Source organism: Amblyraja radiata, chromosome 18 (assembly GCF_010909765.2).
Source record: "Amblyraja radiata isolate CabotCenter1 chromosome 18, sAmbRad1.1.pri, whole genome shotgun sequence".
In the NCBI taxonomy this organism is placed as follows: domain Eukaryota; kingdom Metazoa; phylum Chordata; class Chondrichthyes; order Rajiformes; family Rajidae; genus Amblyraja; species Amblyraja radiata.
In genome coordinates, this window is record NC_045973.1 from 20,438,273 (window position 1) to 20,553,524 (window position 115,252).

Consider the following 115,252-nt stretch of genomic DNA (forward strand, 5'->3'; position numbering starts at 1 on the left):
GGTTCCATTTTTGTCTGTAATATGCCAAATATATTTCTATAGACACTGCAGACAAAATAATCCCTAACGTGTATTACTGCACATTTAACCCTACAGACTAAAACAAGGCTAACTCACTGGTCACAGTAGGCAGTGAGCAAACAAATAGAACTGCCAAGATGAGGACCTTTGATATCTGCAACATTTTATTAAGCAATGAGGCTGACTTTTGTGCCCTGTGTTTCTGTGTGTGAGAGGTCTGTTGTTCAGGCCAGCGTTGCCAGGAGAGGTATGGAAAGGCCTGGTGCAAAGATTGGTAATCATTCCACCATCACTTCATTCTGACCTACTGGCTCATTAGGTTCATGTAGCCTGGATCATTGATGAATCAACCTGAAAATAAAGTATCCGAATATTGGAAAATGCTGTAGGTTCGGCATTTGGCTCACCAGGTGATTCTGCTCCCCTTTTGAACTTAACTTGTTTACTGGAACAGTGTAATATATTTTACATTGAACATAGAACAGTACAGCACAGGAACCTGCCCTTCAGCCCAGAATGTCCATGCCAAACACAATAAGTAAGTAAGTAAGTACGTTTATTGGTCAAGTATTCACATACAAGGAATTTGCCTTGGTGCTCCGCCCACAAGTAACAACATGATATATAGTGACAGTTACGAATGACTCAGAAAACACTAAACATTAATAATAATAAAACATTAATGGTAAAACACCATTGATCAAGCATGCGAGCCAACAAAATACCAGATTTTAGAAAAAACGCTACCACATACGGCTGTGATTTTTGGCCCTCTTACTGAGAGTCCCCCTCCGCTCATCAGGTGCCAAGGATTTTTTCCATCGATGAAAAATAAAAGAGTTATTAGTGTTTTAAAAATGTTGAGATTCTCTCTCCTGTCAATCACACCATGAAGGCCACGCCCCTTCTGGTGGGAGGTGGGTAGGGACTATAAAACCCAGAAGTGTGGGCGTGGCTCAGTCTCTGCAAGATGGAGGAGGACTCACGACTCGCTGTCTTTAATGGCTTTGCACCCTGCTTGAAATGGTATGAAGCTACACTTGAATTTGGTGGCCTTGCACCCTACTTGAAGTGGTAAGAAACTGCACTTGAATTTGGTGGCCTTGCACCCTGCTTGAAATGGAATTTCAAGGAATAGCCATGAGTCAACTGCCAGCCCACCAGCCGTGAGTGAGTGAGCTGCCAGCATAACAGGCTTGAGTGACTGAGCCACCAGGCCAAGAATCCATTTGACCCACAATATGGAGAGGTGGAATATTGCGTTGGGGGACCAACCCTCCCGTCCCACTTAGTCTAGTATAAGAATAACATCCAATAGTGTGGATAATCTGCCGGTCCAACATCATCAATGAGTATGCTAGATTATTGGAATAGAAATGAACTGCAGATGCTGGTTTATACCAAAGATATTCACAAAATGCTGGCGTAACTCAATGGGTCAGGTGGCATCTCTGGAAAAAATTGATATTTCGGGACAGGACCCTTCGTCAGACTGATTGTGTGCAGGGCGGGGGGATGGGTAAAATCTGGAAGCAATAAAGATATGGGCAAATCAGGGCCGTCAACAGATTACCTCAGGCAGGGAGATTCTCTGATAAATCGATTGTTGGCTAATGACAGGGTGATCTCAAGAGGGATACATCGTTGTGAACTATGGAACTGGTTTACTGACATTTAGTGTAGGAAGGGCACATGGAGGCATAAGAGGGAGGGGAGGAAGAGGGGAGTGGATTATTGGAGTTTTACTGTATGCAGCTCATTAGATAATGTTCATGTAATGTGGAGACTGCAATGTATTCACTATTCCTACACTTGCTATATTGGAATTCCTGTGGGGACATGTTTAATCGCCCCTTCTAAATATATCTCTGCTTGTATGGTCAGGAATTTGGGTGAACAATGTCTATGGCAAAGCACCATCCCAGTCTGATTTTTCCTCTCTCTGCAGCATCTGGTGAAACAGCGGGAAGCCGGGAACCAAAGCAAAGCTGTGTTTGAAGTAGCTAGCCCATGAAATGGGTAAAATTGAAATCTATTCCTGCCTTCCACTCTCCCCCATTCAGAGAAGTTCTGCATACATATTGGGACCCTGGAGAGGCTTATTGCTTTAGTTTAGGTGAAATGTAATCTCCACCGACAATGGACGTAATCCATCATATGCTTCAATAAATTACTGCTATTAAAATCAGAAGATAACAGCAGGAAGCACCTGTTCTCTATTTATTTTACTATTTTTAAATTCATGGCTCAAGATATGTCACTAGCACATATTGTCCATCCCTAGTTGAGAAGGGAATGGTGAGATATCTTTGTGAATTGCTACAATCCTTCTTGTGAAGGTACACCCACAGTGATATTATTGGGATAGTATTGGCAGTCAGTGGAGAAGTACACGCTTCCTATGATATGTGGGGGATCAGGTAGAGACCGGGTAACTCTGACAATGGCATTTGCAGAGAATGTGAATCTCCCGGTGGCCCAGCAATATCAACTACCCCTCCCATTCCCAATCTGATCTTTCTGTCCTGGGCCTCTTCCACTGTCAGAATGAGGCCCAGAGCAAATTGGAGGAACATATTTCGCTTGGGTAATTTGCACCCGAATGGTATGAACATTAACTTCTCTAACTTCAGGTAGCCCTTGCTTTTTCTCTCCATCCCTTCCCCCTTCCCAGTTCTCACACTAGTCTTACTGTCTCCACCTACCTTCTTTCCTTGTCCCGCCCCCTCTCCTGACATCAGTCTGAAGAAGTGTCTCGACTCGAAACATCGCCAATTCCTTCTCTTCAAAGATGCTGCCTCACCCGCTGAGTTATTCCAGCATTTTGAGTTCCTCTCAGACTTCATGGAGCAGCAGTTGATTCACTGAGCAGAATGCAGGAGGCAGAGAGTCATAGATAGGCATTTCAGGGCAGGTGGTCACATCACGTTGAGATAGATAGCTGGGTGGTTATTGGAAGGAGGTGGCTAGTGCAGGATCCTCCTATGGCTGTCCTCCTCTTCCCTCTATTCTGTGTACTGCTTTGGATACTATTTTAGAGATAGGACATAACTTTACTGGGGGAAAGCAACAGCGACAACCAAATCATTGCCACCATGACCGTCGTATGATGTACAATAGGGAATATCAAAGTGTAAATGAGCAATAGTGATAGGTGATTCTTAATCGGGGGGCACTGATAGGCATTTCAATCAGTGATAAGTGAGAATATCATAGCAGTACTAAGAGATGGCTTAAGAGATCTTGGAGGGCCCATCAAACAAGATTATATGGATAGAACTCAGAAAGAAGATACATGCAATCACCACAATGGGATAATACTAAAGACCTCCCAATAGCCAATTGGATATGCACAAAGATCATGGAAAGATGTAAATACATGAGGTTGTTGCTCTGGGTGATTTTCATTTCCCCAATATTAACTGGGATTCCTTTATTGCCAAGGACTTAGATGGGGCAGAAATTGTTAGGTACATCAGGAGGCCAATAGTTTCAAGTTAACAGAGATCTTTGTATCATCTTTAGACACAGGCGAGGTCCCAGAAGACTGGTGAATAGCCAATGTTATTCCTTTATATGAGTTGGGCAACAGGGACAAATCAGTACATTTTCAGCCACTGAGCCTTAGATCAGTGGCAAGAAAATTACTAGAGCCAATTGTTAGTGACAGGGTCTATAACATTTGGAAAAACATGGACTTATTAGAAATAGTCAACATGGTTTTGTACAGGGACGATCCTGCCTCACATATTTGATTAAGTATTTTGAGGAAGTGATGAAGATGATTGGAGGGTAAAGCAGTAGACAATATTTACATGGTAGCTTATGGTCTACATGGTCGGAAGAAGGGCCCCGATCCGGCAACATCAACTGTCCATTCTCTCTGCAAATGCTGCCTGACCCACTGAGTTCCCCTAGAACATTGTTTTTTACTCTTGTCTATATGGTTTGCTGATCCAGAAGATTAAGTTACATGGGATTCACAGCAAGTTGGTAGCTTAAATTTTAAAATTGACTTGGTCATATAGTATCAGGCACAGAGTTAGTGGTAGACAGGTGTTTTTCTATCTTAAGGTCTATGATGAGTGGTGTTCAACAGGATCAATACTGGGACCCTGTTGTTTCAGGACAAGATGCAGGATCTTGGTCCAAAACATTGGCTATCCCTTTGTCTCCAAAGATGCTGTTTGAACTGCTGAGTTCCTCCAGCAGTTTACTTTTTTAGGATGTTTCTGCATTGGAGCTATTAGCTACTGTATAAGGAAAGGTTGAACAGGCAGACGGTTTGGTATTTGGCATCATGGTCAGGGCAGATATGGTGGGCTGAAGGGCCCGTGATTTATCATTCAATGTTTTTAAAGAAATCCTCCTCATTGACATCTAAAATGGGTGTCCCCTTATTCAGAAGTGATCCCACTGATTGTAGGTCCGTCAATCCTTTTCAGAATCTTGGGTCTCAACTCTTATTCTTCTCAACACTTAATCTTGTAAACTGCACCTAGCATGGTCCAAAATGGTTACCGTTTCTTCATATGACATCCTCTGCTTCTCAGACGCAAGTGAGTGAATCTTCTCCACACTGCCTCCAACTTAGCAGTGTATCATATCTTAAATACATAGACCTAAACTTATGGATTACTCCATGTACAGTCTCACCAATACCCTGTAAAGTTGCATTTAAAAATTCCTGACCTTTATACGTCATGCCCTTTGCACTAAAGGTCAACATTTTCCATCAGGCTTCCCAATTATTTACTGCACATGCCTTCTAACTATTATGTTTCACATACTAGACTGTCAGATCTCTTTGTAGCACAATAGGCCCCTCATTCCGCCTCCATTCTACTGGTTAAATAACAACTTGCTCTCTTGTCTTCCTTCTGAAATAGATAACCTCTCATTTTCCATATTTGAGTCCATCGACTTTCTAACTTACTTAGCCTATCTGTATCTCTTTGTAGGGTCTGTGTCTACCTCATAACGTCTCTATGTGCGGTGGAGAAGCATTCAGTACTCTCGATGTGATCTCAGTGAGACCAAGTGTAGATTGGGCAACCAATGCACACTTGCCAACAGGAACTCTCAGTTGCGAACCACATTAATTCCACTTACCACTCCCATGCCGTGCAGTCTGTCCTTGGTCTTGTCCACTATCAGAGTGAGGCCACACGCAGACTGGAAGAACAGCACCTCCTACAACTCAACAGCATGAACACTGAATTTTCCAACTTCAGGTAAACCCTTCCTCTCCTTCTCATCTACCCAACTCCCTCAACCCACCCCCACCCCCACCCCCACCAGCACACCTTTCTTCCCACTCATCGCCCTTGTCACTCACCCACCCACTCCATACACTGGGTGTCCCATTTCCCCCTCCTCTCTTTCATCTCTACTCACCATCCCGACCCATGTTCTTTTCTTATCAGATGATTCTGTTTTGTACTCTTTTGTCTTCTCCATTTGTTCACTATCTTGTTTAATCTCCAACTTCCCACGTGATTCATTCTGACAATCAATTCCTCCTTATCTGAAGATAGACACAAAATGCTGGAGTAACTCCACGGGACAGGCAGCTTCTCTGGAGAGAAGGATTGGGTGATGTTTTGGATCGAGACCCTTCAGAAGAAGACCCTTTTTCCTCCTTACCTGCATCCACTTTCCAGCTTTTGCTCCACCCCTCTTTCTATCGGCTATCCCCCCTCTACTCCATCAACCTGAAGAAAGATCTAAAATATTGTCTGTCCATTTCTCTGCACAGATGCTTCTTCTTTTCGTGTCCATCTTGTTACAAACTCGCTGTCACCTGAAAAGGACACAAGCTCCCGGCGAAAATCAGTGGAAGCCATCACTTGTCGCAATAGATGATGGTGGTAGCAGTGTTAGCTCAGAATACTTCTAGCTTCCAGCCCCGCGATGTGGACGCTTCTGCTATGGGGCCTGCACAGATGCTGCCTGACCCATTGAGTTCCTAAAACGGTTTGTTTTTTTGTTCAAGATTGCAGCATCTGCAGTCACTTGTGTCTCCAAGTTTCATTCAGAGGTTTGTAATCTGCATTGTTTTCACATCAGGGCATCACTACAAAGATTGCCAAATGTATAAGATATATTCCCTCCCATTGAAACCTGCATATATATAAGAATATATGCCTTCCCATCGAAACCTGCAGGGACGAAGTCATAATCAGAAAACTTGTCAGCACCTTGATGGAATTATTACTGTTGGTGCGAAGGTGAGCAGCACAAACACACTCATGGGCACTTCTGAGTTTAATCTAAGGATCATATTGGCAAAAATCTAATATTATTGATTTACATGATAAACATTTGAATTGCAGAATTAATTTCAATGAGCTAAGCATAAAAAGTGGATAATATGTTAATAGCTCTCAATCAGTGCTTTGTTTAATATTTTCCTCAACTGAATGACTCAATCCCTTTTCAGTAAAAGTTATAGGAGTTTGCAGTGTTTTTTATTGATTCAAGCTAAAGTAAGCATGGGAATCTATTCATCAAGACTAAGAGGCTACATGCGTACAATGTAAATGAATTCACATTGAGACATGTGCTTTAATTTCTGTTGTGTTCCTTTGGGCAGAAGATCTGTAGATAAATCAGAATAAGATACCTTTTACGTATTTGGTTTCTGTGAGGTTTCCACCAAAGCTATGGTGTGAACATATAGCAGAAATGTAGTTCATACTCATTATTTGGTCAGTGAACATTTTAGAAATCTATTCGTTGAGATACTATAATCCAGGTTGTGTAATTTTGAGAATCCATAGGAGTGTACTAAGTAATTCTCAGCCTCAGTCAATGGCTCAGTATAAAGATTTACAAATCTTGGTCCTCTTAAAATAATCAAAATTAAATCTTACATTCTTTCAATCTTAAATCTTAAAATAATCAAAATTAAATCTTACATCCTTACAGATAGATCAGCCATGGTTGAATGGCATACTTGTTGGGCTGAATAGCCTAATTCTACTCCTATTCCTTACAACCTTATGATTACCAAAAAGCAGGTTCACGGCATCAAAGACAATGGGGAGCACAGATCAAGCCTTGTCCAGGATCATGCTCTGAGATTCTTCTGTAAAGTACCTGAAGCATTGCTGGACTCAGCAAAATCAGAGGTAAGTGATTGTCTTTGGTCTCCCAGGGATCTGACAAGGTGACTTAAAGATAGAGGCAGACATATCCTGTTGGTCCCATGGTATTGGGTGTTAGCTGAATTATTGAAGTCCTTTTCCGGCATGGATGGCAAATCAGCATTGCATAGGGATCACCATATTTCTGCTCTCCTTGCTTACATGATTAATTATTGCTACACACACACTGTACCTACACACACCAAGGTCTGCACCAATATAACAGCCAACACGACTAATAGTATGAACGTGAATGTGCACATCTTAAAGAAAATCTGAAGCACACCAGCTAATAGAGCCACAACCACAATAGAGCCAACCAGCATATCCAATATATTTTATGTGAATAATGGATTATGAAAAATCTTGGAGTAGAAACGAGGAACTGGAGTCTGAAGAAGGGTCCCGACCTGAAATATTACCTATCCATATTCTCCAGTGATGCTCTCTGGCCTGATGTGTCACTCCATCACTTTGTGTCTCTCCATGAAAAATCTTATCCAAGTTGTTTCCTCAACAACTCACAATACAGAATATTCCCATCAATTTCAAAACATTGTGTAGGAAGGAGCTGCTGATGTTGGTTTAAACTGAAGATAGACACAAAATGCTGGAGTAACTCAGCGGGACAGGCTGCATCTCTGGAGGGAAGGAATGGGTGACGTTTCGGTTCGAGATCCTTCTTCAGACTCAACCCGAAACGTCACCCATTCCTTCCCTCCAGAGAAGCTGCCTGTCCCGCTGAGTTACTCCAGCATTTTGTGTCTATCTTCTAATTTGTTTGAAACATTGTTTGCTTTATAAATCTGATATAATCTTCTCATTGAGCCATGTTTGTCTACAGCATTTATTGTTGGAAATTAGCTACCATTTAAAGTAGTCTTCTTCTTGTCGAGTTCACACACAAGATTAGAAGTTGTTCAGCCAGAGCTGAACACACCCTTCGGCTTGCGCTTCTTGTGCTTCCTGTGCGTGGTGGTGGAAAGATTGGTGGAATGCGACGTGAACGGCCATTCCTTGACCCCATTTAAAGTAGTAATTAAATTCAATTTATTCTCAGAGGGGAACACAATGGTATATCAAACAGTATAAAAATTAAAATGCGCTCAACTTGCTATATTAGAGACTTGTCGCAGAATATGCTCGGTATGATTTGTGTAGTTTGTTCTTTCAACTGAAATAGATCAGGGCGTGGAAAGTTACTATGGTCGAAGTGTTTATTTTATCTAGCTGTGAAATGCACCCTTCCCCCCCCCCCCCCCCCATCCCATATTAGATTCTAAATAAAATCATTGCGTGAGAGTAAAATATGTCCCGAGATGTGTTTCAGACATGGATAAAAAAATAAGCAAATGAATAATGTGTCAGCCACTGAGCCACATGGGAGAGTTGAAGGAGAGTGACCATGTTGCAGATAAAGTAATATATTTCCAGATAAATCTATCTCTTCAAAGCTAATCTCTCTCAGCTCTTTCCTTTCCACGCTCTAAAGCACTAATTCACCACTTTCCTCGGAGACTTTACAACTGAATGCCCAATATGTGAGTGTGGAAATCACATTTCTTTTAGAGACACAGCACAAAAACAGGCCCTTTGACCCATGCCGACCACCGATCCCCACACACTCACACTATCCTACACACTCTAAGGACAATTTACAATTATACCAAGCCAATTAACCTACAAACCTGTATGGCTTTGGAGTGTGGGAGGAGAATTATTCAGCCGGAGAAAATCCATGCAGGTCAAGGGGAGAAAGTACAAACTCCGTACCGACAAGCACCCATCGTCATGATCGAACCCAGGTCTCTGGCGCTGTATTGTATTGTATTGTATATCTTTATTGTTATTTTCCTGAGTACTCACATACCCAGAGGAAACAAAAAAACGTTACTCAAACCAGTGTCCATTCAGTGTGCAGTAAAAAATAAATAGAAATAAAAATACATATATCATGAACAAGTTTAACACTGCTCTCAACTAAACATCAACAGGCGTTCCGATCGGCAGCGGCACGACAGTGGCTCTGTCCAGGTTGGTGGTTGGTGCGCGATACTTTGGCAGGGGGCAAAGTCCGTTTAACAGTCTTATAGCCTGTGGGAAGAAGCTGAGGAGCATCCTGCTGGTTTTGCAGCTAATGCTCCTGTACCTCTTCCCAGATGGCAGGATGGAGAATATGTGATGCGATGGGTGGTAGGGGTCTTTGATGATGGAGATGGCTCTGTTGATGCATCTCTTCCTGTATATGTCCAGCAAGAAAGGGAGTGGAGCACCAATAATCCTGCTGGCGGTCTTCACAATCCTGTCAAGTTGGTGCCGTTCGTACGCCTTGCAGCTCCCGAACCAGGAAGTGATGCCGTTGGTTAATGTGCTCTCGATTGTCCCCCTATAAAAAGTTCGTAGATGTGTAGTGGGGAGACCTGCTTTACGTAGTCTTCGGAGAGGGTGTAGTCGCTGCTGGGCTCTCTTGACCAGTGTTGTGGTGTTGGTTGTGGACATCAGGTCATCTGACAGGTGGAGTCCTAGGAACTTCACGCTGCTGACCCTTTCCACATCAGCTCCATCGATGTGCAGAGGTGTATGGTGTTGTTTTCCCGCCCTCCTGAAGTCAACCACCATCTCCTTAGTTTTTCCCACGTTGAGAATGAGGTTGTGGGATTTGCACCATCCTGTGAGCAGCTCCACCTCCATCCTGTACGCCGACTCATCATTGTCACTGATGAGACCCACCACTGTTGTGTCATCAGCGAACTTGTTGATGAAGTTGTTATTGAGTCTAGCAGTACAGTCGTGTATAAGCAGACTAAACAGCAGGGGGCTTAGGACACAGCCTTGGGGCGAGCCAGTGCTCACGGCTATGGTTTTTGATGTCCTACTGCCCACCCTGACTGTCTGCTGCCATTGTGATAGAAAGTTCAGGACCCAGTTACATGTGCCAGCATCAACCCCCAATAGCTCCAACTTCTTCACCAGCTGCTGCGGAATGATTGTGTTAAACGCAGAGCTGAAGTCTATGAAGAGGATCCTGACATAAGTATTTTTCCGATCAAGGTGTGACAGTACGAGGTTCAGTGTTGTTGAGACTGCGTCCTCTGTGGATCGGTTGGCTCTGTAGGCGAACTGCAGTGGGTCTAGGTCGGCAGGTAGACTCTTTTTGATGTGCTGCATAACCAGTCGCTCAAAACACTTCATTGCTATGGGTGTTAGAGCCACTGGTCGAAAGTCATTATGGCAGGCTGGGTTTGGTTTCTTCGGGACAGGGACGATGGTGGCACTCTTAAGACAGTTGGGCACTACTGCCTGGCTGAGTGAGATGTTAAAAATGTCTGTGAAGACATCTTTCAGTTGCTCGGCGCAGTCTCTTAAAACGCATCCAGGAATGTTGTCCGGCCCTGCAGCTTTGCGTGGATTGATGCTGGCAAAGGCCTTTTTAACTCCGGCTGCGGACAGCCTGAGCGACTGGTCACTGGGAGATGGCAGTAGTGCACGTGTCTGGGTGCTGTTTTTAACCTCAAACCGTGCGTAGAACTCGTTCAGTTCATCTGGTAGAGAGGGGTTGTTTTGGCATATCCGCAGCGGGGGGGGCTTGTAGTCAGTGATGGTATGAAATCCCTGCCACAAGCGACGTGTGTCTTTGTCATTTTCGAAGTGGCTATTAAGTTTTTGCCCATACAGCCTCTTCGCTTCCCTGATCTCCCGGGATAGGTTACTCCGTGCCAGTTTGTATGCTGCGTTGTCCCCAGATTTGAATGCAGCATTCCGGATTCTCAGTAGGGAACACACTTCCCCAGTTAGCCAAGGTTTCTGATTGGCACGCCTCCTGACGGTTTTGACCACCGTTACATCATCAATGCATTTATTGATGTATCCGATGACGGATTCTGTGTATTCTTGGAGGTTGACGCCACTGTCATCTGTTGCTGCCTCTCTGAAAATGGCCCACTGTGTGGTTTCGAAACAGTCTTGTAGTGTTGCGGTAGCTCCCTGTGGCCATGTTCTGACTTCTTTGACCGTAAGGCAGCAACTCTACCACTGAGCCACTCTTCACTCGGCTGCCTGACCACACATCCATGGTAAGGTCTTGGCAAGCATCACTGCCACAGCAGTTGTGTGGCCTCGCCTCATCAATGATGTGAAGGATGAACGGTCCTGACCTGAAACGTTGTCTGTCGTTTTCTCTTCACAGATGCTGCCTCGTCTCCTGAGCTCCTCCAACACTGTTTTTTGCTACAGAAATGGATCATTTAATTGAAAATCAAACCATTGGAAAATCATCATGATCAACTTTATTCATACCAGGCTTTTATTTCCAGGTACAAATTCTTGGACTCCAAAGTTGCAACTTAAAATTATTTCATATTGTATTAGCACAGCATGCATAATGTAATATAACCAGAACCTCACCAGAGCAGAGCACAATGATATACATAACTCTAACCCCACCGTTACAGATACAGCTTTGTAACATATAACTACCCAACACAGCAGACCACAGCAGGGCAGCAGGGTGGCATAGAGGTAGAGCTATTGCCTTACAGCACCAGAGACCCAGGTTCAATCCGGACTATGGGTGCTTGTCTGTACGGAGTTTGTACGTTCTCCCCGTGTCCTGCGTGGGTTTTCTCCCGAGATCTTCTGTTTCCTCCCACATTCCAAAGACTTACCGGTTTGTAGGTTATTTGGTTTGGTGTAAATGTAAAATTGTCCCTAGTGTACTTAGGGCTGTGTTAATGTGTGGGGATCGCTGGTCAGTGTGGACTCAGTAGGCCGACTGTACTGTATCTCTAAACTAAACCAAACTAAACTAAACCAAACCAGAGCAGCATAATGAAAGCACAAGAACATGAGAAGCAGAAGCAGGGGGAGGCCATTCAGCCCCTACTGCCAGCTTCCCCGTTCATGAATATTATGGCTGATCTTTTACCTCAGGGTCCCTGTTCCTGCACTAACTCCATAATTGTCCAAAAAGCAAGAACTCCATTGATCTCCTTATTGCATATACTCGGTGATTGAACGTCCTCTGCCCTGTTGTGCAGAGAATTCCAAATATTCATCACCCTCTGGATCAAGAATCTTTTTCCCATCTCTGCCCTAAATGGCCTACCCTTATGTTGAGGCTGTGACTCCCGGTTTTAGACATCACTGCCAAGCAGAAACATCATCACTTCATCTACCGTTTAACCCCTTAAGACTATTACATCTCAATGAGATCACTTCTCATTCTTCTAAACTCTGGAGAGCACAGAGCCGGTCTGTTGAATCTCTCTTCATATGAAGGCCCCTCTATCGAAAGGTTACATCAGATAAGTTTTCACCGCATTCTTTCAACCACAAGTATATGCTTCCTTATGTAGGGAGACCAGACCTATATACAAGATAGACACAAAGTGCTGGAGTAACTCACGAACTCGCTGAATTACTTCAGCATTTTGTGTCTATCTTAAAATGCCATTCCTTGTGCTTGAGCATTTCCGGGGTGACTGAGACGTGTGATGGTTAATGGCTTCAAGAAGCATGGCGGAGTACACACCCAATCAACATCAATGGTGCTCAAGTCCTTAGGTGTAAATATCACCAACAATCACATTGAACCAACCACTTTGAAGCTATGGCCAAAAAAACAAACAAATGCCTCTACTTTCTCAGGAGACTAAGGAGGTTCGGCATGTCTCAAATAACTCTTAGCAAATTCTACAGATGCACCGCAGAAAGCATACTGACGGGTTGCATTGCAGCCTGGTCTGGGGATAGTTCTGCCCAAGACCACAAGAAATTCCAGACAAGTGTAGATGTAGCCCAGTCCATCACCCAGACCAGGCTCCCTGCTGTCAACTCCATTTACACTTCATGCTGCCTCGGTAAAACGTAATCAACGACCCTTTGCACCCGAGTCAGTCCCTCTTCTCCACTCTCCCATCAGGCAGAAGATACAAAAGTTTGAAAGCACGTACCATCAGTTTCAGGAACAACTTCTATCCCTCTGTTATCAGACTAATGGGCTGTGCTCCCATAGATTAGAGCGTTGACCTGATCCTCCAACCCAGAGCAGTATAATGAAACCACAAGAACATGAGAAGCAGAAGCAGGTGAAGGCCATTCAGCCCCTTCTGCCGATTAATTGCAAACGCTGGACTACATTTATCTATGTAGTTTTTCTTTTCTCCAGAGATGCTGTCTGACCCACTGTTACTCCAGCATTCTGTGTCTATCTTCCATATTTCTCTATAACTGTAATGCTTCAATGCTGTAACACTATATTCTGCATTCTGGTATTTTTTTCTCCTTGCACTACTTGTAGTACCTTTGTATAGCTTGATTATACCCATACAAAGGACAATCTCATTTAAAAGGATAGCACACTGTAAAGCTTTTCACTATATACGTGACAATAATAACCTAATATCAACAGCAGATAGCACCTGAAAATGGTCAGTGTTTAAATGTTTGTCACCAGCTGCATTTTAAGTAATTCATCCAAAAGAACTGAGCCAACTTTTGTAGTGTTATTGTGAATTCTTTCTCCTGACTGAGAATCACAGAAAAAAATATAGTCCAGACTTCTAAGGGAGAACACTCTGCCAGAGTAACATGTTCAACCATGACTGAAGTTTATAAGAATAGCATGGTATTTGCTTCACTATTCAAAAGAAATGGTTTATCTTTCAAACTGACCACAGTCATTTATATTCTGCACGGCTTCCATAATGCAATCCTGGCAGCAAACACATTGTTGTCTCAAGCCCAAATACTCTGTGTATAAAATCTGATCTGAAGGTGGAACGCTAAAAGATATAACTCAACATATCCAACAAAACTACTTCTTTCCATGAAAAACTACTTCTTGCCATGGAAAAATGCCACATTCCAATATAAAACCATTTGGGGGCCATTCTAATTCATTTATTAACTACAGTCATGAATAGCATGAATAGAATTTTGCCCAGATGTCTACTTCTGTATGTAAATGTAGCTGTGGGAAACCATGGACAAATAGCTTTGTCTGCATGCAATGAGATTTTTCTGATAAACAGGAGATATAGCTGTCATCTCAATCATCCTCTGCCAAGCAAATTGCTGCAATGTCTGCCCAAGTTATTAGAACTGGATTGAGTTATAACTTTACAGAGCAGAGAATCACATAGGTTTTACTTTAAAGACAATTGCCTAGAAGTCAGATTACATGACACACATTTTGTAAGCACTAATCATGCAGAGCTGGGATTTTTTTTACCTGGTGTTGATTGCATTAGCAAATGCTTTTGATTGAGTTTGCCCAACTGGACTGAACATTTCCTTCTGTACACAAAAGGAAGCAAAGTGCTGGAGTAACTCAGCTGGTCAGGCACCATCTCTGGAGAACATGGATAGGTGACTTTTTTTACAATCTCCTTGGAGTTACCAAACCAGCCGTGCTGCAACCAGTCAATATGCTGTCAATAAGTCAAGAGAATATTCATTCAGATTCAGATTCAACTTTAATTGTCATTGTCAGTGTACAATACCATTGTCAGTGTACAGTACCGTTCACATACCGAATATCCTCAATCTTCAAAGAAAGTAGAAATGTTGATGGCCTTTACGATTGCATCAAAGTGCTAGGTTCAGGGCAAGGTTATTGCCCTTCTCTGTTCACTGTACAAAAGAAGTGCGAGGTCCTGTTCAAAATCACAGACGTCCCACATAGCACATTTTTCTGGATTGTGCCCTTCCTATAACTGTTTCAAAGATCTTTATGACCAATTTCACCATATTTTAAAAATAATTGATAATCTCACTGTAAACAGGGGTACGAGGACGTGAGAAAGATAGAACTGTATCAAAGTTAGCTTTCCAATGGTAAAATAAAGGACACCTGAATCAGGATTAGGTATCAGAGCCATGAGGAAAGAATGACCAAACTGAGGATGTTTATCTGGGAATATGGATAGTTCAGGAAATTTAATTTTTAAGAGATATACGGAAACTAAAGCCCATTCATAATTAACTGACAAGGGTCTGCAGTCCGTGATGGTGAATGTACAGAATAAACCCCAGAGAAAGCCAATAAAGTTAGATTTGTCAGTAATTTCAACTGGAATTGAATTATTTTTAATAATACAATAAGAATTGAGTACTAATTAAGTCAGGATTGCAAGATGGATAAACCAGAGTGTCTCGCTGATCCTAATATTCATAACGCTTCTTCATAAGATCCATGTACATCATTTATTTTTACCACTGGATCTCCAGTGCACAATAAATCAAATGGCAGTGTCAGACATAACTATATTGGTAGCACTTTGGTCTCTGAGCCTGTGTGTTGAGAGCTCAAATTCCTTTCCAGAGACAAGCACATAAACCAGGCTCACACTCCAAACAGCAATGAGGGAATAATAGCAGAAAAAGCTGAAAGTGTTCAACAGGCAGCATCCTTGGAGGCAGAAAATTGAAGACCATCCATCAGAACTGAGTAAAGTGAGAAGACAAGTGAGTTGTGAGTAGGGAGGGCCAAGTGGTGGAGGAAACAAAGGGAATGACTGAAATGGCTTGGGGACCAAGAGTGCCCAGATGTCGCATGTGGCGGTGTTGCTAGCTGAGGGACTGTGATGAAGGTTTGTTAATTACAATGACCTATCTATGGGAGGTGTTGACTAAGGAGATGAAGGAGGAAAGAGGGGGGGGGAAATTAAGGCTCCTTGTCGGCTCCTTGCACCACAATGCCAATACTGTTGGGGGGGAGCGTGCGCCATTCCAAGCACTGTCTACTAAAGGTGGTGCAGGGCAGCACAGAGGTGCAGCTAGCGGAGCTGCTGCCTCAAACCTCTAATAACCCAGGTTTGATCCTGATCTTCAAAGCTGCCTTTATGGAGTTTGCACGTTCTCCCTGTGATCAGATGGATTCCACTGGGTGCTCCAGTTTCCTCAAAATGTTCAGCTTGGTAGGTTAAATACTTACTGTAAATTGCCACTAGTAAGCAGGTAGGTGTAGACTAGAGAATGTATCGAAATTAAAGTTAGTATAAATAGATGCTCGATAGTCGGCACAGATTTGATGGGCTGAAGGGCCTATTTCCATGGTTCTATGATCTCATGTTATTATGAGCACTCTCATCTCTTCATCCGCACATTTGCTTCATGCCTCACTCTAGATATTTGAGCACAAAGATCAAGACAGATTTTCTGGTGCAGTACTGAGGGACTGCTGCATCATTGAAGACCAATGGTGTCAAGATGAGACATCAAACTCGGACCCCATTAAACTTTTCAGTTGGAAATAAAATTAACGATGGCACTATCTGAAAAACTCATCCCATTAACAACATCCGTTGTAAAACTGATAACTGCCATTATCATAGTTCCAGTAATGGAGATTTACAAACTGGCTGACATGTTTCCTACACTAGAATAGTAACTCCACTTCAGGAGTATTGTATTGGCTGTAAAATGCTTTGAGACATCCTGAGACGATAAAGGTCCTTTATGTAAGTCTTTCAAATAGAATCAGGCATTACTTTTGTATGTTATGCAATATCCCCAAGCTTTATAAATTTGTGAAAGCAGCAAGTCGCAGGAATTTTATTATAATTAAAAAGGAAAAGACTGCTGGAAATCTAAATTAGAACAAAAAATGCTGGAGATATTCAACAGGCCAGGAAACAATTTATCGTCAGCACAGGGGCACAATGGTAGAATTGCTGCCTTACTGTGCCAGAGACCCAGTTTCAATTCTGACTATGGGCGCTGTCTGTATGGAGTTTGTACATTCTCCCTGTGACCTCGTGGGTTTTCTCCGGTTTTCTCCCATTCTACAAAGACGTACAGCGGGGACTTTCTTACCATCAGGATTTACTTACTATCAGGAGCGGGGTCCCTCGCCAGGGATCCCTGGAGAGGAGCTCCAGACCTCCGGCCCTGCAGTCTGCGGTGCTTCCGGCTGCGGCGCGGCAGGAACTTTAAATTTGCGACCGCCGATCTGTGGCCTTCAACAACCTGAAGCCGCGGTCTCCGGTGGGGAGGCACCGATTCTGGACTTACCTGGACTTTTTACCTTGTCTGCGACGGCTGCGGAGGGTTGAGGTCCCGACCACGGGGGAACATGGAGGAGGACTGGCCAATTTTTGTGCCTTCCACCACAGTGATGAATGCTGTGGTGGATGTTTGTGTTACATTTTTTAATTGTGTATTTGTGTGTTCTTTATCATTGTACCGCTGCTGGCAAATTCATTTCACTTGCACTTTATGTGCAATGTGACGAATAAAACCATATTGTATTGTAGGTTTGGCTTTGCTAAAATTGTAAATTGTACCTAGTAGGTATGTTGCAAAGCGTACCTGAAGCGTCGCTGAAAATCTGTCCCAGCCCGTGTGCGCGATTTTGGCGCCGTTTAGAGGGGGGCGGGTTTAAAACATGATTTCCCCTAGGCTGTTCAAATCGAGGATGTTCAGCCTAGTTACTTATTAACGAAAAATCGCTGGAAGATTCCGTCGCTTTAGCTATTATTACTTTTAAGGGCATTATCTAGTTGTTATAGTAGTTTAAAAATTAACCTCTAAACCCCCGACCGCCGGCAACGGCCGGATCTCATACAGGGGACAACAGAAGGTAGGCTGTTTATTTTTACATTAAAAAGGGCTTCTTAAGATGCCTTTATAAAAAGTTTAATGTTGCGAGCAGCTCATTTTGGGCCCATTATATCCCGCATTATTTTTCTGGGTATTTGGGGGCACAAACCCACCGCAATGTGAACGTTCTAAACCAGCGCGTTCACAGGATCCCACTAGAAAGCTGATTTAAATTGACTTTAATTTACAGCAGTTGAACACTAAATTCCTTCCATTTGGCCTATAAATTAATGTCAATGAGAATTAAAAATCATGTTTTATTGTGAATTATTTGTGAATATTATTTGGACACTTAGGCTATTTAAAAATGTTAATCATTTATTAAGAAATGGATCTAGTAATTGAAGTTTGAAATTAGCTACAATTGGGTAACTAACTAATTATATGCTTTAATATCAGGTTATCCAAGTAAAATTGTTTTATATTTGTTTCAGAATGCTTCAATCTATGATAACTGAAAATTTCATTCAGTTCTCTTAACTTTTAAGAAAGTTATGGGCTTTTGACTGTCCTCGATCACAGCTTTTTTGTTATGTCCATAGAAAATCAATAGGGAACAAGATGCTAATTTCCGAGTATGAAAATGGCCATAACTTTTTAAATACTTGAGATATGAAAGTGAATTAGGTGTCAAATTAAACTTATTTTTATGCTTTATCTGATGGGATAAATTGCAACTTGATTTTTAAAATCTCAAAATTTTGTAACATTGCTATACCTAGTGTGTAGGATAGTGCTGGTGTATGGGATGATCGCTGGCCGACTCAGTGCCGAAGGTCCTGTTTCCGTGCTGTATGTCTAAAGTCTAAAGGAAAGTCTGAACTGAGAGAAAGAAATGGAGTTATCATTTCAGGTTAAAGACTCTTCCTCAGGTAAAGATCATTCATCCGAAACATTAGCTCTTTCCTCATCCTTAGATGCTGCCTGACCTTTCCCAGTATTTTCCACCCTTATTTCAATAATTGTATGCATGGCAACAAAAAAATGTTATAAATGGATGATTTTAAGAGACAAAAGGCAAACAGAATCATTTTTTTTAACAATTAATATCGGGGGTCAATAAATGGAAGCTCCAGTGAAGAATACGGTAAAATGCTTCAGGCTAGTAAGAGCAGCAGCCATTGTTCATGAAAAGAAATGGGGGTCATTGAAAAATCCTGTGGAATGGAGAGGCCATTCGGCCCATTTGTTGTCGAGTGTAAAATACTGCACGGCTCTTTTTCAGGATGTACAGCGTTGAAATGGATTATAAAAAGTGCTGGCGGATGTTTCCATAAACAGCCAGGCACCTGGTAGCTGGTGTAACGTTACCATATTTAAAGCAACCAATGAATTGGAGTTTACTCCCTAAAAAACCTTCATGACTTCAAATGGTTCAGCTGGTCACTTAAGCTAAAACAACAATGTATCAAAAGGACATTAATAGAACTGAAGGTACACAAAATTGCTGGAGAAACTCAGCGGGTGCAGCAGCATCTATGGAGCGAAGGAAATAGGCGACGTTTCGGGCCGAAACCCTTCTTCAGACTGATGTTAATAGAACTGAATTGGGAGCAGCAACACTGTTAGCTCACAAATTAAAAAATCACCAATAAGCATACTTTAAGTTTATTTCAGAATGTACAAGGTCTTACATAATTGCATACATTGCTTTGTCTTTACTTGATTTTTTTTCCAGCTCTGTTGCATCGGTTTGCAGAATTTATTTAATACAAAAAAGATAATTCAGAAGCTGCCACTGAAATGGAGTATTTTGAAAATGCCCAGCATAGGGTATGAATTGAAAGGAGCAAAGGTGTTAGAATCTACAGCTTTGTAACAGTCCTGTACAGTGACGCACCCTGGGCAGCAAAACAACGCAAAATCCAGTCTGTCAGGTCAATCAGATCGACCACTTGCCACAGCGAGGAATTTTAATCCCGTGCAATATGCAGGTTGATGCCACTGAAACATTTGCCCATACTTTCACAGCAAGGAGAAATGACCACGTCCACAATTGTTCCCCAGATGGCCTGAATGGAAGGCATGTTCATCAAGCAGTTCTTGATGCAGGGCATGACACACCTGAATAAAGGGTAACGATGGAAACAAGTTATTAAAACTGATATCATGATGTCACACAGTAGACTTTGCAACAATAAGAACAACTTACTACTATGTTTACATATTCTGTGGCGCTGCTGCAAGTAAGAATGTCATTGTTCGATCTGGGACATATGACAATAAAACATTCTTGACTCTTGACTTTTGAGTCATAATGTTGTACAGAAAATGCTGGAGTAACTCAGCTGGACAGGCAGCATCTCTGGAGAAAAGTTTCTGGATGAGACCCTTCCTCTTCAGAAGGGTCTCGACCCAAAACTTCACCCATTCCTTCTCTCCCAGGATGCTGCCTGTCCAGCTGAGTCACTCCAACATTTTGTGTCTATCTTCAGTGTAAACCAGTATCTGCACTGCCTTCTGACACATAGAATTGTACAGCTCTGGATCCTCTGGTTCACTGACTTCTTGTCAAACAGGATAAGATAATACACTACATAAACGGATGTTAGGCTACCAAAAACTTGGCATAAGATGTAAGTTTTAAGGAGAGTCATTGGTCAGAGAGAGGTGAAAGGGTGGAGGAGTGCGCAGAGCGTTTCATATATTATAGGGTTGTGGAGATTACCCTGGAGATGTGACACTGATTGTAGTTGCCCCAGTTGGTTGGAACATCAGTCCTGCGTCTAACATCACAAAGGGCGGTAAATCTCTTGGAATTCTCTGCCCCAGAGAGGTTATATTATTGACATTTTTGAACGTTTCGGGGAGATTGAGGGTACTGGGGATCTGGTGCAGAAGAGATGAGGCCTGGAGTAGATCAGCTGTGATCACATTGAATGGTGAGGCAGGCTTGAAGAGCAGGTATCCAATTCCTGCTCTTATTTTCTTGTGTCCCTGTCTGTTTGTCAAACCTGTCATGCCACATGGGAGTTTGTTAGTACATTCACTCAGCCTTCCTCTAAACTCCATAGAGTAGCGATCCAGTCTGCTTAATTTCACCTCTTACACCAAATCTCTCATCCCAGGAATTGTTTCTGTCATTTCCAAAAGAAAGACCAGGTTCCAATCACTGTGCGTTTGATCTACAGATGTTACTCCAATGTAATTTGTTTAAGAAGGAACTGCAGATGCTGGAAAATTGAAGTGCTGGAGAAACTCAGCGGGTGCAGCAGCATCTAAGGAGCGAAGGAAATAGGCAACGTTTCAGGGCCGAAACCCTTCTTCAGACTGATGTGGGGGGTGGGGGGGGGATGGGGAGAAGAAAGGAAAAAGGAAAAGGATAGAGGAGGAGCCCGAGGGGTGAGGGAGAGCTGAGAGGAGACAGCAAGGGCTACCGGAAATTGGTGAATTCAATGTTTATGCCACTAGGGTGCAAACTGCCCAAGCGGAATATGAGGTGCTGTTCCTCCAATTTCCGGTGGTGCTCACTCTGGCCATGGAGGAGGACCAGGACAGAGAGGTCGGATTCGGAATGGGAGGGGGAGTTGAAGTGCTGAGCCACCGGGAGATCAGGTTGGTTAATGCGGACCGAGTGGAGGTGTTCGCCGAATTCAGGGAGTCAGGCATAGTTTAGTAACAACACCCTTGCCTAAGAAATCAGAAGATGTGGATCCACGAGACTCTGATCATCCAACTCTGAGACAGGTATATTATGATTGATGCCCTTGCACTGAAAACAAAGCTAGGACTGGATCCAGAGCAGTACTGAGGGAATGCTGCGCTACTTTCAGTTCTATCTTTTGCACCAGATATTAAAGCCAGACTAAGTGCCCGACCAAATGGATGTAAACACTCACTTGGTACTATTCCAAAGAGCAGGGACTTATACCTGGTCCTGACCATTATACCCTTTAACCAATGTCACAAAAACACGTGATCTGGGCAAGAATTACAATGCATTGTGTGATGCATGGCTGTGTCCAAATAAGCTATAGCACGGCAAATATTGGAGCAGTATCTCCACACCTGTTGTCTGAGGAGGAAAGGTTGGGCTGCCTAGGCTTGTGGGTGAGGGTATTTAGAAGAGTGAGAGGAGATTTGATTGAAACATATAACCGCTGGGGGATCTTGGCAGAGTGGTTGTGGAGAAGCCGTGTTGTCTTGCAGAAGAAACTAATTGCTATTGTTTAGTTTAGTTTAGTTTGGAGATACAGCGTGGAGACAGGCCCTTCAGCCCACCGAGTCCACACCAACCTGTGATCCCCGCACACTAACTCCTAGGACAATTTACAATTTTACCGAAACCAATTAGCCTACAAACCTGTACGTCTTTGGATTGTGGAAGGAAACCGGAGCACCCAGAGAAAATCCACGCAGGTTACGGGGAGAACGTACAAACTCCGTACAGACAGTACCTGTAGTCAGAATCAAACCTGGGTCTCTGGCGCTGTAAACCAGTAATTCTACCATTGCACCACCATGCCGCCCTAATTGGTTTAAAATAATTTTAGGCCGAGCTGTGGAAAATATTTGCAGTCAGAGGTTCTCCAGTCTTTGGAACTACTGTATCTTCCTTAAAGATAGTGGAAGCAAAGTCTTTGAATATTTTTAAGGCAGAGGTAGAAGGCTACTTGATAACCAAGAGAGTGACAGGTTACTGAACTGAAGTTAAGATCATACCATTCATAATTCAATAGAAAGGGTCGTGTGACTTAAAGGGCCATGTGACATACTGTACTGAGTACTTGTTTCACACAAGTACTCAGTACAGCAGCCAAGATGTTTTCCAATCCTTTAAAATATACATTGCTCTTGTTTCATGATGTCATGTGGCACAAACAGAATTGGTTTCAGACTGGAGTGTGGGGATCTCAGAAAGAAAGTCACACTGTAATGCCCCTCGAGAATCTAACATCCCACACCATTCTAGTCTACCGATCCAACAATTTTAGTCTCTCAGGACTGAACAACCCTCTCATTCCAGGAATTTGTCTAATGAATCTCTTTTGGACTGCCATCAAAGCTAGCATATCCTTTCTGAAATTAGGGGACTTTAGCTACACTCAGGTCTGGCCCCACCAACACACTGTACAAAATCAACAACAGTTCATGTTCCTGCATGTTCAACCCCCCTCATGTTAAAGGTCAATATGCCATGTCTTCCTAACTACACGCTGCACCTGCCTGCTAACTTTATACAATTTATGCACAAGAATGCTTAGAAGCCTCTCCAAAAATTCACCCCAGCCAAGATTCTCAAACCGCCAGGAAGCTTTCGCTCCAAAACATATTTCAGCAACTAAGTTACAGAGAAAGGTTGAACAAGTTAGGGCTTTATTCTTTGGAGCGCAGAAGGTTAAGGGGGGACTTGATAGAGGTTTTTAAAATGATGAGAGGGATAGACAGAGTTGACGTGGAAAAGCTTTTCCCACTGAGAGTAGGGAAGATTCAAACAAGGGGACATGACTTGAGAATTAAGGGACTGAAGTTTAGGGGTAACATGAGGGGGAACTTCTTTACTCAGAGAGTGGTAGCTGTGTGGAATGAGCTTCCAGTGAAGGTGGTGGAGGCAGGTTCGTTTTTATCATTTAAAAATAAATTGGATAGTTATATGGATGGGAAAGGAATGGAGGGTTATGGTCTGAGCGCAGGTATATGGGACTAGGGGAGTTTATGTGTTCGGCACGGACTAGAAGGGTCGAGATGGCCTGTTTCCGTGCTGTAATTGTTATATGGTTATATGGTTATATGTGCGGGTATCTTATGATACTCCTCTCAAGGCCCAGAGCATGGTTACACTATGAAGAATGGCCTCAGCTCAGGTAAAGGGAGCTCTCCGCCTACTCTAGGGAGGGAGGACTTTAGAGCAGGAGGGAAGAAAGTGGGACAATGTTAGTCAAAATAAAACATTAAAGGTTGGATCCATTATGTATACTCGGAAACTTCACCAGTTACTTAACAGAAACCATTGACACTAATCAATGGACTCTGCATATGTTAAACTCACCAGATATGCAGACAACTCAAAATAGCAAAGATAATTCCAGAGAATAAAGACACAGGTACAGCGAAAATAAGAGAGATGATTCTATAGCACCATAATTTGGATACTTCGAATAAGGCGTCACTCCAAATCCAGATTTTGTCAAAACTGTGCATCGAATCAGGCTCTGCGATCACATCTTCAAAGTTTACCTTAATAGAGAAAAATACAACAAAGTTAACAAAATAAATTAATGAAGGCCAGCTAGTAGATGTTGTCTATATGGACTTTAGTAGCCATTTGGCAAGGTACCCCAATATAAAAGTTAAAGCTCATTTGGGCTGGCAAATACATATTGGATTCAAAATTGGTTTGGTCATTGGAGGCAGACTGGAGTGGCGTTAGGATGCTCCTCCCAATTTCTGTGACTTCCTATCAGAACTGGTGTTGGGACCCTTGTTGTTTGTCACATATATTAACAACTTGGAAGTGAGTGCAGGAACTCTGATGCATACGCTTCCTGAAGACACGAAAATTAGTGGAGAGAAACGTTGTCTGAGGCTACAACAAGATGAGCAATTGATGACAGCAATCGCCGATGGAAGTTAATCCTGAAACGTGTGAGCTGATGCATTTTGGAAAGTCAAATAGTGGCAGGAGACATAAAGTAAATGGCAGTGCTCTAAGGAATGTTGAAGAACAGGGAGACCGAAGGGACAAATTCCATTGTTTCCTGCAAGTGGCCCTGAAGGTTGAAAGGGTGGTGAAGAAGACATTTGACATGCTTGCTTTCATAAGTCATAACATAGAATATAAGAGTTGAGATGTTATGTTGCAACTTTACAAAATGCTAGTCAGACTGTTCATAGAGTATTGTGTACAGTTCTGGTCAACACAATATTAGATCTTCAATGGGTTCCTGTTCCAACATTTTACATTTTAATTATTGTGCTTGAATCCTTTCAAGTCTTAATCCTTAACTAATCCAGTGCCTCCATCATTCAAACTAACCCTCTAACCTCTGTGTTGAACCACTCCAATCCCCACCTGCCTTGACTTACCACAGGTTAAATGCTGGGATGACTAGGCTAATTCCCAGTGGACTGAGTTAATTCCTGGAATGAGCGGGTTGTCCTATCATGCTCAGAAAATTGGATGCATTTGCTTTGGAGGAGAATGAAAATAATCCTATTGAATCATATAAGATCCTGAGGGAGATGTTGAGATGTCTCCACGAGTGAAGAAAGTTGAATGAGGGGATTTTGTTGCAGGGGACATTTAAAACCAAGGTGCATTGGAACTTCTTCTTAAAGAGGATGGTGAATCTCTTGAATTTTTTTGCCCCAGGATTATGGAGATAATGGAAGTATTAAAGAGAAAGCAGACAAATTATTGAAAGATCAAGGAATTGAGGGCTATGGGGAACTGGCACAGATGAAGAAATGAGGCCAGTGTAGATCATCCATGACCATATGGAATAGGGAGGCAGGCTTGAGGAATCGAGGCCTATTCGATCCTTGCTCCTATTTTCTTGTTTTCTTATGTTCTTATCCCTTCAGCCATTTGGCTCATGAACACAAACTTGTGCTATATTGCGAGGAGACGCCACAGCACCATATAGTGTGCGGTAAGAGCTGCGGTATTGATTCCTGAACCTGCCCAGTTTCTGTTAACACTGCGGAATGTATTAAGTGCAGCACATAAATTATCATTCCCTGGTAGATGATTAAAATACTCAGATATCATTCATGTGCCTGCTATTTTAGTGGAGACTTTATCCTATTCAAAATAAATGACTTTGGGCCTAAATCAAAACAACATCAGGAAACGTCATGTATCAGATACATGTTTGCAGTGTATTACTGTCAATGCCAACTGCTTGCACATATTCAGCTTTCTTCATTTTTCTAACTGCAAATGTTGAATATTCCACATACAACCATGGGTTAAGTGCTGCTCTAGTCTCACTGGAAGGGCTTGATATGATCAGGGTTGATGGTTCCTGCAACAGCTGTGCTGGTATTTTTATCTTCCAGAATGAAATACTTGCTGTTAAGCAGCGACACATGGAGAGGCAGTGGGTGGTGGGGAGAGGAGAGGAGAGGGTCAAATAAAACCTCCAACTCAGCACCTAGATGGTACAAATGAATTTTTTTTCTAAACAGCCATTTATATTAGAAGCTTAAATGTACTGAAGCATCCCCCAGGCATGTCACCAAAGTATTTTAGGACAAAGAAGTTGGCACTGAACTAGTAAGAATTTAGCAAGCTGGTGAGCACAAGCTTTGTGAAAGCAGTAAGTTTTATGGATAATCTAGAAGAAAGGAGAGAGAGAATGAGAGAGTGAGAGCAAAATAGCGAGGGAGATGTGGGTGAGGGGGTGGGTGAAAGAGGGGGGAGAGAGAGAGAGAGGGGAGAGGGGAGAGGGTAGGGATGGGTGAGGGAGGGACAGAAGGAGAGAGAGAAGTGGGAGAATGAAGGAGAGGGACGGGAAGAGAGGGGGCAAAATATGAGAGGAAAGCAAAAGAGAGAGGAGGAGGGAAAGAGAGAGAGGGGAGGGAAAAGGAGAGAGAGAGAGTGAGGGACAGAGGAGAGAGCTGGAAAGGATTTATGATAATGTCTACATTCATTCACAGACTGTGAGAAACAATTCAAGAGCTAAAAACCACACACACGGTAGCTGCCCAAGTGAACTGCCCCACAATCTGTAACCTGCTGCCCTGGCATGTCCATTACTCTACAATTACCAGCCCGCCTCAATGTAAGTGTAAAAGGTAACCCCAGTTTACTTAAAAAATGAGGTGCTAACTGTGGAAACAGCCTAGGTCCACAACAGCAGAAGCAGTAATAGACTGCACACCCTGTACATCAAATAACGGCCACAAAAGAATCCTAGCTATGTTGCTGAAGACAGACAAACAACAGCTCTGGCCAAGCTACTGCACCAGTACGCACCTGGTATTCATCCCCCAACAGTGAAGATTTGCCCAGTTAGGTCAGGTATATCTTGTTCAGAAATATACAAATCTCATCAATCCATTTGCAAGCACTGGCAAAGATTGGAATGTGGTGCAAATGAAAATATCAAGTAGCACTTACATACCAATAATCTGCTCACCAGTGCTGTTGTAATCCACTTGTTGACTAAAATCATCATGGCCTTCGACAGAGGTGAAACAGTGACATCAAGGCAGCTTTAAAAAAATTGTGGCATTAAGTAGGTTTTTTTGTCACAGAGTAGTGAGGGCCGGGAAGGCATTGCCAGGGGTGGTGATGGAGGCAGATACGATAGTGGCGTTTAAGAGGCTTTTAGATAGGCACACGGAAGTGCAGGGAATGGAGGGCTATGGATCATGTACAGGCAGATGTGAACAGTTTAACTTGGCATCGTTCAACACAAACATTGAGGGACAAAGGGCCTGTTCCTGGTATGTATTGTTCTGTACGTGTAGGAAACAACTGCGGATGCTGGTGCACACCAAAGATAGACACAAAATGCTGGAGTAACTCAGCAGGTCAGGCAGATCTGGAGAAAAGGAATAGGTAATGTTTCAGGACGAGTCGAAGAGTCTAAAGAAGGGTCTCGACCTGAAATGTCACCTGTTCCTTTTCTCCAGAGATGCTGCCTAACCCGCTGAGTTACTCCAGCATTTGTGTCTATCGTCTGTACTGCTCTATTATTTATTAAGGAATGCCAATAACATTAAACTGTGCAGAAATGAGGGGGAAACGTTCCATTGACTGCGAGTGTAGCATCCAAAGGAAGATGCCTGTGCTAGTTGAGAACAAACAATTTAGACCCAGGATATCGCTGCAGGGGGCCGTCCTGACACGGGGTCATCAATGCAGTTGGAAATGAGACTTGTCACAAACGGTTGCAGCGTTTAGTTCCATTCACAACTCCTCAGATAACAAAACAGTTCGGTGACATGGAGTAAAATCTGGACAACATTCAAGCATTTGCTGGCAGTGTTGAGTAACGTTTGTGTTACCAAAGAGGAAGGCAAGAGAAAATCTGACCATTTCTCCCCTACATTTCATGGTATTACCAGTGTCCAAACCCATGCCATCTACACCCATGAGTCCACCATTGACAAGGGAACCAGCAACATTGTCACAGATTGCAGGAGGAGGTTATTCAGCCTAACAAAACTGTGCCAACCATCAAACAGCCATTTACACTAATCCCATGTTATTAAAATCACCGAATCACAGAGCTATAATGCTCTGAATCCTGTCCATGCCAATCAAGTAGCCACACTGGGCTGTCCCATTTACCTGCATTTGGCCCACAAGCCTCTAAATCCTTCCTATCCATATATTTGTCCAAATGGTAAAAGTCATAATTGTATCCGTTTCTATAGCTTCTTCTGACACCTCATTCCAGATATGAACTATCTTCTGAGTGAAAACGTTGCCCCCGAGCTACCTCTTAAATCTCTTCCCACTCACCTTAAATCTATGTTGAAGAATCATTTACCGTGGGGAAAGAAACAGTGAGCATTCACTTTATCCATGCCCCTCATGATCTTGGACACCTCAATGGATCACACCTCAGTCTCCTACACTCCAAAGGAAAACGTCGCAGCCCATCCACGTGAGTGACTACGTGAAGAGCCCGCCAGCCGCATGCGCGTCAATACGACGACACATGGCGCGCGAGTCGAAGCAGTTGGAAACTGCTCGGCAGGTAAGTTAATTTTGTGTTCAGCGGGCTGCTGTGGGCTCTTCATGTAGTCACTCACGTGACTTCGATATAAAACAACCAATAATTTATCTTTCGTAATTACAATTATGTAATTCAAACTGTAAATGTAATTGCAATTCCTATACCTCCTTTCCTTAGCTTCCATGATCTATTCCTCAGTAAAAACAGATGAGAAATATTCAGTTAATATCTCCCACATCACGTGGTTGGCCCACAGAAGCAGCCATGCTGATCATTGAGGGGACCTATTCTTTTCCCCTTTTAGTATCAAAACACCTGTAGAATCCCTTGGGATTTTCTTTTACCTTGCCTGCCAGCTCAATTTCTCAATTTTACCCTCCGGATTGCCTTTTTAAGTCTCCTCCAGCATTCTCGCAGAGCGATTTGCTTGATTTCAGCTGCCTAAATCTGACATATGCTTCATTTTGACAATACAATACAATTATTTATTGTCATTTGAACCTCAAATGAAGTTCAAACAACCTGATCAGAGCCTTAACATCTCTCGTCAACCAGGGTTCCATAAACTTGCTAGCCTTGTCTTTCACCCTGAGAGGAACATGTTCCCTGTGTACACTTGATATCTCACTTTTAAAAGTCTCCTGCTTGCCAGCCAACCCTTTACCTGCAAACAGAGTCTCCCAATCGCCCTCTGCAATTTCCTGCCTAATAACTCTAAAATCAGCCTTGCCCCACTTTAGGACCTTAACCTGTGGGCCAGTCCTATCCTTCTCTATAACTACTGCAACTACTTTAAAACAAGTAGAATTCCCTGGTCACTGGTTCCAATGTGCTCCCCCCCACTGATACTTCAGTCACTTGCCCTGCCTCATTCCAATAGGAGGTGTGATGTTGTACACCTTCTAGAGGGGCCCTCCATATATTGTTTAAGGAAGCTCTTTTGGCACATTTAACAATTTCCACCCTGTCCAGGCCTTTTACGCTACAGGAGACCCAGTCACCATTAGGGAAGTTGTCACTATATGAAGGTGGTGCCACCATTCACCCCACCTTCATATCTTCTGCCCTCCACCTCAAATTCTACCACTTACCTACATGTTAAGGACAAGTTACTAATACTACAATCAATGTGAATTGTGCTAGAATTGATGACTGCAGACCTCACAATGCTCAAGAAGTACAGCATCTGGCAACACAAGGCACCCTGCTTGACTGGCATCCCATTCACCAGCACAATCATTCACTATCTCTACCAGCATCGTGTCATGGCTGTAGTCTTGAACATCTTCGGAAACTTGCCAAGTTTTCTTTGATGTCAACGCTCACTTCCAAATTCCCCAAGTCACAGACCAATCCAATCATTACTCATTGGGTCATAAGTGATAGGAGTAGAATTAGGCGATTCGACCCATCAAGTCAACTCCGCCATTCAATCATGGCTGATCTATCTCTCCCTCCTAACCCCTTATCCTGCTTTCTTCCCATAACCTCTGACACCTGTACTAATCAAGAATTTGTCTATCTCTGCCTGAAAAATATCCACTGACGGCCTCTACAGCCTTCTGTGGCAAAGAATTTCACAGATTCACCACTCTTTGACTGAATACATTTATCCTCATCTCCTTCCTAAAATAACATCGTTTAATTCTGAGGCTATGACCTCTAGTCCTCGACCCTCCCATTAGTGTAAACATGCTCTCCACGTTCACTCTATCTAAGCCTTTCACTATTCTGTATGTTTCAATGAGGTTGCCCCTCTTTCTTCTAAACTCAACACCGTCAAAATTGTGGAACCTCTTCTTTAAAAGCACTATGGAAGAAAGACTATAACAATAGCTACAATGGCTCAAGAAGATGTCTCATCACAACCTTCGTGGGAGACTCTGTTTGCAGGGAAAGGGAAATTAAGATTGGGCATTAAATGCTGGGGAAAAAGTAAGATCCGGCAAAAGTAAGATTTGGAATTACACAGGTTGCTACTAAAAGTTTCCCACCACCTACAAGGTACGTCAGGAGTGAGATGGAATGCTTTCCACTTGCCTGGATTAGCCCAGGACCAACCACGGTTAAGAAATTCAACACTATTTCGGACAAAGTTTACCATACAGTATTGAAAAACATTGAAGCAATGGATACAGAAAGCACTTAGCTCGCCAGGCAGTATCTCTTAAGCAAGAAACCAAGTTAAGGTTTCAGGTGAATTTCATCAGAACTGAAAACATTTAGAAACCAAACCAGATTTACGTTGCAGAGAAGGGGTAGAGGGTGGAATAAATAAAAGGGTAGCAATCAAAAATTCTGTTGGTGCAAATGTCGATGTTGTTGGCTAAGACAGAGTGGTAAAACATTATTAATTGCTGATGATTTGGCTGGAGGAGCCAAGGAGATGAATGATGATAGAGGGAAAACAAAATCAGTGTTGGCCATTGCTTATCCAAAGTGGAAAGGCTGGTTTTCTGAAATTGTTAAAACATAAAACGCTTGTTCCCTCCATTAATGCCATGCAGTGGCTGCAGTGTGTACCATCTCCAAAACGAATGGCACTAAGGCTTCAGTAACAGGAGTGTAGGTTATGAGGGGTATAGATAGAGTAGATAGTCAAACTTTCTTCCCCATGGCTGGGAAGTCAAAAGCAAAAGGGCATTGATTATCAAGTGAGAGAAAGATGATTCAAAGTGCTTCCTCACATCCGAATGTCCCAGGTGCAATGAATAGCCTCCCAGTCCCAAGCTACAAGCAGTCATGTACAGGTCAGCATGTCTTTCTTTTCCATAGTTATTGCTTCCATAGTTATCACACTTATCCCACTGCCCAGTGTCCTACTGGTATTAGCCCAAACATGGGTAATACAGCAACAGATCTTTGGGGGGGAGCGGAGGATGGTGGAGTGGTTTTACAAGAGATTTTTCTAATTTTTATCACATGAACTGACATAAGTCGAAATGGGTCACCAAACAAAAAAATGAATACGCCACCCTCTGGCCAAATAAATTCCTCCTCATCTCCATTCTAAAAATATACCCTTTCATCCTGAGGCTGTGCACCTCTTGTCCAATGCACTCTCACTACTGGAAACATCCTCTCCACATCCACTCTCTCTAGGTCTGTGCTGCCAGTGAATTGTGGCAAATCATGAAACTAATTGGAGCATGGATTCATTCATTCACACGCTATAATCAGTGCAGCTAGACAATCAAATCATGATGTGATGATATTTTGTGCATCAACTGGGCTGTCTAACGTATTTATTGGTTCATAGGGATGGTGTTACAGATTGTTGTATGGAGTGGTTCACCTGAATGCATTGGGAAATTGTATTTTGCAAGGATAGCAATTGTTCTTCAGGTTCTATGTGTCCAGGTAGTACCAGCTTTTGAGATTCTCCATTATCCATCAGTAAAGACTCCATCAGGATACAGGTTCAGTTTAGTTCAGTTTACTTTAAAGATACAGAGTGGAAATATGCCCTGTGGCCCACCAAGTCCACAGCAACCTTCGATTGCCCGTGCACTAGTTCAATGTTATCCCAGTTTTGCATGCCACACACTAGGGGCAATTTATGGAAGCCAATTAACCTACAAACCTGCACATCTTTGGAGTGTGAGAGGAAACTGGAGCACCCAAAGAAAACCCACGTGGCCACGGGGAGAATGTACAAATTCTGCGCAGACAACACCCGCAGTCAGGATCGAACCTGGGCCTGCAAATGTGATGTCTCTCCATTTCCCTCCACAAATGCTGCCTGGCCCACTGATTTCCTACAACTGTTTCTTTTTTAGCCCTGCAAATATATTGTTCATGGGAGAGATCCAGATAAGTGCTCTGATATAGCCACATATTTGCCTACTGCCCTCAGGATCCTTTCCCACCTGGCCCTGGGTGTAAGATGCTTTCAGTAATGATGTGTCACCAACAGTGCCGCCACTTGAAGCACCCACAGAACAAGTGTCTCAGCACCTTAATGCTGGAAAAAGCACTGCCTCTGAGTGGTAGTGCACTCTGTAGACCTTGAAAGTGTCTGAGCAGCTTGCAGCCTGCTCTGAAGGTATTCAATTAGGTCACCCACCATCAGCAGAGAATACCCTAAAATAATGAAAAAACGAATATACTGGCGTAATGTTCCTTGTATTACAGAGTCTGATCATCAATGGTTGTAGCACGCTTCCTATTCCTATGTCGGTCTATACATGCAGAAGCGGGTTACACAAATAATAGCATCAATTGGTGCATGTGTGGCACCGGGAAAATATCAGACATGCTAAAATAGACATTGCATCGGGATGTCCAGTCTAATTCCATATTTGCGCTATTTCATCTGAAAATAATTTCCACCAGTCTACTCTGGGTAACAACAAATTAGGTCCTGTAACCTCTAACAAACGTGATTGATACCATTAATTTCTAGACTACTTGTCTTCCCTTTCAATAGCACGCCCACCTTAAACATTCATATTTTAGGTGCTAAATTATCAAAAGATAGAATGCATTTATAGTGCAATGAAATAGCTCAGAGAGAATACGCACCACTCAAAAAGGCAGAAAGTGCTGAAGTACTGTAACTCAGTGGGTCAGGCAACATCCCTGGATAAATGATTTTTAGAAAGGAACGGCAGATGTTAGTTTATACCGAAGATAGACACAAAGTGCTGGAGTAACTCAGCGGGTTAGGCAGTATCTCTGGAGAAAAAGGATGGGTGATGTTTCGGATTGTGAACCTTCCTCACCCATCCTTTTTCTCCAGAGTCTATCTTCTGTGAAAACCAGCATCTGCAGTTCCTTCTTACACACTTTCACTATTATAGTCTGGTATAATACTAATATAACTAAGAATTTATTGCACATTTATTTGTGGCATTGTTGCATTTAATGTGCCTTTAAAGTGGCACCAAGTAAGAGTGTCATTATTCCAGTCGCAGTTCACGTGCCAATAAACAGTCATGACTCTCTTGACTCTTGACTAATCCTTTAACCCAAATTCGCTCCCCAGCAAGAGTGGAACTTCCAAAAATATGCCCTTTGTATTTTTCAGCTGCCGGCCTTAAAGGGGAGTCTGACTTACCAGCTTAAGGTTAGGGCCAGCTCTCCGATTGCACTGCGCTATCCCTATCCCACTCTGCATGCAGCCTTGCTTGCACAGGCCCTGGTAAAGGCCAAGCAGAACTCACCTTTAAATGGGCATTGATACCTCTGGGGTCCCGTTCTTCTACAGACGTGATCTGCCCATTGTCTGCTGGAGCATGTTGATCTGGTTGCCCTTGTTCGTCGCCAAGGTCAATTTTGGTTTCGTTCAAGTGCTCGTCAGTGAGCATGTTTGCACATCCGACTGTGGGGCGTCAGTGCTGGGGCAGGCGGGACGGGCAGCAGCCGTAGCAGGGGCTCGTGCCGGAGCTCTGCACTGAGTTGCAGAGACTGCAGACCCAGCCCATGTAAACCTATAGCTGTGTCGGACGGCCCTTGCTATGTGATCAGCCTGTTCACTGGCATCAGCTGTTCCCGCAGCACCAGAGAATATTCTGCATCTGACATATCGGGGAAAGGAATGCTTGATTGCAACGCTGTGTGCCAATGGCAGCCGGCTTCGGCCTTTTCAGCCTAATGCTGAATAAATACAGATTGTTTGGACCTTGGGCTGCAGATTTTTCTTGCTAAATATAAACTTTGTCGTCCGAGTGCTAATGAAAGTGGAAGCATTTCATGAGAGGCTGCAGTATTCCAACAATTAAACTAGCCTGCACCCATATTAATTGCTACTCTACCAACCCACATTCTTCTCAATCACCAAATCTGCTCTTACCCCAATGGCAACTGGTGATTTTGAAGATATTGGTAATAGTTTATTATGGTCACGTATACCTCAATGCAGCGATGTTTAAAGCAGATTTTGATTGTTTTTTGATTAGTAAGGGTGTCAAAGATTACAGGGAGATGGCAGGAGAATGAGACAGAGGGGAAAAAAGATCAGCCATGATTGTATGGCAGAGCAGACTCAATGGGCCTAATGGCCTAATTCTGCTCTTATGCCTTGTGGGTTTATGGTCTAATTCCTGATTTTCCAATCCACGCATGTAACCCCGGCAAATCTTACCATGCACGAGTCTGTGAGTAGCGCAAAATAAAAAATAAACAGAGCGCAGTAGATAGTGTTACAGCCACAGAGGAAGTTTATATAGAACATAAAATGCAAGGTTTACTACAAGGTGGATTGGAAAATCAGGAATTAGACCATAAACCCACAAGGCATAAGAGCAGAATTAGGCCATTAGGCCCATTGAGTCTGCTCCGCCATACAATCATGGCTGATCTTTTTTCCCCTCTGTCTCATTCTCCTGCCATCTCCCTGTAATCTTTGACACCCTTACTAATCAAAAAACAATCAAAATCTGCTTTAAATATTGGCCTCCACAGCAATTAATTTCACAGATTCACCACCCTCTGGCTAAAGAAATTCCTCCCATCTCCATTCTAAAAGTACATCCTTTTATTCTGAAGCTGTGCCGCTTGATTCTAGGCCCTCCCAATCCTGAAAACGTCCTTTCCACGTCCACGCTACCTAGGTCTTTCATTATCCAGGATGTTTCCATGAGCTCCCCCTCATCACTCCAAACTTCAACGAATACAGGCTAAGAGCCAGGAATTCATCTATAGCAAATGACAAGTCCCTTTAAGAGTCTAATGACAGTGGGAAAGAAGCTGTCCCGTGTTTTCAAGCCCAGGAGGAGAGGGTTGAAGAGAGAATGACTGGGTTTGAGGTGCCTTTGATTATGTTGGCCGTTTTCCCAAGGCCGCATGAAGTATAGATGGAGTTGATGGAGGATGAGCTGGTTTGTGTGATACACTAAGCTGCGTTTACAATTCTCTGCAATTTCTTGCGTTGTGGGGCAGAGCAGCTGCCATCTGGACAGGATGCTTTTTACAGTGCATTTGTAGACACTGATAAGAGTCAATTGAGACTTGCCAAATTTCCTTTGTCTTCTGAAGAAGTAGAGGTGTCAGTGTGTTTTAATGGTGCAATGTTGATTTGTTGAACAGGGTCAAAATGTTGGTGATATTTACGCCAAGGAACTTGAAGTTCAATCATCTCCACTTCAGCATTATTGTTACAGACCAGGGTGAGGAACTTTAAGGAGCATTGGTTTCAAAGTGGCATTTGAAGCATCATTTAAAGCAGCACCTCTGGTAAAGTTGCACTCTCATTAATAGAAAAGCCCGTCTATTAATTCATCCCAAGGGTAATGTAAGATATGAGATATGATAGCATTAGTTGTCCTCTGGCTCTGAAATTCTTCCTTCGAGGGTGAGGGAATGAATTCCAGAGTGTAGTGCACAATACAGAACAATTGGCAGTACTGACAGGGAACAGTTGGGCTGAATATCCAAGCTTCTATCCACAAGGTTCAGGTCCTCCTCCTCCCTCATCTGGTGGAGATGGTGCCTGGCCCTGCCATTGGTGTTGCCAATGTGAAGAAAGGACGTTGGAATGATTGCCAACGACAGTGGGGCCCATTGCCAGCACTGAACACCTTCTCCAGCAGGTGATAGGGAAGGAGAATCATATTGCATGGTACCTGCAGCCTGGAGACAGGCTGACTGAGCCAAGGCTTAGGATGCTCAGTAGACTCCTGTCCAACTTCATTGAACCTCATCAGCAAAGCTTGCTGCATTTCCCTCTGGTTCAATGTATATACCCAGCTTGCCCCGCTAAATACTCTGCACTACTGAGCTCAGAGCCGTTTGTTACAGCACAAAAATCGCTATACCTGCCAATGAGAAGGACAAACTTCCCCTCTGGCATAAAGGCTCACCTAGTCATTCATCCCCAGTAATTGATGCCGAGTACACTGTATAAAACCGCCAGCGTTCTATAGTACATCTGTAGAAGTTCGTAAGAGTTGTTGGGAGACTAGCCCAAATCCCTTAAAGTCTTCCGATTAAGAAGAGATGTAAAGGTGCTTTCTTGGCCATAGCTTCAATGTGATTGGTCACGGATACATTGTTGGGGATATTTGGTGTGTACGCTAATTCATTTCCAAAAGTCAATGACTAGCTCCCTCATCTTACTGAGCGAGGGAGAAATTGTTGTCTTGCCAACGTGTTACCAAGCTATCTATCTCCTTCCTGTACATCTCGCTGTTGATTGTGATCTAGGCACAATGGGGCAAAGGGCCTGTTTCTGTGTGCTGCACATCTATGATTCTTTGACCTAGTTTGGATCTGGATCCAACTCGATTGTCATGCCTCCCCTGTCAAATAGCCATGATTGGGAGATGTACAACGGCAAGGTGCAGTTCAATCAACGCAGCCAAAGATTGTTAATCATCTGATGTATGCAGATGACCTGGTCCTGCTCTGTCCATATAGTGCTGGGCTGCAGCAGATGCTGAAGGTGTGCTCTCAGTATGGCATTGATTATGACATTAAGTTTAACGCTAAGAAAAGCCGCATAATGGTAATTAGAAGTGCTGAGGACAGGGAATCAACTTTTCCGACCTTTTATTTGTCAGACAGTCCTCTTGCTGTGTGTGAGGAAATTAAATACTTAGGTCATGTCATATCTGATGACTGGAAGGATGACAAAAACCTCTACCGACAGCGCTGTAAAATTTATCTTCAAGCCAACATGCTTATAAGGAAGTTTTATATGTGCTCTGATTCTGTGAAGTGTTCCCTGTTCAGAACCTACATCACACCATTATATACTGCTCAATTGTGGTCTAATTATAAGAACAAGAGTATGCAGAGGCTTAAGGTTGCATACAATGATGCAATGAGGTTGCTACTTCGTGTCCCTAGGTGGCATAGTGCCAGTCAATTGTTTGTGTCCACTAGAGTGCCAACCTGTGAGGCACTCTTAAGACAGCTGATGTTTAGTTTTATGTGTCGCCTGGACAAATCAGAGAACCACATAATTGAAGCCCTAGTCAGCCCTCTGAAAAGCTGCTATAGATTCACTTCTAGGCTAAGACGGCATTGGTGCAATAGCTTATATATATTTTAGGCTAATATGCAATTTTTTAATGTATCTTTGTAATTCTTCGTACTGTTTGATGTGTTATATGGACCTGTGTCTGAAATAAAGCTTTAATAATAATAAACCAAAGATCTCCGCTATAAGATCTTTGGATTAAACAGCGACATTTGGGGTGGCAACTCTTTAGCTATTGACAATAAAGTCATTTCCGCTACCGTGTGGGACGGGACTAATGTGACGGTCTCCTCTGCGTATCTCGCTCCCACTTGAAAGGCGGAGTTTGTGTGTGTTTTTTAAAGTGGAAAACAAGGCTAGGAAAACGAAACTTAATGCGCTCTGACGGGGAGGGAAAAGGTACAAGTGAGTTCCGGCTGTGGACACAGGACTCCCGTGCGCTTCCGAGCCCTGCACTGCTCGGCCGATGGACAGGCAGCCGCTGCTCAGGTACCCGGCCCCGCTGCACCCACCGCGCTCGCTGATCCCCCGCTGTAAAGACTCTGGTCCGGAACGATTGCAGTTCTGGTGCGTGGGTGCAATAAGTAGCCCATCGCCCAACTTGGTCGCCTGCGATCACCAGCTCGCGGTGGCAGCAAAGGCCACAGGTAGCAGGGGCCGCGGGTAGAGTTGTTGTTAATTATTTATTTATGTCCTCTGCAGTAAGACTGGCTTTACTTAACAGCATGATCTTTACATTTATTCCCCCACCCTCCCCCTGCCTTCACCCACCTCAACTGCCTCTTTGATAGATGTGCCATTGTTGCTAAACTCTCCTCACAGTTCTGAACCCTGAGTCTGGAAATTAATCCATCGCTTAAACAATAAATATCTGGGGAGTCCAGAATCAGGGGTCACAGTTTAAGAATAAGGGGTAGGCCATGTAGGACTGAGATGAGGGGGGGGGGGAAATCACCCAAAGAGTTGTGAATCTGTGGAATTCTCTGCCACAGAAAGCAGTGGAGGCCAATTCTCTGTTGTATTCAAGAGAGAGTTGGATATAGCTCTTTGGGATAATGGAATCAAGGGATATGGGGGGAAAGCAGGAACGGGGTACTGATTTTGGATGATCAACCATGATCACATTGAATGGTGGTGCTGGCTTGAAGGGCAACAAGAGTTCAAAGTGGGGGTCCTTTGCAGGTCTGCTGATATAGGCTCAAGAATAACATGTTCCAGTAGGGAGGAGGGATAAGGATGGCAAGGTAACTGAACCTTGGATGATCAAAGGGGTTGTAAATTTGGTCAAAAGTAAAAGGAAATGTATTAAGATTTAAGAAAATGAGCAGATAGGGTTTTTGAGGAATATATAGCAAGTAGGAAAAAACTCAAGTGGGCGATTAGAAAGGCCAAAAAGGGCCATGAATGACTGGTGTTGGATTTTTTAAAATTATATATTTGTATATGAATGAGGATGACCAGGGAGAAGGTAGGATAAAGAGGGGAATTTGTGCTTGGAATCAGAGGATGTAGGCAAGGAACTAAATGAGTACTTTGCATCTATTCACCAACGAGAAGGACATAGAGAACAGTGAGATGAGTGTGGAGAATACTAGTGTGCGACGGCAATTTGAGATCAGGAAGGAGATGGTATTAGGGCTCTTGACAGGTTGGAAGGTGGATAAATCCCCATTGCCTGATGTGATCTATCCCAGCTTATTAAGAGAGGAGATTGCAGCAGTTTTGACGAAGATCTTTTTACCTTCCTTCACAACGGGTGAGGTTTTGGAAGACTGGAGAGTACCCAATGTTATTCCTCTGTTTAAGAAGGGAACAGGATATTCCAGGAAATTATAGGGTGGTGAGTTTCACATCAGTGGCAGGGAAGCTATTGGAGAGGATTCTGATTAACTATGCTAATGAGAAAAGGAATGGTGAATGGAGGTTAATTCAAACAAATGTCTGGTGTTGCTCTTTGGTAGGACAAACTTGATTGAATCCTGTTTTTAATTTGTGTCTCTGTGATGTCTTTATTGTTATATTCCGATTATATGTTATTCCGATATACTATGTAAGGTGTCCTTGAGATGTTTGAAAGGCGCCCATTAAATAAAATTTATTATTATTATTATTATTAAACTATGCTAGAACAAACTATGCTAGGACATACAGTAAACGGAGGTGTGTTGTAGACCAGAGAGACATGGAGCACAGGTACATAGTTCCTTGAAGTTGTCAACACAGGTGGACAAGGTGGAGATGAAGGCATTTGGCACACTTGCCTTCATTTGTCATGGTATTGAGCAGAGGAGTTGGGACATCATATTATAGCCATGCAAGACATTGGTAAGGCCTAATTCGGAGTACTGTGTACAGCTCTTGGATGCAAGTAAACTGGAAAGGGTGCAAAAATAGATTTGGGTCTGGAGGACACATGAGTTATAAAGTTCTGAGTTATAAAGAGAGGCTGTTCTTTGGAGTGTAGGAGGCAGAGGGATGATTTATGGAGGTTTGTAAAATCACGAGGGGCGCAGATAAGTTGAAGTAACCTTTTTCCTGGGGGTAGAGAAGTGAAAAACTAGAAAGCATAGGTTTAAAATGAGAGGGGAAAGATTTAAAAGAGATCAGATGGGCAACTATTTTACACAGAGGGTGGTGCATACATGGAATGAGCTGCCAGAGGAAGTGGTGGCAGCACTTAGTAGGAACTGTTTGTAGAGATATGGACCAGGCAAGTGGGACTGGCTCAGTTAAGCCACAGTCAGCAGGAATAACTTGGGCTGTGGGGCTAGTTTCAATGCTGTATACCTCTATGAAATATTTCCACTATTCTGCTTATTGGCAATTCCCAGAATCATTTATTTACTGATAGATAATTGAATCAGTGGAAAGCAAAGTCATTAAAAGTTCTTTTTTTGCAAAACCTGTCAAAAATAGATACATGACAATTTCCTTGTAAAGTTCTGCGTTAAGTCGCAGGGGGTTACGCTCTCATCTGAAAGGCAACACTTGTAACAATGTGCAGCAGCCCCTCAATACTGAACTGAAGTTAAGTCAAGACTGGAACTGCAGATGCTGGTCAATGCCGAAAATAGACAAAGTACTGCAGTAACTCAGCGAGTCAGGCAACATCTCTGGAGAAAAAGGATGTGTGTTGTTTTGGGTCAGAACCCTTCTTCCCATCCCTTTTCTACAGAGATGCTGCCTGAACCTCTAAGTTATTCCAATACCTCGTGTCTAACCAGCATCTTTTTTATTGGCTTGGTCACAAGAGAGAATGCAGCTGTTCATGTGTGGAAATTGTGTTTTTTATATTACTTGGTTTCAGTTTCATTTTGACCAGTCAGCAGATGATGTTTCAAAGCATGAACAAAGTAATCGCACAGTGAATAAGATAGTCAAAGAAACAGGAAGGTATTGCCTTTCCATGTTCACCAGAGATGCTGCCTGGCCTACTGATGTCTTCTAACCTGCTGTGAATGTGCTGGTTCTTTTGAAAAAACTAGAATATATACCCAACAACTCCTGGTTTAATCTCAAAATCTTATAAAGTGGTTTTCTCGTGTTTAATTGCCTTTTGAAAGTTCTCAAGAATGTACTTTCAAAATTCTGTACTTTGCCACAGAAGGATGTGGAGTCCAAGTCAGTGGATTTTTAAAGGCAGAGATAGATAGATTTTTGATTAGTACGGGTGTCAGAGGTTATGGGGAGAAGGCAGAAGAATGGGATTATGAGGGAGAGATAGATTAACGGAGTAGACTTGATGGGCCAAATGGCCTAATTCTACTACTATCACTTATTTTTCTGTGTTTAAATGCTAATTGCTCTTGAGGTTACAAAGAAACAGTCCAGTTTTTCTTCTAGTTATTTTGCTGGTTATGTTAAATCTGTAACTTTTGCTACTGACCTACATGCTGAAAGAGATAGTGTCTTATCAAAGCCTCACTGTTTTAGTTTAGTTGAAGCTTAGTTTAAAGTTACAGCATGGAATCAGGCCTTTCGACTCACCAAGCCTGTGACAACCATCGATCACCCATTCACCATTTCTGTGTTATCCCAATCTCTCATCTTCATCTTCAAGCTACACATGAGAGGCAATTTTACAGGGGCCAATTAACCTACAAACACGTATGTCTTTGGGATGTGAGGGGAGACCGGATCTCCTCGAGGAATCCCACATGGACCCAGGGAGAATGTTGAAACTCCAAACAGACAGCATCTGAGGTCAGGATCAAACCAGGTCCCTTGCGTCTGAGGCAGCAGCTTTACCACTATGCTACCCTGTACCTTAATAATAGGTATATTTTAAATATTGTAATATTTTTAATATACATATTAGTTCTTATCTTTATATTCCCTGCTTGTTGGGAACTAATCCCAGCTTCTGGAGTATTTTCACATAATTGAACTCAAACTGTGGTTCATCTTTTTTTAAAGTGTGATGATAGAACTATACTTAATATGACAGTGGAGGTATAATGCTGTCTTAATTTTACAGTCTGTAACTCGACATGCAGAGCAGTTTTCAATGTTTTCTTGACCACAATATTAATTGCCGCAGTGTGTGCTTGTGTCTCTCCCAGTTCCCCTGGGAATAACTTATACCTCCTCTCCACAATGTTTCTCCCCAAAATAATCACTGAACCTTTACCCACACTGTGAAATCTTCTCTGAGTCTGCCCATCACCAGAAATCTCTATAGTTTCGACGATAGACACAAAATGCTGGAGTAACTCAGCGGGACGGGCTGGATAGAAGGAATGAGTGACATTTCGGGTCGAGACCCTTCTTCAGACAGTTCTTCAGACTCTATAGTTCTGATTAATATTTACTATATTGACAAGTTTTGAATCGTCCATATATTTTTTAATTGTCCAATCTGTTTCCATCAAGAAACTTGCACATATCAAGAACAGCAATGGCTATATCACCAGCCCCTTGCATTCTCATGGTCTGCTTTTCATTCAGAGCAGTAGCTATTACCTGTGTTCCCTTCCTCCTACCTCTTACCCATTACTTAAATAATTTACCATAACCCTTTCAATGCCATGTTCTTCCTTTATCCATACTAGTATGTTGGGTGATAATTTATCGCATACCAGTCCATATACAGTGGCTTGCAAAAGTTTTCAGATCCCTTGAACTTTTCCACATTTTGTCACGTTACAACCACAAACGTAAATGTATTTTATTGGGATTTTACTTCGGAGTCACGTGAGTGACTACGTGAAGAGCCCGCTCAGCACGCATGCGCGACATTGCGTTCACGCAGGCAACAGCGACGCAGCGGGAGTCAGGCGCTCCCGCTACAGTTTAAAAAAGACGGACCGTCAGGTAAGTCTACTCTGAGGTCGTTTTTTCTTGGCAAAAGGAGAGTTTTTGCTCTGTTCCAACAGCTAAGAAAAATGAACAGAACAAGGCTCTCCAAGAAGCCTGTCCCCCGTTCGACTCCAACGGAGGAGCGTTCCATCAGTGGGGGGCAGGAGGCGGTAGGACCGTTAACACAGCGCTCCGCCATCCCCGACACCGAGCCGAGCCCAGTCTCGCTAGCGCCTGAGCAGCGGACTGGATGTAAAGCCACTAAGAAGACCAGGTGGTTTCCGATTCGTCGGACGGGGACAACTCACCGCCCGCTCGGGGCAGAGACAGCCGCATGGAGGTGGTTAATGAGGTCTTAGAACAATATACGGCTCCTGAAAATTGTGAATCGCTCAAAGTACCGGCTGTCAACAGCCAAATCTGGGGGCACGTTGGGTCAAATATTTGAAATCAGGAACTAAAACTTCAGCGGATCCTCAGGCTCCTGACGTCAGCCATCCCCTCATTTGCTCGTTCTGTGGATGGTACAGAAATGACCACAAACCAGCAGGACACCCTCGCACTGCTGTGCAATACTCAATTTGAGATAAATAACCTCCGCAAGGAGATTATAAGACCTGCCCTCAACCCGAAATTCGCGGGGTTGTGCAAAACTCCAACCATTGAGTCAGATACATTGCTCTTTGGCAAAGACCTCACCAAAAAAGTCAAAGACATGGAGGAGGCTTCCAAAACTTTTGGCCTAATGAGGGCAGGCCCCGGGACGAGCAAAACCAAAACCACAAAACCCAAGCGGCAGTACCCCATCGCGTCCACCAGTCGACGTCTACCCTATGGGACTGGTGAAAGCTCGGGGTCCGCATATCACCACCGGAAGCCTTTTTTAGGCCAAGGCCCAGAGCGGACCCCATGGAAAATGCGCCAACCCCAAACCTCACCAACATGTCAGACAACGCACAAGACTCGTCATCCTGCGAAGAAGCAGAAGAAACACCCATAACCATGGAGGTAGGTGGGTCTGGTTCCTACCAGCATATAGAAAGTAGGGGCGCTATACTAACAGGGGGGAGATTACACCTGTTTAAGGAAGCATGGGAGTCTATCACGAGTGACAAGTATATACTCAATAGCATTCGTGGATACAAAATACAGTTTGCACTAGAAAAATTGCCACCAGTTCAGCATTCACCCCAGAGGGGTTTTTCCCTCTCAGTTAAAGAAAAACGAGAGGGCAAGCTGAACTGGTGAGACTAATCACTAAGATATAGATATGCCATTTATTGTCACTATACATGTACAATGAGATTGAAAAAACAAAACATGAACCCTTGGAATTTGTGTCTAATATATTTACTAAAACTAAAAAAGATGGTGGATGTCGCATCATCATTGACTTAACTTCACTAAATATGTTTGTTAAGTATGTACATTTCAAAATGGAAACGTTTGTTACTGCCAAACAACTGATTTCCAAAGGATACTTCATGGCAAGCATTGACCTCAAAGATGCTTACTATTCAGTACCCATTCATAAGGATCATCACAGATACCTGAAATTTACCTGCATGGGCAACTATGGCAGTTTAAAGCGTTACCCAACGGGTTAACATCAGCCCCAAGATTATTCACCAAGATACTAAAACCAGCCCTGGCAATATTAAGGAGACAAAAACATATTGTCATGGCATATCTTGATGATATCTTAATAGTAGGCAAAACCATGGAATTGGCTATATCAGCTGTGTCAGCTACCAAACAATTGTTTGAAACCTTGGGATTTGTCTTACATCCAGATAAATCTAAGTTGAAACCATCCACAACCATGGACTACTTGGGCTTCACTATTAACTCAGTCCACATGTCTGTAACTTTGCCAAAAGACAAAACAACTGAATTGGCACAATCATGTAACAATTTAATGGTCAACGAGCGACCAACTATTCAACAAGTGGCAAGAGTAATTGGGAAAATGGTAGCAGCATTTCCGGCTACACAATTTGGACCTTTGCACTATCAAAACTTACAAAGAGCAAAGATACAGGCACTAAAACGACATGCAGGTCATTATGATCGTATCATGAAATTACCCACTGAAGCAATATCAGGGCTACAGTGGTGGGCAGAAAACGTTTGGCATAGTTCCAGCCCTATCATCATCGTTAACCCTACTTTAGTTATCCAAACAGATGCCAGTGCTCAAGGCTGGGGAGCAACTAACTCCATATCCAGCACAGGTGGTAGATGAACTAACCCAGAGTCATCGTTACTACTTACACTGGGCATTAACTATCTAGAGATGTTGGGTGCCTTTTACGGTTTAAAAGCATATGCATCAAATATGCATCACTTGCATGTACGGTTACAAATAGACAATACTACGGTGGTGGCCTATATTAACCATATGGGCGGCATAAAATCGATATGCGACAAATTGGTCAACACAATCTGGCAATGGTGTGTCGAAAGACATATTTGGCTATCAGCAACTTACCTGCCAGGTAAGCTAAATACAGTGGCAGACACCAGGTCACGCAAATTTAATGACAACACCGAATGGATGTTAAACCCCAAAGTGTCTGCTAAAATTATCAAGCAATATGGCACGCCAGATATCGACCTATTTGCGTCAAGGCTAAATCACCAGGTACCTATGTATGTCACTTGGGAACCAGACCCTGAAGCAGCAGCGGTAGATGCGTTCGCGCTGGATTGGGGAAATTTCTTCTTCTATGCATTTCCTCCCTTCTGCCTCATCAGCCGGGTACTTCGCAAAATACAAATGGACTCTGCTTCAGGTATTTTGATAGTACCCGACTGGCCTACACAGCCATGGTTCCCATTACTCCACGACATGGTTGTTGAAACCCCGATGATATTTCCCAGTAACCCAGAATTATTAACCCACCCAGTATCTGGCATAAGCCACCCATGCCATGATAAAATCAAACTCCTGGGTTGCAGATTTTGAAAAGACCATTACTGGGACTGGGATTGTCAGAAAAACCGTCAACACTATGTCAGCATCCCACCGAACATCCACAAGAAAACAGTACTTGTCCAGCATCAAAAAGTGGGAGAAGTACTGCTTGGATACAGGGACCACCTACTCAACCGCAACAGTTACCAACGTACTGGAGTTCCTGGCAGCCCTTCACCACGATGAAGGACTCAGCTACAGTGCCATCAACACAGCTAGAAGTGCTCTATTTAACTCGGGCACCAGGACATCAGGCCATGGGGTCCCACCCGCTGGTGGTTAAACTAATGAAGGGAATTTACAATTCTAACCTACCAGACCTAGGTACACCCATATATGGGATGTCAGTGTGGTCCTGACATACCTCAGGGGATGGCCACCAACCAGGTCCCTCACCCTGGAACAATCTACGCTCAAGCCCAGGGGAGCAATTTAATTTCTTTGTTGTTATTGTTAATAAATACCGTTGTTGTTTTTACAAACAGATTCATTGGTTGATTACGATAACACACTTCCTCCCTCAAGGACTTCGGCAGTGAGTGAAGAACTGTTACACGGTTTGAAATCACAGAGCTTTAAAATCTTCACGTAGTCACTCACGTGACTCCGAAGTAAAATAGTAAGATTAAACGAGAACTTACCAGTTTGAAGTTTGATCTGTATTTTATGAGGAGTTACGATGAGGGATTACGTGCCCTCCGCTCCCACCCTCAGTAATATGGGTCAAACTGATAACTGAGGTCTCCTTTTCTTTACTATGTTTATTTCAATAACTGTGTCTATCTGTGATTCCACACCACTGCTTTGAAGTATGTCGCGCATGCGTGCTGAGCGGGCTCTTCACGTAATCCCTCATCGTTTTCGGATGATGGATTGAACAGTGCTCCGTGAGATGTTCAAAGCTTGGGATATTTTTTTATAACCTAACCCTGCTTTAAACTTCTCCACAACTTTATCCCTGACCTGTCTGGTGTGTTCCTTGGGCTTCATATTGCTGTTTGTTCACGAATGTTCTCTAACAAACCTCTGAGGCCTTCTTCTTCTTCTTCTTCTTTGGAGTTTTACGGCAGCCGGCATCCACAATGTTGCATTGCTGCCACCTTCTGGCTTCACTCCACAGTCCTCATGTCTTTACATTATATCCTTTTTATAAGGCCAGAGGCCCTCAAGAAATTAAACAACACCTTTACTCCTTTTCCTTCCCCTCCATACTCTAGAATGTTCTTTTCTGATATATCTGTCATTCCAATTTTCTTCATTTCACTGATCAAAACTCTTCTTTCTGTTTCATATCTTCTACATGCAACTAGAGCATGCTGAACTGTTTCCGGCTGATGGCATTCCTCACACAGCCCAGTAGGGTGTTTTCCCAACATTTTTAATGTGCTGTTCAGGTGAGTGTGTCCTATCCTCAATCTTGCTAATACTACCTGTTCTCTCCTGTTCCCCCCTCTTCTTGCTGTAATGCCCACTCTATTTTGTAGCGAATAGAGGTGTCTCCCCTTTGTCTCCTGTTCCCAGTATTGTTGCCATTCCTGATTTATTTTCTTCCACACAATGTGTTTTCCTTCAGATTTGGATAATTGTAAGTTTACCTCTATGTTCTCTTTTTTAACGGCCTCTTTTGCTAATTTATCCACTTTTTCATTTCCTAGCACACCAATGTGTGCTGGGACCCACAACAAAGTCACGTCACTGCCCTTCCTTGTTACTTGGCTTAATAGTAGTAGAATTTCATACACTAGGTCAGGCCGCCTATGGGATGCACCAGACCCAATACTCTGGATTGCAGACAATGAGTCGCTACATATTAATACTTTGCATGGTTGCACCTGTTCTATCCACCGAACTGCCATCAAAATAGCGTACAGTTCCACTGTATACACTGCCAAATAGTTATTTGTTCTTTTGCAAATCTCAACATTCATCCCTTGCACTACCACAGCTGCCCCTGTTGTTTCAGCTACTGGGTCCTTTGATCCATCTGTGAAGATTAAGAGGTGTTCCCTGTATCTATTATATATATGGTTATGATATTCTGTTTTTAGGTCCGAATTTGTTTCCCTCCTTTTTGCCTCCCATATCCCCAGATCAACTTTTGGGATGTTCAGTAACCATATTGGGACAGATGGCCACAATACTGCAGGGCAGAACTCTTTGTCCTCTACTTCCATGTCCCTTGCCACACCTCCTCCAACCCAGCCGAAGCTTCCAGACTGAGCCACCCATCTCTCCCAGCACTCCTGTACTACCTGTTTTGTTGGGTGGTTCTCTCCATGACCCTTAAGGCTTAGCCAGTAATTAGCCATTAGTTGTCTGCGGCGCAGTCTCAACGGCATCTCCCCAGTTTCCACCTGTAGTGCACATACAGGTGACGTCCGCACACCTCCTATACAGATTCTTAGAGCTTCCGCTTGGACTTTGTCCAACTCGGACAACACTGACTTAGATGCTGATCCATAAACTATACTGCCATACTCTAGTCTGGATCTGATCAGTGATACATAGATATGTTTAAGAGATAATATATCTGCTCCCCACTCTAAACCTGCTAAGCATCTCATTACATTGATGGCTTTTTTGCATTTTCCAATTATTTTTGTAATGTGGACCCTCCATGTTAATCTGGAGTCAAAATGGACTCCCAGGAAACGGAAATCTTTTACTCTTTCCAAATTGTTGCCGTATAGTTTTAACTGGACATCCTCTTTAATTTCCTTCCTTGTGAAAACCATTGTCTTTGTCTTCTCTATAGAGAATTTAAAACCCCATTTCACTCCCCACTCTTCCACCAGGGCTATCCCTTGCTGCATTTTTCCCACGATAAAATCTATATTCTTCCCCTTTCTCCATAGGCTGCCATCATCTGCAAAGAGCGATCGCCCCATCTCTGGTTGAATGTTTGCAAATATATCATTGATCATGATTGAGAATAGGATCGGGCTTATCGCACTTCCTTGGGGAGTTCCATTCTCGACTACACATTTACTAGAGATGTCTGACCCTATTTTAACTTGGATACTTCTACCGTTAAGAAAATCCATTATCCAGTTAAAAATATTTCCTCCTACTCCCATTAAATGCAGCTTTATTAGAAGACCTTCTCTCCACAACATATCATAAGCCTTCTCTACATCAAAAAATACAGTAACTACAGATTATTTTTTAACTTGTGCTTTCCTTATATCATCTTCCAAGCACAGAACTGGATCATTAGTACCTCTCCCTTTTCTAAAGCCACTCTGATAATTAGCCACTATACCGTTTTCTTCCATTAGATGCATTAATCTTTCATTTACCATTCTTTCCATCAGTTTACACATGTGTGCTGTTAAAGCTATAGGTCTATAATTTACTGGATTACTTGCATCTTTCCCTGGTTTCCTAATAGGCACAATGATTGCTTCCTTCCACCTCTCCGGTATTCGCCCTTCTTCCCACACCTTGTTATATAGTGCAAGTATCTTTTGGAGTCCCTCCTCACTTAGATGCTTTATCATTATGTAGCAAATATCATCCTTCCTTGCGGCTGAGTTCTTACACTTGGCCAGAGCTCTCTTTAGCTCCCCCAAATTAAATGGAATATTGTACTTGTCCTCTGTGATACCTTTCCTTTGTAAGGCCTCAACATTTTCCTCTCTTGTTCTTTCCCTACCTCTTCTTCCTTCATCTGGTAAGTTGTGGGAGCTGTGAACCCTACTAAAAGTGTTAACCATTAGTTCTGCTTTGTCTTTATTTGAGACTACAGTTTGATCTCCATTTGTTAGGATAGGATAACTCCACTCCCTTTTATCACCTTCCATTTTTTTAATCATCCCCCATATCTCCCCTACCTGTGTTGTGTTTCCAATTGAATCACAATACTTCCTCCAATATGCTCTTTTTGTTTGTCTTATAGTCCTCCTTACAATTGACTGAGCCTGTTTGTAATTAATCATGTGTTGGTAGTTATGAGTTCTTTTTAATAATCTGAATGCTCTGTTTCTATTCACCACTGCCTCTTTACATTTATTGTCCCACCATGGCACAGCTTTCCTTTTTGATCTTCCTTTACTTTTAGGTATGGAAACTAATGCTGCTCTTTTGATACCTTCTGACAATTTATTCTCAAAGTTTTCTATATCTGTCTCTTCTTGTATCGGTTTTACATATCTATCACTTTCCTCCTTAAATTTCTCCCAATTAGCCTTTCCAAACACCCATCGTCCACTTCTGTTTTCTTTACTCATAGTTAAAGTAATATTTATTTTGCATAGCACAGGATGATGATCACTTCCTATGGTACCCTTTTCATACACTTCCCAGTTACATTTAGCAGCAATCCTGTTAGAAACAAGTGTAAGGTCCAACACAGACTCCTTCCCTGTCCTAACATCTACCCTGGTCTTCTTTCCATCATTTAGACATACTAGATTACCATCATTTAATAATTCCTCAATTACCTGTCCATTATTATCTGACTTTCCACTGCCCCATAATGTATTATGTGCGTTAAAGTCCCCACACCAAATAACATTAGATTTACTCTGGCCTTCTACTTCCTGTAACTTATTGACCTCTAATCGCTTACATGGATTATAGTAATTTATTACCACTATTTTCCTCCTCTCAGACCACACTTCTATTACCACATATTCCTGTTCCTGCCCAATTCCTAATACCTTGTATGGTATCCCTTTTTTAATGAAAGTGGCACAACCCCCTCCTCCCCCATTTCCCCTATCACATCTCACTGCAACATAATCATATAGAACAAAATCTAAACTTGGTTTCAACCAGGTTTCCTGGATACATATGACATCTGGTTTCTCCTTCCTACTGTCTATGAATTGCTTAAAGTCTTGCCCATTGGCTAACAAGCTTCTTGCATTCCATTGTAGGATTAACATTAATATTATTAACCCACACATGTTGACTCTTGGCTCGCCTGGATACTGAGACCATCATGTATTTCCTCCCACTTCAATCCTGCCATGCCCAAGTGGTGGACTGCAGCCTTTACAATGATTTGGATCCTTTCTGTTTTGGATTTTACTTCTGCTGTCGCATTTATTACTCCTGCTATAAATATAACCAGGTTTTTCTTTTCTTTCCATATACTCTTTTCTTTTTCTTTTATTGTTTCCATTATGCCCATATCTTGCTCCCTCCTGATCCTTCTTTCATTCATCTGTTTTGTAGGGCCAGCCTTTTTTGCTGCCTCTGCATAGGAGACCTTTTCCTTCACTCTTATGTTTTGTACTTCAGCTTCACGTTTCATCACCTCACAGCCCCAGTAAGCCACACTATGCTCTCCTCCACAATTACAGCATTTTGGTCTGACCCCCTCTCCACACTGACCATATTCATGGTCCCCACTACACCTTGCGCATTTCCTCGCCCCCTTGCACATTTTAGCTATATGCCCAAATTTCTGACATTTGAAGCACCTCATTGGTTTGGGTATGTACTCTTACACTATATCGCATGAATCCAAAATGGACCACTTTTGGAAGGGATTCTGTCTTGAATTCAAGCAGGACTGACTCAGTTTCCTCTTTCTTTGCTCCTTTGGTCATTCTTTTGGCATTCATAATTAATTCACATTTCTTTCTGAGTTCCTGAACCAGTTCACTCATATTGACTTTGAGAGGGATTCCATAGATAACCCCTTTACACCCTGCCCTCCTCCGTTCTCCCACTCTCACTACTTTGATTATTTTGATTTTGTCAATCTTGTTCATTTTCATTGCCTTTTCAACTTGAGCCTCACTGTTGCACCCTATTAGCATGTTTCCATCTTCCAGCACTCTTGCATACTTTACTTCCCCAACCTGGGCTCTGATTATTTTTGTCAGCTTCATTGGCCCTATCTTCTTTACTCCTCCTTCTCCTTCAAACCTCACCACTACATTTAACGAAATTTCCTTTTCTGGTTCCTTTTCTGGTTCCTTGTCTTCACTCTCCGATCCACCAATATTGCTTTTCCTTCTTTTACGGCTGCTCTTCCTGGGGCTACCCCGTGTTCCCACGGTTTCCCACTCCTTCTCAACATTTCCTTCATTATCCTCTCCTCCACTGGCCTCCATACCACTAGACCCACTCTCTCCTGTCATTTTGTAACAGCAGGGAATATTGCCAGAGCACCGTTTACCGGACCTATACAGGCCGTCGGCCGATACCCCAATACAATATCTCCCTACTATTACTACTCAGTGTCTCCTCTCTCTCTCTCCCAACCTCCGGACCGGCACGGTCCCTCCCTGCAGCTGCACTCAATCGACAGCCAAACTCCGTGAGCGGCGTTCAACCCGCTCCTCAATCAACACCGTCCCGGCACCAACTCTGCAATCAAGTTTCGGGAATCCTTTTCCCGCCACCTCTGAGGCCTTCACAGAACAGCTGTATTTATACTGAGATTAGATTACACACAAGTGGACTCTATTTACTAATTAGGTGACTTCTGAAGGCAATTGGTTACACTGGATTTTATATAGGGGTATCAGAGTAAAGGGGGCTGAATACTTTTGCACGCCACACTTTTCAGTTTTTTATTTGTAAAAAAATTTGAAAACCATTTCCTTCCACTTCACAATTATGCGCCATTTTGTGTTGGTCTATCACATAAAATCCCAATAAAATACATTTACGTTTGTGGTTGTAACGTGACAAAATGTGGAAAAGTTCAAGGGGTATGAATACTTTTGCAAGCCACTGTAAATCGCATCCACTGCATTATCTGCAAGTACCTCTCTTACTTTGTTAGTGAGTTTTCAACAGGTTACTATTTGCGTTGAACACATCCAAGTTGGCAGGCTCTTATTAATCCATGCTTCCCTAATTCCATTCTTACATTCAAGAATAATTGAAAACCTGTGCCAGAATTGCCTTTAACTCTACTTTTTTCTCACAATCTAAGATGCATTCCGTCTGGTCCTGGGACATGTAACTGAGTGGTGCCAAACTCTTTCTGTCCATACCATGTCCATACCGATCAGTGACCATCCATCTGTGTTAATCTCATATTTTAGCACGTTGTACATAAGCCCTCTATAACTTGGCATACAGTGTTTGTCCAGACACTTCCTAAATGTTGTCAGCATCTGCTTCCATCACACTCTCTGGCAGTGTATTCCAGGAACTCGCCACTCTCTGAATGCTTATGCGGAATATATTTAGCAATGTCTATATGGCGCTATATGTCTAATGTGAACTTGTTTTGTCTATATGTGAACTTGTTTTGCCTTATGAACTTGAAGTTTATGGAAGAGAAAGAAACTGATTAATAAAGATATATATTAACTTTTATGTAGGGGTTCCCTGAGACATGAAAATTATTTCAAGTGTTCCACAAGGGTAAAAAGGTTGAGAAACGCTGCACTAAAGGCTACTTTGTGGACTGGCTTTGAAAAGGCTATTGAGATTAAGTATAATTCTTCAAAGATTCTTGTCCTCTATAGATCCTGCATTTATATGTGCCATAATTTCTCTCGCAATTTAGTAAATGGTCCATTTTGACAGCAAAAAAATAAATTTCACACTATCTCTCATTCTACTCATTTGTCTTATCGTCTACCCCTCACCTAACCTGCAATCACCATGTATCCTTGATCTGTGTAGGAAGGAACTGCAGATGTTGCTTTAAATTCATAATTCCACCGGATGGCGCTTCGATGGCAGCCTCGCCTACAGTCTGTGCCGTCTTATTTTGTGTTATTTTTAGTGTGTTTAAAAAGTATATGTTAATATACCCTGGTTTGTTTTATGTGGGGGGGGGGGGGCGGGGGGGTAAAATTTATTTCAATCTCTTACCTTGCCGGAGATGCGATTGTTTTCCGGGTCGTATCTCCGGTCGCTCTGCGGCCTAACATCGTGGAGCTGGAGGCCTTGCTCAGGACTGACTTTGAGCCTCACCACGGGGCGTGGACTTACCATCGGAGCCGATTCCTTGCCTGGGATCAATGTTCCAACCGCGGCCTGCGGACTTTAACATCAAGGAGCTCGCAGTCTTGGGTTGAGACCGACGTCGGGAAGCTCCAAAAGCCGCATGACGTGCGACTAGCCCCGACCCGGGGTAGTTCGCCCGGCACGAAGGAGCTGAGATTCCCCCCCGATGCAGGAGCTTGATCGCCCTGACGAGGAGGCCCACAGCAGGCTACGGGAACCAAGATTGCCCCATCAACATGAGGTTAGAGGTCCACAAACGCTGGAGGACAAAGAAGGGAGAGATTGAACTTTTTTGCGCCTTCCATCACAGTGAGGAATGCGGAAGAGTCACTGTTGTGGATGTTTATGTTAAAATGTATTTTGAGTGTTCTGTTGCTTTTTATTGGTATGCCTGTATGGCATGTTACAAAACATACTTGGCTAATAAAGTATGATCATAATTATTATGATTATGAAACCGAAGATAGACACAAAAAGCTGGAATAACTCAGCAGGTCAGACAGCATCTCTGGGGAAAAGGAATAGGTGACGGTCGAGACCCTTCTTCCGACTGAGAGTCAGGGGAAAGGAAAAACAAGAGATATAGACAGTGATGTAGAGAGATATAGCACAAATGAATGAAAGATGTGCAAAATAGTAACATGATAAAGGAAACAGGCCATTGTTAGCTGTGTGCTAGGTGAGAACAAGTTACAGACAGTGAGACTCAACAAGACGACTGCAGCTGCTACGACTTGTGTGGGGGAGGGATGGAGAGAGAGGGAACGCAAGGGCCCCTGATGTAGAAGGGTTTCGGCCCGAAACGTCGCCTATTTCCTTCGCTCCATAGATGCTGCTGCACCCGCTGAGTTTCCCCAGCAATTTTGTGGGCCCCTGATGTATCCTTGATCAGTTCTCTTCACAGCCTATTTTCCTACTACTTATGTGACATCAACAATTTTACCTGCCATACCAAATCATCCATATAATTTATGAAAATTGTAACAAGTTGAGATTCCTGTACTGATCGCTGTAACTCATCAAGTTGATAAGACCCCTTTATGATAACTATTTTATATTCTCTAGGCCATTTGAAGATACTTTGGAACAAGTCACCATTTTTCAAATGGATTTGCTGGTCTAATGTAGGTGATGTGGCAGCCATTTTGTTCAAAGCAAGCTCGAACTAGTATCAAAGAAGTGAATGTCATTGTTGGGCTATATGTTGGGGACACAATGAGTGATTTTCCTCCTTCCCCTGCTGTCCTGTTATTGTTATTTACCTTTTGTATTAATAGGTGATAGTGTATTTATGATAATGGACCTACTCTCATTTGGATATTCCCAGTACATGAAAACCAGTGCATCTACATGTTATGTGTGTAATAATTGCTTTCAGCTCACAAGATCATGGCATGTATTTTTGTTACAGAAACCTTGAAGCCGACCAACCATGTCAGCCCCTGGATCCCAAGCTATTAGCTGTGGCTGCAGCTCAAGGTAAACCCTAGACGAGTGATAAGTGGAAGTGGTGCTGGTTGGAAACCCATCTTTGGAGATCATGTGTAATTTCCTGTGCCTGCCGCTCATTGCTGAAACGCCTGGATTGTGCAACTCATCTCTGTACATTGCCTGACAACTCAGAATCCAAGGGTACTTCCAGTTGCTACTTAAACCAGTTTACTGCAGGGGATTGCGACAGACATGCTGCTTCAGCATGTTGGGACATGAACATAGTTCAGCAGCTGACTGTCGTGAGTCTGCCTAAAAAATCTACATGCTGGAGAAACTCAGTGGGTCAGGCAGCATCTCAATCGGTTAATGGTCAATGGTTTCTTTATTGTTTACCAGGTTCAGTGAAAAGCCTTTTTTTGCATACAGCTCATTAAGACTATCCCAGTAAATAAGCACAATCACCCCAGTTAGTACAGTACAAACAGCTGGCCCCAATCCAAATGTCGTCTGCCCATCTTCCTCCACACCCTCGGCCTGGCCCATTGAGTTCCTCTGGCACTTGGTTTTTGTTACACAAGATTGCAACATCTGCAGTCTCTTGTGTTTCAATTGCGAGCCTGACTTAGAAGAACATCGTCATCAAGAGAAAGCCCCAAAGTACAGGAGATTTAAATGTCGAAAATTGTTGGATAAAAAGCAGTGGCAGTAAATTGTGAAGATTTGCCACTCTTTTGCCACAAGAAATAAATTCTATGCACGTCCATTTTAAATGACCGTATCTTGAATTGAAGTCCCTACTTTGGAGACTCTCCCACAAACTGAAAACATCTCAACATCTCCCCTGTTATGCCCTCCAAAGATCTTGCATGTTTCAATAAGAACACCCTTCATTCTCATAAAGTTTAAATTTCGATAAACATTCACAGCAAAATCATGCACATTTAGGCAGACAGAACTCAAAAAGTAAACAGGCAATGTTTGTTTATGATATCCAATTACAACCCACACATTGTATCCTGAAATAACACAGAAATAGCACAATGATGCAATGAAAAGAGAAAGTGCTGGAGATACTCAGCAGGTCAGGTGACATCTGAGGCGACAGACTTAATATTTCAGATCGACGACCTTCATCAGAGTAGGAAAAATTGGGAAAATAAGTTTGTTTTAAGCGACAGAGGGTGGAAGGGCTGAAGAGAGCAAATGGAATGTCTATATAGTGGAGACCAAGGGTGACACATGCCGCCGACCCTTTTTCAGTGAGGGTGTTGGAGGCTTCGTAGTTCCATTCTGATTTATATGTAGGAGGTGTAAGCAGAGATTTGGACCTGGAACTGTTGAAAATATTCAGCCAACCAGCAAGTGACAATGGAGTGAGAAAAATGAATGAATGTTGCAGTTGATGACCCTTCATCAGAACTGACCGCTTCTGACGTAGAAAGATTGGTTTTCTGAAAATGCTTAATGCAGTGATGCATCCCGAAAGCAATAGTGTGCCTGGAGAAAATATGACAAGCTGCTCCTTGAGCTTATGTTGGGCTTCATTGGAGGCTGGAGGAAGATATCTCAGTGTAATTGGGGGGATGGGCTATGGGCTTGTCTCAGTGCCAGTGTCGGACAAACATGAAGTCGGCTGTTTACTGCTGAGAAAGCAGAACTACCTGAATTTTTCCCTAAATAATCCCATAGCTTTATAAGAGACAAATATGTTCATTTTCAGGATCAAGCTTTTGCTTGCAGGGACCCCTTTTATTGCCTGATTCCCTAATTACCCATGAATTGAATGCCTTGCTTGGCCATTTCAGAGAGTCACCCACCTTGATCAGGGGTCCAGACTGAGTGGGTTAAGGCAGATTACCTTCCCTGTGGATGAGATGGGTTGTTAAGACTAATCCAGTGAGGTTTTTTTTTAGCCATTGCTAATAACTTCTCTTACTTATCAGAACTACTTGAGTGGTTTTGAACTTAGAGCAACGGATTGCAGTCCAATCGCAATAATTTAATTGCACTATTGCCCTCCACAAATGATGATGTCATGTTTCAATGTGTATCTACGTGTTCACGTTGATTAGTGATTTGGCAGAACTAGTTCTCCCTGATGTGCTAAGTCAACAAGATCCTCATCCTTGTGAAACATTAGTGGAAAAGATAGCCATGAACCAAGTGAGCTCATCTCATTTAGTTGCCTGAGATCCCTTCAGCAAACCCAGTAATATGCTGGAACGAGGTTGCAATGCGTTGGTAGTTTTGTAAAGCTGAGCTGACCTTTGGTACATAGTTTTGGCACAGAATAAAATGGAAAGATTGGCTCAAAGGCAGCTGCTAAACTCTGCCACCTGCATCAACATGTTCCCAAAGGTTGCGACTAATTGAGGAGCAGCACATAACAGAATGCATTTGTCCCTCTCTGACTTCCTTTAGTCCATTACTCGTTTTATCTTGGGCTTATTTTTTTAAATAGTTGAGGAATCCCTAAGATGTAGACAGTGTCTTCTGTTAATTTCAGAGACAGCAAGATCCAACTTGCATTACAAAATGTTCTGCGGCACAGCAAGAATAATGAATTTTAGGCAATGCCTGTTTCCAGAATTTCGGTGATTCAGATAAACCCAGGAAACTGTTTTAAGTAAATAAGAACCAAGCTCTAAGCCCAGACTTCAGCAGGTTGCATTTCGTGGTGGTTGGAAAACGGAGTTTCCCGTTTGGTTGTGTATGTGAAGAACCAGCTACAGAGCCAGGAAGTGTTTCCTTAGCGTGATGGTGAATCATGTTCATCACAATCCCTTGTGCAAGCAGTTTGTTGACCGTGTTTCTCCCTCAGGGCGGGCCCTGGATGTCAAAGCAATGGGGGGGGGGAAACACTGCAAACTAACTCTTCCTGCTCATGGTGACCAGAGCCAGATAGAGGGTACTGATATCATTGCCCCACTTCTCCACCCGGCTTAAGATTTGAATCTTCTGAAGTCTGGAGCCACAAAACTGCAAATGCTGGAATCCTGAACAAAATAAACAGGCTGTGTAGAAACGAGGAACTGCAGATGCTGGTATATACCAAAGATAGACACAAAGTGCTGGAATAACTCAGCAGGACAGGCAGCGTCTCTGGAGGAAAAGGATGGGTGACGTTTTGGGTCGGGAACCTTCAGACTTGGAAGAAAGGACCCGACCCAAAACGTCACCCATCCTTTTTCTCCAGAGACGCTGCCTGACCTGATGAGTTACTCCAGCACTTTGTATCCATCTTCTACAAAAAAAAAACAGGCAGCTGAGTTCCTTAAGAAAGATCCTGATCTAAAATGTCATCTGTCCATTTCCCTCCACAAGTGGATAGTATTCCATTGTTTTCTCGGCCTGTGCTGTGTAGATGATGGAACGGCTCTGTATGTCAGAAGGGGAGTCACTAGTTACCGCATACCCACCTCCAACCTGCTTTTGGTAGTCACGTGTTTTTGAGGCAGGACAGTTGAGCTTGTGGTCAGTGATGAGTCCCTGTTTACCACCCGCCTTTCAGCTGATGAATCCACCAGGTTGACCCACTGCAGGAAGAAGCATTGGAAGTAGCAAGGGCACCGAATGTACTCAGGGTGGGGGACTTGAAGGACATTACTGCAAAAATGGATCTGCGGGACATAGTGAGAAGATCAACTCAAGGATAACTACCTGACTACTTCCTCATCAACCTATCTGCAGTGGTTCATCCGTTTCCTCTGGGTGGCCCCGTTTCCACCCACATTCATACAGGTTTGTAGATTAATTGACCTCTGTAAAATTACTCCTATTGTGCAGGGATTGGATGAGAAAGTGGAATAAGATAGAACTAATGTTCATGGGTGATTAATGGTTGGCATGGATACCGTGGGCTGAAGGCCTGTTTCCGTGCTGTATGTCTAAACTTAACAAATTAGTTTTAAAGGTTAGTACATGTGTTGGAATGGTTTGTCAATGGAAGCATGTATCGCTTTTGTTGCAGCTTACCCCGAAGCTTCAGGAGCCGAGGGATTTGCCTCCGCTCCGTCAGTTCACCTGCTGGATAACGTGACTGGATACGAGGGGACCACAGCAGATGGGGGTGAGTACGAGGTGTTGGCTCAGTTGCTTTGTGGGTCAGTGCAGAGCGTAGCAGCACGTACACCATCCCAAACACAACAGGTTTGACAACCCCCCCCCCCACCCCACCCCCCGTGTCTCCATCCCAGTCCCACAAACTGCAGCGTTCTCATTCCTGCCTCCTGGCACTTGTGCCGTGTTGAAGATTAAACGGCAGCAAAACCACGAGCCTCGGCTGAATTACTGCAGATGCACTGCTCGTTTGGGGAAGTGGGAGAAGGGCATCGAGTGGGGGGAGAGCGTCAAGTGGGGGAAGGGCATCGAATGGGGAAGAGAGCATGGAGTAGGGGGGAAGAGCAGAGCAATGATTTGCATTTTGCGGGCACTCTCTGACACCAAAATTGCTAACCTTGCAGTAAATGGGCATATTTTTATGTAATTGCAAAATCATTCTAACTTTCACTTTAACATGCAAAAACATTGCTCATCCGCCCAGCTTGCCCTTGAGCAAAACTGCACAATGCAGATGGCACCACTCAATCTCGGTTGGAGTGAACGGCCTCTAAAACGTATTCCTTTCACATCCAATAATCCACACCGATATAAGCAAGTGGGGCCCAAGCCACTCTCATTCATCCCCTCTACACCCCTCTCCCCTTTCCACAAAGCCCAGAGACATGGAATCGACTTCTGGTACTCCTGCTGTGAAGAACAGAGAGGACTAATAAGGGGTCTGAATGCTGATGGCTGATAGTGATAGCTGATGGTGGATAGTTATTCACTGTCTCACCCTGATGACGACAGGGGAGGGGGAGCTTCACGGTAAAGATGGAATCCTCCAGTGGAAAATCTAACAAAGTGCTTGTAATCCACAGAGAGGTTTGTTCCCCCGCCTGTTTTCTCGGAGGCAGCAGCAAGGAGAGATGAGCCTCATCCACAGAGGGCGTGGAGGTGAGCTACCACATCCTGGAAGGTCACACTCAGTCCTGCAGCACCTGAGTCCAGATTCTGGGCTGGACCCCACTATCATGCGGGAATTCCGGAATCTGGGAGCACTCCTGGGGCAATGGGAAATGAAACATGACAAATACGACTATTGAGAAATCTGTGTTGTGCAAATGGGAGCCTTGAGCAATTCAATGTGCTGTTCGGTTTTTAGGCAGGGCAAACCAATGAGCGAGAGCACAGTGGTGTGTCGACACGGTAGCGCAGCGGTAGAGTTGCCGCCTCACAGCGGCAGAGACCCAGGTTCGATCCTGACTCTGGGTGCTGAGTGTATGGAGTTTATACGTTCTCCCTGTGACGGCTTTCTCCGGGTGCTTCGGGTTCCTCCCACACTCGTATAGGTTTGTAGGTTACTTAGCTTTAATAAAAATTGTGAATCATTCCTGGTGTAAAGGATAGTGGTAGCATAAGGGTGATCACTGGTTAGCACGGACTCAGTGGGCTGAAGGGCTTGTTTCCACGCTGCATCTCCAAAGCACGGAACTTTGCTTCAGCCACACAGCTGCCATTTGCCAGCATCTGCCGTGCGGCCAGATCATGTTAGTTAGTGTGCTGGTAAATGCACCGGCTTCTCTCTGCTTGGCCCGGTGTCATCGATGTCACAGGTTAGGAACGAGTGAGAGAGGCACCTTTCACATTCCCAAACGCATCTCAGCCACTGCAGCAATTGTTTTAAAGTGTCGTCTGATAAACTCAGCTGCCAAATTGCATGCGGCGAGATCTCACAAGTAGAAAATGACAACATTATCTTTAGTCGACTTAGATTTATTATTGTCATATGTACTGAGGTACAGTGAAAAGCTTTGTTTTGCATACTATCCAAACAGATCAGATATACCATACACAAATACAATCAAGTCATACTCCAATACAATAGATAAAGGGGAAGATACAGAGTGCAGAATATAGTTATCAGCATTGTCGTGCATCAGTTCCGTTGACAATGCCCAATGTCCACCATGGGGTAGAGGTGAATCGGACAGTAACCTAGTTTATTGAAGGACCATTCAGAAGTCTGATAACCAAGGAAAAGTAGCTCGAACAGAGAAGCAACAATTTTCCTTGCAGGCCTCCTCCCTTCCACCAGGGGGAAGCATTGAGGCTTTTATGAACAGCTACCCAAGCTTTTGTGACTGAAATACAATCTGTGCCATATTTAGAGAACATTAGAAAGTTGGTTTTAAGGGTTGGCCCAAGCATAGATTCAGAGGAAATTGAAGATGATAAACATTGGCCAGAGATCTCACTTGTTCTTGGAAAAGCATGGAGGGAACTTCTGTGTTCACCTGAGCAGGCAAATCATGCCTTGATATAATGGCTATTTGCATGACCGTGATACTGACCCGCATCACTTAGCACTGGATTGAATTATGTTATTTAATCTGTGGAATGGGGCAAAATACTAATGCGGATATTTAATACTGAATAATATGTCTGTATTTGACGTGGTATATTTTAGTTGCAACAAATCCTCCCACCAGACCTAAAGTACTGTGTGCAATTCAATGCCTTGGGAGGATATTGTCCTTGGTACGAGTGTAGTCTAGGTTTATCAGACTAATAACCTGAACTCCAGGTGTTCAATTATTAAACTACAATTACATGCCCTGGGACTTAGATAAAGGGTTGATTTGTTTTAATATAAATGAAGGAATATGTAGGATGGATGAAATGAAACTATTTCTGCTGGTTGGACGTGGTCAATGGTTCAAGGGTACTTTATTGTTACATGTGCTGAGGTACAGTGAAATTTGTATACAGTACAAGTACCACTATACATAAGCACCCAGGTAGCTTTTAGATAAGCATCTCCAATACAGTACACGTGTACAGCAGTAGTACACTGAGACAGTATACAGAGTTGCCAGCTTTTTGGCCCCTTTTTCAAGTCCCTGTTGTTTTGTGTAGGGTTCTTGGCCTGACCATGAAGGCCTGTTGTTACACTTACAGAAATTAACGGGGGGGGGGGGGGGGGGGGGGGGGGGGGTGGGGGGGGGGTGATGAAGTGCCAAGAATCAGAGAAAGCTCTACATCTTGAAACTGTTCGACCTGTCAATTGGCTCATGGCTGATTCTATATCTCCAGCAACTCGCTTGGCTCCATGTCCATATCACCTCATTCCTTTCTCCGCAGTATTCCATCCATCACTGAGGAGACGGCCAGAGAGGCGTTTATTCAGTATGCATCCAGCACCTGTTGCTACAGTTCCAAGCCGGCCAAAGAAATGGTCTTTCTAGATTTAAAACCGTGTAACGCCTTTAGAGTAAGTGATGACCTTTTTGGAGAAAAAATCAACTGCATTAATTTAACGTCTTATTGCATTTCCAAGAAAGATCTCCAGGGCTACAGATAAGTTCATTTTCTTGTGCAGTTCTCAGTGCTTTTTATTAAGCCTGGTTCCTCATATGAATGTAAAATAACTTCCAATATATATCTTGTCACCGATGTAAAGATTATCAATGGTTGTACCACCAGTGAAGCATTAGATTAAAGTTTGTCAGCAACATAATTGGACAGCCAACGTCTAGTGGTTCTGTCAAATTTCCGTTTGAATGCCCACTGGGTTCATACATTACTTAGCTGATAATTTGAAGTCGGCTTTATTTTGAGAACCTCTTTTATCAGTTCCATCTGCTCTTTGTGCAAATAGCTCTATTTTTTAAAGATATGTGGTATGACTTAAACCTCCAGTCCTTCCAGATCCATTTCCAAATAGGAACTGAGCAACAGTTAACATGTGCACGGAATCTATGTTGCTGCAAAGGTACTTTATAAAAGTAATTTGTAATTACATCTTAACTTGCGCTGAATGGAACTTCCAAGTCGATGGAAAGGTTGGACGGCAATTCTGAATTTATATTAATGCCCATCGTGCTGTAGAGTGCGAGGCCAAGTGTGTCTCAACAGCCAGACCTCTGTCAGGTGGCTTCATCTTGGGGCAAGTGAAGACTGAGAATACCTCAGCTAGGGCAGCCTTCCATCGACCTTTGTAGGGGAGAGCATAAGAGAGTAAAAGAACGTGAGGAAGTGAATGAGAAAGATCACGAAGAGTGCGACAAGGGATTTGTAAATCTGAACCTGAATGACAATGGTCAGAGTAAAAAGAAATGGGGGAAGCAACCTTAGCAATGACATCTTTAACCCAATGCAGATAAAACCAAGTAATGTGCTCGGATGTCAAGCTCTCTGCAAATGCCATAGCAATTAGTTATATACCATGATCTTGCAAGCTCTGCACCATCGCTAAACAAAGTTCATTTTACTTCAGTATCGCCTGGAAAGCTTCACTGAATCCAGATCGACTGAGTGGACATCAATGCCTTATAAAGGTGAGCATGAGACAAACAAATTGAGCAGAAGACAAAGAATTACACCAGGAACAACTGGCATGGACTGTAAACGCTATTAGATATATTATTGCAATGAACAAAACACGATGTGTTGTAGGACCTCAGCGGGTCAGGCAGCATCTGTGGAGGGAATGGACAGATGATGCATTGGGTTAGGACTTCTTTAGACTGATTTTACATGTAGGTGGGGGCAGGACTAAACCAGTCAAGTGATAGACACAAAATGCTGGAGTAAACTCAGCAGGTCAGGCAGCATCACTGGAGAAAAGGAATAATTGACGTTCCGGGTCGAAACCCCTCTTGCGACCAGGGTCTGAAGAAGGGCCTCAACCGGAAACATCGCCTATTCCTTTTCTTCAGAGATGCTGCCTGACCCGCTGAGTTACTCCAGCATTTTGTGTCTATCACTTGACTTTGTGTCTTTGGTGTAAACCAGCATCTGCAGTTTCTACACATAAGGCAAGTAAGTGATAGGTGAATACAGGTGAATGTTTTTTTTGCCAGCAGTTTGTTTAAGTCGTTTAGAGCCTGTCAACTGTCTCTTGCTGTTCTAGGTCAGTTTGTGGACAGCTGCACTTATGGGGCTGCCCCCCTTCCCTGGAATATTATAGTGGAAATACCACAAATGTTTCAGAACGACATCAGGAAGGTCCCAGTGCCACACACTTCATCCATTAAGGTATGTTTCCTCTAAACTACATGCTGGAAAAACATATACTCGGTCACCAACTTCACAACTCCCTCATTTTGCCATGGAACGTTCCAATTTCCCCAAAAATGAAGATTGTAACATGTTTGGAGTTGATGTGTTAGACCACCATGACGATAATTTTGGTGCCCTTATCAAATATATCATTGGGAATGCCTGCTTGAAACAGAGGGCTATTGTTGAAGTTGAAATCTAACCATAAATCCAATCTCTTCCATAAATCAAAATACCGAGAGCCTCCTGACTTTGAGAGATGTGGGATAGAGTGAAGAGTAATCATGTTTCTCTTTTCTCAGGGATGTCACGCATGCATGGCGATGGGTAGAAGGGCATGTACCAAATGCACTGCAACTGGACGGGTGAGCAATAAACACCAGCTTCTCAATTATACATCCCCCATTGGGTTAATAGAGTTTCCACCTTACAGCTCCAGCGACCTGGGTTCAATCCCTGCCTCCAATGCTGACGGTGGCGTTTGAACATTTATCCTGTGAGTGGGATTCCTCCGAGTGCTCCAGTATCCACCCCCATCCCAAAGACTTGGTAGCCTGGGAGAATTGGCCACTGTAAATTGCCCCGTTTGTGTCGGTGGGTAGTGGAATCAGAGGGTGGGTGACGGGGAGTGGTGGGCAAGGGCGCTAGTTGAAATGAATGAAATGGGATTGGTATAGCTGATTGCTTAGTAGCCAGCACGAAGGGCCTGTATCCATGCCAGGTGACTTTAAATTTGACAAGACTTTAAGTTGTGGCTTCACTCAGTGGAAGCATGGGTCCTAGATTCCTAAGCGTTAAAACCATACCTGCCACCCATACTCTCATTTGTCCGTGCACTGTGTTTGAATAAGACTTCCTGAGCTTGTATTTGTATGTCTCTGTTCCATGAAGGGGTTTTTCAGATTATCAAATCATAGAAACATTAGGGGCAAAGCATGGAGGCAAAATGATAACCTGCTTAATCCCCTCTCTTGCCTTTCTCACCCCCCCTTTCACCACCTTCGTCCCAGAACATCTTGGAATTTGGTGTCTGGAGCTGAGGGGTATTGGAAGTAGGAATGGAACCAAAGTTGACATTATTGGCGACTGTATTGCAGTACAAAGTTTCCAAAATTCTAGTCCCAAAACTGAAGAGGCATGATTGTACGCCATGCTTGTGTGTGGATGGATGTGCACACACCTTACTGACTCCTCTACCCTTGATGTAACTGTTGGATGCACTGTCTATGGTGGACATCTCCTGTTGGGCCTCCTCTTGCTCCACCACTTCAATGGCATTAAAAATAGTACAGACTCTTGTCAAAGTTATTTCATTAGGCCAGGAAAAGCCTCTGAGAAGTTGCTCCCCTTATTCCACTTCCATATTTTGAATGGACTCAAAACAGACCTGCGGGGGGGAAAAAACAGGAGATGCTCTAACCTGTATGACCTCGTGGGGAAGAGATTGAAAGTTAGAGAAATGGAAGGTTTGGTCTATAAAAGGATAACCTATGGTGCTTCTGTTGCTTGCTTGTCGACATACCAGTAATATACCTTACCATCTGTAGGGGACCTGTGATGGGCAACCGTCTCTTGTTCAGTAAATTGCTGCATTTGAGACTGACACTGTTTTGTGAATGCAGGTGAGATGCCATATGTGCAGCGGTCGTGGATACAGACTTGATGACAGATGCAATCCCTGCCACGGTACTGGGCTTAGAGGGTAAGCATATTTGATCAGATGCGGCGCTGAATCAAGGAGATCGAAACAGTAAATGATGGAAACACTTGGCAAGTCAAGGAAGCTTCTGAGGAAAGAGAAACAGATTTGAAGACCCATCATCGGAATCATATCCATAAAACACAGTATAATCTGCCTCAGTGTGGGGTATTTGAGATAATTGAATTTGGTGTGTGGGGAAGCAGTGCGAGCAACATTAAAAGAATGCCGAGACCAGGAACCATGTTATTTCCCTACGCCACCACCTCCTACCCTATCTCCAGTAGTTTAATAGTCGTACAGCGTGGAAACAGAACCTTCAGCCCAACTTGAACACACCAACCAACATATCCCATTTACACCAGTCCCATCTGCCTGCATTTGGCCCTTATCCCTCTAAACCTGTTCCATCCATTCACTAAATGTTTCCATTGTAGTAGTATCTGCCTCAACTATCTCCTCCGGCAGCTCGTTCCACCACTCTTTGTGTGGAAAAGGTTACCCCTCGGGTTCCTATTAAATCTATCCCCCTCACCGTAATCACATGGCCTCTAGTTCTCAACTTCCCTACTCTGGGCGTCTACCCGATCTATTCCACTCATAATTTTGTTCACCTCTGTAAGATCACCCCTCAACCTCTTGCACTCCAAGGAATAGAGTCCTAGCCTACTCAACCTCTCCTTGTAGCTCAGTCCCTATAGCTCACCATTAGTACATTCATGTTCAAGTAACTAATTCATCACATATCAGTGGTGAATGCTGGGATGTCTTTAATGCAGTGCCCTCGAGCAGCGAAGTGGGTTACTTGTACTCAAAGGGTCTTTCACACTCAGAAACAGAAAACTCTCAATGGTGGTGATTGTATTTGGAAATGAGTTGTGACCTGACCTGAAGAGTTAACGTCAGCCCATGCACGCAAGTAGGACGCTGGCGATATTAATTATTGTTACATTACCTACTCCATTGTGGTTATAGTTCTGGGCAATGCATAACAAGTTGGAGTTATAGGCCTGATGGATGTGCCATGAACCCGTTTTCCCAGCTCTTCAATGAGAGCATTTTTTAATAGACAGTTGTGGGATATTTCTTTTTCCTTTTGAGAATGGGGTCCAATTTACTTTCACTTCAGTTAAAGTTTAAGGCTGTGAAGCTGAATCACCTTCATTAACATTCTTTTAATCACGGTGTGACCTGTGTTGGTGAATGTTGGTGACTATGTTGGTCCTGCCTTAATGTATTTACACAGCATTCACTGGGAAATGAGCAGGTGTTATTGATGGATGCAGTTTAATTGATCCTGGCTTCTTGACTAAAAAGGAAACTGCTGGAAGAACAGTAATTCAGGCAGAATCTGTGGAAGGAAATGGAAGGTAACACTTTTGGGTTGTGACCCTCCATCACACTGGAGTAGAGGGGAGATCTCTTATCTCCTTCGTTTGTCATCTCCTGCCTTGGTTATAATCTTCACCAATCCCTCCCCCACCTGATTCATCTGCCAATGAACCTCTCCTCGCCTAGTTCCAACTACCACAATAGTTCTTTTCCCATCCCTTCCTGTCATCTCGGTTCGAATCCCGCTTGGAGTGCATACTGTCGTTGTGTCCTTGGGCAAGACACTTCACCCACCTTTGCCTGTGTGTGTCCTTGGGCAAGACACTTCACCCACCTTTGCCTGTCTGTATGGAAGTAATTGTGTGAAGCACTTTGGGGTCAATGCAAGTTGACTAAAAATGTGCTATATAAATAAAGACATTATTATTATTATTATTATTATCTCCCTCACCCAGCTATCTCACCTTTCCATCAGTCCAAAGAAGGGTCCAAACCCAAAATGTGATCTATCCATTTCACTCCACAGATGCTGCCTGACTTCCTGAGTTCTCGCAGCAGATTACTATTCACCCAGGATTCCAGCATCTTCAGTCTCTTTTGTCTCCGTTTTGATGCTGGCTCTTGTTGGTCCTCAGCTGTACTTCGTGTTCCGGATGTGGTACAAACCCCTGTGAGACATGTGAACAAAGCGGACAGCTCATGATGCACATCCAGCTAACAGTCAAGTGGTAAGCTCAGCCTTCATAATGTACTGCGCAGTTAGATGGTAATATTGGATGGGAGGCTGGGACACTTACTGCTGTTTCTGCCATGTGGATGCTGTATCTCTCCATACACAGTGCCCAGACCATGATTTGTGACAGAATTGTCCATGTATGCACAATTGTTCAATATATTTTCCCACCATGGCAGTGATAATCATGGTGAGAATTTAGGTAATCGAGGAGATGGGGAGAGGATTGTGGAGAAAAAGGGAATGTGAAAGATGGGAGGTATGGAGAGAGGATTTTGTTGGTGGTATATGTCTGGTGAAATCATCGTGTAGAGTGGGGCTGGGCAATGGTTGCCATAGAAACTCAAGAGATCAAATGGAAGAGTACCACAGCGAGTACAGCCACTGCCCCTTGGCTGCAGAGTCCCAGGTGCAATCCTGATTTCTAATGCTGTCTGTGTGGAGTTTGCATGTTCTCCGTGTAATAGCAAGTGTTTCAGTCTCTTCCCCCCCCCCACCCCCCCTCCCCCACATCCCATAGACGTACGGGTTGGCTGGTTAATTAGCCACTGTAGCTTACCTCTCGAACTTTCATAGAGTAATGCAGCATGAAAACAGGCCCTTTGCCCCAACTCATCCATGCCAACCAAGATGCCCCGATCTAAGCTAGTCCTATTTGGCCCATATCCCTCTAAACCTCTCCTATCCATGTCCAAATGTCTTTTGAATGCCGTTATAGTGCTTGGCACAACTACCTCCTCGGGCAACTTGTATCATATACTGTGTTGGTGAGTGGTAGAATCTCGGGGGAGTTGATGGGAATGAGGATGGAATGAGGCCAGAGGTTGCTGGGAGAGCTGATAAAAGTATATAAACTCTGAGAGGCATAGATAGGATAGACAGTCAGAACCTTTTTCCCAGCGTAGAAAAATCAAATACTAGAGGCATAGCTTTAAGGAGAGAGGGGCAAAGTTTAAAGAAGATGTGTGGGGCGTGGTGGTTGAGGCAGATCAATAGTGGCATTTAAGAATCGTTTAGATAAGCATATGGATACACAGGGAATGGAGGGATATAGTTTGTGTGCAGGTAGATAAGGGATGTTCGTGGCATCGTGTTTGGAACAAACATTGTGGGCTGAAGGGTCTGTTCTTGTGCTGTATAGTTCCACGTTCTATATGCACTTGAAAAACTTTCACCTTTCTAAACATTTTTTATTCTACAATACAATGGAGCCTACACTTTATGTTCTGGCTCCTGTGATTCGGTTTGCAGAATATGCTCATACTTCTCGGCCATTCCTTCTGGGAAGGAAAAAAAAGTTGTGACAACTTAAAACAAAAAAACTCGCTACATTTCTTCAGCAGTTTGCCTTTTGTACACAAACATTGAACCTTGATATGAGTTTAGCATCCCGTCATGGCTTGATGATATACAGGAATAGAACTCTATTGTAATGCAGGCTCGTTTAAGGATAGGATTTATTACTGGGGCATTAAGCACTCCGTGTGTAGTGAGCTTCATTTCAAATCGATTTGTAAAAATGGAGCTTACCCAATTGTGCATCAAAAGAATTTGTGATTTGATTTTTTTCTCTCTTCCTTGATCAGGAAAAATAACGTTAATGAATACGTTGCTGACCGACATATCGGACTTTCTTTAGAACTGTATACGAAAATGGCTGGGCAGAACATCTTTACCGATGAACAGCCCATGGTAAGAAAGAGAATCTCTATACCTATAAAACTCTGATCTTGGCTCTGTGTGTGTGTGTGTGTGTGTGTGTATAATCATAATCATACTGCTCGAAAAAATGACCCCCCCCCCCCCCCCCGCAACGGGTAAGGGACGGGTGTGTTTTGCAGCCAGGAGCGAGGGATTATTGCATTCGGGAATCAGCCCGCACCTCTGACAACGCCCCCCTCGCCCCTCAAACCCTCCCCTCGTCCCACTTTCCCCCCCTCCCCGCTCTCTCTCTGCCCCCCTCACGCTCCCTCTCGCCCCCCTCTCACCCAAACCTTCCCTGCCTCCTTCCCTCTCCCCCTCCCCCTCCCTCTCTGTGTCCCCCTCTGTACCTCTGTGTCCCCCTCTGTGCCTATGTGTCCCTCTCTGTGCCTATGTGTCCCTCTCTGTGCCTCTGTGTCCCTCTCTGTGCCTATGTGTCCCTCTCTGTGCCTCTGTGTCCCTCTCTGTGCCTATGTGCCCCTCTCTGTGCCTCTGTGTCCCTCTCTGTGCCTATGTGTCCCTCTCTGTGCCTATGTGTCCCTCTCTGTGCCTCTGTGTCCCTCTCTGTGCCTATGTGTCCCTCTCTGTGCCTCTGTGTCCCCCTCTGTGCCTCTGTGTCCCCCTCTGTGCCTATGTGTCCCTCTCTGTGCCTCTGTGTCCCCCTCTGTGCCTCTGTGTCCCTCTCTGTGCCTATGTGCCCCCTCTGTGCCTCTGTGTCCCCCTCTGTGCCTATGTGTCCCCCTCTGTGCCTCTGTGTCCCTCTCTGTGCCTATGTGTCCCTCTCTGTGCCTATGTGTCCCTCTCTGTGCCTCTGTGTCCCCCTCTGTGCCTCTGTGTCCCCCTCTGTGCCTATGTGCCCCCCTCTGTGCCTCTGTGTCCCTCTCTGTGCCTCTGTGTCCCCCTCTGTGCCTCTGTGTCCCCCTCTGTGCCTATGTGTCCCCCTCTGTACCTCTGTGTCCCCCTCTGTGCCTATGTGTCCCTCTCTGTGCCTCTGTGTCCCCCTCTGTGCCTCTGTGTCCCCCTCTGTGCCTATGTGCCCCCCTCTGTGCCTATGTGTCCCTCTCTGTGCCTCTGTGTCCCCCTCTGTGCCTCTGTGCCCCCCTCTGTGCCTCTGTGTCCCCCTCTGTGCCTCTGTGCCCCCCTCTGTGCCTATGTGTCCCCCTCTGTACCTCTGTGTCCCCCTCTGTGCCCTTCTCTCTCTATCCCCCTCCATCTCTAGCCGCGTCTGCGAGTTGGGGGCTATGCTTGAGTGGATAGGGCAGGGGATGGGGTAAAAGGAGTGAATGAATAATATTAATATAATATCAATGGGGGATGGTTGGTGTGTGTGTGTGAAGCCGCAGGCCGCCCCCTCCCCCCGCAACCGCGCGTTGAGGGGACGGGATCCAATGGGTCCCACTTGGTCTAGTCTTCTTTAAAACTCTACTTTGAAACAAGGATTGGGTGATCCATGCGTAACAATGCATCAGTTAGTGGGCCTGCGACTGAAGGCCATGGTGGGGGGCAGATCAATGGAGAGACCTTTTGGAACAGCGAAATATGAGGTGCTGTTCCTCCAATTTGAGTTTAGCCTCACTCTGACAGATTGGAGAAACAGCACCTCATATTTCGCTTGTGCAGCCTATTTAATAATAATAATAATGGATGGGATTTATATAGCGCCTTTCTAATACTCAAGGCGCTTTACATCGCATTATTCATTCACTCCTCAGTCACACTCGGTGGTGGTAAGCTACTTCTGTAGCCACAGCTGCCCTGGGGCAGACTGACGGAAGCGTGGCTGCCAATCTGCGCCTACGGCCCCTCCGACCACCACCAATCACTCACACACATTCACACACAGGCAAAGGTGGGTGAAGTATCTTGCCCAAGGACACAACGACAGTATGTACTCCAAGCGGGATTCGAACCGGCTACCTTCCGGTTGCCAGTCGAACACTTAGCCCATTGTGCCATCTGTCGTCCCAATTGTGATTGGGACGACAGATTAAACATTGTGATAGTACCTGCCTCAGCTACTTTCTCCGGCAGCTCATTCCACATATCTACAACCCATTGTGTGTAAAAAGAAAACGTAAAAAATAATCTGTGGATCACAGTGGGCGGCACAGTGGTACAACAGTCGAGTTGCTGCCTTACAGCGCCAGAAACCCAGGTTCAATTCTGACTATGGGTGCTGTCTGTACAAAGTTTGTACCTTCTCTCTGTGTCTGTGTGGGTTTTCTCCAGGTATTCGGTTTTCCTCGCACACTCGAAAGACATACAGGTTTGTAGGTTAATTGGCTTCGGTAAAATTGTAAATAATCCCTAGTGTATAGGATAGTGCTAGTAGTGTACGGGGTGATTGCTGGTCGGTGCTGACTCGGTGGGCCGAAGGGACTGTGTCTGCGCTGTATATCTAAAGTCTAAAATCGCGAGGGGGGGAGACAGATACATTTTTCCTTACCTTTTGACATTGCATATCTCTTTTTTCTTAAGGGGGACTTGGTTTCAAAGCAAAACTGATAGATCATCAAAGTGAATTTGATCATTGTAAAATTGGGTCAAATCTTGAGGGAGTTGAGTTCACAATTGGGTAGTGAATGTGTCCGTGGTAGACTACACATTCTGATTTTGAATTATGTTTCACATTCTGCACTGACATGGTTTTTAATGCATTGTGATTGTGCCATAGGTCAGTCCTATCTTGGCGTTTCCAGAAATTCAGATCAGTCAGGCCTCCCAGAAGATCATCCAGGAGCACCGACAGCAGCTGACAAGAACTTCTCTCATCATCCAGCAGGTGAGTGTCTGGTCAGGACTGGAACCTGCAGTAACTCTTCGCATGTTCGACGGGCACATTTGTTTACAGATCTGAACATGGTATTTGATGGTATTGCCTTTAAAGTTTGACTAAATTGAATTTTCTTTCTTTTCTGGCAGCGTCAAACAATTGAGTTCATTCCCGTCACTCAGGTATACTATGAGTGGAAAGGAAACGAATACCATTACTTCACATGCGGCATTGACAACAAAGTGCATGCTCCGGACTACCCCGCCAAGTGTTGCTGCACCATTCTATAAGCTGTCATTCCATCAACTCTGCTCACCCAAGCTCCATGATGCACCCGTAGCCCAAAGATCCAAAAGCCCTTATCAAACTCTGCACTTTCCTGTTGAGTTAACGCCACTAAAATTGGATCAGCTGTCCCTTATCAAAGGATAAGAAAATGCCAACATTATCACATTGATTACCCACTCGATTGAGTTCTAGATTAGGATTAGTCCTGGTTCAATCCTTGATCAGCCACTGATGGATTGGACACCACAATGAGGTTAGGGTAAAGGGATAGGGAGTGACTGAGATATGGCAGAGGGAGAGACTGACATGGGCAGAGGGAGAGGCTGAGAAACACACATGAACAAAGAGATTGAAAGAGAGACACCAGCAGACAACCCGAGAAACAGGCCCTTTGGCCCAACTGTCTACGCCATTTAAGAGGCCACTCGGTGATTCCTATTTGCCTGCATTCATATCCCTCTAAATCTTTCAATCCAGATACCTGGCCAAATATATTTTAAATGTTGTTACAGTATCCTCCTCAACCAGTTCCTCTGGCAGCTCGTTCCACATACCCACTGCATCTCTGAAATAGTTGCCTCTTAGGTTCCTATTAAATCTTTCTCCTCTCGACTTAAACCTATGTTCTCCAATTTTTTATTCCCCGACCCCAGTAAATCATGCGCTGTGCGTGCCCACTCACTATATTTCACATTTATATTTTTTACATATTTTTTCACCCAAGTAATTTTGGATAATTCTGTATGTTCAGCTTTGCCTGAACACCTGCAACTAACAACGTTTTAACAAAAAAAAAAAAAAACCACGATACCTGCTTTTTAATACGTTTAGAAAATGATCCAACCTTTGAATCTTGCACACGTTTTTAAACACCAGTGGGGCTGCCGAGAAACTAAGTGCTGATATCTTTTCTAACACTGATCAAAAATTTGAGATATAAACCAATGCGGAAATTGTCATAGTTCCGAGATAAACCAAAGGTATTTGGTGGAGAGGAATGGGTGATCATTCTGCTCCTCCAGTTCTGAAACAGTTCAAATGCCATTTTAGAGGCTACTCAGCTAGTCCTGTCTGGAGATTGGCAAGGGACAGCCTGCAGTAATAACTGGGCACAGAGCTGGTCCCGAAATGAATGGACCCGCACTGAGAATAGGCCCTGGCCTTTAGTGATTGTTAACTGTGGCTCATCAGTTGATTTTTGTTGTGATGGAATTTACAACTTTGTAAAATAAGTATGGCCACTATATTATTCAACCATGTTCAACCTGTACTGTTCAAAGGATTTATACCACTAACATTACTGATGGTTTTTTGGGGATATTGGTATCAAAAGACCACTTTAAAGAGTTGACCAGTAAATGTGCTTCTCAGTACATTGATTTTCAATCCTCCTGTACTGTTCAAATTGACTGGGGGTGAAGACTTTTAACGGCCCTACAGGGGGCAATGGTAGGATTGGAAATCAATGTACTGAGAAGCAGATTGACTGGTCAACTCTTTAAAGTAGCCTTTTGATACCAATATCCCCAAAAGATCATCAGTAATAATGTAATTGGTATAAATCCTTTGAGCTTATAAACAGGATTTTATTTACTCCATGTTATCTCGGACACATTATTATAATTGTAGGGGTTCTTTTGTAATTGTAAAGTTGTGGAGAGACGCCATGAATGGGTCAGATTGACTTTATATTTTCTTATATGAGACATTGTTTTTAAACAAACGTTTATTGAGGTGCATCTTTTTAAAGAATTATCACTTTCGTTTCAATTTACCCTGATTTATGTATCTGATAATTGGTGAGAGGGATCAATTTTATTAAAATAGTTTTCTGATATTGTTTCTGACTGTTTCTGGAATCATAATCATCGCTACCATGTTTTTCACATCTCTGGTTTCTGCAGCTTAATCAGCATTCTAATGTAACTTCCCCCATAGCGTCAAAGCATCATACAACACCAGAACAAGCCCTTCAGCCCAACTCACACAACTCAAACAAAAAAACAATAATAATCAGCTTATAGGCTTAACTTGTAGGCTTACTTATGAATACAATAGATGATCAGTCAGTTATCTTGTGCATGTGCACACTTCGATTCTTTTGTGGGAGTCAATCCTATGCAGACGTCATGTGTACAGATAAATCGTGCATCGATTCTTTTCTATTGATTATTTCAAAATTCAAACTTGACACAAACTCACTTTTATGTTCTACTAGACCAAGTGCTGCTCCCCCAACGCACCCGTTCCCTACCCGTAGCCCCCAATCTGCCTAGAGAGGACGCGGGATAGAGGGGAATGTGAATGGAGTTGGGGAGAGAGGGATGGGTTGGAGACTCGGAACCTGGCACCCCTCACCTTTATATTTGCCTGTCTATGTAACGGGGGCTCCGCGATGCGTTCGTGTGCACTGCGGCGAGCACCTGGCCAATGTTGTTTCTAACGGGGAGTCGATCCCGGCGCGACCATCACTCTGTGTTGCGCGGAACAGGAAGCGGGAGAGGCGTTGGTCATGTATGCGGGGCTGGACGGCTGGTTGCGAGGAGTTGACGTTCTGAGCTGTAAACAATGGAGCCACAGCAAACACAACCGTACTGTAAGTTTGGGGTGGCGCCTTGATAAATGTGCAATTTGGGTCGGGAAGCGTGTGGGATGATTGGGACTGTTCGGGAGGAGCAGGCGGGTGGGGAAGTAATGGCAGCGCCGTAGGGACAAGGCACAGCGGGATGGGGGGCTGGAAGAGGGAGGCAGCGGTGCTTCGGGTCGAGACCCTTCTTTAGACCGATCAATTGGCAGAGGGCTGCGGTACCAGCCCGGGGACGAGCGGGTCAGGGTATCTGCCCTGCCCTGCCCCTAGGGTATGAATACAACGGGAATATCGTGGCTATGAACTAAATGAAACATAAACTTCCCTTATACACACATAATGCCGGAGTAACTCAGAGGTTCAGGCAGCATCGATGATGCCTGTTGCGCTGAGTTACTCCAGCATTTTGCGTCTATCTTCGATTTAAACCAGCATCTGCAGTTCCTTGCTTAAACTTCCCTTATTTCTGTGTCTCCCTCTCCCGCTGAGTCTGAAGAAGGGTCTCGACCCGAAATGTCACCAAAATACAAATCTTCACAACCTTCAAAGGTGGGTGAGGGGGGGGGGGGGGGCTATTCCAGTGAAGACACGGTAGCTGGTTAGTTTAGCCTCACTGCCTCTCCGAAGTTCGATGCTGATATCGGGGTGATGTCTGTGTGGAGTTTGCACCTTCTCCCTGTAACTGTGTGTGTGTGTGTTTCCCCGGGCGCTCCAGTTTCCTCCCACATCCCGAAGGCGTTGGGTTAATTGGTTAAGAAGGAACTGCAGATGCTGGAAAATCGAAGGTAGACAGTCTGAAGAAGGGTTTTCCTTCACTCCATAGATGCTGCTGCACCCGCTGAGTTTCTCTACCTTGGGGTAATTGGTTGCTGTATTCATGGAACCTGGAGTCAGCACTCCCATTTGCACCCTTAATTTTCTGACCCACAGACCAAAATCAGTGAGAATAGGTGATAAATCGTCTTCTGCAATCATTCTCAACACTGGTGCGCCACAATGATGTGGTCTCAGCCCGCTTCTACACTCCTTGTATACTCATGACTGCAGCCAAATAACAATCCAACGCAATCTACAAGTTCACAGACTGCACGGTCCAGATCATAGTTCAAGTTCAAGTGAATTTTTTGTCATGTGTCCCTGTATAGGACAATGAAATTCTTGCTTTGCTTCAGCACACAGGACATAGTGGGCATTTACTACAAAACAGATAAGTGTGTCCATATACCATAATATAAATATATACACACATGAATAAATAAACTGATAAAGTGCAAATAACAGATAATGGTTATTAATAATCAGAGTTTTGTCCGAGCCAAGTTTAATAGCCTGATGGCTGTGGGGAAGTAGCTATTCCTGAACCTGGTTGTTGCAGTCTTCAGGCTCCTGTACCTTCTACCTGAAGGTAGCAGGGAGATGAGTGTGTGGCCAGGATGGTGTGGGTCTTTGATGATACTGCCAGCCTTTTTGAGGCAGCGACTGCGATAAATCCCTCGATGGAAGGAAAGTCAGAGCTGATGATGGACTGGGCAGTGTTTACTACTTTTTGTAGTCTTTTCCTCTCCAGGGCGCTCAAATTGCCGAACCAAGCCACGATGCAACCGGTCAGCATGCTCTCTACTGTGCACCTGTAGAAGTTGGATATCAAATAATGTCGAGACCAGTACAGGAAAGAGATTGAGAAGGTTGTAACTGCAAAGACAGCATCCTCTCCCTTAATGTCAACAAGACAAAGGAGATTGTGATTGACTTCAGGAAGCGAAGCAGGGCATACATTGATGGTGCCGATGTAGAGATATGGTCGAAAGCTTTAAGTTCTTAGGAATAAATATCACCAGCAATTTGTCCTGGACCAGCCACAGCGAGCTTTGGCCATGAAAGCAAACCAAAGTCTCTACTCCCTTAGAAGGCTTAGGATGTCAGCATGTCCCCAACAACCCTCATCAACTCCTATAGATGAGTCGTAGAAAGCATATTATCAGGATGCATCACAGCCTGGTTTAGGAACAGCTCCATCAGAGACCGCAAGAAATTGCAGACATAGCCCAGACCCTCACGTAATCCAACCTGCCTTCTATTGAATTCATCAACACTTCAAGCTGCATAGGCAAGTCCACCAGCATGATCAAGGACCAGTCTCATGCCGGTCACTCCCTCTTCTTCTCCTCTCCTCTCCTCTGTTCTTCCCAGCAGTTATCAGGCAACGGCCTCGCATCAGCTAGAATGCTGTCCTGACCTCCCATCTACCTCATTGGAGACCTTTGAACTACCTTTAATCAGACTTTATCTTACACTAAACGGGTGAACATAGAGGAAGATGACTGAACTTTTATTGCCTTCCCTCACAGTGGGGAACATTGATTCCGCTGTTCATGTTAAATCCTATCGTGTGTTGTCTTCTTGTTATTTGTATGGCTGTATGGCAACCCAAATCTCACTGTGCCCAATTGGTACAGTGACAATAAATGTAAACTTGAACTTGAACTTTCATCTGTGCATTGTGGACGACTTGATTGTAATCCTGTATAGTCTTTTCTCTAACTGGATAGCATGCAAACAAAAGCTTTTCACCACACCTTGGTACATGTGACAATAATAAACAGAACTAAACTAAACTAGTTCTCTGGAAAGGGGAATTGATTGTTCCACATTCCATGGAGATGTAGCGATACGGTGAATCTGTAAGAAAGCATCATCATTGGAACTCCTGTAAAAGGCAGTGATGGGGAGATCTACTTGTAAAGAATTATTGATCATGGAAACTGAAAAGGGAGTGTTCTCTTAAATCTCTTCTAGTATCAATCTAGAAGTTTAAAAAAAACATCCAATTGTGCATTTGTGCCTTGCAGAATGTTTGAATTCTCCTCAGCCAGACTCTCACATGTGTTTCGAGTTAATGCTGACCATCTGGCTCACGTCAATAAGGAGCTCAACCATCTCCAATCATTGTTCAGCTTCAGTGCAAAACAGCAATAATCACTACCAGGCCCCGAGCCTGAAGCAGCAGCTTGTGTTTCCCTGCAGCTTGGTATGCTAGTTAACTTGGATCACAAGCTGAAAGTAAACAAACCTTAAACACAAAACTGAAAAACAAAGCAACGGCAATATTAAGGCGATTGGTTTATTTTAAACCAAAATGAGATAGATGGATGAATACCTGCTGAGGACTAGAGAAGATACAGAAATAATGTATTCGAGTACCCGTGTACGTTACCTGGGGTGCTAATGGGATCAGTGCTCAGTCATTATATATTGACGCATTACCCACAGCACCTCTGTGTTGGGAAATGGTGAAAATCTGACAATAAATCACCATGTAGAGGGGTTGTCTGTGTGTGCTTTTCTTTTTTCCTGTCCAGATCCTCAACATCTTGTCAACAAGGGTTCCCTAAACTTGCCAGCCTTGCTCTTCACCTTAATAGGAATAGGCTGGCCATGTACTTTTGCAAACTTACTTTTCGAAGCCTGCCACATGCCAGCCATCCCTTCCTGCCAACAATTAACCTCTCTGCAAGTTCCTGCCTAATGTCTACAAAAACACCCTGCCCAAATTTAGGTCCTCTCCATATCTACTTTAAACTAATAGAATTATGGTCACTGGTCCAAAAGTGCTCCCCCTCTGACACTTCAGTCACTTGTCCAACCTCATTCTCTAAAAATAGGTCCAGTGTTGCGCCCTCTCGAGTAGGGGTCGCTGTTTATCGATTTAAAGAAGATTTTATGGACACATTTAATACCTCTCACCCCGTCCAAGCTCTTTACACTATGAGAGACCCAGTCAAGGAGGGATGGCAGTTTACACTAACAGGAGGTGATGAGTGAGAGCCACAAAACACGGGAGTAACTCAGCGGGTCAGGCAGCCTCTCTGGATAGAAAGAATGGGTGGTGTTTTGGGACTGAAGAAGGGTCTCGACCCGAAACGTCACCCATTCCTTCTATCCAGAGATGCTGCCTGACCTGCTGAGTGACTCCAGCATCTTGTGTCTATCTTCGGTGTAAACCAGCATCTGCAGTTCCTTCCTCCACAGGTGAAGAGAGAGACCGGACACTCCAACTGTACATGGAGCTGGTGCTACCAATCCCCGGAAATGGCTACACCCATCGGGCCTGTCAGGGTGAAGCTCCAGCCCGCACATCTTACCGCTGAGCAGCTGCCAACCCACCCTGACCCACTCTCGCAATTAGCCTGGACTGAGTGGACATGCTTAATAAAGTAACAGGTAGTGTGTACCTGTGAGAATTCAGACCAGAGGACCAAGAGCAGTAACAGATCTGAGCTTACCAATGTCGTCGTTCTAAATTTTCCATTTTAATTTTGTCATTTTTGAGGCACAATGCTTTAAATCTTTTCCCTTTCCCTTTTAATGGCTAGTTCTGAATTACTACAATATTCTACTATTGTTTGGTGGTTATAGTTCCTGTTGTGGGACTGGTAAACTTCCCACTTGCAAAGTACCGATTTATCATTGTTTTCCATGTGAAATGTCAGAACTAATCAAGTTCGGACTTGCTTTACGAACTCTATAGATGATGGAAAGAGATTATATTGATCGTGGGGAAAAATACCAGTGCAAGTTTAAGGGGACGATTTTCATCAATCATTTAAAAAAAAAAATTTAAAAACTTTAATCGTTTAAAATGTTTGTAAGAAGCACTGAAAGTCTTTATGCAGGCTTTGTCTCCTTTACTAGAGTCTTTTCCTCTCTCTGTCCATCAACTTTAGATTTACTACCGGTCCTGCTGTCCAAATGCTGCCTTGATTTTAAGAGCCGTGACTCTCACCTCCCCTCTAGAATCAACTGTTTTATCCATGGTTGTGATGAGGTGTGGAGCTGAGTGATTATGGGGAGGAAGTGAGACTTGATGCATCTTCTCTCACTGTGCTGATCATTGAGAGTAGGCCGATGTGTAATTAGCCAGATTGGGTTGTTTCTGCTTGTTGTAAACAGGACATGCCTGCAATATTCTCCACATTGTCGCATGGAATGCCAGTGCTGTATCTGTACAGGAATAAGCTACGTAATGGTGAGACTACTCCCACGCCTTTAATGCTTCAGCCAGGATGTCGTCTACTCCCATTTTCTTTTACTGTGATAATAAATACTAAATACCAGGGAACAATTGCGGTCGTTTTGTGCTCATTGTTGCTAATTATTTTTAAATTAAGGGTTAAATTCTACAGCTGCTATGGTATGATGTAAACTGTAGACTCGGGGTTCTCCATCCAGGCCTCTCAAGTATAGCCTCTCAATTATTCATCAATTCCCTTTTACTTAGATGTCAGGTAGTCGTTCTTCCACTGCTTCTGCAATGATGCTGCTTTTTGAATGCATGGGCTATGGTTATATCCAATCTCCAAAGAACAGGTTTGTTTTTGACATAAATGATTACCTTTATGGTAATCATTACTAATATTTCTATCTATTGCAGATTATTTAATTAAAGGATTTGTTACAGTGCAATCTAAATTTTTATCTCCGGATCATTGGTCCACTGGCCTAGATCATCATGAATAAAACTAGAAAATGTTTGCCACACTCAGCAGATCAGACAATATCTGTGGAGGTCAGAGTTCTCAGACGTTAAGTTTCTTCACAGGTGAAGAATCTCAGTCGTGAAATATTAACTGCTTGTCTTTCCATTGATGCTGCCTGACCTGCTAAGGTTTCCAGTATTTTCTGTTTTTAGTTCAGATTCCCAGTGCGTGCAGGGTTTTATTTGATTGATTGACCCTTGATTATCAGTCCAGTATAGAGTTTGTGGTAAATGTTCCTCTGTCATCTTCGTCACAATCACTGTATGTATTGGTGCTGAATCCTCCCATGAGATCCCTCATATCTGCAGATACAGATGGAAGAATGCTTTGGACACCTTCGCAGAGGATTAGTGTGAGCACTGGCTCCTCTTTCCAAATGGAGATGGCATCAGATTGGATGGCACCAGTACGAATTCAGAGTCTTGGACTATAGGCACTGGTAATTATGCAGGAAGGAACTGAAGATGCTGGTTTACATCGAAAATAGACACAAAATACTGGAGTAACTGGAGTCAGGTAGCATCGCTGGAGAAAAGGAATAGGTCACTTTTTGGTCGAGACCCTTCTTCAGTCTGGAGAAAAGGAATAGGTGACATTTTGGTTTGAGACCCTTCTTCAGACTGAGGGACTCAGTCGTCCAAAACGTCACCTATTCCTTTTCTCCAGAGATGCTGCCTGTATTTTACTCCAGTATTTTATGTATTTCTTAGGCACCATTAATTAGTTCCCTTGGAACTATCCCAATACTTTAAATGGCAGTGGCTGAGTGAAAGTAGGGGTAGTGTGATTGGTTGTCCACCAGCAGGATCGAAGAGTATCTCCATTCCCTGTTATATTGCATTTTGAACAGGTTCCCGAGTGTAAGATGCTCTGTTTAAATTGGCTGCCTCATCACACACCATATCAAGCATGATTTGGAACGTACAACTTCATTGACTTTAAGATAAAGTTGATCTACTCTTCACAGATGGAGCATCTGGAGATCTTCCAATGGTTTCTGTGGGTCAAACTGTACCACCGGCAAACATGCTGGATAAACTGGCTGGCTACGAATCTATAGACGCAGGTGGAGGTAAGTGAGCAGCAGCTGTTGAAGCGTGAATGGAGATCAGTTATGTGCTGTAATGTAAGCCTGGAGTATTGTATCAATTCACATCCACAGGGTTTCTCTGTACTGACAAACTCAGCTGGCACACTCGAGACTTTGGTGCCAGACTGGCAGAGTTGCTAGATTATTGAGTGTTATTTATACACCAACACACTACTCATTCACATTTTTTTTTAAGATGTAACATGATGCCATAATATTTTTTCCAGTTAGGTTGGAAAGTTTAGAGGGAGCACAAGACATTAACCGCTGGTAAGTTTAGAGGGAATCTGGGGAAACAAAATAGAGGGTGTTAAAGGGAAGAGTAGGCACAACAAACTTCAGATCGTAGTTTACAAAAGGACACAAAGTGCTGGTGTGAGTCAGTGGATCAAACAGCATTTCCAGAGAAATTGTAAACTTTCCCTTGCAACAGCTGGAGATGTAACACTTGTCGTTATATACCCAGGGATCCAGTGGTCCTTCCAGGTGAGACAGTCCTTCTTCTCAAACCTCATCCACTACATTTGGTGCTCACGATGTGACCTCCTTTCCATCGGCGAGACCAGATGTAGACTAGGTCACCATTTACCAATCTCATGCGCACGGTCTGTCAAGGCCTGCTGGATCTCCCGGTTGCTACCTATTTTAACTCCCCTTCCCATTCTCATACTGACATTTCTGTCCTGGGCCTCCTCCATAGGCAGAATGAGGTCAAACACAAACTGAAGGAAAATCACCTCATATTCCACAGGCAGCTTACAACCTAAGGGTACGAACATTGAATTCTCCAATTTTAGGTAACTAACGACAAAGACCCTTCTTGCCCCTCACCCTCTCTTCCCTGTGCCCTGCCCGTATGTGCTCTCATTTTTCCCTTTCTCCTTCCCCTATGTCTCTTTGTGTGAGTCCATGGAATTCTCTGCCTCAGAGGGCGGTGGAGGCCGGTTTTCTGGATACTTTCAAGAGGGAGTTAGATAGGGCTCTTAAATATAGCAGAGTCAGGGGATATGGGGAGAAGGCAGGAACGGGGTACTGATTGGGGATGATCAGCCATGATCACATTGAATGGCGGTGCTGGCTCGAAGGGCCGAATGACCTACTCCTGCACCTATTGTCTATTGTCTTTCCACCTATATTCCTTCCTCTGACTTCATATTTATCACAACCCCCCCCCCCCCTCCCCTCCCCCATCCCTCGCCTGTATAGTGTCCTGGTGGTGTGTTAAAGGGAACGTTGGATCTGGGTTCCCGGAAAATTAAAGGATATGTGGGAATTGGGGCCCTGTAGTGTTACAGAAATTGTGGGAACTGGAGCCCCCGGTTAAACTGGATGCAGGACCTGTAGGAAATTTATGGAAATTTCCCTTTATGGAAATTGAATGGACCACATCCATTAGTTGCCCCTTTTCCACTCTATTAGACACTTCATGCAAGACCTGCAACACATTAGTCAAATGACTTTCCTGATTATGAGATGAGAGAGTCCTGGGATGTGATTTATAAAGTCAACACCTGATTAATTGTCGTAGTATAGCAGAGAAACGGGCCCTTCAGCCCAACTTGTCCATGCCAACCAAGATCTACATCTGTGCTCATCCCATCTACCCGCATTTGACCCATATCCCTCTAAACCTTCCCTTCCCTATCCAGAGATCTCACTCCATTAAATTGTTGCCTAGCAATTAATTAACATCTTGCAACATCATTGCAATCGATCCCTGCCCAGCATAAAAATGAAACATTGTACACTGCTCTAAACAAAACAGAAACAAATTCTCACTTCTTTTAAAGAGAAGTCCAAAGGACACCACCATTAGTAAAAAGAAGAAGGAAGATCTGAGGTAGGGTTCCGATCCAAATCATCATCTGTCTCTTCCTTTTACAAATGCTGCCCAACCTGCCGAGTTACTCCAGAAGCTTGATTTTTTTAAACTGTCGTTGGTCTTCTCTGAGAAAGGCTTTTCTTTGAGAAAGCTTTGGATGAGACATTTCCTCTGGTCCATATTATGTGTTTTTGACAGTGAAGGGTAAATCCATGAATCAATGTGAACAGGAATCTCGTTTCATTGCAAACAAAGTTCTGAAATGATTCATCAGGGCTTTCTCAGAGTAGTTTTACTTTAACATTGCCTGCATGTTCACTGAATGTAAAGTTAGCAAGTGGTGATATAATTTAAAAGTGGAAATGTTCCTCTTTTTCTCAGAGGAAAGATATCTACCTCCCCCGGTTCAACCACCATACAACGCAGAGGGTGGCCAACCACAGCCTAACCAGCAATGGAGGTGAGATCTGTACATCTATGTAACTAAAGGCAGACAATGCTTGCAATACGTAGCAAGTCAGACAGCAGGTATGCAGATGGAAACACAGCCAATGGGGCAAAGTTTCCTCATTGCAGCACATATGACAGTTCTACCCGCATTTGTTCACCAATGTGCTGGGTAGAGGACCTTGTCAAAACCATCCTAGGAGTGCACCTGTCACTTTATCTGGGAGAAGCCCAAAGTTGCACTGGTCTGCGTTGAAGAGCTGGAAGCCACCTTAATGCAGCAGCATTAGGATTACGCTGGAAACTGGTTGGTCCAAGGTCACTGAGCCAGCGGAAGATCATCCTCAGCAGTTCAGGTCAATCAGAGTGTATTTGTGCTTTACAGGTAGCTCACATAGAATTTGCAGACTAAACCTAAATGGGTTACATAGGTATGTCCTACCCAAGCCTTCCCCTCTCACTTTCATTAGTATATCCTTCCACAACAGGCCACCTTTCATTGAGAAGGATGATTGAGAATTCATTGAGAATCTCATTGATTCACTTCAACCACGTCAAGGGGCAAGGCCAGCATCTTTTGGCTGCTGTTAATTACTCTTGAGAAGTTGCTGGTGAACCTTCTGTTGAAGATACTCCCGTGGTCCCTACATCTGACCTTGTGATAAAGAGATCATTAATGAACCAGCTAAAGATGGTTGGGCCTAGCACACCGAGAAGCCACTGCAGTGATGACCTGGGCTGTGATGATTGACCTCCACAAGCACAAACATTTTTCTTTGTACACACTCTGACTACAGGAGTGTTTCCCTATGACGCTCATTGACTTCAGTTTCATCAGGGCTCCATCGTGCTGCACCCACTTAAATGCTAGAAAGATGTCACGAGCAATAATTTTGTATGGTTACTGGGACCAAGGTTCTCGAGCGGAATGCTATGGAGTTGCCCTGATGAGATTCAAACTAGGTTTCAGTGAGCAGGACCTTAGTGAATAAGTGTTGCTAGATAGTACCGCCAATGGTGCCTTCCACGACATTATATACAGATTGGACAGTAACCTGCCACATTTCATGCTGAAGGTCTACCAAACGTTTTGTGTGACCATCAAGATATGGGCATCAGCTGATCTTACATTGAACTGCATGAAAGCCCTTAGAACAAACTATTGGCTGTGGTTTTTATCAAAAGGGAAAATCCAGACCTACCTTTCTTTCCTATTTTCACTTTCAATGGTGCGCCTTCCTCACAAGAACTGTTTTAGTTTTACTTCTACTATTATCATACTATTTGTAAGGGGTTTAAAAATAAAATATCTTGTGAGGATGCTCCTATGTTCCTTTGTACAGGAGTGTAACAGAAATGCTTCATTTGACTTTTTTTTTAAATTTCCCATTAAACTCCACTCTATTTTAAACCCCACTCTATTGCATGTTGTCCGTATGTTCCCACTTGGTCAATGATTATTTGCATGGATCACTAAGACATCGTCAAATGAAAGAAATAAAGGATAGTGCTGTTTGTTACCCCTCCCCCAGCATCCCTTCCATCAGTGAGGATGCAGCGAGACGAGCATTGATCAAGTACGCAGCCGAACATGTCACCTACAGCAAACGTCCTGCTGAGGAAATGGTCTTCAAGGAGCTAATACCCTACAACATGTATCGGGTATGTGCTCATCTCCTTATGTGGGTTTGAGATTTCTCTCGGCTTTTTGTTTGTTTGTTCCACTTAGCGTCTTTTTTCCTTTAGCTTTGTGGGAGAGATGGGTGCAGGCATCTCCTGAAAGGTTAATATTTATTGTCCATCACTCATAGCACATGAAAAAGATAGTCGTGAGCCAGGGCAGCACAGTGGCGCAACGGTAGAGCTGCTGCCTTACAGCGCCAGAGACCCGGGTTTGATCTTGACTATGGGTGCAGCCTGTAAGGTGTTTGTACATTCTCCCTGTGACCGCGTGGGTTTTCCCCAGGTGCTCCGGTTTCCTCTCACACTCCAACGACATACAGGTGTGTAGGATAGTGTGCGGGTTTCGCTGGTCGGCACAGACTCGGTGGGCCGAAGGACCTGTTTGTGCATTGTATCTCTAAACTAAACTAAACTATTGCAGGGCTTACAGTCATTGCTTATGGGAAATGAAACCCTTGAAATCAAATAACATTGGAGGAAGATGATGCCCAGTCTAGACGGTGACTAGGCGATGGAGTCATTGCACCAACTGCCTTTACTTCATGGCGTGTGTACCAATTTGAAGGAGAGTTTTAGCAGGAGGTGGATTTTTTGTGCTGAATTAAGTAAAATAATAGATGGTAGAAGAAAGAAAATTCTGAAAGCGTCTGAGACCTCATTGTTCAGCTTTGTCTTTGCCTAAATGGTTATTAACTCAAACTTTGATAGGTGGCAGGATAGTGCGGATGGTAGAGCCGCTGCCTCACAGCGCCAGACACTGGGGTTTGATCCTCACCTCGGGTGCTGCACGTCTGTGCTGAGTTTGCACCATCTCCCTGGGACCATGTGGGTTTCCTCCAGGTGCACCGGTTCCTTCCCACATCGCAAAGATCTGCGGGTTTGTAAGTTAATTCACCTCTGTAAATTGCCCCTCGTGTGTAGGTAGAGAATGCAAAAGTGGGGTAACATATAATTAGTGTGAGTGGGTAACCTGTGGTCAGTGTGGTTCAAAATGACTTGTTTCCATTTCCTAAACTAATCTGAGTTCAATCCTAATCTCTGGTGCTGTCTGTGTGGAGTTTCCACATTCCATCACATGGGTTTTTACTGGATGCTCAAGTTGCCCTGCACATCCTAAAGACGCAAGGAACTGCAGATGCTGGTTTACAAAAACAAAACAAAGTGCTGGGGGAAATGCTGAAGCATCGGGTCAGGCAGCATCTCTGTAAGATATGGATAGATGACGTTTTGAGTCAGGACCCATGTTCAGACTAATTGTAGTGGGGGGTGATAGTTGCAATAGTTGGAAAAGAGGAGGGGATGGGACAAAACCGAGCAAATGATGTGATGGGGGGGGGGGGGGGGGGGATGGTGAGTTGTTGATAATGTGGGGAAAATAACAAATGGGTTTAGTATAAATAGATCGTTGTTGGACAGTGCAGACTCAGTCACTGAAGGGCCTGTTTCAGTGCTGTTGCTGTGTCCCTTTATGACTCAGAGTCAAGTTACGATTGAATTTACCAACCTCGCTTTCTTTGGGGGGTTGGGGGGGGATGTTAAAAAGCAAAATACTGCAGAAGATGAAAATGGAAAATACTGTATCACAGAAAGTGTTGGCAAGTAAGGAAGTATCTGGAGAGAAACACTGTTATCACTACAGGTCAGTCAATTTTCTTTGGAAGCCATTACGGTGTTTCTTCCACCATCAGTGCTGCCTGAACTCCTGAATATTTCCAGCATTCTCTATTTTGTTCCAGGCTTTCTTATCGAGATTGTAGGTGAGGCCCTCTGCAATCCCAGAAAAAAATATTAAAAGCACTAACTGCTTAAGATAATTGCCATATTTCTTGACTCTCGACACACGACACTCTCTGATGTAACAAAGATTATAAATGCAGAGAAAGGATTTGATGCTTCATTTAACTTTATATTCCAGTATCGCCTTCAGAGCTTCACCGAGTCCCGGTCACCTGAATGGAAAAGTGAACCTTATTATGGTGAGTTTGTCACATTCAATTCTAATCTCTACTTAAACTGGATATTTGCAGCAACAGTGAACTCCATCCACAACAACACAATCCATAACTTTTGGAAATGTAGCTGGAATCCAATTCAGCCTCATTTTAAGTTACTACTTGGGTACTTTAACGTTTACTCAATGAGGATCTCAATCTTGGACAGAATCTTCAGCGTTTTCTGAATTGGTTCATGTAATTGGAGTGTTGTGTTCGATCAAGCACCTGTGTCAAGAGCGGAAAGTTGATGGAGGAGTCCACTCTGGCCATGTTGCCTCGTGTTGTTGATTGTCAACATGCCAGTGAACTGTTTTCCTGAAAGAGCTTCAATATCATGAATGATGGATGTCTGAATAAAGTAACGGTGAGCATCCAAAGTCGAAAAAGACTTGAGAGGGAAGCTTATGCATACCTCAAATTTACTTACTTAATGCTGCATATTCAAGTGGCGGTGAGCATACTGTTGAGTTCTCATCATAACATGCTCAAGTGTATTCACGTGTTGGAAGAACTGCAGATTCTTGGTTCTTGGTTTCTTGGTCCTCCGAAATATTCCAAATGGAATTTAAACTGGAGGTGGTGAAGGGAGGGCTTAAGCCAGAAAGATTATTGGGAAGAAAGAGCTACTTTAAATTCAGTTGCATCTGGTTGGGTAACTATAGTTGGGTGGAGATTATTCCATGCTTTAATTGTGCGGGGGAAGAACGAATTGCTGTATACATCTGTCTTTGTAGCTGGGATCACAAATTGGATCGAATGCCCTCGTCTGCTCCTAATTGGTTAGGGTTTGGTGTAGGTCTTGTAGTCTATGTCGAGCTGACCATTTAACATTTTGTAAAAACAGGTCAAACGGTGAGCTTCACATCTGTCTTGGAGAGGGTTCCACCCCAGAGAATTCAGAAGTTTGGTGACACTCGCTTCTCTCTCATAGGTGTTAGTAACAAATCGAGCTGCCTGTCTTTGGACACGTTCGATGGAAGAAATGTTTTTATTTTTGTATGAGTCCCATGCTGCAACTGCATAGTCCAAATGAGGTCTAACGAGGTTAGATGCTGGTTTAAATCGAAGATAGACACAAAATGCTGGAGTAACACAGCGGGACAGGTAGCATCTCTGGAGAGAAGGAATGGGTGACGTTTCGGGTTGAGACCCTTCTTCAAAGAAGGGTCTCGACCGGTAATGTCACCAAATGCCAGCGATGCACAGGCACCAAAAGTTATATAACAAATAAATTAGATTCCTGGAATCTACTGTCCGTAAGAGAACTTGCAGCATCCACATTCCATGATTGTGTTTCTCTAATTCTTATGTATAAAATAACAGTAAATTAGCTACAATTTACCACTTCAAAAGAAAGCTAGGTTTAGTACAGGGAATTGACAGCAGTGAGCCGGTCTCATGAACCCGAAACGGAAGCAACGTAATATGAAGACAACAGGCAACAGCTCTTTATATACAGAAAATGCTGGAAACACAGAACAGGTCAGGCTGAATCTGCGGGAAGAGAAACCAGGTCAATGTTTCAGGTCAAAGATTCTTCATGAGAACAGATTTTCATTAATTATCAGCATTATAACAATTGGAATATAAATGTAACAGATTTTTCTCATTCTGCCTTTCTCCTCAGGTCAGACGATCGAGAGCTCTGGCTTTGGTGCCCCTCCCCCACCTTGGGAAGTGCCAGTAGATGTTCCGGAAATGTTTGAGAAAAATAAGAAAAAGGTCCAGGTGCCTAATACTGCATCTGTCAAGGTATGGCGACCAGAACCAAGGTCAGAGCCAACTAATGGCAGACAGGAGAATTAGGAGTGATCTTAAAGAGGTGTATAAGATCATTGAGGAATACCCAGGACAAATGCACAGTCTTTTATGCAGAGTAGAGAAATCAAAACAGTGGACATAGGTTTAAGGTGAGGGGGGAAAGATTTAATAGGAACCTTAGGGGCAACTTTTTACACTAAGGGTGGTAGGTATATGGAATGAACTGCTGGGGGGCATTCACAAAATGTGTAGGAAGGAATTGCAGAGGCTGGTTTCAACTGAAGGTAGACACAAAAAGCTGGGAGTAACTCAACGGGTCTGACAGCAACTCTGGAAAAAAGGAATAGGTGACGTTTTGGGTTGAGACCTTTCTTCAGACTCAGAGTCAGGGGAAAGGGAAACGAGAAATATAGACAGTGATATAGAGTGATATAGAACAAATGAACAAAAGATATGCAGAAAGTAACGATGATCAAGAAAAGGTGGAGCCCAGAATGGTCCATTGTTGCCTGTGAGCTAGGGGATAACAAGTTATACAGACAGTGAAATGCAACAGGACGGGTGGGAGAGGGACAGAGAGAGAGGGGATGCATGGGTTACTTGAAGTGAGAGAAATCAATATTCATACCACTGGATTGTAAGCTGTCCAAGCAAAATACGAGGTGCTGTTCCTCCAATTTGCGTTTGGTTGCCAAGCATTTTAAATTCCCTTCCCATTCTCATGCCGAGCTTTCTGTCCTGGACCTCCTCCATTGTCAGAGTGAGACCACACGCAAATTGATCAGAACAGTTACCAGGTTGGCATAGTGATTGTTACAGTCAGCTAGGAGCTGCAACCCCTAGAGGTGGGGCTGGCATTATTTTAAAGGGTTTGAAGGGTGTTCAAGGTCACATTTATTGTTATTGGTTTAGTATTGTCACATGTCCCGAGATTTAGTGAAAAGCTTTGTTTGCATGCTGTCGAATCAAATCATTCTATACACCAGTACAAGCAAGCCATTCACCAGCACAACAGGTAGTGTAAAGAGAAAAATAAACATTGCAGAATAAATATAGTGTTGCAGAGTTAAAAAGTCATAGTTATAGAGATGAAGACCAAAGTCTCCAATAGGGTTGGTTAGGAGATCGGGATTGCACCCTAGTTTATGGGAGGTTCCTTAACTAGTCCAATAACAGGGGGATAGAAGCTGTTCCTGAATCAAGGTTGACATGCTTTCAAGCTTTAGTGTCTTCTCCCAATGGAGATGGGAGAAGAGAATAACTGGGATGAAAAAGGTCCTTGATTACGTTCGATCTGATGAGTGTTAATAATGAAGAAGAGATAATTTCATATTTCCGGTGACCTGGGTGAGCATGAAGCTCTCCATATTATATCCAGTGCTGTTACATAGAGCATAAACCCCCCCTTATACTGCTCCAACAAGACACCAGCAGTGTAGTTCTACAGCAACAGTGGGACAATTTTCCATTTCCATCTCAGTCTAACTGTGCTTATTTTGAGTCAGCTGGCCAACGCTTTAGAATGATTACAGATTGCTGGCTTAGATCTGTGCTTGCAAAACAACTGAATTCATTTTCCACAGAATCATAGTTACAACCAAGACCAGAGTCTGAATCAAAAGCCCATTGTGCTGTTTTTAAAATTGCATTCCAATCTTTATCACTGTTGCCAAAGTTCTCATTTCACATATTATGTTACGACATAGAAGACCATTCAGCCCTTTGAGTCAATGCCAGGCCTCCAAGCGATTCTATTCACCCCCCCGCCCCATTGAAATGATCTCCCTGCAATCCATTCTCTCTCACTTGTCCATCGATGCCCCCAATTCTCCCACCCACCTGCACTGGGGGTAAAGTCAAGCAGTTAATCAAACTCCCTTATTTGGAAATAGACACAAAATGCTGGAGTCATTCAGCGGGACAGGTACCATCTCTGGGGAGAAGGAATGGGTGACATTTCGGGTTGAGACTCTTCTTCATATATATATACAGTATATATAATATATATATATGTGTGTGTGCGTGTGTGCATATATGTATGAAGAAGTCTGAAGAAGGGTCTCAACCCGAAACGTCACCCATTCCTTCACTTCAGAGATGCTGCCTGTCCCGCTGAGTTACTCCAGCATTTTGTGTCTATCTTCGGTTTAAACCAGCATCTGCAGTTCCTTCCTACACATCCCTTATTTGGAGATTCTGTACAGTGCTTTATATTACTTCTAGCCAGCTTTTCCTTTTATTCCTCCACCTCCAGTCCTCACTCCTTGTTGGCAGTGACTCATGCAGGGCTTTCATGAGCACCAGTAACAATGCTTCTCCATATCCACATGATGAGGAATGAAGATCCCATTTGTGCTTACCCTTCACATGGCCATGAGAAATTGGCAAACATAATGAAGGGCTATTCACACATCAGTCAGTCCCTCATCTCCCCTCTCCTGTCGGGTAGATACCACAGTTTGAAAGCTCATACTACCAGATTCAAGGACACCTTCTTCCCCACTGTTATCAGATTATTGGACAGATGTTTCACAAGCCAAGGATGTATTCCCGATCTCCCAATCTACCCTGTTGTGGCTCTTGTGCTTTTCTTTAACTACACTTTCTCTTTTAGCACTATATCCCACCCTCTGTTTTTTTTCTCTTTTTGCACAAACTGTGTACTTGTGTATGATGTGATTGTACTCGTGAATAGTGTGATTTCCCTGGATAACGTGCCTATCAACGTTTTTCACTATATCTCGGTACACGTGACAATAATAAACCAATGCATATAACAAATGCTTTCAGTTGCTGAAGGGAAAGGTTAAAACATTTTAAGAATACAGTTATCCCATTGCATTGCATTAATATTTGAAAGTATCCTGACCAGGTGGCGATCTGGGAGGCAGTACTGACTTTATGTGTTCCATCTGCTCTATTTGCAGGGGTGCCACAGATGTATGGCAATGGGTAAAATCCCTTGTGATAAATGCCTTCAAACAGGGAGGGTAAGTTAACAGAGAATACGCTCTCAGTTATAAAGAACCTTGTAACTTCTCCGGGACTGTCTATGCCCTTCACGGGCAAGGAATTACCTTATGAAATGTGGTCACCATTGTGTAGATAAATGCAGGCTTCTATTTCATCCCTGCCAACCCCAGAAATCTCAATGAGACAAAAGACCACTTAAAGGCATCCTGAAGAAGTGCAATGAGAAATAGAATATTTGTAATACTACATTTTTTTGCCCACTACAGTTGGATCAGGCTGTTCAACATCTCTGGAGCATCACTGAATTCTCAATGATTTGCCGACTCCAGTAGTAGCGTTTAAAACCTTTGATTCGGGTGCAATGGTTATATGGCATCAGAGCAAAGCATTCAAATATCTGCAGACCTTAACTAAAAACTGATGATATCATAACTAACAAAACAAAGAAACTGTGGAATTGCAGCTGAAAGACTAAAGACTGAACATGACTAACAACAAAAGACACAAGATATTCAACTAACACTTCCACACAGAGCACACTGCTGCAAAACATGCTTCCTTATCTACATAGGGTGATTAGGATGTACCAAGCACCTTAGCAGTGCCAACCTTGAGCTCACATCTACTCTTTGTCACTGTGTTTAGCAGACATGTTCTCCAGCAGTTACAACCTTTTTTAATAACCTGACCCCCATCAATTCTCCCTAAAAAGGCCATACCCAATGGAACAGGAACAATTTCAAAACAGGGTTGGTATCAAAGCCGCTCATTAAAAGTATCTATTTCAATAGGGTCCTCTAAGTATTGAAATTAGGATGTGAACCCAGCATATTTCTTTGTGACCCACATTCCCAGCTAATCTGGCTTTGGCTCATGTTTGATGCCAAAGCCATGCGGCAAGTAGAAGCTGAGATTCTTGGGCTGGTCGAGGAATGGATGGCTGGCCACCTCAATCTCTTCCAGGGCACGTGGTCACAACTGACTCCATTAAATTCAGTGCAAGGGTTAACATTCTCCTCACAAAAGATAAAGAGATGCACTAAAGCTAAGTCACTAAGACATCCACCAACAGCTGTCATAAAGGGCAGTGATTTTGTGAAATATGTTGAGGTGACATTGAATAATTTCCACCTACAGGTGAAATGCATGATGTGTGATGGGAAAGGATCTCTGTTTGGCGATGACAGCAGATGCAATCATTGTATGGGTAATGGGATAGAAAGGTAAGGTGAGCTTGTGACTGAGGCCTGAATTACCCACCTCCTCATGAAGAAGTCAAAGTAGCTGTGAATACTTCACTTGTGTATGTACTGTGCTCTTGATTGCTAACTCTGCTGTTTCCCCTGGGACCATCAGAAACATGGGATGATTTCCCCTGGGACCATCAGAAACATGGGATGATTTCCCCTGGGACCATCAGAAACATGGGATGATTTCCTATCACTGTCCCTGCTGGACCAACTCAGATTCCATTCACCTAAATTGTTACTCTGCCGTACAGTCTTGAATACTTTAAAAAATGTTTTTGAATTCTCCCATCTTCCTCACAGTTGTTTCAATGCTCCATCCACCATTCCACTTGTTGGATTCACCAGGATACAGGCCCCGCTGTCCCAAATAAATCGCTCTCAACTTCCTCTGAACAGGTACCAGTGCTACCACTGGCCACCGTTCTATCGACCTCACAATTAACCTTCCATTTGTCTTGTGACAATTTGCACGTACTCGGGTGAAGGCCCAGATGATCTGGTTTTCAGTTTGGCCACTAACAGCTCAGACGTTTTGAGGACCTCGTTAATCACCCTATCTGTGCATTCATACACCCATTTTACAAATGCGGGGATGTCCTTGACCCTGCAAGTAATAGCCTGCGGTATTTCTAAACCAGAAAATAACATCTACCACCTGCACTTCACTCTTAAGTGCAAACTTGGTGCAAGGACCTGATTGAAATCAGTCTGTGAATCCCCCAAGAATTAGGTTATATTGTGCTGCACATTAACTGTGTGGGACCCTGAGCCATAAGTTGGGAAGTGCAGGTAATTCAGCTATAACACATTTCCATAATACTAATTGGATATAACGCGATATAACACTGTACCAGAAATTATTCACTTGATTTATGTTTTTATGAAGGATTAAATACGAATTCATCGTTGCATGTTTTTTTAGAGATATTGTCCACTAGGTGGCATAATCACCCTCATTTTAAACCTTTCTACAGACTACTGTATATCACTTTTCCCGTTTCCCCACAGTTGTAAATCGTGCAGTGGATATGGGCAGCAGAAGTGCAATGTGTGTCAAGGCAAATGTCAATTGTTTTTCTACATTCAGTTGACAGTAAAATGGTGAGTTTTGTTTTCACCTACAAGTGAAGTCGGCTGAATTATTTGGATAAGGGGATAGTCGGCTACATTTGCAAAATGTCACTTCAGGTCTTAAATAGTTTTCCCGATTAAGTTTGACAGGATTTTATCCAGAAGCAAATGAAACTGCGTGTGTATTTGTAATGTTACATAAAACCTATGTTGTTTTCCTTGGAATTACCATGTGATAAACAGCTGATCAAGTAAAACACATGGAAACATACAATACAGGAACAGACCCTTCGGCCCACTTTGTCCATGCCAACCATAAAATAGCCATCTAACTTAATCCCATTTACCACCCCTCCGCCCCCCTCTCCAACCCCTCCCCCACCCTAGAGGTCCTACTAGATCTATTGTTAGCATCCTTGTAATCCCAGTCGTTAGCACATCTTCCCCAGCCAACAATGAGCCATTATTGACTCCGCCCTTCCAGAGGTCATATGTTGCTGGCCCTGCCTTGTTCTGGCCTCTTTTTGCCTCCAGTCATCCCCCCCTCCTACCTGAAACGTCACCTATTCCTTTTCTTCTGAGATGCTGCCTGACCCACTGTGTTACTCTAACATCTTGTGTCTCCCTACCACTTAACAGCACTTGTTCCTTGAGCTTTCAATGCTTTGGCAATTTAACTGCTCATCCAGATACTACTTAAATGTTTTGAAAGTGCTTGGACGTTTAGAATTGTGATGGATGCACATGGATCATAATATCTCCTTGGGAAGTATAAATGGGACGGGGCTTATTCTGATTGCAGACACAACTAGTAGAGCTGTTTCTTAACAACTCCAGCATCCAACTTCAGTCCTGACCTTGATGTTGTGTGTGTGGAGTCTGCATATTCTCCCAGTGACCATATAGGTTTCCTCCATATTCTTCAATTCTGTCCATCATCCCAAGGATGTGAGTGTTGGTAGGTTAATAGGCCATTGTAAATTGCCCCTCCTGTACGTGAGTCATAGAATCTGGTGGGATTGCTAGGTATGAGGGGAATATACAATGGGATTTGTGTAATTTTCTGACCACAGTTAATGAGGATAGATGACAAGATCTCCTCCACTAATTCTCAATATCAGTGTCTTGCCAGGATGTGTTCCCAGTCCACTATACTATTCCATCTACATTCATGAACGTGTGGCCAAATTCGGCTCTAACGCCATCTACAAGTTTGCAGATGGCACTGTGGTGGCCTGGAACATGGACAATGGCCTGGAACAAGGACATGAGAGTACAGGAAGAAGATAGAGAATTTAGTAACATGGTGTCAGGACTACAACATCTCCCTCGATATCAGCAAGGTACAGGTGCTGTTATCAGGAAGCATTGTGGAGTACATGCCCCAATCAACATCAAGTGGAAATGGAAGCTCTCAAGTTCCTTGGTGTAACTATTACCAATGATCTGTCGTGACCATCCACATTGAAGTGACAGCCAAGAAGGCTCATCAACGCCTTGACTTCTTCAGGAAACTGAGAAAATGTGCCATGTCTCCAATGACTCTCACAAACAACTACAATTGGACTAGAGAAAGCCTACAGTTGGATTGCATCACTATTTAGTTTGGGAACAGCTCTGCCGAAGACCAGGAAATTGCAGAGAGATGAATGTGGGCCAGTCCATCACACAGACCAGACTCCCCACCATTGACTCTTTTATACTTCAACATTACAAACAGCCAGCATAATCAAATACCTTCCCCACCCCGGTCATTCCTCCTACTCCCTGCTCCTGTCGGGCAGAAGATAGAGAAGACAACACCTTGTAAATTTGGAGAGAAGGAGTGGGTAACGTTTCGGGTCAAGACCCAGAGATGATGCTGAGTTATTCCAGCATTTTACGTCTATCTTCGGTGTAAACCAGCATCTGCAGTTCCTTCCTACACATCCTTGTAAATCTTCTCTGCGCCTTTTGGTTAGGGATTGGTCAAGTTATTCCACAAATTAGCAGCCATTCAGGTGAAAACATGACACATTATCTTTGTGTGACACTTTAAACTGAGTTTGATTTAATAGACATTTATAAGATTGTATTGCAAGACTTAACTTCCAAAATGCAGCCATTCTACACAGAAATACAAGGCAAAACATTTTTTAACACAATGGGATCCGATTCCTTGTTAGAAATGGACTTTTGCTTTCAATTTGTAAATAGGCAGCTATTCAGTTAGAATAATACTGTGAATAAATTTACTGAGGTGTGGAGTGAAAAGTATTTTAGATTTTTAAGGTAGAAATTTAAAAGCAAGGCACAAGCTATTAAAATAAACACAATGTGTTGGAGTAACCCAGCAGGTCAGGCAGCAGCATCCCAGGAGAACATGGATAGGTGACATTTTGGGGCAAGATCCTTCTACGGCCCGATTGAGGGGGGGGCTCCTTCGTCTTTGTTGACCTATTACCTGCCACGTGGGTCCTGCCTGTCCTCTAGAAACAGACTTAAGAAGGATCTCGACCCAAAACGTTACCTATCCATGTTCTCCAGGAATGCTGCCTGACCTGCTGGGTTACTCCAGCACTTTGTGCCCTTTTGTAGATTAAGCAGTATCTGCAGTCCTTTGTTTCTCTTTAAACGTGCTACAAACTATTGATGGTTTCTCATTTCTTTCTCATTCATTAATAGGGAAAACAACAAATTTGAACAGGTTATTGATCAACAGTGTGATTTTCCCATTCAGAAACTTAATAAAGTTACTGGGAAAGAGCTCTTCAGTGATCAACATTTTCAGGTAAAGAGATTGGGTATCGAGACTGAGGAACAAGTTAAAGGGTTGATTTTCATTACCTTTGCCTTTGAGGGTTAACAGCCACAAAACGTTGTTGGTATACTTACCACTGAAGGACTCAGTTCCTGTCAGTATACCCTGCTTGCTTTGGGTAAGATGTGGATATTGGAGTCATCTGACATAATTGAGGATAGTTGGCAATTTAGGTCAAGTCTGATCCAATCCTGTGCTTATCATACTGGCCCTGCTCTTGATTAAGTGGTCATGGAATTAAATACTTCTGTGACCTGGAGAGTGTAACTACTCCACTGAGGCTTACAAAAATAATGTTACCATCCAGGATAACAGGGTAACCCTCCAACGCATGCCTTGGCTTGAGCTGAAGCAGTTAAACCAGTGACCTTCTGCAGGATGTGCGTCAGACACTTTGTGGCTTCTCAGCCAGTCTACAGGCCCCAGCCTCAGAACAGGAGGGCTACTTTGGCGTGGAAACAGACAATTCACTCATAAATCTAAGGGTCTCTTCCCCTTCTGCCAACCCCTGTCAGACACTGTACTGTGTCCTGGACTTTTTCCGTTGGAATGGACCCATTTATAATCTATCCATTGATATAAATTTGTTACATTGACAATAGGCACAAAATGCCGGAGTACCTTAGAGGGACAGGCCCATTCCGTCTCTCCAAAGATGCTGCCTGTCCCGCTGAGTCACTCCAGCATGTTGTGCCTTTCTTTGGTTTAAACAAGTATCTGCAGTTCCTTCCTATACATGTTACATTGAAAAATGTTGTTATCAAACCTTTACAAGCACTCCCCGACTTAAGTAATAGGTGACTGGCATAAGCAATTCTTTTAGCCCACTGCTTTATTTTTGAGTTGTTTGTCTCAGTAACAGTGCGCTACTGCCAATGCATGCGGTTGTTTCCACAAACCAGTCAGCTGTTCTCGTTCATGCTCCCCAACATCGGAGCTCCTCCATGGTGTCCCACGTCAGAGCAGCCTCATGGTGCCCCATGTCAGAGCTCCACCCTGGTCTCCGCATCGGAGCTCCCCCCATGGTCCCCCCTGCATCAGAGCTCCCCCCGTGGTGCCCCGCGTCAGAACTCTCATGTGGTAGAGCTCCTTCATGGTCTCCGCATTGGAGCTCCACCATGGTCCCCCTGTGTCGGAGCTGCCCCGTGTCAGAGCACCTGCGTGGTAGAGCCTCATGGTCTCTGTATCGGAGCTTCCACCGTGCTGCCCCACATCAGAGCTCCCCTGTGGTCTCTGCTTCGGAGCTCTCACGTGATCCCCCTCGTCAGAGTAGAACTTCCATTTCCGACTTGCGTAATAAGTCGATGAGCGTCTGTAATTATCTGCATAGTTTGTAGAGCCCTTCACATTCCTTCAGCAATTTGACTTGCTTCTGAAGATGCAACTGAATGCTTACATTCTGGGGTTCATGTCTCATCTCAGTGTCAGTTATTTCCTCCTTCTTAGGTGTACCCTATCATGGGCTTCCCAGAATCCAGGATTAACCAGGTCTCCCAGCATGGGCTCCAGGAGCATTGGACTCAGTTTGGGAAAACCTCTCGTATAATTCAACAGGTGAGAATGAAACGGAATTACCCAGCCAGTGTGCTGGGGCAGTGCCGTGGTGCAGAAGTAGAGTTGCCACCTTTCAGCACCAGATACCCGGTTTCAATTCTGACTACGGGTGCTGACTGTACGGCGTTTGTATATTCTCCCTGTGACCGCGTGGGTGGGTTTTCTCCAGGTGCTCCGGTTTACACCCACATTCCAAAGACCACAGGTTTGTAGGTTAATTGGCTTCAGTAAAATTGTAAATTGTCCCTAGTGTGTAAGATGGTGTTAATGTATAGGGTGATCGTTGTTCAGTGTGGACCCGATGGGCCAAAGGCTTGTTTCTGTGCTGTATCTCTAAAGTTTAAAGTCAAAAATATTTGGCATCACAGCTTCAGTCTTGGTAGAGCAAGCAAACAATGTCACTCTCATGCACTTGGCTGTGGCCAGTGCAGTCGGTGGTTCTAAAGGTATAGGTTGCACCTTGCCACCTATCAATATATGTAGACCAACCATGACATTTTAACCAATATGCATATGTAGTAATGGCATCACCACATGAAGCTAGAATGAATGCCGTGGCAGGGGGTTTTCATAAACACATGAAGGTGTCATTGGCAGCCTGGCCACCAACAGATGTTTTGCTATTTATGTAGAAATAATGCAGTTCTTGTCCTATATCATAATTCTAATCTACATTGCCAAGAACTGATGCATTGCATCTTCTGATTAAAATCCCAATGAACCTTGATCAGGTTACAAAGCAATATTATTTTTTGTAAACATACAGCAGAGCCATCAGCAGCTTTTGAAGTACAATTGCTGAATGCTGAGCCGAGAGGCAGGCAATGAACAAAGTATGCTCTCGGGGTGTGGAACATTTACTGGTCTGAATACCACAGCTTGAGTTAAATGAATCAGCACAGTCCACAGACCCACTACCTGCCTCTGCTGCCGGTCATCACCTGATTCATCATTGTACTGATGCTACCTGTTCTCGCTCTCTGGTTACATTGAAAATGCAGTGCCAAAGACATCCGATCAAGAATTCTGTGCATTCTGTTTGCCCTTCCCCATCCTCTAAAACCACCTCCTTCAATATAAGGCTCACCTGATTCATTACTATACTGGTGCCTGTAAATAGGATTAAGCTAATCAGTCCCCAACTGTCCCCACTCATGTTAGGGGGTAGGGTAAAGGAGGGGGGTTGGTAAAATTGAAGTAACTGTGCCCTAAGTGTCCACAAAATCAGCACAAGAAAAAGGTTGACACAAAATGCTGGAGTAACTCAGCGGGACGGGCAGCATCTCTGGTGAGAAGGAATGCGTGATATTTCCCAGTCCTTCTCTCCAGCGATGCCTCTCCCGCTGAGTTACTCCAGCATTTTGTGTCTATCTTCGGTTTAAACCAGCATCTGCAGTTTCTTCCCACACAAGAAAAAGGTTGATTAAATGACTCCTACTCAAAGTATAATTTGAATCTGGATTAATAGCTTGGTTCAACATTGTCTCCCGTCAGTACCAAGCTCATGGATCTCCTCATATTTCTGAAAAGCCGGCTCTCAATGTGATTGGGAAGTATCTCATTACGGAACTCGTTTCCTCCAATTGATTTTCCTATCTCCTTGTTGCTCCTCTTAGATCACTAACATGCTATGGAATAATTCCACAAAAGTCAATTTTGTTATGTGGAGCTTATAATATTGGCAAAGGCTCAAATGTTGTCTGTGTAATCCATTTACTTTAGATGTTTTCATTATTCAACAAAACACAATTCCCCGAGGATCTTCGCGGGATATATTTCCCATGCGAGCAGAGAATCGTTTTATTTTGTCCTCTGCACCACCTACTGCACTCCCATTTCTTTCCTTGAACGATGTTGATTTTGAAATTCCTTTTGCTGCTCTATTTGAGTGTAGCTGATGCATTGCCAGACAGGTTCAGACAGAACTCACAATGTTCCTCAGATAGACACAAAATGCTGGAGTAACACAGCGGGTCAGGCAGCATCTCTGGAGAAAAGGAATTGGTCTCAGTCTGAAGAAGGATCTCGACCCGAAACGTCACCTCTTCCATTTCTCCAGAGATGTTGCCTGACCCGCTGAGTTACTCCAGCGTTTTGTGTCTATATCTCCGGTGTAAACCAGCATCTGCAGTTCCTTCCGACACGCGCAATGTTCCTGATGGGAAAGGTCTTTGATTACGTTGTCCGCTCTCCCGAGGCAGCATGAAATGTAGGTGGATCAAGTCTTACTTGCTGCAGCTTTACAGGTGCATTTGTGGGTTTAAATTCCTCACCAAAGCCTTGGTTGGAAAAATGTGGACACTATAACACTGAATGAACATTGCCATTCTGGGCGTGCCGTCCTGTCCTTCAGATGAGACATTCAACTGTGGCCTTACCTGCTCTTCCAATGACAAGTAATTTTAAGAACAACAGTAAGTATTGGGCTTAATACTGATCCCTCAATTAAGGTAACATGAATAGTGTATCATTGTTAAACCTCATGCAAATAGCCTGCCATTTGTCCTTAATTACACTTCAAACCCATTTAATTGGCTACATTCAGACATGTATCAGACAGAGAATGTTTCGAAGGATATCAAATGGGGTTTTGTTGGCATGGACCAGTTGGACAAAGGGGCCATGTTGTAATAATATGAATCTGTAAAGAACTTTGGAACAACTTGGTGTTATAAAGTTGCCATTCTAAATGCAATTCCTTTTAATGGTTCACTGCTGTATTAAGTTCTGTATTGAAGCACCAGAACGTTGAGAGTTAATGTAATGATTTCCTCATAACTAATTTGTATCGGCGTATTGTTCAGTGTCAGAGGCGGTTCAGAGAATTATTCAGAGAATTCACTTTCTCCTGGTGATTTTGCTGATTCGTTTAAATGGATCGAGTCTCTTTTTTGTCTTGATTAACTATCAATCTCCATTGTGGCCATTTTGTGCGCACCCCATCCCTCTCTAACTATGTTGCTTTTTTCCCTCCCTGTCTTGGCAGCGCCATACAGTTGAGCTCATCCCAGTCACCAAAGTGCATTTCCAGTGGAAAAACAAAGAGAACAGCTACTTTGTGTTTGGCACCGAAAGTAAAGTGCATGCTCCGGAGTATCCTGGCAAGAAATGCACCATAATGTGAAGTCATTCATCTGAGAGTCCTCCAGATGCAAAAACACTGCAATTGAAATTAGATTTGAAATAAAAGCGAATGTTGTTGGAAGTACTAGGCAGGGCCGGCCTTAAGACGATTGGACCGATTGCTCCCAATTGGGCCCCGCACCTCCTAAGGCCAGCCCTGGTACTAGGCACGGTTGGCAAAGAGATTGGCCTCTATTAAGGAATTACATTTTTCCTCTTTTCCAGCAATCTTTCATTATTTCACACAACATGTAATTTCAGCAATTGAATATGTAGAAATTGAAACAAAAAATATGGCAGAGATAGATAGATTCTTGATTCTTAGTAGGGGTGTCAGGTGTTGTGGGGAGAAGGCAGGAGAATGGGATTAGGAAGGAGAGGTAGATCAGCCATGATTGAATTGTGGAGCAGACTTGATGGCCTGAATGGCCTAATTCAGCTCCTATCACATGACCTTATAATAAACTATGTACTGATGGAGGCAGACAAAAAGCATACGTTTAGGCGTCAGCTAAAATATGTCATGGGAATAAGACAAATAATCAAACTAACTTATTTTGAACCATGTAAACAGCTTTTAATTTTTATTGACGTGGGTTATTCTGTAATTTTGTTTCCAATCAATTGTATGCCTTATTAGCTTTATTTTCAATATTCCTTAACCTCACTCTAAATGCATGTAGTTCTATGATTAATAGTACAATCTCTGTATAAATGTTCTTCATTATTGTTTTTAGTTATTCAATGAGCAAGTACCTTTTTTGATACTAATCAATAAAACATTTTTTTTTCATTCTGAATTATGTTTGTTGTGTACATCGGCGATATGCTGATTGTAATAAGTTAAGCATGTATCGTATTGCAGGAACAAGTGATTAGAAATTATATCCTGCACCACTATATCATAACTTCCTGCAGAAAAGAAAGAAGATCCTTACTTTATCCATGGGAAGTGGCATGATACCCAGCCAAGGATGAATGGAATATATTTTCCTATGACAGCAGGTTATGGATGTCTGGTAAAGTGAGAAATGCATCGAGCCAACTATTTAATTAATGTTCACACTTAGTTTTACGGAATGTCGAAAGTGCAAGAAGTATGTAGGCCAGGTCTCAAGGTACCATTTGGACAGGACACCTCGGTTACAAGGATAGAAAATTGTCAATATGATTGAACATTTAAAAAGACCATTCAAAGGAGTACGTTGAAAATTCTGATTGACATTGCTCAAAATAATCTCAATTCATTTTGCAAATCAGCTGCATTACTGGGATGGGGAGCTAAAATTGACATGCAAAAGTGTACGCATTCAGAATCAGGATCAGAATAAATTTATTAGCCAAGTATGTATACATCCAAGGAATTTGACAGTGCATATTCCACCGCCTCTTGGTTTCCCCACTGCCTCCTCTTCGCGGTCTGTGTAGTTGAAAACCAGCCAGTTGCAGAGCATTGTCCGGGGTCGACACACAGCCAGGTCTCGGTGAAGCACAGGGCAGCGAATCGAGAGAGGTCCTTGTTTATTTGGCACATGCGTTGCAGTTCATCCACTTTGTTTTTGACATTGAGGTCTCAAATAACCAAGCATCCTGACAATGGCTGCCCATTTGATTGCTAAAGTTTCAGATACTTTAATAGATACTTCTACACCAGGGGTACAGTTCAATTGAGCATGGGTTATTCACTGGAGTATCTTATTCACCGCCCTTTTTTATTGGGAACAGTAAAACTTACATGGCATTCAAGACATGAGAGTACATCAGCCAAACAAATTACAAATGTAGGAAAGTTAATCTCCCCAAAACAATCAAAATATTCTACTATTAAAGCGGATGATAACGTCTCGACCCGAAACCTCACCCATTCCATCTCTCCAGAGATGCTGCCTGTCCCGCTGAGTTACTCCAACATTTTGTGTCTATCTTCAGTTTAAACGAGCATCTGCAGTTCCTTCCTACACATAACATATATTAATTTACATTTCAAGATCTGGTGGCAAAAGGTTATCACAGGACAGTGTGATGGATAGTTTTTTCACTCTGAATCAATGTTTGAAGGTTACTGTATGGGTGGTTAATTTCCTGTGAAATTCCCTGGGGTTATTAGGTTGTTATCAATGTCCTTGTTTATATGAAAACACAAGGAACTGCAGATGCTGGTTTACAAAAAAGATACAAAGTGCTGGCATGATTCAGTGGGTCGGGCAGCATCTCTGGAGAACATACATCGGTGACATTTTGGGTCGGGTCCCTCTCCAGTCTATCTTAAGGCCCACGCCCAAAATGTCACCTGTCCATGTTCTACAGAGATGCTGTCTGCCTTGCTGAGTTACTCAGCACTTTGTGTCGTTCCTTGCTTGTATCTTCTTAATTGGAGAAGTGAATGTGCAGCATGTATTTATTACATGGTGAACTCAACCAGCATGAGATAATAACAATAGTCCATGTAACATCTTCTCAGCTTCACAAAATACAATGATGAATTACAAAGTTAAATTGTTTTATTAAGACTCAAGGTCTCAAAGAGCAAACTGAAAGCAAAACAACTCACAATCTGATTGTGGTGAGAATAGAATCATCTCCTCTTACCACATTGCCCAGCAATCCAGGGCCTCAACAGCAATCTGAAGATCTAGTTGTTTCTATAGTAGCATGGGATAACTAGATGGCTTAGGTTAAGACTTGCCATAGAGGGAGTACGGAGAAGGTTCACCAGACTGATTCCTGGGATGTCAGGACTTTCATATGAAGAAAGACTGGATAAACTCGACTTGTACTCGCTAGAATTTAGAAGATTGAGGTGGGATCTTATAGAAACTTACAAAATTCTTAAGGGGTTGGACAGGCTAGATGCAGGAAGATTGTTCCCGATGTTGGGAAAGTCCAGAACAAGGGGTCACAGTTTAAGGATAAGGGGGAAATCTTTTAGGACCGAGATGAGGAAAACATTTTTCACACAGAGAGTGGTGAATCTCTGGAATTCTCTGCCACAGAAGGTAGTTGAGGACAGTTCATTGGCTATATTTAAGAGGGAGTTAGATGTGGCCCTTGTGGCTAAAGGGATCAGGGGGTATGGAGAGAAGGCAGGTACAGGATACTGAGTTCGATGATCAGCCATGATCATATTGAATGGCGGTGCAGGCTCGAAGGGCCGAATGGCCTACTCCTGCACCTATTTTCTATGTTTCTATTTTTCTATGTACTAAAGTGAAGTAGATTGGTCATGAGGTCCTTGGGGTAGGGGGGGGGGGGGAGGTCTTTGTATAAACAGAAAGGGGCAATCAATTACCAAACAAAAAACATAAAGTGCTGAAGTAACTCAGTGGGTCACAGGCAGCATATCTGAAGAACATGGATCAATGATATATCTTCAGACTGGGGGGTTGGGGGAGAAAACTGGAAAAGAGGTTGGAGCGAGCAAGCCTGGCAAGTGATAGGTTTATATAGGTGAGTGTGGGGTTTGACAAGAGTGGATAAGGACAAGAGAGACCCCAAGTTTGGTGAACGGCAGGTTGGGACTGATCACCTTGTGTCTTGATGGGAAGTTGAACGCAGGCTGTGCTTGGACTTTGTCTTTGCACTTCGGAGCTTGGATAAATCTAAACATATCCTTCCAGAGTTGTGGGGGGTGCATTTCTTACGTAAATACCAGTTCAGCACAACAAACTGCAGGCATGGCTCCACTATTCAAGAAAAGAGAGAGACAAAAAGTAGGAAACTATAGCCCAGTTATTGTAACCTTTTCATTTGGAAAAAGTGAAAACATTTGTTGTTAAGGAAGTTAACAGCAGGCATTTAGAAAAACATTTAAAAAACTTGGTATGAACAATGTGGCTTTGAGAAAGGGAACTTGTGTTTGACAATTATTCTACAGTTCAATGGGGATGTAACAAACAGGGCGGAAAAAAAAGGAACCATATTTGTCGTGTATTTGGATTTCTCAAGGGCATTGTAACATGCCACATAATGGATTACTACACGATGAAAGTGCACTGTGCAGCTTGTTAAAGAGTTTAATACACAACACAAATATTGGGAAAGACAACCAAGACCATTCAAGAACGCCAAGAACACAGTGATCACTGGGAGCACTCAACGATCAAAGATTCATCCGCTCCTTATATACAGACTTTCCTTTTGATGTTCTGTTTACCATAGCAAGCACGTTTGAGGTTTTCCTTCTTCCAAATGGTCTTATAACAAATATATATCATGCACCTCCGAAAGACACAGCAGAGTAAACAGCCCAATTCCACACCATGGCAGATAAGCAAATGTCTTGTTACCCGTTTGACTTTATTTTATTGTTTTGATTGCCATTTGTCCTTTAACAACAGAGAACAGATTTGACTAAAGTAAACTGCAGTGAGTGTCAGCTACGCATGCTCAGCTTCAACCTTCTTTGAAGCACAGAATTATTATAATGCATGAAGAGGACTTTAAACATTTTAAGCACTCTACCTATCCCCATCTAATTCTGCTTTCTAGAAGCTATGCAATTTATCTTTGTCAAGCTTGGTTTGAAATTAGATTCTTGACTTCCTCATCGGCAGACCTCAATCGATGCAGATTGGTGGCAACAATTCCTCCTCACTGACCATCAGCGCAGGTGCACATCAGGGCCTTGTGTTCATAGTTTAGATCAGTTTAGAGATACAGCATGGAAACTGGCCCTTTGGCCCACCAAGTCCACACTGACCAGTGATCCCTGCATACTTATACTATCCTACACACACTAAGGACAATTTACAATTATACCAAGCCAATTAATCTACAGACCTGTATGTCTTTTGAGTGTGGGAGGAAACTGGAGATCCCGGAGTAAACCCACGCAGGTCACGGGGAGAACGTACAAACTTCATACAGACAGCACCTGTAATCATGATTGAACCCGAGTCCCTGATGCTGTAAGGCAACGACTCTACCAATTGCACCACAGTGCCGCTCAATCTTAGCTCTATCCTCTTTACACCCATGATTGTGCAGCTGAGGACTGCTCCGATGCCATCAATAAATTCGCCAACAGCACCACCTTTGTTGCCAAATCACAGGTGGTGATGAGTCAGGGTACAGGAGAGAGTTAGAACACCTGGTTGAGTGATGGCCCAACAACAGCCTCTCATTCAGCATTAACAAGACCATTTAACTAAACGTTGACTTCTGAAAGGGGCAATGAGGAGACCACACACCAGTTTTCATCAGTGAAGAGTTAGCAGATTCCAGGCTATAAACATCTCAGGTGAAATGTAATATGAAGAAAATGTGCTAGTGCCACCACTTTCTTAGAATTTACAGAGATTTACCATCTCACCAAATTTTCGAATAAACGTACACAGAGGCAATGCAGAAACATATTGACTGGTTGTATCATGGCCTGCTATGGAAATTGTAATGCAAGAGGTTGCAGAGAGTGAAAGACTCAGCCTGGTCCATCATGGGGACAACCCTTCCCATCATATAACTCATCTACATGAGGCGCTGCCTCCAGGAGGCAGCATCTATCATCAAGGATCCCCATCATTCGGCCCATGCTCTCTTCTCACTGCTACCATCAGGCAGGAGGCACAGAAGCCAGAAGTCCCACAACACCAGGTTCAGGAATAGCTACTTTCCAGAAACCACTAGGTTCTGTACGGCCTATACAACCCTAATCCTTCCTCAGAAATGGAACACTATAGACCACCTCTTGCACTACTGTGGATACATTTTCTAGTTGTATTTGTCACTAATGTCTTGTTTTTTCACTCATTTTCATTTCAATGCCTTGTGTAATTTCTGTATAAATCCTATTTTGCGTGTTGTCGGATGTCATCACCTGTGATGCTGCTGCAAGCAAGGTGTTCGTTGTACATTTATTTCACCGCACTTGTGCATAAAATGATAAACATTGCCTGACTTGGCCTGCCGCTGTGTTAAGGGCAGTATACAGATTGAACTGGCTAACTAACAGAAAACTGAGAGTTTGGATAAATGGATGATTTTCACATTAGTAATCAGTAACTAGTAGAGTTCCCCATGGATCAGTGGTAAGATTTTGTCAATTTACAATCCATGACAATGACTTGAATGAGTGACCAAAAGTGCTTTGGCCACATTTGCTGAAGATAGCTCGGATAGTTGAGAACTGGACATAAAAAGTCTGCAAAGGGATATGAATGGGTTAAATAAATGAACAAAACATTGACAGTACAACAGTAAGTACCTACCAGAAGAAATATTTTGCACAAGCTTAACCATAGAAGAAAAGATGAGGCAAAGGTCCAGGTGAAATGCAACAAAAAGATTTAGACACAAAGTGCTGGAGTAACTCAGCGGGCCAGGCAGCATCTTTGGAGAACAAGGATGAGTGATGTTTCAAGTTGGGATCCTTCCTCAGACCTGGGTCTATTTCTAGTAGTCTGACCATTAGCTTTCTCTGATGCAATTTGTGCCTGATTCAGCCAAGACAATGGAAAGCCATTCTTAACCCACCCTTTTCACTTAATATAATGCATGAATTATTAAGGAAAAACACAAAAACATTTATTTACCCACCAACCATGTCCTAGAATAGCAAGGTTGAGATCCCAGAACAAGGGGTCACAGTTTAAGGATCCAGAACAAGGGGTCACAGTTTAAGGATAAGGGGAAATCTTTTAGGACCGAGATGAGGAAAACATTTTTCACACAGTGGTGAATCCCTGGAATTCTCTGCCACAGAAGGTAGTTGAGGCCAGTTCATTGGCTATATTTAAGAGGGAGTTAGATGTGGTCCTTGTGGCTAAAGGGATCAGGGGGTATGGAGAGAAGGCAGGTACAGGATACTGAGTTGGATGATCAGCCATGATCATATTGAATGGCGGTGCAGGCTCGAAGGGCCGAATGGCCTACTCCTGCACCTATTTTCTATGTTTCTATGTTTCTATGTTTCTATCCCATCCCTTCTTGCATCCCTCATGCTTATGCCCCTGTCCCACTTTGGAAACCTGAACGGAAACCTCTGGAGACTTTGCGCCCCACCCAAGGTTTCCGTGCAGTTCCCGGAGGTTGCAGGTGGTTGCCGGAGGTTGGAGGTAGTGGAAGCAGGTGGGGAGACTAACAAAAACCTCCGGGAACCGCACGGAAACCTTGGGTGGGGCGCAAAGTCTCCAGAGATTTCCGTTCAGGTTTCCTAAGTGGGACAGGGGCATTAGGGTCCTCTGGTCTGCTTAACTCCATTGCACCAACTCCAGTGATTGCTGGTGGAGAGGGTACCATGAAACTTTCTGCCTTAGTGAAGAAGGTGTGGAGAATTGAGAAGAGGGGGACAATAATTTGACAGCATCCAGCCAATTCCCCATAATTACCAAAAGATTATGGGTCAGATATGAAGAGTGCTCAGGAGTGGTTCTGACAGACTACAAGTAAAAAGTTCCCAGCAATCACTTTTCAACTGCTTCACAAAATCTCATAATCTACCCAATCTGCAGAATCTTTCATGTATTGCCTTCCTATTACACTAAAATGACACAATATATATTACAAAACATTCACCAGCCCCCCCCCCCTGCCAGCCCCCCCCCCACGCCAGTCCTCCATTGTCCTTCCCCCTCCCTCATGGCGGTCCCCCCCATGCCAGGTCCTCCTTTGTCCCTTACGTTGGCAGCGGCGTCCCTACTTCCACATGTCTGTCCTCGTCCGTTGATCGGCGCCATCATCGACCGCCACACCGACCTCTCCACTAGCTGCACCCGCTGAGTTTCTCCAGCATTTTTGTGTACCTTCGATTTTCCAGCATCTGCAGTTCCTTCTTGAACACTCCACTAACGCTGCCGAGTCCTCTCCGGGATGCCTCCGTGACACTGACACAAGCCCCAGCCATGTGCTCCACAGACCCAGGCACCGATGGCCACACGGTTGTCGACCCGCGAGACCAGGCCCTCGAGGCTCCATCGCCTACTCATGAGGCTCCAGCCCGCAATGAGCATGCTGAAACCTGGGAAAGCAGCAGGAATCGATGATGTACTGACGGAAATGATACAGCACCTTGGACCTAAAGCAAAGACCTGGCTCCTAGCAATGCTGAACTCATGCATGGCACAGAAAACAACCCCACTTGTATGGAGAAAGGCCAAGACTGTCGCAATTCCCAAACCTGGAAAGGACCCATCATCCCCAAAGAGCTACAGACCCATTTCCCTCCTCTGCATCACCTACAAGCTCTACGAGAGGCTACTACTCCAACGCCTTATGCCACTTATAGACTCCAAGCTTACTAAAGATCAAGCTGGCTTCCGCCCTGGCCGCTCCTGTGCCGGGCAGCTACTGAACCTCACCCAACACACTGAGGACGGTTTTGAGTGCAAACTCATCACCGGAGCAGCTTTCATAGACCTCACCGCTGCCTATGACACTGTCCAGCACCGCACCATGATCAGGAAACTTTTTCTTTTTTTTTTTTATTTTTTAATTTTATTTTTATTAGAAGTACGGTAAGTTACAATAATACACAACACATATGTCTTAATACATTTTTTTGTACCGCTTCATTTTTTAAGCTTTAAGAAAAAGATAGAAGTAAAGAAAGTAAGGAAAGTGCGCAAGAGTCGTGAAGGTGCAAGAGAGTGTTGAGAAAAGAAAGCCCCTTAGAAAAGAAGTTAGAGAAGGAAGTAAAGAAAGAAAGAAAGTAGACCCTAGAAAAGAAGGAAAAAGAAAGGAGAAACAATCGCTCTATTATAACATTAAACTCCGCAGAAAGGGAACTCCCAACCAAGTCTGTTCAAAAAGGAACTGCAGATGCTGGAATATCGAAGGTACACAAAATTGCTGGGGAAACTCAGCGGGTGCAGCAGCATCTATGGAGCGAAGGAAATAGGCGACGTTTCGGGCCGAAACCCTTCTTCAGACCTTCCCAACCAAACCCTTCTTCAGACCCTTCCCAACCAAGTCTGTTTTTGTTGTTGTTTTTGTTGCCAGATCCTGGCACCATTTATTTATTTATTTATTTATTTAATTTTAAAAATTACTATTGCACCTCATGCTTGTAATAGTTCCAAAAACATACACCACGTCTTTTGGAATTGGTCTGCTTTGCCTGCTAAGAGGAATCTCATCTCTTCCAGATGTAGTGTTTCAAACATATCTGATATCCACATTTTTATTGTTGGTGTGGGCGCATTTTTCCAGAATTTAAGTATAAGCTTTTTTCCCATTATTAGCCCATAATTGAGTAAATTCTTCTGAAACACGTTTAGTTCAGGGTTACCTTCCGATATTCCAAAAATAATCCACTCTGGTTTTGGTACCAGTTTTATTTTAATTAATTTTGTAAAGATGTCAAATATTTCATTCCAGAATTTTTGTATTTTTGTACAAAAAACGAAAGAATGCGCTATGGTAGCTTCTTGACACAGACATTTATCACAGATGGGTGAGACATTAGGGAAGAATTTATTTATTTTAGTTTTTGAATAATATAGTCTATGTAATGTTTTGAATTGAATGAGAGTATGTCGTACGTTGATCGAACATTTATGCACCTGTAGTAAATGATTATCCCAGCTCTCTTTTGAAATTTTTATAGCTAATTCTTGTTCCCAGTCTCTTCTAATTCCATCAGTTGTGGGTATTTCTATGTTTAAGATGATGTTATATAAGTACGATATTAAATTAGCTGGTTCCACCTTTGTCTTCATTGCTTCATCCAGTAAGTCTGTAGGCATATTATGATAGTCTTTTGTGTATTTTTTCAGATAATCACGAATTTGAAGATATTTAAAATGTTGATTATTTTTCAAATTATATTTCAGTTGTAGTTGTTGAAATGATAGTAATTTTCCCAATTCATACAGATCTCCGAGCGTTTTGATTCCCATTCTTTCCCATTGTATAAATGATTTGTCTATAATTGATGGTTTAAACGATGGATTATTAACTATTGGTATTAAAAGAGATAGGTTTCTTAATTTTAGGTTCTGTTTTATTTGTTTCCATGTTCTAATTGTGCTATGTATAATTGGATTTTTATTATAATTTTTGTTGCTCAGATGTATTGGTGAGAGGAGAGTCGCTCCTATATTACACGGAGAGCAGTCCTCTCTTTCCATTACAATCCAGTCCACCTGCTGGGCAGAATTGTCCAGCAGGTGAATCATATTTTTAATATTTACTGCACAATTATAATACATAAAGTTGGGGAGCACTAGACCACCCAGCTCTTTTCGTTTATTAAGGTGTGCTCTTTGTATTCTATGGGATTTATAATCCCATATAAAATTTGTAATGTCTGAATCCAATTTTTTGAAAAACTTTTTTGGGAGATATATAGGTATTGATTGAAATAGGTATAGGATTTGTGGTAGAAAGATCATTTTTATAGTGTTTATTCTACCTATTAGTGACATTGGAAGTGTTTTCCAGAATTTAATCAAATTATTTCGTTTCTTAAGTAAGGGATTATAATTGGCTTTAAACATATCATGGTAGTTTCTAGTAATTTCAATTCCCAAATATTTGAATTTTTCTATGGCTATTTTAAAGGGGAATTTCCGGAGGTGTGTTGAGTCTTTTGGTTTTATCGACATAATTTCACTTTTGTTCCAGTTTATTCTATATCCTGAGAAGGATCCAAAGTCCTCAATTAAATTTAATATGTTTGGTATACTAATTTGTGGTTTTGTGATGTACAATAGTACATCATCGGCGTATAAAGATATTATGTTATTTGAGTGTTTTGTATTATAACCATAAATATCCGGGTGTGTTCTTATTTTTTCAGCAAGGGGTTCAATTACCAAAGCAAATAACAGCGGTGATAATGAACATCCTTGTCTATTACCCCTTGATAATTCAAATTTCGTGGATAGTATATTATTAGTTAGTATTCTAGCCGTGGGTTTGTTATATAATAATTTTATCCATGCGATGAAATTCTCTCCCATTTGGAATTTTTGCAATACTTTAATCATATAATCCCATACTACTTGATCAAACGCTTTTTCTGCGTCCAGTGAAATGATAGATAACTCTTGGTCATGAGATTTATGTGAGTGCATTATGTTAAGCAAGCGTCTCAAATTATTAAATGAGTGTCTCTTAGGTATAAATCCTGTTTGATCCTCATTTATTCATCTACTAACATACCTGCTTAGTCTTCTAGCTAGTGTTTTCGCTATTATTTTTTGATCCGTATTTAACAGAGCAATAGCTCTATATGATCCTGGGTCTTCTATCTTTTTATCTTTTTTAAGTATTAGTGTGATCGTTGATTCTGCTAATGTTTCAGATAATCTTTGCTCTTTAAAAGCATATGTATACATTTTCTGTAGGCGTGGAGTAACTATGTCGTAAAAGGATTTATAGAATTTGTTACTGAATCCGTCTGGTCCAGGTGTTTTTCCATTCTTAAGTGTGTTTATTGTGTCTTCTATCTCCTTAGAAGTAATTTGTGCTCCCAGTTCCTCTTGTTCCCTCAGTTCTAATTGAGGGAGATTACAATTATCCAGAAATTCTGAGACTTTATTATTGTCTATTGACGTTTTAGATGTATATAGATTCTGGTAAAATTGAGCAAATCTTTTATTGATATCCTTGGGTAGTGTTAATAATTCCCCTCTATCTGATTTAATCTTTAGTATTGCATTCTCTTTTTCCCGTTTTTTCAATTGGCGTGTTAAAAGTTTGTGGGGTTTGTCCCCAAATTCAAAATGTTCTTGCTTAGTAATTTGAAATAGTGTTATAACTTTCTCTGACAACAATTTGTTTAGCTTGAATTTCAATAGTAGAATTTTATTATGTTTATCCATAGTTGGATCTTTAGCATTATCTGTATCTAATTGTTTTATTTGTTCTTCTAAATGTCTTTGTTCAGGAAACTTTTTGACATGACTGGTGACCTCGACCTGTGCCAAGTCATCAAAAGCCTTCTCAACAACAGGCGCTTCTTCGTTCAACTAAACGACAAGAAGAGCAAATGGAAAGCCCAAAAGAATGGCCTACCACAAGGCAGCATACTGGCCCCCCTCCTCTTCAACATCTACACCAACGACCAACCACTTCCCCCACAATGCCGCCGCTTCATCTATGCTGATGACCTCTGCATCACCACCCAACAGGAGAACTTCCAGAAGATCGAGTCTGTCCTGGAAAGCGCCCTCCAAGAGATGACAACCTACTACAATAACAACCACCTGAAACCCAACCCATCAAAAACCCAACTATGCAGCTTCCATCTTAAAAATCGAGATGCAGGAAAACAACTGAGCGTCTCATGGGATGGCCACAAACTCTCCAACCACTTCCACCCCATGTACCTCGGAGTCACACTCGACAGGACACTCTCTTTCAAAACCCACCTTCAGAACACCAAAGCCAAGGTCAACACTCGCAACAACATCCTGCGCAAACTGGTAAACTCAAAGTGGGGCGCTGATCCACCAACCATCCGTGCAACTGCCCTAGCCCTGTGCTTCTCCACAGCTGAATACGGGTGCTCAAGCTGGAGCTTCTCCCACCACACCAAACTGGTTGACACAGCCCTCAACGACACCTGCCGCATTATCACGGGATGCATAAAGACAACGCCAGTCCCGTGCCTCTACGCCCTAGCCGGTATTGCCCTCCCCCCCCCATATCAGACGATCCATCGTCGCTCAAGACGAGCGGAGAGCACAGGAGATCGATACCAGGCACCCCCTGCATGGACACACAGCACCTCCACCCCGACTGAAATCCAGAGCCAGTTTCTTGCAGACAGTCCCACCTCTCCAGACAACCAAAGAAACAGCAAGGACCAACATCTGGAAAGATGAATGGAACCAGCTCAACACACGAGCCCACGACTGGATGGAGAGAGGAATCACTCCGACTGAATGCCTCGCCAGCGGGCACGACCTCCCCTGGCCAACCTGGAAGGCCCTCAACAGATTACGAGTGGAGCAGGGGAGGTGCAAAGCACTTATGAAAGCATGGAACTACCAGGCAGAAGACACATGCAGCTGTGGAGCAGTA

General features: G+C 43.3%; 3 protein-coding genes across 4 annotated transcripts; 2 read left to right on the plus strand and 1 right to left on the minus strand.

Moving 5' to 3' along the window:
• Nucleotides 1–19,363: 19,363 nt before the first annotated feature.
• Nucleotides 19,364–33,887, minus strand: LOC116983158 (caveolin-2-like). The gene is made up of 3 exons (XM_033036779.1): nt 33,571–33,887; nt 23,761–23,948; nt 19,364–19,835 (listed from the first exon to the last, which is right to left on the minus strand). Exons 1-3 carry the CDS (start codon nt 33,712–33,714, stop codon nt 19,685–19,687), a joined length of 483 nt encoding a protein of 160 aa, XP_032892670.1. The 5' UTR covers nt 33,715–33,887; the 3' UTR covers nt 19,364–19,684.
• Nucleotides 33,888–37,579: 3,692 nt separating this feature from the next.
• LOC116983159 (protein SSUH2 homolog) lies at nt 37,580–73,062 on the plus strand. The gene is made up of 13 exons (XM_033036780.1): nt 37,580–37,817; nt 54,941–55,008; nt 58,934–59,032; nt 59,886–59,961; nt 62,149–62,278; nt 63,284–63,344; nt 63,920–64,044; nt 64,371–64,433; nt 65,691–65,770; nt 67,735–67,827; nt 69,419–69,524; nt 72,208–72,315; nt 72,456–73,062. The coding sequence occupies exons 1-13, from the start codon at nt 37,795–37,797 to the stop codon at nt 72,594–72,596; spliced, it is 1,173 nt and encodes a 390-aa protein (XP_032892671.1). The 5' UTR covers nt 37,580–37,794; the 3' UTR covers nt 72,597–73,062.
• A 1,818-nt stretch (nt 73,063–74,880) lies between these two features.
• Nucleotides 74,881–103,086, plus strand: LOC116983160 (protein SSUH2 homolog). Of its 2 annotated transcripts, none has more exons than XM_033036781.1 (12): nt 74,881–75,190; nt 81,686–81,790; nt 84,012–84,090; nt 85,610–85,739; nt 87,676–87,736; nt 89,382–89,506; nt 92,443–92,505; nt 93,626–93,711; nt 94,747–94,839; nt 97,474–97,579; nt 99,056–99,163; nt 102,150–103,086. In XM_033036781.1, exons 1-12 carry the CDS (start codon nt 75,163–75,165, stop codon nt 102,285–102,287), a joined length of 1,122 nt encoding a protein of 373 aa, XP_032892672.1. In that variant the 5' UTR covers nt 74,881–75,162; the 3' UTR covers nt 102,288–103,086. The 2 variants fall into 2 exon arrangements, with proteins under 2 accessions (XP_032892672.1, XP_032892673.1); XM_033036782.1 differs by having other exon boundaries at nt 74,881–75,187.
• Nucleotides 103,087–115,252: the final 12,166 nt, after the last annotated feature.

Coding starts and splice junctions, on each gene's coding strand:
- LOC116983158 (XM_033036779.1), bottom strand. CDS start 33,714: ATGCTCACTGACGAGCACTTGAACGAAACCAAAATTGACCTTGGCGAC. Junction 23,949..33,570: donor GTATCAATGCCCATTTAAAG/GTGAGTTCTGCT, acceptor TTCTCTATTAAG/GTAAACTTTGAAGATGTGAT. Junction 19,836..23,760: donor TTGAGTTGTCTGCATATCTG/GTGAGTTTAACA, acceptor CCCTTTATTCAG/GTGTGTCATGCCCTGCATCA.
- LOC116983159 (XM_033036780.1), top strand. CDS start 37,795: ATGGACAGGCAGCCGCTGCTCAG. Junction 67,828..69,418: donor ATCCAGCTAACAGTCAAGTG/GTAAGCTCAGCC, acceptor TTCCTTGATCAG/GAAAAATAACGTTAATGAAT. Junction 69,525..72,207: donor TTACCGATGAACAGCCCATG/GTAAGAAAGAGA, acceptor ATTGTGCCATAG/GTCAGTCCTATCTTGGCGTT.
- LOC116983160 (XM_033036781.1), top strand. CDS start 75,163: ATGGAGCCACAGCAAACACAACCGTACT. Junction 89,507..92,442: donor CTAATACTGCATCTGTCAAG/GTATGGCGACCA, acceptor CTCTATTTGCAG/GGGTGCCACAGATGTATGGC. Junction 97,580..99,055: donor TCAGTGATCAACATTTTCAG/GTAAAGAGATTG, acceptor CCTCCTTCTTAG/GTGTACCCTATCATGGGCTT.